The sequence below is a fragment of the Chelon labrosus genome (genome assembly GCF_963514085.1).
Source record: "Chelon labrosus genome assembly, chromosome: 9".
NCBI classification, from domain to species: domain Eukaryota; kingdom Metazoa; phylum Chordata; class Actinopteri; order Mugiliformes; family Mugilidae; genus Chelon; species Chelon labrosus.
Window position 1 is genome coordinate 5,136,418 of NC_140359.1, and position 118,415 is coordinate 5,254,832.

Consider the following 118,415-nt stretch of genomic DNA (forward strand, 5'->3'; position numbering starts at 1 on the left):
ACTGCTCCCAGCATGCTCACCACATTATGTGTCTGTATGAGCAGATGGGTCAAATTCCATGGAAAAATTTTCGTCCGTGTAAAGCATGTAGGACACTTCTTTATTTACTTATTGTTGTGACTTCCGAGTCTCATGTGAGTTGTTAAAAATGCTGTCCAGAGTCCTGAGACCTGACCCAAGCCTGAACTTCAGTTCTGCATCACAGGCTCCATAAACCACAGAGGAAGATACTGTATGAGAAAAAGTCCCCGCCATGCCAGAATCCAAGGAGCAAAAGAAATATAGCAGATAAGGTCAGATGCCCCTTGTAACAAAAGCCTGGAGCCGTCACACTGTGTCACACAGCCAAAGCTGCCCACTCTACCCCACAACCCTTATTCTCAACTCTGTGCTGCTGGGGCCAGTCCCACTAAGGGCAAACTGGAAGAGGCATTTGATAACATCACTTCAAGGAGTCTGTCAGAGGATCTGAGAGACTTTGATAATATAAGGCAACAACTTTTCCCCACTCACAACAATGCTGAAGAGCAGGGGCACAGGACCTCTGTTTGGAAGATGGATTGATGCCTCAGCTTGAAGCCCTCGCCACAAGCAAATGTAGAACTGCAGCATGAAGTCTAGCAATGAGACTGTGCATGATTCAACCTGGTCATGTGTTGGAAATTGAAGCTAATTTGTGGTTATAAAAGAAGCAAAGCACCAGCTTTTTGCCCACTAATTTACAACAAACTGCTCTTAAACCTGTCTCAAGCTAGCTGTTATTGGAACGTACACCATCGTCTTTACTGCCCTGAAGCTTACACCATCTGCAGCACCACAAATATGAAAGAACGTACGCCTGGCAATATCAAGAAAGGATGTCAGTATAGATGCGTTAATATTAGAAGTGGTTACAAGATATCCTGTAAGAGAAGTGAGATGTTCTGTAAGAGAAGTGAAAATGCAATATTTAATCCTGGTAGCTTAGTGAGTATGGCAAGGTGAAAAGGCTTGATGTAAAAATATATCCATGGCACCTGAAGTGACTCAAATGTCTATGAATTTCAGCATGCAGAACAATAAACCCTGAACTAAACAGTATTTGCTATATGTGTAGCAAAAAAGGAAGAAAAACATCAATACTAGATAGTCATGATCATTAGGCACCCAGTGGTACCCAGTAATTCAAATCAGTAATTAAAATACATAATTTTTGGGGTATTTGCAATATTTGAAGTTACGACATTGGCACAGTGGGCACTTGCTGTGGATCCCAAGATAGTCAGGGGGCGTGTAGGCTCCAAATTCAGTAAGTCTATTTGTCTGTGGTAATTGAATCATGTACGCACGTGTTTGGTAATGCAGTATGTACGGCCTTAATCAGAGCATTTACATCCACTTTAGTAACTAGGTTACAGTCTCCAGTAAAATGTTTTAATAAATGTCATGTAAATGAGACACTTAGTTTTCCATAACTGGTACAAGAAACCTGGAGTCCCCGGGCAGATTTCTCATGGAGAACACTTTAAATCTGATTCATACAACTGCACATCACCATCTACAAGAACAGACTGAAGAGCAGCCCAGTGAAAGCAGACATCATGACAACGTGTTTAAAATAATTCCATCCAAATTTATACTGAGGCAGTTTTTGTGAAAGTAAGCAATTTAAGTGTTTTATTATAGCTGCACTTGAGCAAGCAAGAGTTCTAAGATAAGGTTGGAGATAGGCGAGAAATCAGCTTTCTGATCTGCGGCATGTATGTGAAGATATACAGTAAGCTGGCTGCTGCAGAGCATGTAAACATGTTCTCAAACTAGGTCCGTTACCTGATGTCTATGAGTAACCAGGTTACTTAAGATTATGTGCATGTAAATGTCCTAAATGCTGCTGTGTCTGTGGAGGGGCTCGGAATGGAAGACTTTAAGGACTCTATAACTGTTTTATTGCTCTCACCATGGTGCATTTAATTACGAACAGCTTTTCTTTATCAAACTACCATAAAATACTTACTGACTGATTCATGCACAATGACTGTAGGTGAAACAGGATTCAGGAGGACATAATTAGTTTGATTTTTTTCTTCAGGGGCTCCTTAAAGGTAGTGTTCATCCTTGGTGTGGGGGGTCTCAGCCAAAGTATTTCATTTTTCTTCTTATTGTATTTTCTATTAATAATGTATTGCAGAGACCAGAAGTTACCTCAGTATGCATTTTAAACTAGATCCGTGCCTAATTAATTTAGACTGCCATCACTGCACCAACGTAACAAATGTCTACTCACCCCGTTACCTGATTTCTAAAGAGGACCAGCATTTTTATGACCAAAAATATTTGAACACAGCATTTCTATGACTGGAAGCAACATAACAGATCAAATGAGACAGTGACTAATACTGCCAGCAGGTGGAGCTGAGAGACAGGTCAGCTGGAGCCTTCTTCCGCTTCTCTCTGTTTTTTTAGATATAAAGTCGGTGTGATCACAACCAACTACCGAAGAACGTCCACATGTTTATCCAGTGCCAGACTGGTTTGTTGGCTGTATATCTGTTGCTTTCCAGTTATATATTATTTATTTTTCCCTTTTTATATTTTTAATTATGGATATGTGTGTGTTTAAATGTTCATTTGGCTGGGTTCACATTTTGTTCCGAGTGTCTCAAAAATTTCCCTTACAGAAATACTGATTCATGATTACATAGGCTGTTGACGCAGCAAACTACATTTCCCACAAAGCCTTGCGTCGACAATACGGAAAGGAGTTAGGTAAATGTCTCTTCCTGAAATGAAAGTGACTTACCTGTCACCGGAGTGTTTGTGGAAGTTCTGGATTGTGTTTTTTAAATGTTCGGTGTTTGTAAATGAGGTACACAACTGTACGTGTTTTAAAGACGGCAAATTTCGGACTTTAATGCGTATGCTAGCAGAGATAACTTACTTTACAAGACTCTGTTCGAAAAACATGCGGATTTAAAGTCGCCTCGTCTAGAGAAGAGGCACGCACCTTCCGTAACAGAAATTAGGATAATTAATAAATCTGTAAACCACTCTTTAATTCGGCATTATAAAAATTGCAGAAATTATTTTACTACGTAATTGCACAAGTGGAACTGGTTAGCTAAACCAATGGGGAACTGAATATGTGTACTGCTGTGGTGCCTCTTTTCCATAAAGCAGTGATCTTTATCCAGTGGTGTTGGACAAGTTTAAACAAACATGTTTTGATTTTCACCCCACATATCATGTGTTATTTGGTGTTTTATTTTCTCTCCACCTAATGCTGAATGTGTCCCACTCTCACTTTCCATCTTGTGTACAGGCAGCAGATGAAGGAAGGTGGCCCCTCGTCACCCAGCTGCTCCTCCACCTCTGACTGCTTCCCTCTCAGCCACCTCAACACAGCTGCATGTGGAAGTGAGACTTGGCCCGCACCGCGAAAACACGAAGTGAGTGCACACAACACCGCGAGTCAAATATTGACCAGAGGGGAATCATGAGACAGAGCAACTCCTACGCCACCATGTCGAGTTAGGTTCAGGGTTGTAGAGTAGGAAGTGTCACAGCAGCTGTGGACAAGGTAAGACATGCCACACTGGTTCTCTGATAACTACCCGAGTGACTGATGAGTGTTTTGGGAATCAGTTTGGATTGTTATTCATTAGTCGAATGCAATTATTTAATAGAATTTCATTTCATTTTCACATGCTTTTGTGTTTTTTATTGTATCAGCAGTAGTTATTTAGGGAACATTAATGTGGCACTGCTTGTATTCATTTGAGCTTACACAGTTTGAGAAGGAAGCTGTCCAGCATACGCTTTGTGGATATAAAATATCAACATTTCAGTATTGATTTCAGTAACTGATTTCAAAAGTGCACAGTTCTGCCTATGTTTAACTTTTAATGTCAGCCTTTGACCTTTAGTATCAACATATAGACATATGATTCAGTTCTTTTTAATGATTTAGTCGGCAGGTCTCTTCAGGATGAGGTCCATTGTGCTCTTCTACACATGCTACCTGCTGTGCCTATGCCTGAGCGTGGCCTGCGTGGTGTGCGTCTGCGTGTGGAACAGCAAGTGGCGTGGCGGATTCGCCTGGAACGGCACAGGACTTCAGTTCAACTGGCACCCAGTTCTGATGGTGACCGGTCTGGTGGTGGTGTACGGCAACGGTGCGTGACTTTTTACATCATGCAGAGATTCATTTCTCCTTTTCACTTCTGTCCTTCCTTCTGGCAGGCAGACTGTATGACGGTAATTGCACCTTATAGCTATTGTAGACCTAGTGTATAATTTGATGCATCATTTCACCAACGTGAAAGTGAGGTAACGTCTGTAGTGATTGTTTTACCACACTGTAGTGGTTGCAAGTCACATTTTTTTCAATTAAATGAAAGCAGACACCTTTCTGCCATGAAATGCAATGTCTGTCCTCCATGAAACACAATGTACTGCACACTGTATTGTAATGGCTATGGCTATTGTTTTTCTCTGACCGCTGGCAACTCTCGGCTCCAGTCCTTGGATGTCATAAGGAGGTACAGGGGAGTCACTGAGCCTTTTTTCGCTAGGTTTTCCCCAGTAGTCGCTTGTGGTATTACAATTAAAGATATCTCATTTGTCAAAAAACATTTTTCACATATAGGCCACTATTATAAAAGTTGCATCTGTAAAACTGGTGGGAGGACGCCTCCAGCTGCAAACAAGATCTATTCGTACAAACAAGATCTTTCTGTTATGCAACTCAAGTAAACATTTTATTTTTGTTCCTGGAGTTTCTAGAGCTTTGAAAAGTGAGTTTTGTTTGCATGACATTATCGCATCTGGAACGTGAAGCAAACCCCAGAAGCAAGAAAGTTAGTTTTTGTCTCATGTCAATCCATACATGAAACTTTGCTAGTGCGTGCACCATCAGTCTTGATTATAGTCGTTCTTACAGGCTTCCAAACCATCAAACAGTCTCAGCCGTTCAGCAACGTCATCCCTTGCCACGTTCACCTTAATACCTAATTTATGGTTCAGGCCCAGTCTTAAGTTTATCTGCATTTTGGCTATGCACAACAAGCAATCACATGAGGAGGTTTCAGGCCATGTTTATATGTCTTACCATAACTTGTTGTAAGGATTTCCATGGTACAAAAGTTATAGCACTTTCTGAGTCTTTCAGAGCTGAGACATTATGCTAGTTTAATCTGACTGACTCTCACGTTAATGCTACACAGTACACTTCTCAGAATAAATTTGTTGCTTCCTCTTCCCTGCAGGAGCTGTGTTGTACCGTGTCCCTCTGACCTGGGGTCAGAATAAACTCCCATGGAAGCTCCTTCATGCAACACTGATGCTCCTCGCCCTGGTCCTGTCAATCTTGGGACTCTGCGCTGTCTTTGACTTCCACAACGCAAATAACATTCCCAACCTCTATTCCTTGCATAGCTGGATCGGGATCGCAGCTACAGCTCTATTTGCCATGCAGGTACACGATTTTGATTGCGTTAACGTAGCCGTTGAAATGCTATATTGAATGATGTGGACATTTTTTTTTTTTCTCATGTTATGTCTTTATCTGTGCCTTAATGTCCATGCAGTGGGTTGCGGGTATGGCTGGCTTCCTCCTGCCTTGTTCCCCCATATCACTACGTAAACTCCTGAAACCCGTCCATGTGTGGCTGGGAGGCAGCATACTGTCACTCAGCATTGCTGCCTGCATCTCTGGCATCAATGAAAAGCTCTTCTTTGTTCTGTGGGTACCATTTTTCTGTGTTACCTTTGATAAATATAATTGAAGAGAAATAAATAAAATATTCCTTCACTTTAAATGGATTTTACTTTCCACAGGAAAGGAAAAACCAATGGAACTCAGCCATACTCTTCACTTCCGGCTGAGGCTTTGTTAGGAAATTCATTAGGTGTTTTGATTGTTGCCTTCGGCTTGGTAGTCTTCAAGATTTTGTCCAACCACAGATGGCAGAGACCAGACTCCAGGCCTGGGGATATGACTTACGCGGTGAGAAGACAGTTTGCAATGAAAGAGATTAGAGGAACTCATTTAATAAAGCATTTAATAATAATCCAATTTGTTTCACAGCCGTTGCTCCAAGAAGAAAATGAATGAAGGGAAACTCCAAAACCACTCAGTGCGTCGAGCAGAATCATTTTAACCCTCGCAGATCACAAGTGGCTGAAGAATCTTTGTTCTGATGTAGAAGCAGCTTCCTGCAATGAGTGAGAATTATTTGTCTGTTGTTGGGGTAAATATTTATTTCAAATTATATTTAAGATTGCTATCTTTGTCCAAAGAATAAAGTGTTTTTAATCAACAGTGTGGCATTTTCTCCCAGTACACGCAGTATACTCATGATGCACTGCGGCTTGTCCATCCTGCAGTAATGCTGCATCCAGTCAACTGTATTAAAGGTTGTTACATGGTACTGTAGGATTTACCGACTGCAGATGTACACTGACGGTGATGCTGCTCAAATAAAGGACGTATGATTGCTAGCACACAGTTTGTCAATAGCAGGAAATAGTAATAAAGTGTCTGAATATGTCCTTTATTATATTGTGATAAAACTTAATGAAGGACAACTTGAGTGAAATGATTCCTAATGATACTGTTTAGGTATTGAGAATATGTTTGGTAAGGAAACCACAGGCAGAATCAGTTGAAAGAAATGATTAACATCAAGGCAGCATTACAAATTTGCTTAAGTAATCAGATTGAATAAAGAGAAACCATATAAAAGAATGCCATGGACCCTGCACTCTGTCAGCACGGAGAGTATTGCAAATGTAGAGATTCGGGCAATTTAACTGGCTATGCAGTTTGTCTTCTATAGTTTTCTATGGATCTGGAGGTCATGCAGGGATTGTGGCTGTATAAATGCACTTTGATTTCAGACTGTAAAGTGTACTGTAACTGCAGGACTTCATCCAGATATTCATGGTTTCTATGTCATGGATTGGAAGGGCTTTGTGATCCCCGCATTGCTTCTAGCAGCACCAGCGGTGACATTTGTGAGTATAATATCTGGACAAATGAATGGATTTCTACAAAATGTATGGTCCCCAGATAATGACCTGTATAATATTTGAGCCCCACCTAGGATTGAGGTAGAAACTTCCGTCAATGAGTGACTGGCAAAAGTGACATTCCCATCAGCTTAATTGTTCTTTGTGTTAAATGATATTTATCAAATGTTAGAGTGCATCAAATACACTAAACTAAGATGTCAGATCGAAATGTAAAAAGCGTTCTCACACCTTGAAATGCTGCATTCTACACTCTGTCCCATGTTGAACAAACAGCTCCTGAAAGATACTTATTAAATCATCTGAAGTCCACATAAAAAGAATCAGATTTGGGGCAATCTACTTGAAGGACTTCCTGGGAAATCATGGAAACTGCTTTCATCTTCCCAAGTAAGTAAACTCCTATCTCTCTTAATTTATGTGTTCAGTAGAAAACACTTTCATGCGACATCAAAAGTAAGATGTAATCTGGCTCTTTAGCCAAAACATAAGAGAATGTGAACACAAATGTCCAGAGATTGTGGCTGTCACAGTTGACCTCGATCACAAATTATTGCCGAAGTTCTTTGTTAGTCAAAGCCACAAAACACAGAAGTAGTGAAAACCCCAGAGGAAGTCTGCAGTGAATGTGTACACCGCAAGACTTAACATGGGACTGTCAGAGCAAAACAACATTGAATAACATTGTCTGTCACGCCATTGGTTGTAACCCTGCAGGGCTCTGAAGTGTATCACAATAGGACAATTCTGAAGAAGACATTCAAATATTCAGTAATATTCTTATTCCTTTCTTCTTTTTTTTTTTTGCTGAGAATTTTGTGACAATGTTTATTTTACCCTTATCCATACATATGGAGCTACAAGAAATGAGTAATCAGTCTTGCCAAAGGTTGAAGAAGCCATTATCGCTACATGTCTCCAGTTGACACTTTATGTTGCATATATTCTTTTCGGAAAACAAGATCATTCATATTTCCTCGCTTTGTTTGAACTTTTTAACACCAAGTGGGATATACTTACAGCTGCCTTCGGATGAAACTAGTGAGCATGTGGTTTACAACACGAGAAATCATTTTCACAAAAATCTTGGCTTTCAAGCACTGCTGCCTTAAAGTGTAACTTGTAGGCTTGTGGTTACGTCAAGGGAAGCCGTGTACGCAAAATACTTGGCATTTAAATCTTAAAATTGGCATGTCAGCATCTAGAAGCCACCAAGGCTAACAGTTTAGCAAGCTAATGACCGGGTCACATAAATCCAGAGGTGGAACGACAAGATGAGTCCGCCGGGAATATCAACTTTCATCAAATTATGAAGAAAACTTTACACGAGGAAACCACACGGTGAACACGGTAAACACAACACCATTTGAAGGCCATTTGATGTGACTGAATTACAGTTGTATCAACTTTCCAAACATGAAACAGCTCATTAACTCTGACCTTATCCAAAATACCAGCTACCATTTATACCACGAGAGAAGACTGTCCCTATGGCCTTTTCTTGTGAACACAGCAACTTTGACAGCATTTGAAGGCAGAAAAATCACACTTTCCTGGTTGCAATTATAACTTGATGTTGCAGAATAATCCCAGCCATGTCCACCATGTAGTTTTGCATGGCTCCTATAATATTATAAGGACTTAACACAAAGTACAGCTCTCAACCAGCTTCTGACCAGTATTACCCTGCCATAAGCCCACATCCATAAATTACTAAACTTAATGCTAAACTTAACTAAATGTCTCCAGGCTTTAGCTTTTTTCATTTACTGTAACTCAAAAGCAAAAAGTGCATTTTTTCTCAGCAATCTCGTTTATGTATGATCATGTTTAAAGGCTTCCTCTTTCCAGCTGGTTCTGGTGATTTCCATGTATGTAGACACAAGGAAAACACTGATATATTAGGAAGTACACACACCTGTGCAGCAGATCGAACATAGCTCCTTGCCATACATTGCTAATAAGTGTTCAGGTATGTGTGATGTAGACTTGTGTATGTTCCAGTTCACTAAAACTGTGACCACTGACGTTTCAACCTGCACTCTGTGACAACTCCGCTGCGCAGAAATAAAGAGGGGAAGATCAAGCGAGTTCACGCAACACTGATCACGACAAGTCACTGTTTGATGCGCCTTTTTTTCTCAAAAATGAAATCTCTGGCAGCGGTGTACTGACAGTCTCCACTGATGCTGCAGTGGCTGAGAGTGAACGAGGCCAAACATGTGGTCATTAAATACCACAAACGGCATGATGAAAGCTACACATCCAAGACACGGCAAGTGCTAGGGAAGTGTTACAACAAGCGCCAAAACCATGTCAAAGCAGAGGGTCCTGTCTCTTTCATCTATTTCTGAAACAAGAATATGAGTGATGCCTTCAGGACATTTCACACTAGGTGAAATTCAAAGTAGTCTGATAATGAAAAAAAAGAAAAAGAAAATTCAAATAATAGAAAATTAACTAAACAGCTGCTGGAAATGTTTCCTCTTGTTTTTCAAGTACAAATCAATGACTTGCTTGCTAAAACAAGGCAGACACTAAAGCAAGGACACACTCAAATAAACTCCAATTGGATTCCAGACAAAGCACTTGAGAGACAACAAAGCATTGATGTGTTATTGCTAATGAGTTAGAGAAAACAAGGTGGGATTTTAAGTAGGAAATTATGACTTAACATCATTTAGATTTAAAAATAAGTGGGGACATTCTTTTTCTTTTTCACAGATAAGGAAAATAATTCCCATAGTTTTTAAGGGCAGTGTATTTTGACAAAGAAACAGGGCTGTAATCCTAAGGAAGGCATTGATGTGCAGAATTATTTCTTGTTTGGAATAAAATTTATATTTGTGTAATATTTATGAAACTGTAGATATTATGTTGTTATGTTTAAGTATAAAAGGACAGAAAATAAACGGTTTTGCTCACTTGTTTGCTTAAACTTTAAATTAGTCTTCTCATTGTTTCATTGACCTTTCTTTAGAATGCATTATAATGGTCAATATTAGTTATTATTGTGTTTAGTTTTACATTCAATTTTCCCTAGCCAAAATTTGTCAGATATTTAATGTTGTAATAGCTGATTTTGTTGACCACTTGGGGGCAGCAGAAGCAAGGTATTATTGAGCAACATTTCCATTTGGCTATGTGGTGACATTATTACAAGTATTAGCGTTCAATAGCATTCATTTGGCAACTCATACGAAATTTGATCCCAAGTCAGCTATTCTTTCTCCTTATATGTCAATGTGAGTTTCCATTATTTTGCACTGTCAATTAATCTAGTGATTCTAGCCACTTAAAATACCTTTTATAACAGATTGTAAAAAAAGGCCATGGTCTTGATTGCATTTTTTAGCCTGTTCGCTTAGTTACGACTCAGTTTGTATCCAGGTAGCTAACATGTCACTGTTTATTTTTATTCTGAAACTGATAGAACTTTGGAAATACAAATTATAGCAATACCTTTACAACAACGACAAGTATTTCATACACTGAAGAAACCAGCAGATAGCTCTTTCTCCAATGTGTGCTCGTACACAACGGAGACACAGAGTTAAACGTTTCTCTTTAGCTTCTTTTTTGGGAGTTCCTAAAATCGCTAAGCCACCTGCAGGCCTATGCATGCCTTATTCACAATTAACCCTGTAACCACATAGTCTTTGAAAAGGTCCGAGTTCACAAGTTGTAACCAATGATTGTCACGTATGCCGACATTTTCTGAATTTTATTTATTTATTTTATACGTCTTTACTTTTAAGTTACCCGGTCGTTAGCTGTTAGCCTTAGTGACGTATAGTTGCCAACAGTTGCCTAGCAGCAGTCTTCCAATGTAATCAGAGCTCGTGGTTCAATTTGAAGCAAGGAATAAGTTAGCTTAGTTCATTGCCAACCCTGTCAAAATTTTAGCCACCCTTTTATTTGAGAATCTGTAAACACGTAAAAAAAATCATGAAATGTCCCCAGTGTAAGAAAAAAATAAACTGATATACACAAATTTTAAATAGATAAATAAATCCAACATTACATTTATTTATTTTAAATTAGCAACTCCGAAACTTCATTTCATTCTAGTCTTCACTATGCTGTGCACTTAATTTTGTCTCTCTTATATATGGAGTACTAGTGAATTCATATATTTTAAAGAATTTTTCCAACAGTCTTTTGAAAGCAGCATTCCACACTTAAGCGGACGCGCACTTTTCCACGTCCCGGGCCATCTCCTCTGAGCTCATCGAAAAAGGTGGGCGTCAGTGGGCGTGGCCTCCATCGACGCTTTGGACAGCTCCTTAGACATGCATGAGCGGGAGAGGGAGAAAGTTTAGAAAGCTGCAGCAGAAGAAGCAGCTGACTTCAGACTTGGATCCGTGCACACTGGGCTGTTGTGTGACTGTTACTGCAGCTTCAGGAGGGACTGTTTTCAACGAAAGAGAAGAAAAAGTAAGTTCAGCTAGAGTGCTGGAAAATATGCGTGGTCCCCCAAGGTATAGCCTTTGTTACTGAGACTTACTGGGTAGCCTATATGCGTGCACTGTGAGGATGTTTTTGAAGCCTTACGATGTTACTGCAGGATTTTCATTGGTTTAGTTCTATGCACAATTGTGACATTATGGTTTAAAGTATTCCCTTCAAACTGGTGGAGTCTGTTAAACTTTGTTTAAAATTTATGGCATTTCCACTGTGTTAAGTAATCTTGGGCACCATATATATAATACACATCTTTTCTTTTTCTTTTTCCAGTGTATTGTATTTTATTTTCAAAAATATGGCCTTTGATTTTAAAAGAATTATTATTTTTTTTTTCCCATGACCTCTAGGACCATGTGTTTACTGGTATTTCACTGACCAAACAATGGCTTGATTGATCGAGACAATCAAGATTAATGAGGTTGCATCCAAGATTTGACTAAAATAAGAAACACACTTTCATGAACAACTAGTGTATACAGTATTTTAAAAATGCTGGTAGTCAAAAAAGTAAGGCACTTTGTTTTTTGTGTGTTACTAAAACGTGCAGGGCATTGCAGAGAAGAGAAAACCTTCTTCCTGTTTCAATATGTCTACTGGCAGTGAAAGTTCTTTAGCAAAAGGCACGAGAAGAGTGGCTGACATTCTTATAAACTGACATTTTGACCTTTTCAGCCAATGCACAGATCCCCTCCAGCAGCAGGTGGGACTCACAAGTTTGACACAAAGGTGGAAGCATTATATCTATATAGGACAAAAAAGACATTCCTTACAGCACCGGGGCACTAACATTAAATATTTTTAAAGATTGCTTCATCTGCATGCAGTATAGTTCTTTTGAATATATACTAATGAGCATGATTACTTTAGTCCAGAAATGTCAGTGTCTCCAAAGCAAAAGGCAGCTCAGGTTTCAGATTTCAGGGTTTCTGGTTCAGGGAAGTTCTTGACATTTTGTTTTCTTCTTAAAGCAGAAGGGGAGCCAGGACATCCTGGATCTACTCTGTTTGAAAAGATGTTGCAAAGAGGCTCCAGCTTGTCTCAGTCTTCATCTCTTCTGAACGCTTTTGCATGACAAAACAGTAGAGATCATTTTGGAGTGTAAATTATAAAAAGTTTGAATGAGCTGTTGTACTAACCCAGGTCTGTCGTTAGTTAGTTGAATCTTACTCTTTCTGTACATACGGACCATGATTTCATAATGTGGGAGTTTGAACTGACACATTGTAGGCAGACCTAGAGGCTGTGAGCGTCATTCCATCTGTTCGTTTTGTAATATGTATGTTGATTCGCGCTTGTGTAACTGCTGCCACGTTACAATGAGGAAAGTTGAAACCCTGCAGCTGATGGATCATCCATGTCCTGCCAGATGTTTTTGTTATACAAAAGCACAAGAGTTGGAGTTTTTAACATTTGGCCAGTGTGCAGGGACACAGCCGTTCATGAGTCAGTGGACGAATATTTTTGAGTTTTTTTCCAATCGTGAAACCCTTGTGGTGCCAGTGTTTGTCTTGGAATTGTGACTTATTCCTTTTCTTCGAAGGTAAACAGGAGCAGTGTTCTGGCCATATATCAGTGTATTTTGTGGGGGGTTTATATTACAACACCCAGGCTGTCTGGTTCAGGCTTTCCTTCAATATCTCCACTCAAAGAAAACTATTATGTGATCAAATAATGGAAATAAGTGAAACAGTTCTGGGAAAGTAATTTTTCTCAAATTTCTCAATTAATTTCCTTGTCGCATGAATGTATCTGCTGTATAGAAAGAAATCCCTTTTTTACTTACACAACCAGAACCTTAAAAATAACCCAGAGCTTAGTTTATTGTCCTGCAACCAGTTTATTCTCCTGCCACCAGTCTATGCAGAGCCTGATGCTGGTGAAAGCATATCAGAAAGCTATCAGTGTGCTGGTATAACAGCATTGTTCTGAAATTACACCGGTAAAAAGCTAGGCTGTGTCTTGTCAGCTGTGTTGAGTTTCACTGAATACGTTGCTCAATGTTGGGTGGAACTGAGCTGCTCACCAGGAGTTGAACTTAATAAATGTGTATTAGCAGTAACTTTCACTAAAATCACTGAAGCACAGAGCATATTGAGGACAGGCACGTGAACAAGCAATTGTATTTCGGATCAGTCACACCCATTGCAGCCTGCCTTGCTGCGATATGTAGTTACAGTGTCTGGGGAGGTGCACGTCAGGCTATACCATAGGCAGCGGCATAGGATTTTGAAGCTACGCCAAACCTACAGTCTAGTAGCAAAAACTAAAAACCAAGCTTCTTGGTAAAAACGCACTGCCTGCTCCTTCTGTGATTGAAGCCGATGAGAGCCACGAGACTCAACTAAAACTAAAAGTAAATTTGTCGGCTGTAAACCAAAACAGTGAGCTCAAAGATTCTAAAACAAACCACCATTTTGCTAAAGGGAACTGCAAAGTTGGATGATTATTCTCTGGTTTTCTTTGGTTTTGACCCCTAATACTACAACAACCTACAACCCTTTCATATCACACATTGTCATTTAAGTCCCCTTTAAATGTCACCAATGGGACAACATTATTGATGGCAGGCTGTTTAAAGTTTATGTCAGCTATTATGATTTACACTTTTATGAAGTTGTGTGACCCAGAAGCCACAATTTGTTTTGAAAGCAGCTGACCTTTAGTCCCTATGGTTTAAGCTGGAAAAATACGGCATCCTACATTTCCCATAATACAACACAACAGGCCTTATTGTTAGCTGTCCCACTTGTTAATACATATTCTGTTACAAAACTGTAGCTTCCCGAATGCTCAACTTGAAGTTAAACTGTGGACATGTTCTCTGAAATGACCTTTATGTGTAAAATCAGGCATTCAAATGCCCTGTTAACATCCCATCCTTTGCTGTTCCTTTAATTTGATTTCTCTGCACTAAACAACAAGACAGCTGCCAAGGAATTTTAATGAATGCTCTTCTCTTTTTGTCATTTTATCAGCTCCAACCAAAATGAAGGCCTCCCAGAACCGACCTTGCTGCACTGTCATCCTATTAGTGCTGTTAAAGCTGGCTTATGCCCAGTACGAGCACCTCGGCTACCCGCAGGGCTACCCCGACCCGGAACAGGAAGTGTACACCGCCCCAGAGCTGGCACCAGACACGCCCAGGATTCAGCTCCGACTGGCGGGAGATAAGAGGAAACACAACGAAGGCCGCGTGGAGGTTTTCTACAACGGCGAGTGGGGCACTGTCTGTGATGACGATTTCACCATCCATTCTGCCCAGGTGGTGTGCAGGGAGCTGGGCTACCTGGAAGCCATCTCTTGGTCGCCATCCTCAAAATATGGAAAAGGACAAGGTAGTTCAAAATAGAATACTTTTCATATTTGTTATACGACCAGTAGTGGCTGAATATATTATTTATGTAACCCCAGTGCATTATCCTTTAATTTGTGTAAATGGAAAATGGCTCAGGTTAAACCTTCCACAGTTTTTGGGAAAATATTTGTGTTGTTTCCACTACTGCAAGGAAAAATCTTTCACCATGGAATCAGTGCTTAATCTCTTTCGTCTCATCAGGACCCATCTGGTTTGACAATCTCCACTGCACTGGCAAAGAGAAGACCTTGGCCCTGTGTCCTTCCAATGGGATCGGCGTTTCAGACTGCAAACACAGTGAAGATGTAGGCGTGGTGTGCAGCGACAAGAGGATCCCCGGATTCAAATTTGTCAACACGCTGCCCAACCATGTGGAGGTAACTTTTTTTTTTTCTTTCTCTCTATGTGCACCTTTTGGGGTTTCATGATATCTTGTTTGTAGAGTCTACCAGAAGGACATTTGTTAGCTGACACCTCGCTGGCCTGCACCGTGGCAGCTGGCCTTTATGATCTGTTTTGCTTGTAGGTATTTTGTGTAACGCTGCTTGAGTCTGAAAAGCCCTGTTCAAATAAGGGATTGTTGTCATTCCTATGTAGGTGCATGTTACTATTGAAGCAGATTTGATTAAAAAGTCTTCAACAAATTGAATTCATCACTTATCAATTATAAGAGTGCAGGTCACATTCATTTAATGCAGTATATCATTAGGATTTATTGTTATATATGGTTATATATATAAAATGTAGGGTTGTTCTCTCAGAGTTGTAGAATCCTATACTAGAATCTGACTACAAAACATCCAAATGTAGTATTCTGCAAATAAAGCCCTAATGCTATATATCTTTTATGCTAGCTGACTAGCTCTGTGTAGCCCCTCAGTTTAGCCTCAGCACTATTTTAGCTTCCGTCTCTCTAAAGCCATCCCCAAATGAGAGCCCACTCCGTCCTGAATGGACAGCCTCCAAAAGCTCGGCTGACTTTGGCTGGCTCTGGCTGGCTCTGGCGGCAGTAAAAGTCAACAGTCCATACAGCTTCAAGCCTGAAGCTGATGGAAAAGTTGCAAGTGGAGAACACCAGCAAGCAACAATCATCTGTTTGTGGGTATTTGCAGAATGTCTGATGTCAGATTGATGGGGAAGTGAGGTGACACTGCAAATAAGTCTTAACCTTCGACTGGGATCATATTTACCTAGTGCATTCAACTCAGATTCTGGAACTTCAGCCATGTATATCATAGACTCTTAACATATTATAAATGTCCGTAAATCCCATAAAAAGCTGGACGACTTGTAAAAGGCACATTAGCTAAATGGTGAAAGTCAAAGTCCAACCCCCCCCAATTTGTAATGTAAGTTTTTTATAAACCAGCCTCAAACTAAGCCCAAGCCAAGCTCCCTCCGGTTTTTCTTTCAGACTTGAGGAAACTCCTTCGGAATCACAGCAAACATCATGCAGTTGTTGTACTTCTAGTGTCCCTTTAAATAATAAATCTTTCCTGGTGTTTGGCTGGAAACAGCTCTGTCCACTAAATGTCAATATCCCATCTAAACTCTCTCTTAATAATAGGCCTTTCTAAATAGCCTGCGGTAAATGTGTCTCAGAGAAAGTTAAACTGGTAATTTTTAGCTGTTTCTCTCGTAACTGTCAGAGTCGTCTGGCCGTATCTTTAAAGACCCCGCTGAACATTTTTTTGTGGGCCGGCCAGTAAGCTCTGAGCTAATTGCCACCACAAGCAGAATGTTATCTTACTGCTCACTGTGCAGGCCTCATGAATCCACATTCCGATGTTATGAGCAAACTGCAGACCAGTTTTACTCTTTGCCTCTGACTTTCCTTCTGGCCCACTACTCTATGTCTTTGGAGAGTTTAAAAACTAATATAGAGGGGTTTTTTTTATAATGCCCTCAAAACCAGCTTGGTAGATCTGTTCTTCTTGTTTCCAGAAGCAACAGACAGAAGTTGCAGATTATTACGTTTGACTTAGATTATAAATCAGAATCAGAAAATACTTTATTGGCAAGTATGTTTGAGCATACAAAGAATTCACCTTGGTGTTTGTTGCACACAGTATGCATAAATAAAATACAAATAAAATAATAAAATAAAATGGTAAATATATACACACTCAAAACTGAGTTTTTGAGCTTGTTCGATGTCCTCTCCCTGACTGTGGAGCAGAAAGTGGCTGTAATGATGATTTTTATGAAAAAAACGACAACAAACAACAAGAGTATTAAGGTGTTATTCTAACTGAACATATGATAATGTATCTGAGTGCTTTAACCTTGCTCCAGCATGAAATGGGTAGCGGTTAAGCAACTGGCTAAAATCCTGTTGTACTCTACCTGGTCAGCACTAAACTCTCTGGTCAACATAGTGGAGCATTTAGCAGTTAAAGTGTAAGCTATTTCCCTCAGGCGGTTTTAGAGTCATCAGCTACTGGACTGAAATTAATATGGTGGGCTCCAAATGCTGCTCTGTGACTTCTGAATGTGTAGCATCCACAATTTGTTTCTGCTGCCTCCAAGGGGCAAAAAGAAATCAGTTGTGGTAGGTTTGAAATCAGCAATTTAAACTTCCGTCAAAGATTACATCTCTGATTTAAAAATATATATAGATGATATATTTGTTTCAAAATATAAGTAAAAAAATATCATCTTCCGTGTCAAAACTTGGGGTCTTCAGTACCCCCGATGCAAATATATGTTCAGAGATAAGTGTGTAATGCCAGTAAAGGCCACAGCGTCTTGCCTCGAGATTAGTAGCTAGCATGGATGTAATCAAGAAAACTGGATACCTCAGCTCATTTATAGCATGAGCCAGGTTTGCTTCCATGTTGTGTGTCCCACTGCACATGTGCAATAGTTACTTCCCTGTTGGCTCTGCCCTTATGTTCCCACTCAGTCCATAGACTTTACGTTTGTGATATAGTCATTAAAATTTAAACTATGAAAACTCTAAACACCCAAATTAAAAACTACATGCATAATAGAAAGAGTAACACTGACGTTGTTTGCAGCTGATTGTTTCCTTTCAGCAGTCATTAGTTGTGATGGTTGTTGGTTTCAGTACTAAGTAAATTGTGAGAAATATTAGCTGCAGCAAGGTTGAGTAGCTGCTCCATAGCCAGGTTACTTAATGGAGGGTTGCTTCTTACTGCACATTTATTTTTTCATTTTGAGACTTTAACTCAACTTCAATAAATTTCTTTCTTCCGCTTCAACTGTTTCTGACTTGAGTGACACCTCTGGTGGACATTTGTCAGGCTTTAGACAGCTCCCACTTGAGACAAAAAAAGTCTTTATCCAAGTTTTTTTTTTCCACCTATGCGCCAGTGCTCCCCGCGACCTGGAAACACACTTTGATGTGTAAAATCAGTCCCATTTGAAACTGTAGTGTGGGAGCAGATACATCCAGCTGACTTCCTGTGCAGGGGTTTACAGAGACAAAAAGTAAAGATTATGATTCTCCAGAGAGTGCAGTGGGAGAGGTCTAGACATCTAGAGTCAGGCTAGGATAGCAGCTGGGGAGAAAAAAAAAACTCAGCTTTTCCATTCACTAAAAAAATTCACATGGGCCCCCAGCATGTAAAAGACAGCCTGCCAGGAGCCCGACTCCGCCACTGTGCCTGGCCTTATCATTTGGTGACTCACCCAGGCAGGCACACTCTGGTGGGTAATGGCACGGCAATGACGACATGTCCCTGGGGGTTTCTGTGGTATAAGATGATTAGTAGGCTGCATGTTGAAGCACCACAGCTTTCTCAGGTGATGGTGAGCTCATTTCAATGGCAGTGCCAAAAAAACGCAAAGGAAATGCCCTGAGAGTGAGCTAAGATGGAGGCGAAACATGACCCCTTGCATGCACGTGTCGCCGACCTTTGACATCTGTGCTCATATTCTGCTGTGTGTGCGTGTGTGCGCTTTGTCTTCTCACATTGTTGAATAAAATGAGAGCTGTTGAAATTTGAGCTCTGTAATTTTTTAACAGACTTGAATAAAATAAACATCACATTCCACGAATTTCTTTTGTGGTAAGGGGTTTACATGGATTCCTGCAGCTGTATATTTAGCATTGTGTCTCAGTCAGCTGGTAAACAACACAGAGTGACAGCCAGAGTTCAGTCCTATGTCTCTGGAAAATGTACCGCTGTATCTCTCCAGCGTTTATTTATATGTTCCTGTCTGGCTTTGCGGACTGTCTGCTGCATTTCGGTTTATGCAAAAGTGGCTGCAGAGGATGTCTGAGGTCTGGCCTGTGATCACAAATGTACATTTCATTCCATTTCAAACCAATTTCAGCATTACAGAATTTCAGGGGTTATGAAATGTGATTTTTGGCAGCACTCATTCAGGGCTCCCTCATTCATCCAAATTAGATGAACAGAGGTGCAGTCAAACAGGCTTAGCCTCGTTTATTAAAGTCAGCTCTCAGAAAGGGACAAAATCAGCAGTTAGAAACGTCTGAGAAGCAGTCTGTGAAAGAGCAATATTCCTGGCTGTTGGAATTTATAGGGAAACGTTAAGAGATGTGAAGACTGGCTGCACAAAGGAGCAGTATGGAGCTGTCTGTCATCAGTGTAGAAAGTGCGGATTACAATACTGAGCAATTAGGGCTCAGTATTGTAATTATTGTAATTGTTGTAATTATTGTGGCCATTTTTGATGCATGTGTCCTCAATTACAAGTCATCAAAAGCCTTTAAAAATGAGAGATAATAGGCTGTGATGCTGGTTTTGAGGGCTTTTATGACATCACACAGTTCTGAAGAACACACAATTCTAAAGCAGTGGTAAGAGGACAATATGTTAATATAGTCGAATATTTAAACGTATGTTATAGCACTATAGCGTGGTGTGCTGATCGGAAAGTTTGTGAGCAGCAGTTTGTTCTTGTTGCATTTTGGCCCTACTTTTTGCCTTTCAGGCTACCAATTTTACATTCATACTCTTTTGGATTTTTTTCGTATAAAGCCATTGAAGCTGCATTGATTTAGATTTTTACATTCAGCCATAATATTGTGTAGGTCTCCCTTGTTCCTCCAAAACAATTGTGACTCATCAGAGAATGGACCATGGGCCTTCTGAGGGTGTCCTGTGGTGTCTGGCAACAGAATGCTGTTAGTGGGGGCCTTTGGGTCCTATGGGCCTCTGTGGATCATCCCACAGATACTTGATCAGTTTGGGATCTAGTGAATTTGGAGACCAGGTCAACACATTGTGCTGTTTTTCATCTTTTTTGAGTTGTTCCTGAAGTGTTTTTGTGTGTGTGCCTGTGTCAGGCTGCATCCTGCTGGGGTGCCTGGTCTGGTCTAGGTGGGTGGTACATGTCTACGTAACATCCACATGAATGAATGCCAGGTCCAAGTTTCCCAGTTGCCAGTGGTCATAATGTTGTTGCTGAAAATTATCCTCTTAGTGAGAATTATCATTGGAAGGCCACACTTAATTTACAAAGCACTTTAGCTTCTTCTAATCACCCTCATTTCAAGTGTCAATCAATGGCGGAGTTTAACAAAAAAAAAACTCACGGAAATACAGAAATGAGCTGCTGTCGAACTTTTAGTAGCTATTGGGTCAGATTGTTTGTCAGACCCAAGCCGAGCTAAAAGAAGAATGAATACTGGACTCACATCAGTTGAATGACCAAAAACACAGCCTCAAATGAATGCTAATGTTACGCCGCATTCTTGATGTGTAAATATGTGACTGTTTGCAGACAGGTTAGCTATGTTAACTTTACTGTGTGGTATTAGGTATATTATATTTAATTTAATTTATTGCTGGTTGCACTGCATTAAAATGACCAAAACATTAATTGGTGTCACTAAATAAATAAATAAACAAATAAATTTATATTGCGATACACGATGTGCAATTCTATTATTCAAATCAATACTGACTAATATTGAATGCTCTTAACCATAGGCAAGGGAGCAAATTGCAGCATTTTATTTGTGACTAGATATGTAAATTAAGAATAGTTTTCTAAAATGGATTTAGTTCATATTTGTAATTCTTGTGCTTGTGGATCCATATACTGTATGTATTATACTGAAGAACCAGCACAGCATGCGGTGGTTGTTCACTGTGAAGTTTAGATGGAAGATGGTGGTCACTCTGCTTTGCTCAGTTTACCCCCCGTTACTCTGCTCTCTTGTTCTGACAAATCATCTGTGGACGTTGAGCTAGGACAGGCCGGGATGAAATCTGACTCTGGATTCATGGAACCAAAGCTTTTCTCCTGCTTTCTTCTCTTATTTTACTGCAGCTTTACCCCCCTCTCTCTCTCTGCTGCTCTCTTTCTCCTAAGTAGATTACAAGCAGCCATGAAGTCACCCCAAGCGGAGTTTACAACTCCTATTTTCCCCTCTTTAGTCATTTTTTCCCTCTGAGGCCTTAAGGTCAAATCTTCCACTTTCCTCCCTGTAAACCTCCAACCATGTCTTGACAGGGCGCCATCAATTTCGGTGTCAGCCCCCTCAGCATGTTTGCGCTGTGGATTAATAAATGGCCTCCCCTTGTGCCACAGCCACTTGAACAATTTCATTATTTTGCTCACATAGCTGGTAGATGTTTCCGCAGCTACGTAAAAGCTTTCAGCTCGAGGCTTCACATTCCCACAGTGCATTGCACGCGGATGTTTAGCCTCTGGAGATTCTAAAATTAAGCTGACTTCAGTGTCAATGGGAGAATCTGTCCAGAGAGGGGTTGCTTTCACAGAGGGAAAAAAAACAAAAAAAAAAAAAAAAAGAATTGCAATTTTCTATGTGCTCAGATAGGAAGAAACCAATTTATTAGGCCTGACAAACATTAGTCTACGTAGGAAGTGATGTCTTTGATTATTCTGACTCTTCTGATGTTCTCACAGTCAGAATAGATTTGTCACATTTCAGATGTTGTTGTAAAAGAGGCATGCAGCGGTTTAATTAGTCTGGCAGTTTTCTCCACAGCTGTTCTTCTTTTCTCTTGTCTGACACAGCGTGGAAGTGACAGAGACACACACTTGTTGCCAGACCTGAGGTGCGCCATAGTTACATTTCCGGAAGTACTGTTTAAGTGATGCTTTCGACGGAACATCAAGTACTTTTTGCCGTTGGAGGTAGTTTTCCAATGAAACCATCTCACCCGTTGGTCCAATTGCACCACCTGCTTTTTCATTTGGGGCCTTTAGCTGTGGTACGTGATCTTCACCAGATAAAGTAAGGCATCCTGGTTTGATCCTGACAAATAGATACATGATATAGCAGTTTAACAAACTGCTCCCATCTAAATGTTTACTGACTAGCCTTGGATTTGGAAGGGATTTAAAAAAAAGTATGATGACAGAGACGAGCGGCACTAAAGCAAAGCCATTTGAAAGATATGAAACTAGAGGTAAAATATAGAGAAATTAACTACAAATCTCTGGAACCAATGACAGCATTAGTGAAAATCTCGTTCATAACTAAGTAAAATTATTTTGAAACCGAAATATCTCTAAATGAACTGATACTGATTCAGGTTCGCATCAGTTCAGGGAATCAGTAGCGACTCCCAACCCAAGTTAAATCTGGTTTCAAAAGATCTCAATGAGGCCAGCTGAGACAATGAAACAACTTCTCTTTGTGTTGCATGGCAGTTTGTCTTTTTTAGTGTTGTCCTACATCAGGACCAGCTGTGAGTGCACAAAATGGTTGTTGTGGCACATCGCACTGCAAACTTTGTCAACTCACACATTTCTGACTTGTTTTGCTGTCAGCTGAAAACAATGCTGAGAACATTGACTCTAAAAACACAAGATGAGACAAGCTGTCCCACCAGCCATCTTGCTGTACCCTGCAATCGCTCCCTAGTGTGTCTTTATTTTCCACATGTTTTGATGTCACTTAAGCTTTAATGCCATATAAAACAGCTTAATTTCCATTCAATCATTGTTTTTTTATGATTTACTCTCCGGTTTAGCTCAGTCGTCATGACTGTGAAACATCTGTTTCCAGTTTGGTAACAAAGGAGCTCTTTTCGATGGGTTTTAAAGGAGGAACTGCACACTGCGACGCAACATCCTTGGCATTCTGTAAACACTAATGGCAAAAACACTTAATCCTCAATTTGTGCCGCAGGTGGTACAGTGTCAATTCTGATAGACATGTTTTCTTTTCTTCAAGCCTAAATGGTAGCTTATAAAACAGTTGACAACAAAGAGATGCCTGGAAGGTATTACAGGCTTGCTAGAATTCTCAGAAGGAGATGTGCAACTAAATATGACTCTATATGAACCTAGTGTTCGGTATTTTGCTTTGGATTTGATTTCTGCTGGCAGCGTTGTTGAAGACCTCTATTGGAAACATATGTTTCTAAGCTGTGTGCATTTTATTATTGCTGGCAAATTTAGCCTTTGCTTCCCTGTGGACTGTAGAGGAGTCATGTACCATAGCTCATGCTTCCCTCTTGTAGCCACAGAAGATTCTGGGTGAGATAAGGCAACTGAAACGATGGTTCCAGGAACTGTTCTGGAAGGTAGCACAGACGGCACGCTCATAAACAGAAATCATAGCTAGCCAATTAAACAAAAAAATAAATAAATACTGGAAATGACCACCTGACTGGAACACTGTTCAAGTTTAACAGCTAGATTGTTCAAGCAAATCCTCAAACATCCTGCCACCACTTCATAGTTCATCAAGACAACTGTAGGTGCTCGCCACTGCTGACCTGGGTCTGGCCAGTCTTTACACTTGCTCATTTCAGAGATCTTTGACCAACCTCTTTTTTAAAAAAATACCTTCAAGTAGTATAGCTAAACAGCAGCACTGCTCCAATGTTGCCATTTTGGAACATTTCTGTAGAGCAATAGTAGGAGAACAGAAAGTAAAAGGTTTCAAGTATTCCAACTGGTAGGAAGGATACTTATCGGTTCAAAACAATACTTAATTCGAATTCAGCTTGGGCAGTACCACTCAGACAATACTTAAAAAATATAAAAACAAGCAACTAAAGGGTAACTTTGTGTAACACCTACTTAATTTGATTAGTCTGCTGTAGCCATGAACAATGTGGATTTTGCCTGCTGTGTTTCGTACGTCACAGATTAACATTCAGGGGTTTTATTACTAAAGTAAGACAAGATGAAAGCATGCTGCACATCACCAGGAAGCATGCTTGTTGTTCCCATTCCCTCTCAGTCTGGTCACCTAATGATGATGTCTTTAAAGCTCCAGGGGAATCTTGGGAAATGAAAGGATATTCAGTGAAATGTTATGCTTGCAATTGCAGCTTGTGGCCACAGTATATATATAGTTTAATATTAGTTACAACAAATACATTTAGATTTAGAGTTAAACCTCTTTACTAATCTGTACTAATACTAATCTTTTATTAAAGTTAAAGCATCTGAAATCTCATGCTAACAGCATTTATTAACACTAAAACAGTATTTATTTAGTATGCGTGAAACCTTAATAGAAAACCAATAGTATGTGAAGTGCATGCTCTTTCTAAGTGAAATACTAAATAAATATCGAGTGCAATGAAAGCAGTAGAGAGGAGGTTGGCTGCTTGCCACTGTTACACGCACCCAAATATCAAGTAGACTCTTGGGAAGTGACGGGATAGTTCTGTGAGCAATGTGTCTAAAAAGACATTACCCTTGTTTCCTTTCCATTTCTAAAGTGATGTTATACAGCAACTGCAGAAAGGAAATAATATCATGAGAAAGGCCTTCCTTTGTACATAAAATAAAATATTCTTTTATTTCAAATGTACAATTTGAAATAGATAATCAATAGTACCACCTGAATGGAGCCTTTGTGAATCAGGCCTGAGTTGCAACGAATAGAGGCCTCTCTACCTTTCCTGTACAACTCATCCCACTAATGGCTTTTCCGTCTGTACTACTTTTCCTCTTGTTCAAGCAAAGACTCGGGAAAGGCCCCATTCCCCAGAGTGCGCCGGAACAAGATGCACATGTTCAAAATCGTTTCAGTTCTGCAGTCAAGTAGCCATGTTTTTGTCTGTAAGCATACACGTGACGACCATCTGAACTCTAAACAGGAAATGAATTACGAGAAATTAAAGGAGTGGGAAGGGACTGAGCAGGGGAAGGCAGGAACCAGCATGAATAAGTTGGGTCTCTTGTCCTGAACTCCAAACACAGCTGTTTCTGAGCTCCATCTTTGTCACAGGGGCTCAGTTTGGTAACTCGAGTGGCATCGTGTACACAGCCACCTTTGTCAGTGACTCGATGTTTTGCTTAGTCAGGCTGCGTATACTCGCTCGCCTGACTCACGGCATCTGGCTGTAACTTGTTTGTGTTGCATGCTGGCGAGCCAGTCTTGTACTGTATAGTCAGTACATCCAGACAAGGTCACCGCATTTCCAGTCATTATCGTGTTCCATGATTTTAGCTTTCATGCGCTTTTATATCCTCTGCAGCCCAAACCTCATTGACTCAGACCAGAGTGATTAATGTGGTTATCTTTGAGAGAAAATAGCAGAGGATAGAAAGGCAGACGATTTGTACTTTTCCCTCTGGTGGCATCTGCCCTCCCCGGGAGCCAAATCCCAGCAGAGGAAACCCTCCTCTCTCATTATTTGATGTCTAGCTTCTTCTTCTTCTTGGCTGTATATGAGTGAAGTGAGTATCTGGCCCATCTGTTGAGCAGTGCAACATTATTCCCCCCGCAGCCAGACCAAGCTCCATCTCCTCAGCCTGCACTGTCACGTAGCACAAGAATGTTGGTTTGGTTTTTGGGAAAGCAAGATGTTTACTTAATCTCTAAAAAAAGTCAGAAAGGACTGAGCTGATTTTTGGCGGCGTCACACTGCACGTGAGGTATCAGACCACTGGCTGAGTTCTGCTTAGAGGATACTTACATTAATAGTAATGAAATGTACCGACTGTGTTTTATATACCATGTGTGGCAATTATTGTTACATAAGGCCAGCATGTGTGAACTACTACCGTAGGAGTATATCTAGGATTCTGAAATCATCATTGCTCAAGGGGGAGTCAAGGTACAGGAACCTTGGGTTTGTAAAAGCAGAACCTTTAAAGACACCAACACAAAACCGCTTTTGTCCTTGTAATATTCAATTGTCCGAGGCCTGCTCTGCTCAAGTCTGGCGAGGCGTCTGGAAAAAAATGGCAGTTCCTTAATTGCCTCTCACTGCCTGTGTACTCACAACACACTAACTGCTGTGTTAGTGCATTTTTCCAGTGTCAGACTGAAAGGTGTTGCAGGTTTTATCATGGAAACCCTTTGATACCTTTGGCTTCTGAAGTGCCAAATAGTTGCAGGACAGCTGGTCATGCTGTTAAGCATTAATAAGGTAATTCGTTGTAAAAGTGGTTGTGCAATCTGGAGAGGATTTACACAAAGCACTTGACAAGGGGGGGAAGTGCTTTTGACTGCACGTTATGTAACACATGAAAGGCTGTTCTTAGAAGCAATGCATGGCCGGTTTACATCACGCCAGACTGCAGAGGTCCATCTTGAAAACACAATTTTCTTTTTGGCTCGTGTGGAAAAGTGAACTGAACATGTCTACATGTGTCAGTTATACAGAAACGGACAAAATAATTATTTAATGTACTGCTCAATGCAAAACTTGGGCCAAATTACATACATTAGAATACTGCACTGTAACTGACTGGAGATCTGCAAATGAAGCTAACTGATGCCTACAGTGCTGTAAAATAAGGATGTAAGAGCCACAGGGAACCATGGAAGTCAAGACAGGTTTTGGAATACCAAAAAAACTCAACAGAAAGGCAACAAAAAGCCCCCATAGGACTGCAAAAGAGCTGCAGGAAGGTTGAACTAAAGATGGGTGGTGTGCTGTTCCACTTTGCAGCTCTGAAGCACAGCTAGAGTTACTGAAGAGTCATCAGAAGGGAACCTTGCCTTTATCCTCACACAAGTCAACATCTGACGTCTGCAGGGGAGGATCTGAATAAGCCAGAGTGCTACTGGCTCTGGAAACAATTTATGTGTTTATAAGCGCATTAGTATTATGATTGTGAGCTGAATGTTTTGAGTACTCTGGTTTAGTATTGCACGTGTAAACCTCATTTTCTGGTTTCAAAAACCAGGATGAAGTTTTATCCTGTTTTTGAGAAACCTACTTCTTAAATTACTCCAATAGTAACCTGCAGACTACAGCATGTTTCCTGAATAGTCTTGGCTACATACTGCTGCTCCATGTTCATTTTCCTCTTGAACTGGTCTCCCTTCCAGACTGGAAGTTGGATTACCCAGTCAGCCTGCCTGAATCAAATGTGTGTTTGTATGGAGTCCAAACTATTGCACATGTCACAAGTATGTGGTATCTGGAGGAGAAGGAAATATAAGCCATATTTCCTTCTTTTCGCTTCAAAAAAATACAAAATATGAGATTTGCCCAGGGGCCCCATCTGTAGCGTACAGCTGCATGCTTGTGAATAAATTACACAAAAACACATGGATAGTAGTTTCAGTGACAAATCACATGTCAGGAAAATAACAAGTCCAACATTGTTGCATTTAAAAAAATGGTCGATGTTTCTTGTATTCTCGGCAGAACCTTGATATTCAAGTGGAAGATGTGCGCATACGAGCCATCCTGTCGTCGTACCGAAAGCGGATCCCTGTCACAGAGGGCTACGTGGAGGTCAAGGATGGGGGCAAATGGAAGCAGATCTGTAACGCAGAGTGGACCCAGTTTAACAGCAGAGTCATCTGTGGCATGTTCGGCTTCCCCGGGGAGAGGAAGTACAATGCCAGAGTCTACAAGTGAGTATGTGTGGTCCTGGGTAGATCAAAGAACCAAACTGGGGGATGGCTTGTATTCAGTAATGTCCACTTTTGTAGAAATGTATGGTGTTATTCAGTAATTCAGAATAATGTGGTCACCAACTCAGCGCTACGACTCAGTGGCTTGGACAGTGGCAAAATCTGCTCCAGGGGAAGTTGGCAGATGGCAGCCTCTGATCTATTTTCTCCAGTTTCTTTACCACAAATTGGTGATTACATGTTATGCATACGCCCCTGGTGCCTCAGATGGATGCAAAGACATAAAATTATATACAATCCAGATTTACATAGATTTCCGGAGAAGCACTCGGCCATGACTACAATATTCAGCAGTTCTGGTTCTGGTCGAAAATATAAGTTGAATATAGCTACACCAACCTGGAAGAGAGACTTGGTTATTCAAAATACTATAGTAATAAATGTGAAATAAATTATTATCAACGCAGAGGGTTCTTATTATTCCATTTTCATGCTCAAGTCTAGCACAGTGACTCACAAATCAGATGCTGTATTGTGTCCCTACAGACCCTTTAAGAAGTACACTGAGTAAAAAGCAAAGTGCTTGTGATGCTTATGATTATTAAAGCAATGTCTTCATGTGACGTGTGTTTGTCATGAGATCTATCCCAGCTGTTACCAGTCTAGGAAATAGGTCTAAAACACCAATAATTCTGCAGTAACTCTATAAGAAAGAAAAAAACTCAAAGGTTGAAAAGGTTGAGGGTGGTCATTAGTATTTTTTTCCATACTCTTTTTCAGTTGTAAACGATGTATCTCAGATGTAGCAACCACATTTACAGAAAAATAATCGATTTTTCTACAACTTAAGTGACACATAGTAAAACTGTCTTTGTATCTCTAAGGGTCTGGATTCTGGGACCTCATGTCATTTCAGTGAAGCTTAACATTTCACCTGACACGTGGACTCTGTTGGGAGATGTCAGATTCAGTAGTAGGCATGATTCCAGTCTATGGTAGTTCACTTTTCCCATCTCAAGCTGACACTCCAAACATGATACTTCATGCTCTCCAGGGCCCTGACCTAGATTAGCTTGCCATAGTATGTGTAAGTTTTAACCATGCAGTGTTTGGTCACCACTCAGGAGCTGGAACTTTCATAAAATGCTGAAACAAGTTTGTCTGAAACGAGTCGTTTTAGCTCCTGTCTCTTTAAGGCAACTCTTGCAATCAACCGCCTCGATCTGAGGATACAAATCCAATAGCATCAGTCATATTTCACTTATTTTTCTCATTCTTTACTCAGGATGTGCCTCTTGAGAGCAACCCTGAATCTGATCCATAATATATCGACAACCCATCAAACAGCCTGAACTTTTGACTTGCAGGGAAGATGTTTACATGTGTTCTCCTCACATTCTGCAAATTTTACCATGTAACAGTTCACTTCGTGACAGTAAACAACAGAAAATCAGAATAGCCTCGCCTTTAATATTATGTATATGCAGTAAACTATGGTTAGAGTGATAAGACAAGAATAAGAAAAGATGGGAAGTTAAACTACATTCGAAAAAGCTGGAATCACGTGTAGCGTACATGATAGACATCACATGCCCTCACACATTGAAACCATACCTGACTCGTGTGTATGTGGCATCAGTGCATTCCTCAAAGCTTATGTAATGCTTCGGGATCTAAAGCTTGCCTACACCAGGAAGCTTCCAGCCCAATAGCCACAGCTTAATCATGGCGTACCATTAAACTTCCAGTACTCAAGGTAACCTTGAATTTACTGTCTGCCTGGGCTGGAAGTCTCCGCAGCTTTAGGTAACCACAGCAGCGCACGGCGGCTCCCTGACTTTCCATCTACGTGTCAGTCTGCACTCCCTTCAGCCCCATGAAACTTGCAGTGTGTTTTTACAGGCTGCTGGTGACACAGAGCCAAGAGCTGCCACAGTTTCATAATGCTGAGTTTTGTCTTTGTTCTGGGCTCCTGTGCAGCTTCTGGTTTAGCATTATCTACTTTGAGAGTTTAAGATCCTTATGGAATATGCAAGTGAAGAAATCCTAGAGCACTGCAATCATATCTAAGTTGGAGATTTTCTGTGACAACTTTCAAAATTACAACAGTTCAGTGTGACTATTAATCATGTCTAAAAACTGTAGTAAAATAGATGAAAAGAAAAGTAATATTGTGTTGGACTTTTCTGTCACCTCAGTGACTCTAATATGTAGTTTTTAAATCCGTAGTGCAGGTACTGTCTATTGCTCTTATATAAGAGAAAATTAAAAAAAGAAGAAAGGCTGCATTACCACTGCAGGAACCTCTCTTCTAGAACTACGACCCCTTTGACAAAATAAAAGTTGGTGTTTTCACCAGAGGAACCTTGGTCTAAATGAAGTTCCAGCCAGATATTTCCATGCTCTAAATCCCTGCTGGAGGCTTTCTCAAGCCAGCATCCACTTCTCCAGGACCATTACTTTATTCATCACCTTTTAACATTTTAAAACATTACTGACATTCACCAGGACAGCAGATAGCAGAGCCAGTCCTCGGGCTGCAGTGTCGAACATTAGCTCTGGATGGTTTCCAGTCTGCAGCCTCCCTCCTGCCAGCTCCCAAATTTAAAACAAATGCTGCATTTCCCATTTTAATCTGGTTTATCATGTGCACCTCAGACATCGTACGCATGGCTTTCTCCAAATGAGGCTCGTTAAATATATATATGAGCTCAGTAATACATGGAGAGGAGATTAGCACCCCAGCAGGCCTGAAAGTTTGTCAACAACCCAGCTTATATAGCTTAGTATAGAAAACCGGATCACATTTCAGCTATGACCTTTCACCTTTGTTATCAGGTATAGAAATCTTAAAGGCATTGGTCAAGTGGGTTAGCTTACAAAACCCAGTTTGTCTCATATCATCTGTAACAAGGCCTCCCTCCTCCACCATGTGGCCCTTGTGATTTTTCCGTCTTGTCTAATTGCTTCATATTTTGTTGTGTACATTTTTTAACATAGAGAATGCCTGAGAAATGTTCCATCACATTAATTATAAGTTATTTGAGCTTCTCTCCATATAAAAATGTGGATTAGGACGGCTTTAATACAATAAAATCTATTAGTAGTTGTCACATATTGAAATACTGAGCTCATCCACCCATGATTTAATAAATTCCTTTTCTTTTCCTCCACCTGTCTAGGATGTTTGCTCGCAGGAGAAAGCCAACATATTGGGACTATTCTGTTAACTGCACCGGCAATGAAGCCCATTTGTCCAGCTGTAAACTGGGCCAGGCTACAACGCTGAAGTCAAATGGGACCTGTGCTGGAGGACTGCCTGTGGTGGTGAGCTGTGTGCCTGGTAGAGCCTTCGCCCCGACGCCCATGACAGGATTCAGGAAGGCCTTCCGACAAGAGGTAACTGAAATGGTGCACAAAGCTGACATAGAAAATAGCTGCACGGGTTCATCTCAGTTCACTTGCTCTGGGTGGGTGCACAGATTGTTTTGGTTGGATGCAAAGCCAACAGTTTCTTTGGGTACTCAGTGTCACTTGGTGAACTGCAGCTGTAGCTGCTCTGGAAATGTCTTCAGCAAAATGAATTAGCACCATCTTGGGGTTTCAGAGATGACATGATATAGTAAAATTCTTGGGGGAAGAAAAAGAAAAGCAACACCAGTGTCAGCTAACTTTGTCAAACTAATATACTTGAGTGTAGGTTCCAGAGTCAGTAAAGCTGTTGTATTTACTGTTTTATTCACAGGGACATTCGGGAAATATAAAGATATGGCTCAACCTAACCTTCAAAATAAATACCAAGCAGCTGATAACCGAAAGCTCAGACAGAGTTCACGGAATGCTAAATGTAATTTACAGAGTATGATTGCTGTTTTCCGAACGTGTGATTCATTCTCTCTTCAGAAGGCAGAATCCAGGATGGAAAATCTGACCTCTTTCTTTCTGACACGTTTTCTGCACTGCTTTTCTCAGTTACAGCTGAGAAGACACTGAGGTTATTTACAGCCTTAGAGGTGCCCTGCAGACTTTTCATAGGTCTACATTCAGTGCTGTTCGGCCAACTCTTAGAGGTCAAGCAAGCATGGTGAATGTGTTTCCTCTTTCATAGAACATTTGCAAAACAAAGCTTTTTAAACCTCAGTGTTCACTAGCTTGTAAACCTCTTCTTTTTCCTTTTACGGCACATTTCTATATTTTTCCACATTTATTTTCACGGGGACAATAGCTCTAGAATTATTAAAAATTCCACTGGTTACACTCAAGAGGATAAAATCATCGACCAAAGACTCTTCAGACCAAAATAGGTGGTTGCCAAGATCCTTTTAACCATATAACCCAGCTGTTATATGACACATGAAACTCCAAATTCCCAAATAACTGTAGCATATTTGATGTCATTTAAAGTGTAAGCTACCATTGTTGGCAGCCTTCAGACAGGGATGACTTTTACTTAATGTTCCTAATAGCATTATTCAGACATGTTAAGGTTGTAAATATAGGCTCAGTGTGTGCTTGACATTCATGGTCTCTGAGCTCACACTGCTCTTGGATGGAAAAGGCTTCAGTTTGGTTTCATGGTCTTGGCAACTCAACATTTAGGGAAGAAGAGTAAACAGTAATGTGCTTCAGTCTTTGTGGCAACAGGCTGGGAGTCCTGTTTCAGAGTCAGCCCCTGACCTCAACCCCGTCCAGCACCTTTGGCATAAACCCTGATTGCCGGCCATGCAGGTCATGCATTACCCACTGTCAATGTAGGCACTGTTGGGTCTGAATGGCAGCAAACCCCTGTACACCTGGAGGTTCTTTATCTAAGACCCGAGGCTAGAGTACTGGCTAGAAAAGTTCCCAAGGTTTTGAAATATTCAGCAGTCACATGTTGGTGTAATGTTTCGGTTGTCCACACTCTTAAAGATGTTCTTATTAAAATAATTGCATTGAAATAAGAATAGCTAAATAGCCCTCAAGGACTCTTTGACCAAAACAGTTTTAGAGTGTTTCAGTGTGCTCATACCATGCAGTTATAAATTTTTCTTTTTTGAATTTCCTTATTCTGACCTCTGAGCTCACCAGTGGGTGAAAGACGGAATGTTTCTCACTCACTCTTAAGGTTTCAGAGGTCACGAAACCCATTCAGTCTGTAAACAGCCCGTCAATAAAATGCTACTAATATTCACAGCGCCGCTAAACTGACTTGGTTTAATGTCTGCATGACTTCATTCGTGCTTCATTGTTAGGTCCGTGCTTTCATGCTTTCATGCTTTCTGTCATGTTCCACAGCTGAGTGCAGGGCTGGGTGTAGCGTGCCTGACATCACGTCCCAAATCTTCCAGCTCGCTCAACAGGGCTGAGGAATTTTATCCCAAAGCCAGATGTTTACCACGACAAACAAAAATAAAAACCAGACACCTCCTGTTGGATTAAATTACCTTAATGACATTATAGTCTTTCATTTAAGATTACATAAAATATCTTGTTGCGTGTTACATTAAATGCCACTTCCAGCTTTCCTCGTACAATTTACATTCCTTGGGTTTGTTGATATTAAGGTGGAAGTTTTTGTAATAAAAGTTGCATAAAAGTGCTTTTGACCAAAACAGACGTTGCAATAGATTTTAAAACCATGAGCAGAGCTTTCTAAAGCCAGGGCAAGGGACATCTTTCTAAAGCCAACAACAACATACTGGAAACAAATGGATTCACATGAGATCTCCATTAAATGCTCAACTTTGTTAGCAATCTGCACAAGCCATTTGGGAAACACATCTGTTGTTAGCACTGCTTATAATGGATTTGTGAACCATAGGACAAAAAGACCAAAAGCTCACCACGACTCTTAAACTTAAATTAGTACACACGGATAATTTCGTCACCTGCCCATTTCTATGACCGTCTCATTCAGACCTTACAATGCTTAGTCTGTGTGTGGTCATTATGTTTTGGCTAAACTGGATATATCTGAAACACATTTACCATCTATTACAGTCCTTTATTTGTCAGGATTATGTATAACATTTCTGAATGGTTGAATGTTTAAATGTTAACAATTTGAGGTGTACAGTCAGTGATGTCAAAGATGTATTTCTGAGCCCACACATTAAGAGTTTTTCTTTGTGAAAACAATTAGCAGTATGCATGACTGCACCATGATAATAATGTGTTTACTTGTAAAATTAAACACTTCCAGTTTGTCTAAACAGTTAATGGGAGAACCGCATTAATGGCGTCTTCCATAAACACGAAGCCACCCAGTCTGCTGCCTCAGCTTCCGCATCACAGACAATGAAAAGTTCATGTTCCAAACTTCCAGCTGAGTCTTCTGTTTTTGAAAAAAATGGGATAACCCTAACATGTGGTTTTCAAATTTGATATTCGGCTTCAACAGTGACTTCTCTTTGTAATGTCTCGGTTTGTCCTCTTCAGCAACCGCTGGTCCGTCTCCGGGGTGGGGCCATCGTAGGCGAGGGCCGAGTTGAGGTGCTGAAAAATGGCGAGTGGGGCACCATATGTGATGACAACTGGAACCTGCTGTCTGCCACTGTGGTGTGCCGAGAGCTGGGCTTTGGAACAGCGAAGGAGGCCCTCTCTGGAGGTCGCCTGGGACAAGGTATATAGGTTTTATATATTTTTTTTGCTCTGTTGAATTTGGCTAGCTGCTTCTTCTTTCCAGCAGCTCCTCATTGCACATTCAGAATGATTCGGAGAAAAGGCAAATTAAACTAGTGCATGAAGTAATCTAAGATAGGTGCTGCTCTGTTCGCTGTTTAACACACCCAATAGGAAAAGCATGAAGAAATTAAATGTGAGCAGCATGTACAGAGAAAAAACTAAAGAAATGCCCAGACTAATTACAAAGTAGACCTGATGCAGCCCCATGTGAATGACAGTCTTTATTGCTGGAACAACTGTATACGTATTTCTTGCATGGCTCAAGATGGAAAGTTATATGGACAAATACCACATCAGAGCCAGTAATTTTAGATTCTAGTTCGTAAGCTTTCCTATGTCACCCTCATGTAACCCGAATACCATGAACTCACAGACCTATAAGTGAGTGCCACTTCCTGTAATTTTTTTAACATTAAAGCTGCATTTCCTTTACTACTTTCCGGCTGCAAGCTGAAACTACAACAGTGACAGTACAACTTTAGATAGTTAGAGTAGTTCCAATATTCATTCTCCTTTTAGCTCTGTTTTTGGTGTCCTAAGAATTCTGTGCTGTATGGTTTTGTGAATAAGGTTGATGAGAAGGGTAAGAATGATCCAAACCACAAAGTTGCAGGCAAGACAATCAAGACAACGGGTTAAAAGGATTCATCAGCACAAGCGAGAGCTCTCATATTGCTAATGCATATTGGATTCATTGTTTAGATGGAAATATTGATTAGAGCAGCTTTAGTATTAATGTTGCACTGAAGTGATAAAATAAGTTGAAAAGAACTCTAGTAGGAGCATTAGGAGTGAACAGTTGGGGTGAATGATTGCAGGATGTTTCCATGGTAAAGAAAAACACATCAGAGTGAAGAACACTCTCCAGGTGGAAGGCATATCATTATCCATGTCTACCGTAAAGAGAGGACTTCCCAAGACCAAATACAGGGAGGTCACCACAAGGTGCAACCCTTTCATAAACCTCAAGAATAGAAAGACCAGACTGCACTTTTAAAAAAAAGTCAGAGTAGTTCTGGTACACCATCCAGAATGACGTAGAGAAATTATGGAGATAGCTTGAAACAGCCCTATTAATTTGTCACTTCAGCAAATACTTTAATTTGTCTGCTGAAATCCTAACCGGTTAATACAAGTTACAAATTAGGTGTGATTATCGCAATTGCTGGTATCTTATTTGGGAACGTAAAAAGTAAAGCAAAGTTTGCGGTTTCTTTCTCCATGCACACTGGAACTAGACTGCCTCCTTTTATTGACCAGTAATTTTCAAATGGAGGCCTTCCTTCTTACAGGCCACACTTTGTGGTCTTCACAGGCCCCAACAGCAGCATTATGTCACAGGCAGTTTAAACAGTTTTACAGCAGGCAGAGAACGTTTTGAAGTCGATACCCCCACCTAACAAAAATGTAACACTGACCTACTCCTAAAATACCTGCCTCACTAGGTATTAGGAGAAACAGCAATAAAAAAAAAGCAGGTGCATCGGTGTGGGGAAAAAGAAGAAAAGGATGTTACCTTTTATTATAAACAAGGACATGCAGTACGTTTCTGCAGGTTCCAGTCATGTTAGACATGGAAAATGTTGAAACGGTAGGAATCTTCTTTTTCCAAATCACCCCTTGTGCAATACAAGTCACATGGAAATGATAATGAAAAGAAACAGTAACAGCACAGGATAGTAAAATGAGAAACAGATGAAGATATGTCTCCTTTCTCTGTGCTGCTCCCCCCGCCCAGCATGATGCTGCCACCACCATGCTTTACTGCTACAAACATCAGATAATTTGTTCTCCAAAAACATAGTGCTTTCTCCATGCTCTCAGGGTCCTTTAAAAGCCATTTAGTAAACTCTAAGTGGGCTGAGATGCTTTTCACTCACTGCTTCCCACATTTCTGCAGAGGACATCTGAAGCTCTGTTAGAGTGACTGCAAGGTTCTTGGTTATCTCACCGATCAAAGTCACTCCAGTTCTTTGTTCAGTTTGGTTGGACAGCCAACTTGAGAAAGAGCCCTGATGGCTCCAAAATTCTTTCATGGTACATTGGACTTCAGCATTTGTTTTTTTGTCCTGACTTTCAGATTAAATAGTTGGATATGAATTTTTCTTAACAATGTCCAACATGTTCAGTATGCCATATAGTTATAGTTATAGACACGTCTCATTAAAGCTAGTTTTGATGCACTTTTTCTCAATCCGTTTCTCAACAAATAAATGTTACTATTTTGAATGTCATGAGTCAGGCGCTGTTTGGCAGATCTTTAAACTTTGAAGGAACCAAACAACCGATTTTAGCTTGAAGACTCTGGGATATAGTTTGAGATTGTTTTGGATTTTCTATCAGAGCTGTATTTTAAACAAACTGAAGTCAAGACTTCCATTTTCTTTTCTGTTTTGCCATTTCCTTTCCTTTCTTATTTTCAGTAGGATTAAAAAAAAAATAAATCAGCTTCTTTCTGTATTTTCCAGGTATGGGCCCAGTGCATATGAATGAGGTGGTGTGCTCCGGATTTGAGAAGTCCATAACTGAGTGTACGTTCAACAAGGAGGCTCTTGGTTGCAGCCATGAGGAGGATGCAGCTGTCAGATGTAACGTCCCTGCTATGGGCTTCCAGGAGAGGGTCAGTCTACAAACCTGTTTCAGTCAAACGCAAGAGCTGCTGCTGGAAACATGATCAAAATGCATTATGTAGCAGTCTGTCCTGCAGACCAAGCACACCAGTTAATTTTACAATACATCATCATGACCACAAATAGCCTGCGCGCCTATATTGTGACTTTCATATCATGCAGCTTGTACATGTTTAGAAGAGGTTTGTGCTAATTTGTCTTTCCTGGTCATTCATGCAAATACATGGCTTTCCAGAGACTATTTAAGGTTCATATGCAGTACTGTAGGTGAAGACATTTGGCACATCCTATACACATGTCTTTTTATATTATTTTAAATAACTATCCAGTTCCAGTCAAAAGTTATGACACATTTTTCTATTTACAGAACAAAACTGAAGACACTCTTCAATTACGTATATGGAATTATGTAGTCATCTAAAAATTAAAACATAGTTTAGATTTTAGATAGTTTTAGATTTTAGATTTCCTTTTCTCAACCAGCTTTTCTCAGACAGTTTTGAAGCTGTTCCCACATATGCTGAACACTTGTTGACTGCATTCCCTTCACTCTGTGGTTCAACTCCCAACCACCAGTCCCAGTCAGTCTCAGTTGTGCTTATAGGGCAGGCGATTGTGGAGGTCCAGGTCAGCTGATTTAGCGTCCCATCACTCTGCTTCTTGGTCAAACAGCGCTTACAGAGCCGGGAGGTGATGTTTTATTTATCATACTGTTGCAGTCTCACTAAGCTCAAACCAGATGGGGTGCTGTGGTAGCCACGCTGGTGAATGGTTGCCTTGAATTTGGAACATATGGCCAACAGAGTCAGCGGCAAAGCATCCCCACGAAAAAAGCTCCACCTCCATGCTTCATGGCAGGACTTACATGTCCGTTCTCTGAATTGTACATACAATTAAACAAAGGTCTCGAATTTGGATTCCTCAGACCAAGCGGAGATTCTCACTGGTATAATGTACATTCCTTTTGTTTCTTGGCCCAGGCTGTTCTTTTAGACTGGCTCTCCCTCAGCAGTCTGACTATAAAGATATGATTCACACAGTCTCCTCCAACAGCTGATGGTGAGATGAGTCTGCTGCTTGAACTCTGGGATGCCTACACGTGACTTCACTGAGGCACACTCGATTGTTGATTTCTTAAATTGGCAACTGTTCTGAATTTGCTCTCTGCAGCTAAGACAATTCTTGGTTTTCCTTCTATTCATCTTCACTTAGTTTAGCAGTTCTTGCCATGACATGAATTTAAAATATCAGCTGAATGGGCTCTTCACTGTATACAAACCCTGACACAGCACAGCTGAGTGTCTCAGACACATCAGGAAGGCAAAAAATAACTTCTGACGCATGCTATTTGATAACATTTACATGAAGCTGGTTAAGATGTTGCCAAGAGTGCACAAAACTGCCATCAAAGCTATTTTGAGGAATACAAAGCATTAAACAATCTAAATAGTTTACTTAAATGCACGTGCATTACGTACAATAAAAATATAACCATTATTTTCATGCTTTTGATCTTATAACAGCAACGTGCACCAAAACTGTGAGCAGCTGTCAAGTCAGACATCACTGATTCTTATGTCAGCCGTGTTTTTGTTTCCTTTATGCCCATAGCTGAGACTGAGTGGAGGTCGCAACCCCTATGAAGGCCGCGTTGAGGTGCTGGTGGAGAGAAACGGCTCTCTGGTGTGGGGGACGGTGTGCGGTGAGGGCTGGGGAACCATGGAGGCCATGGTGGTCTGCAGACAGCTGGGCCTGGGCTTCGCCAGCAACGCCTTCCAGGTATGAGTCACAGCAGCCGGAGTGGCGGAAATCAGCCTCAGCGGAGCAGTTCACATGTTTAGAATACGTTTCTGAATATTAGGAACAAAAGCAACACGTGGTGATTATTTCATGAGGTGAATGTGAAGGTTGTCAGTCATCCAGGTCATGGTATTTCCAAAAATGCCTTTGAGGTGAGGACCTGAGGTGTGTTCCAGGCAATACAACCCCATGGGAGGGTACCTGCCGAGAGCTACGTAATTTGTACAAGGATTAAAGACAGAATTTAGTCAGGACCACTTTAGACAAAGAAACTTCATTTGTATTTTCAATAATTTATTTTTGGTGCTATGGCTCTGTTCTGGGATCTCCCTGCCATTTCACATGTCCACATGGAAAGCCCCAGACAGGGAGAGCACACCTCCCTGCCCTTCCATGTAGGAACTTGGCTGATGCTCTCAGACCCGCCCGATACAGAATAGAGAGTTGGCTAATAGATTTACTAGCATTTGTTGTAGCTGGGATTGTGAGCAGAGTTTGACTAACACTATGCTCCATTAGTGCACGCTTTCTGTTGAGTCCACGAGAAGCTGCTCATTTCTTTGGAACAAAACGGTTTTGTTATATACATTCACTAAAGACTCATTATTGAAAATTCCCTCTGAGTCTCTATTGATGGTTTTGTTCATCTGACCTGCTGTGCCGTGACTAAAAGCCACTCTAGGTTATTCAAACCTTTAAGTGGAACAAAACTAAACTGTAAACCTACAGATTTAACATTGCCCCAGGCTCTCTGTTAATTAATGCCAAATGGCTTGCTTGCAGTTAGTTATATTAATTTCTTCCTTATTTTTTAAGTTTCAACTTTTCTAGTTAGTTTTATAGGAAGCATCCGTACGTGCAGGACTTGTAAAGTCAAGTGTTACCTGTGTGCATGTGTATTTACAATTTACCCTTATATATTTAGCAATGCTACTATCTGCCAGCCACAATGAAAGTCCCTTGAAAACGCGTCTTTATTTGCCGCCTGTGAGGTTAAATTACTGCCAACATCCATTAGTAACCCGTTAACAGTCAGCTAGCTGTTCTTTGGTGTAGATTATGAGCTTCTTGAAGACTCTCAAAACTCTGAGTTTCCCTTTTTCATTTTGCTGTTCCTGTGGTCACGGGAAAGCAGATTATTTGACTTTCAAATACAATCCCACAGCTTTTTAGTCACCCTGTCTGTAAAGGTAATGAATGGAACTTTCTCTGCACAGACTATTAATGGGTTTCAGCGTTTTTAAGATAGATCTCTTGAATCTCAGCAGCTGAAAGGAAAGTTTTGCTAGAAAAGACTGTCATCTGAGAAGAAATGGTTTTGCATAACCGCAAACTTTCAAGGCTTAATGTGCACCTGCCTTTTATTTCTCCCAAGTTGAGCGCTGGTGTTGCAGGAACTGAAAATGGACATTTCGGTTTTGTTTCCACATGCCAACCCAGACTTGAGAACTAAATTACAAACTGTGCAAACATGATTTATGCACATTAATATGGAAATGAAACTCGTAATTGTGTAATTCTTTGACAATACGAACTGCAGACAGCATTACACAGCAGGTATTAGAAATGTTTAGCTTAGATGCATAATGTGTCTCATCTTGAATATTCAACATTAAAATTAATTTGTGTAATAATGATTTACTGCTTTGGAGTAGGCTGAAAATGATGCAACCAGATTTAATTAGAAGTCTGAAAGTAACTATACTTTAATCTTTTTTCTCCATTTCTAATTCGTTATGTACAAAAAAAATATATACATAAATAAAATTTAATTATTAGGCTGTAATTTGATGAATTATGAGTAAATTCAGTATGAGTTACATACTCCTGCACATCCCACGGTCTTCTACTTTTCCGTGTGTATGGGACTGCTAAAAATGACCAACCGCCCTCTGCTGAAAACTGCTGACACATAGAAGAACAGTGTACATGAGCAGGGCGACTCAAAACACAGTCCACAGTGCACCACAGTAATAGAAGCAGCGGCTGAGGTGGGGAGGATTCTTTCTAACAGCCCTTTGAAATCTGTGAAATGAAGAGCTGTGTGATTATACATGGGAGAGGACAGTTAGCTGTAATAGGAGTCCATTTATTACATTACAGTGTTACATTAGGGCCTGGTTTCCATCTGCCAGCATCATTACACATTCTTTTACGTGATTAGAGGTATAGGCATATAATCCGCAGAGCTCTTATTTGGCAGTTTAAGTTGCCACTCTGAAAAGATTATCTGTTTGATGTCCCATCATCAGTGTGATTTAATGTCAACATCCACGATGCTATGCAAAGATTGGGTGCACCATCTAGTGGCCAAAGTGGGTAACTACATTCTTTCATTCACATCAGCAGCTTAAAACAGTCCTTATTTAATCTTTCTTTGTCATGCAACATTTCCACAACTTCTTTATCAGCACACACACATCTGTAATCAGGCAGTGCATCGAAAGCAATAATTTAAATGCAGTTATAATGCGTTATATCAGGGGTTTGTGGATGTCACCTACACATCAGTTGTGAACCTGTCCACAGGAGACGTGGTATTGGCCTGGGCAGGTGAGCGCAGACGCTGTGGCCATGAGTGGCGTTCGCTGCTCTGGAACCGAGATGTCTCTGTCCCACTGCCTGCACCATGGAGACCACCTGAGCTGCTCCAAAGGAGGCGGACGCAACGCCGCCGGAGTCTCCTGCTCTGAAAGTAAGACAGAGAAATTCACACGGTGCTGAAAGTGTGACAGCCATGGAGTTCTGCCTACTGCTCTTTATGATCCTGTAACTGTAACTGACGTTTCACCTCTTCATGAGACTCTGACTTAAACTTTTGTTACTCACTTTATCAGTTCATACTCTAAAAAGCTCTTTATCTTTTCACTAATTCAACAACTAGAAGTATGTCTGCATCTGGAGAAACTTTGTCTTAGAGAAATGTTTGCTTTACAGAAACTCATATACCTGTCCTGAATTGACATTTTGTCCATAAGTTTTGTCTCCGTCTGCTCATCTGTGTATGTTTTTTCCTCTCTTCCTTTGCCCGCAGCGGCTCCTGACCTGGTGCTGAACCCTCAGGTGGTGGAGCAGACCACCTACATGGAAGACCGGCCCATGTTCATGCTGCAGTGTGCCTTTGAGGAGAACTGCCTGGCCTCCAACTCCGGCCAGGTGCCGGCCAACTCTTACCGCCGCCTGCTGCGCTTCTCCTCCCAGATTCACAACAACGGCCAGTCAGACTTCCGGCCTAAAGCCAGCAGGAACTCCTGGGTGTGGCACGACTGTCACAGGTCAGTGTTACAGAGTGCAAGCACAGTTTCATATCATATTTCATCCTTCATAATAAATCTATAGCGGCAGGCTTAAGAAAATTTCATAGCGTGTGTGCCTCCTCATAAATGTTGCGCCTATGATGACACTGAAGACTGAGGGCTGCAGAAACTTTAATTAGCTGCTTGGATCTCCCTCAAGTTTCTCATCTCCTAACATTAAGGATGTTAAGGAATGACTCCCAAATGTCATCTCCTTTTCAGTAACATGCATCCAACAGAATTATTTCACTGCAAAAAGTTAATTGGATGCTGCTCCAGAGCTATGAATCTTTGTGTGTTGCTCAGCTTATGGAGCTGGAGCCACAAGTCCATTGGCCTAGCTTAGCTCAAAGATTGGAACAGGTACCAGGCTACTTTCTCCAAAGTTATAAAAATCTGCTCAAGGCAGTATCTTATCTCCTTCTTCTTACCAAACTTAAATGTGTTTACGAAATAAAAAAAAAAAAAACAAGAAAGACACATCTCACGTAGACTTCCATATGCTCTGCTGTCCTCTAACTGACTGTATAATGAGAGATAAAAACTACCTTGTATTTTTAAATGAAACATTGTATGCGCTTGAGAGCTACAGAAGACCACAGCAAGCGCAGTGCCTTTTAGCCTGAGTTGGTTTGCTAAACTAACCAACTGCTCTCCACGTGTAGGCATTATCACAGCATGGAGGTGTTCACGCTGTACGACCTGTTCACCCTCAATGGGACCAAAGTGGCAGAAGGACACAAAGCAAGTTTCTGCCTGGAGGACTCGGAGTGCGACGAAGGTAAGAAACACAATGGGACTTATACTTCGGTTTCAAGTCGTGGAAAACCTTTACTTTACAGAAACTCTCTTTTTTCATATTGTCTAGACAGGGCTTTTAAAGCTGCTCTGAACAATGTTCCTATTTAAATGGTAGATCAAAGAAGTGTGAGTAATACAAAAGGAGTCACTTAAGGTATTAGATTATCAACTATATAAGGAGCTATCAACTATATTTGTGACTAAGTGACTAAATTGATGGTAACAAGTACATGGTGAGTAAATGTTGCTTGTTCTGCTGCCCTCTAGTGGCAGACATAAAATATCAACTAATGCAACTTTAACATCGCTTATTTTTATGCTATTTTATTATTGCAGGTATCGAAAAGAGGTACGAATGTGCCAACTTTGGAGAGCAGGGTATCACCGTGGGCTGCTGGGATACCTACAGGCACGACATCGACTGCCAGTGGATTGACATCAGCGATCTCAAACCCGGGGATTACATTTTCCAGGTGACGTTTCCCACGTGCCGCTGCTCTTTGTTTTGCGTCGAGAGTCATCTGTTCTTCACTCTGCTGCCTTCGTCTCCACCTCATTCATGCCCTCCCTCTTACAGATCGTGATCAATCCAAACTATGAAGTTCCAGAGTCAGACTACACCAACAACATCATGAAATGCAGATGTCGATATGACGGCCATCGTGTGTGGATGTACAGCTGCCATAATGGTAATGTTAATGACATAAGACTTTGAATTTCGAACACAAAATACATCTCATTAAATCAGTAGTAACATAATTAAAATGTTACTTACTGTTAAAGACAGTTGTTGCAAGAAATGCAACATATATCTCTCCATAGCAGTTTAAACAATGTATTAATTGCTTTTTCTGATTATTACTTTTGCCTTTCCTTTAGTTAAGGATTTAATCCATTACTTTAAGCTATACTATTTACTATTTTTATTTTAAACTATGTGTTACTTTAAGCTTTTGCAAATGTTCATCCATTATTTTTGCTGTTGAATCACTACTCAGCTAACGGTAGTTTTCATGCTCACTCAGTCACCACAGTTCCAGCTGACTCGCTACAGATGTTTTTTTGTGTAACTTTGCAAACAGTCAAAGTACCCAGTGGGGCAGAAGCACCCCTTTTTGAGAATCGTACTCATTATACTAACTGAAGGCGTGTCTGGACACTTAATCGAAAATCCCTCACTTCTCCTACATGTCTCATGCTTGACGCTGACAGTGAATGAAACTCCTGGTGTCAGACGTGAAAGGACAAAGTTTGTAGGTGGTAGGCGGCTGTGGCTCAGTAGGTAGAGCGGGTTGTCCACGAACCAGAGGGTTAGCGGTTCGATCCCCGGAATGTGCCACATGCCGAAGTGTCCTTGAGCAAGACACTGAACCCCCAGTTGCTCCCAGTGCGTGGCTCTGGTGTGTGAATGTGTGTGTGCTTGTGTGAGCGAATGGGTAGATGTGTCTGTGACTGTAAAGCGCTTTGAGTACCAATAGGTAGAAAAGCGCTATATAAAAGCAAGGCCATTTACCATTTACCATTTAATCGTTTGTCTCTGCTGCTGCTCCTCTAGGTGGCTCATTAAGCACCGAAACAGAACAGACGTTCCCAGGCCTCCTCAACAACCAGGTGACCCACAGGTAAAGACGAGGCAGAGGAGTGGAGTCGACCGGCCGTTCCCTTCAGCATCATCTGAAGCCCACCAACCACTACACGTCTCCATCCGTGCTGGATTCCTCCTGCCAGCCGTGCCCTGTTGAAACCATCTCTTTTCATGTTCCCTTCATCAGTGAGGCAGCAGCTTCCTTTGACCCACCACCTGCCTCTTTTCAAAGAATATTTGATTCCCCCTCCTGTGCAAACAGAGGCAGCTACAGCTTTGCCAACACTTCCAACCTCTCTGGCTAAGATCAAGAGAACAGTGAAGCTCTCTGCGTGACCTGTGACTGCAAAACCTTATTTTTTCTTTTTAATGAATGATGACATAAACCTGCAGGTTAGAGGGAGGTGTTTTGCACAAGGTGCAACATCGGGGAATGTCGTAGAGAATGTGTCCTCCTTGAAATGCAGCGCTTTAACAGAACCCCGCTGCAGTTTTCTGTTGTTGTTCTTTGTTCATACCTCCCCCTGGAGACTTTGGCTGCCTTGGGAGTGACAGGAATGGTCTGTAGCCTGTGTGTGAATATACATGCCAGTATTCAACAGTTTCATAAAGTACCTTTTACACACTGAAGTCAAGACTGACTAAAGTTAAACATTTTTTTCACATTTTTTTAAAGCATATCTGTTATTTAAGCTAAGACTTCGTACGGTCATCAAGGTTTATGCAACATCTCACACCAAACAGCACAATTGCCTTGTTCAGCTGCAAGACCAATCTAAACATGACATGCTGAAGTGCAGAAGGGCCTTAAAATGTCAGAAGGCCTTAAAACAACAATAACAAAAAAGGAAATCTGCTCAGAATGGACCAGACTGTCGTCACATTTCAAAGAGCTGCACTACAAGTCTTTGGGGTAGTTGGTGTTGTGAAAGTGTGTTGGAACCGATCTCATTTAAATCAATATTATCTTTCCTGTTTATGATATGTAGGACTTTTTACATCTGAAGCTAATGTGGGACCTCATGTTCCTTTTCTTTCCCTCTACTATTACATACGTTACACCTACTGTCTTTGAAGGGCAACTTCACACCCATTTGAAATCTTGTGTGTGCTGCTGTCTGCTTGTTTAACTCCTTCACCTGCTGCAGCGCAAGAGGTCTACTCCATCACTTGGTTGTAGCTTCAGGTGCAACAGAGCACACCTGTCACCACACCCTGCTAAAGGGCAGTGAAACACTTGTTTTCAGCCTGGTGTAAGTTACTTTTTATATGTAATGTCATTTTATTTTTTATTTTTTTTATTTTTATTTTTATTTTTATTTTTTTCATGTGAGCTGTAATAAACCCTCTGCACCAATACGCTTGCCCAAATGTCAAACTGAAATGAGACTGAATTGTGAGCGAATGAAACAGGGAAACGCCATAGTTATGGCGCCTGGCCACACCAGCATATCTAAAACTGATAAATCTCAATTCATTCCAGCGACATCAGTCTGACTGAAAGTAAGACGGCGGCCAATAAGTTGCATTAACTTAAGACTTGAAATGGTGAATTTGCACTGCACTGCCAAATTTGCACCATTGACTACTTGATGGTGCTGATGACTGAGAGTGGGTGAGGAGCTGGAGGCTCTAAAGTGGAGGAAGCCACTGTTGCTAATTCTCTGTGATGTGCCATCCTTTTTAAATTAACCTCCTGTGTTCAAGTTAGCAGCTCCACAAACTGGTTTGCAGACAGTTTCACAAAAGTCATGCTGTTCAACTGTGTATTAGTGATCTTATTATCCTGTCAGGCCCCAAGCCAAGCTAACAACTTTGCTAACCTATCATTTGTGCAATCGTAGCAACTGTATTAGCTTGGAGAGCTACTGTAACCAGAACTGTAAAGAGAATACAGATCGAATCTGGAGTGATGAACTAGCGCTAGCCCATGTCAGTGGTGTTTGGACCCTTTGGACTTCAAATCAGTACCATTACATTAGCAGAATGAGCTACCAACCACCAGGGCTGCAAGGAGGGAGCTGTAGCACAACTCACACACTACTGCTTACAAACTACTTTCTGTGGGTACACTGCTTGCTACACCATACATCTACCATTTCTGACTTTTCTCCTCCGTAATATAATATAATTTAATAAGAATAGTAATGCTTTTAATAGTTTTTTCAGTTCTTCCAGCAGGACTTGGTCTGCAGTGGCATGCAGTCAAACAAAGGAAGGCCTCAGTCATTGCCTCTCATTGCTTCATATGTTGCCTTTACAAGAAAATATAACTAATTTACATCTTGTGGTGGACAGACACCCATGATTTAAAAAAAAGACACGAGTAACCTTCTGTTTTTGAAGTCAGGTTTTTACACATTTATTCCGTTGTTTTCAAAAAGTAAGTGTGTACAATAATGTGTGTGAATCCTGTTTTATTGTACTTTTTTTAATGGTGCTATCAAACTGGTCCTCTGTTTTCTGAGGGTACAGTACATGTTGAACAGCTACATTATGTATACTAACAGTATACTTGAACTGAGCGTACAAGACAATGTGCTTTGTGTGTTAAACTATAATAAATTCACGAGTTACGGAGCAACCAAAATTTTGCGGTTCCCCATTCTTCATGTTTGTGTCCCTTGATCCACATCTCATCCGTTCAGTCTTCCGGGATTTTACCCTTCTCATAGGTGTCATTCTTAGGTGCTTATGTATTAGAGCAGAGTCTGTACATGAGCAATGTGTGTGACATTGATATATACATACAAATACACATACAGTTGAAATCAGATGTTTACATACACTGTGTTAAAAGACACATAAACCTTTTTTCCTCACTGTCTGAAGTTAAATCAGACTACACCTCTCCTGTTTTAGGTCAGTTAGGATTACTAAAATTATTTCTATTTGCTAAATGCCACAATAATGAGAGAGAGAATTTCTTAGAGAATTTTTTTATTACGTTCTTCAAAGTCAGAAGTTTACATACACAAAGATCACTATGTCTTTAAACAATGAAGGAAAGCCCTGATGATGATGTCATGGCTTTGGAAGCTTCTGACAGGTTAACAGACAACTTTTGACTTAATTGGAGGCACACCTGTGGATGTATTTTAAGGCTACACCTCAAACACACTGCTTCCTTATTTCACATCATGGGAAAATCAAAAGAAATCAGCCAAGATATCAGGAAGAGAATTGTGGTGCTCCACAAGTCTGGTTCATCCTTGGGTACAATTTCCAGCTTGCTTGAAGGTGCCACGTTCATCTGTTCAAACAATTATACGCAAGTATAGACACCATGGGAATGTCCAGCCATCATGTGTCAAGATGATGGCTGAAGCTGGTAAGAGAGTGTCATTGTCCACAGTGAAACGAGTCCGGTACCGACATGGACTGAAAGGCCACTCAGCGAGGAAGAAGCCATTACTCCAAAAGCAACATAAAAAAGCCAGATTACAGTTTGCAAATACACACAGGGACAAATATCTTAATTTTTGGAGACATGTCCTGTGATCTGATGAAACTAAAGTGGAACTGTTTTGGCCATAATGACCATCGTTACATTTGGAGGAAAAAGGGTGAAGCTTGTAAGCCTGAGAACACCATCCCAACTGTGAAGTATGGGGGTGGTAGCATCATGTTGTGGGGCTGTTTTGCCGCAGGAGGAACTGGTACACTTCATAAAATAGACGGCATCATGAGGAAAGAACATTATGTTGAAATATTGAAGCAACATCTCAAGACATCAGCCAGGAAGTTAAAGCTTGGGCGCAAATGGGTCTTCCAAATGGACAATGACCCTAAGTATACTGCCAAAGTAGTTACAAAGTGGCTTAAGGACAACAATATCAATGTTTTGGAGTGGCCATCACAAAGCCCCGATCTCAATCCCATAGAAAATTTATGGGCAGATCTGAAAAGGCGTGTGCAAGCGAGGCGGCCTACAACCCTGACTCAGTTACACAAGTTCTGTCAGGAGGAATGGACCAGAATTCCAGCAGACTATTACCCAAAGCGTTTGACCCAAGTTATACAGTTATACAGTACAGTAATGCTACCAAATACCAAGGAAATGTATGTAAACTTCTGACTTTGAAGAAAGTAACAAAAAATTCTCTAACACATTCTCTCTCTCATTATTGTGGCATTTAACAAATAGAAATAATTTTAATAATCCTAACTTACCTAAAACACGAGAGGTTTAGTCTGATTTAACTTCAGACAGTGTGGTAAAAAGGTTTATGTGTCTTTTAACACAGTCTATGTAAACATCTGGTTTCAACTGTATGTGGAAGATAATATGACTGTGAGTGGTGTATGTTTGGAGGTGAGTCAGGGGAGGCTGGAGGTAATGGTAGAAGGTTTTGTAGATCTATGCATCTAAAGGCTTCATGGCTGAATGAGGCTGTGGATGAACGTGCTCCTTAACTGCCTCACCTCTGCACCAACACCGCAGAGCAGGCATCCTCAGAATAGTTTACTGTCTCCATAAGTCCCAATGCCTCCTCCCCAGGACATCACAGCAAAGAACATAAAGCTAGCCTCTAACAGTGGAACATTTATAGCTACCTTGTGGTAAATCTTAAGTGCTGACTTACATGTAGTGTTGGTTATAAAACCATCTATTATAGCTCACCTGCTTGAGCGCTATCCTCTGTTCACTGGCATAGGTTCCTTTTCTCTCTACTAATAAAAGTGTCCCTGAAAGCTCCTGGCACCACAGTGGACTGTAAAAGAACTCATTAGGGTATCACTCAGAACAGTATGTCCTTATTTAAAAAAAAAAAATTAAACTGTCTCCTAATTAAAATAAAAGACAATGTAATTATGAAAAAAAGGTTAAGGTGGTTATCAGGGTATACTCACTGGTGATGACATTCCTAGATTTAATGCTTAAATGTAAAAAAATAAGAGAAAAAATGTCACATTAAAAGTCTTTGATTTAAATTTGTCATTGGGTCAAAATAAATGTTCTGCTCACCGTGTAATCAGGACTGTGGCTGGCTAAACTGGTACATTTTCTTGGCACAGCAGCAGCATCAGGATACATGCAGCACATGACAAGTGCGGCAAGTACGGCAGTTTTCAGGGATCAAATCTCAGTGATGTGAACCTCCGGGTGAACGAGTGAGTTAAAAATAATGTTGTCCGGTATATATATAAATATATATCTAATGTATAGCCTTCTGTATCAGTTTGTCCAGGCGCAACGTTCCCCAGCACACCACAGCGTAGAAGAGGACACTGGCAACGAAAGTCTGCTAGAACATGTCCAGCAGCTTCTGGCAGATATTAAACAACCTTAGCCTCCTGAGGAAATAGAGATGGCTCTGATCTTTTTCATATACTGAGTCTATGTTAGCTGACCAGTCCAGTATTATAGGTCTGAACCACCTCTACACACTCCCCGTTGATGGCTGGACCTCTGGAAATCCACTACCATCTCCTTGGTTTTAGCTGTAGTGATCTGAAGGTGATTCCCTCTGCACCATGATACGAAGTTGTTCACTAGATTCTTGTGCTCCTGTTCTTGTCCATCCCTGATACACCCCACAACTGCAGTGTCATCTTAGAACTTCTGGATATGACATGACTCTGTATTGTATTTGAAGTCTGAGGTGTACAGAGTGAATAGGATAGGGGAGAGAACAGTCCCCAGTCGCGCTCCAGTGATGCTGACGATAGTCCCGGACTTGCTGTTCCCCAACCTGACATACTGAGGTCTCCCAGGGAGATTGTCCACAGTTGTGAATCCTCTCCCATCTCTATTAGCTTGTCTCTCAGCAGCAGGTGGTGTTGAATGCGCTGGAAAAGTCAAAAAACATGATCCTCACAGCAGCATTCCCCTTGTCCAAGTGTGAGAGTCCGTAGGAGCAGGTAGAGGATGGCGTCCTCCACCCCCACCTTTTCCTGGTGCGCAAACTGCAGTGGGTCGAGAGCGTGGCGTACCTGGGGCCTGATGTGATGATGCAGCAGTCGCTCCATGGTCTTTGTGATGCTGGATGTCAGGGCAACCCGTCTGAAGTCGTTCATCTCCCTCGGGTGTAATTTCTTGGGAACAGGGATGATGCATGATGTCTTCCACTGCAGGGGGACCCTCCTAAGATGCAGGCTCAGGTTAAATACATGCTGAAGGGGCTCCGCCAGCTCAGAAGCACAGGCCCTAAGTAATCGCAGGGACACTCCGTCTGGGCCGGCTGCTTTGCTGGGACAGAGTGATGGTGGTGGTGTGAGGGGTGGCTACAAGTCACTTGTCTGCAGCAGTGACTGTGAAAGGTCGGGGGTGATGGTAAGGGTGAGGTGCTATTCTGGTGTTGCTGGGGGGAGGCGTGGGGGGAGCAGCTAGCTGAGCCAAAGCAGAAAGAGAAGTAGGGGGCAGGGCAGTCAAAAGAATTTTAATAGACTGCAGGCATCACTTCACAGATATTCTACTCATGAGTGCAAATTATAAAATACAAACTGCTCTTTAGGTTTCCACATTTGTCAGAAAAGAAAATGCAAAGGACATGACCTCTGTCCTAGATAACGGTGGAGATACATATGTTCAGTGGTACAACACTGACCTCGTGTGGACTGAACCACACATTACACTGTTTCGCTGGCTGCAGTGGAGGTGACTTACAGTCGCTGCATTTTGTGACCAATGAATAAATTCTCTAAAATCTCTAAATCTCTCCCAGCATGCATCCTGTCTCTGAGCCAGTCAGACAGGTCATTTGTATTTTGTATTTTCTGATTCATCTAACCTGCATGATTTTTGCGTTACTGCACTGTGGGAAGAAAAGCCACACAAGCACTGTGGGCGAAAGCTGCTTCACTGAAACAATAGAACGGAGCATCAACATATCAAACCAGCTTGTTTCCTCGTCTGCCACAGACAGATCTTGTTTCAAAGCCTACTGGTTGAGGGGAGGGATGTTTACAGTCCAATTATGCTTTTTCTGCCAGAGTACATCCAACAAACCATAAAATTGATAAATTACAGTTGTCACTGTCAGTGTAGTTTAGAACCCAGGCTGCCTCAAATCTTTATGCACTCTTGAAATAAGGGCTGATCTCTCTGTAGGAGAGAAGCCAGACATTTCTGGGTTTGGGTAATCTGTTGTGCTGCAGTTGGAAACTGGACGGTAGGAGGATCCAACTCCTCCGGCTTCCTCCCACTGTCCAAAGACATGCTGGTTAGGTTCACTGGTGAGTCAGAATTGGCCGTAGGTGTGCGTGTGAGTGTGAATGGTTGTCTGTCTCTTTGTGTTAGCCCTGAGACAGACTGGAGACCTGTCCAGGGTGTAGCTACGAGTCTTTCCATTACTTTTTCTAAGCAGTAACTATTGAATGGTTGAAGAGCTTAATGAAATAAACATCAAGCTAAAAGCAATCAGTTAAATCAAATACCAGTTACAAGGGCACATCTGAATTGGAAAGCTATAGTCTGTTATAAACCCTTCAGTGTTTGTTTCTTTTTTACTTTTAATCAGACTTTGGGATATGGAATAATGTAAATTGGTCTCTATTAATTATTAAGGCAGAAATTAAAAAGCAAGGATCTTGTATAGTAACCAGAGGGTCACTCCTCAAACCAGACATCTGAGAAATATCAAATCCACTGAGAGCTGTGATCAGGTTTTCTGTGTTTGCGGTCCTCAGAAAACAGAAAGTCCCCTTCCTTCCTTCCTTCCTGGTTTGCTTTCCAATCTCAGGAAAGTAACAAAGTGTTACCCAGGCTCACTCAATCTTTGCATATAAACAGCTGAAGACCACAGTTTATTGCAGTGAATGTATGAGAGTAATTATAAAAACTGTATATTCCTCGTAATATAAATCATTTCCAGGGGTGATTTATCGACCTCCTTGGAGTTTCACTGTCGACATGCCAAAAAACACAGATGAGAAAAAAGCCCTGGGAATGTACATCATATTATACATCAGCAGAGGACTTGATTTGTGTCCTGCAGAAGGGAAGAAGACTTCATGAGGAACGTTGACAACTGACTGTCAAGCCGTCAGGATTCTGCTGGCCAGAAAAACAAAAAACAAAAAGCAGTGTCCTACTGTTCTCCAGGTTCTGTTTGCTGAGACTTTTATGGGTTTTAGAATCAAATAAAAAAACAAAGGCATTAATGAGGTGGAACACACAAACCGTGTAAGAATAAAAGTAACGCCAAGGAGACATCAATGCCAGCATTAAGAGGAATGCAGTAATTGTAACAACGCAGCAGTAGGCTGTAAAATGAAACAAACCAAAACACCAGCTTACTCTGGAGCTTACTGAGCGGACCCCATCCACTGATGTTGACCATGACGTGTAGCCGTAAACACCTGGAATACTTGTACCTATGTGTTAAGTAGTGTGCCAGCCTCCGAACTGCACAGTGTCAGGCGAATGGGAAATCCTGCAAATAGCTGTCCACACCAAGACACAAAGACAAGGTTAGTGTGGATGTTACTTAGACAGGCACCCCCACCCCATAGCAGTGACACTCCTTGATGTCAGCAGCCATCCCCAGCAGGATGCAGCCTGACACAGGTTTAGGAACAACTCAAAAAACATGAAGAACAGCACAAGGTGTTGACCTGGCCTCCAAATTCACTAGATGCCAAACTGATCAAGTATCTGTGGGATGATCCACAGAGGCCCCTCCCCTCAACCCATAGGATCCAAAGGCCCCCACTAACAACATTCTGTTGCCAGACACCACAGGACACCCTCAGAAGGCCCATGTCCATTCTCTGATGAGTCTTGGAGACACAAGGGAGACCTACACAATATTAGGAAGGTGGTCAGTATTTGAACCATTGCTAAATGTAAAAATGTGAAACAGTGCAGCTTCAATGAGTTTATTCCAAAACAATCCAAAAGAGGATGGATATAAAATTAGTGGACTGAGAGCAGGGCCAAAATGCATAAATCCAACTTTCAACTTCCCAAGGACATAATAATGCATTCCCTAGCCTGGAACCCTAATCATATCAGGTAAGTGCCTAACTCCAACCTAATTGTAACATTTGACATAAAAACCTTTAAAGATGTTTAACATATCTGAACTCTCAAAAAGATTAAAGATTTTAAAATTGGTTGAACTCCAAAACTGAAACTTCATGGCATTGACATGGAGTTGCCTCCTTCGTCTGGCTGGTATTATTCAGTATACCAAAATACACCAGAGGGCTGTAGAGGGATGGTGCACACAGTAACAAAGGACCAGCTTCAGGCTAATCAACTCATCACTGAAGGAGTGAAGGACAGACCGAAGGGAGCTTCCCACACATTCTTTCTCCTCAGTAAATCAAACGGGGAACAAGAAGCCTCTCCTCCTCTGCTACAGAAAAGAACCGCTGGCACGAGATAAAAACAGCATTCTGGAAACAAGTTAAATCTCTTTTTTAATTCACATGACGGTAACCAAAAACAGTTTGTCATTTTTCATGAGACCGCTGACAGCTATTAATGTATTAAATGCTGCTAAAGCATTAACAATTGTGTAATAACTGTGGAATGTCTCTTTCAGGTCTTAGGATATATTTTATATTTTACTACCTACGTTTAACTTTTGCACTGAATGACTGCGTTGTACATGCTATTTTAACATTTAACAAGATTTTATAGATTGTATCATGGATTTACCTTACATATAACACTTAGATAACACCACAAGGGAGCACAGTGTAAAATATGTACATGGTTTATTTATTAGCATACAACTTTTACATTAATAAAACTGTTTGATTTCAACAAGGGGGGAAAAAAAGTTCAACTAGTCAAACTCAAGATTATAAAAACCTAAGTAAATTAAAAAAAAAAATAAATGCAACTTCATTTACACATTTAGAAATTTTATAATAATTCAAACATCGTCTTATACATACACGTAGCTTCATTTCATAAGATGCTTCTGCCAGAACACATTCAAATCACAAGAAACATTATAAGCTGTATGTTCTGATGATAAGCCATTGTGAAGGTTCAACAACATGAACTGAGGTTGTCCTGTTAAGGTTTGATAGCAATAACTGAAAAAATAAAATAAAATAAAATAAAATACATCTATCATGATCTTACTTTTAAGGCCTGGTCACACCAGAAAACGGTACAGCGTCATTAATCTTGGTGTCTTTGCCAGTCTTATATCCAGAGGGTGATGTTACTGTGCCTCGGCATGGTTGCTCTCAACACCGACATGCTAATGATCAGTTACCATAGCTAGTGTTTCAGTAAACAGACAACACTTGACAAATGCTGCTTGTCCACCATGAGGTTCTGGTTCTAGAACGGGTTCTGTTCCAAAACCTTGAAATCAGGGTTGAACCTTGAACGTTTTTAGATGTACTCATTGTTCTGACTTCCCCTGGTGTTTTCTGAGTCAACCAACTTTCAGGTTTGCAAACCACTTTAACAGATGACTTCACGAACCACAGTGTAAATCGGTTGTGAGTTGGTGTAAATGCTCTTAATGTTTATTCAAACGACGTGTACCACTGGCTCATAACTGCCTGCAATCCATTCCTCGTTTGTAGAACGTTTTATTGTGACAGAGGAATAAAAAAGGAAGGGGCAGCTATAAGCAATAAGCCATATAAGCAATAAGCTATTACAGCTCCCTCTATTCTGGGCTCTCTGGCTCTTTAAAGGTCAACATTGTAAAGGCGGTTTGTTTTGGGTCAGTGGCACATCATCCAAAAACTGAACCTGACGTCAACTACTTGTGCTGATCTACGTCCCCTCCATCAGTGACAGCAGTAATCACTGTGATCCAGTGGAGTGACTTCAAATTAAATGTAAACCCTGGAGTGACAAGGCCTTTAGACTTCACATTCAAAGCCACTCTAGGCACTGACAACTAACAAGAGCACTTTTAATACTTCAGCCAAAGGCAGTCTTACAGTTTATGAACATGACAATTAGACATTAACAGTAGTCACCAAACACTGTGAATGGCACAGCTTTCAAATAAGAGCAACCACGAAGGGAGGAAACGCATTAAGAGTACGACATGCTAAATAGAGAGCAAGCACAAGTTTTGGTTTTTCACAAAATAAAATAAAAAAGAAAATCTTAAATCAATGCATAGGAAGGAAAGGATACACATTAATATTCACATCTATGACAGTCTGACTGGAATGTTTGGAGCTGTAAGTTACACAGTCACATCTGTCTACTGAAACTTCCAGTCATCCTTTTAAAAATACACCAATGAGGATACAGCACTGATACGCACAGTTCTTCAATCACTTAAAGCATGGGCGTGGTTGAGGTTGTCCACAGACGTTCAGAAGAATAAGTTACCCTGTGCTTTAGTATTTAAAAAGGAGTGTCTGAAAAGAAAACAAATATAAAGTTCATAATTCCACAAGTAGTAGTATTGAAAAAATGTTTGTAGTCAAAAATAAAATAGCTTGAAGTATGCCAGTTTATTCTGCGTTAGTCTCTAATATGTTTTCCCAAGCTAAATACAAGTACAAGACACATTAACCCTCAACTAATGAATGGGCCCATAAATAACAACCCTTAGATAATAACGCTGCAGTAGTGTTTGATTAAGAGCCAGGAACTAAATCTAATCTTGGTCACCAAGGATGCTCTGAATGAGACATGCACATGACAGCTGGTGGAAAGGAATAGATTGTAGAGACGCAGTATTAAGGGTGCAGGTCTGGGTGGTCCATGGGGAGGTGGGCTCTGCTGCTGTGCTGCGGCACACCCTGCAGCTCCACTCGGCCAACAGCTGCTGCACAAACAGCCAGATTAGTCAGTGACAGAACGCTGAGGGAGCATTAATAATCTCTTCTCACAACACAGTTTTTATTGTCATAGCAAGTTCTACTGGATATTTCACAATTTATTCAGATGATTATTTGTCACAGTCGTTTTTTTTAGTTATTAAGCATTTTGGGTGTAAACATTTTGCCACATTTCTTGTTAATGATTACATTTCAAGCAGGGCTGACAACAGATGACAAAATCTAAGATTAATTTGCGTTAATCGCACGTTAAACATGAAAACCATGCACAGTTAATCACAAATTAATCACACATTTTTTAAATGTACCTGGAAGGGATATTTTACAGTTTTATCACTATTATCAACATCTCAGCTGCTCCAGTGGTAACTGGATTGACATCAACTGTAAATGCATCAAAAGTAAATCTTCTTTGGGGATTTTCAGAAGTTTTAATGCTACAGGGTGTATTAGTGCCCTCTGTACGGTAAAATGATTTACTATGACTATCCAAGCAGCTGCTTCACATCAAAGCTGAAGGAGCTTCTTGTATGAGTGGCAAAACAAGAAACTTTCTAAGTCCAGTTGCTCTAGTTTCAGAACATTCAATAAAACTTGGCCTGATACCTTTTACTGCTACGCATCGACTGACACATGTCTAGGCCTGGTACACTACTGATTAATACGCAGATTATTTTCAAAATGAATTGATACAAATTTTTTTTTCAGTCCAAGTCTCTCAGCGAAGCCTTAAAAATCATACACAATTGAGATTTTAACATGAATTTTAACAAGAACTGATCAGCAACCGGTCTCTACTAACCATCAGAAACTGTTCTCTTCAGCAACACTGTTTGCCTAACTAACTGTGGTGACTATGTTTTAAGTGCCATGATGAACACAAACACTTCCTCAAGCCCTTCAGAGCTTTAACATCATTTAAAGCCTTACTGTCTCACATAAACTTGACTTCTTATACATTTAATTCTAAAACCTTTTTCGCCTGTGCACATCGTGTAACTCTTACAATCAGAAGACACACTGTCGCCTGTTAAGGTAAGATACAACTCAGTTTTTTTTTTTATGTTGAACACAAAGTGGTTCTAACCTGGCTGACAGTGGGAGTTGCTGGATTTGGTTCAATTTACACATCTGTTTGCTGCAAAAGCATTGAGTGCGTTGGTGCAGCTTACGCAAATATTTAAGTGAGCAATCTGTATCACACCTACACCACCATTCATGCAGCTCATTTATCTTCGGTTTCATTGAAGTGTTAGTATTGAAAGCAGGTGCAGTTCTATCATGTATAAATATAATGTATTATGTTGTTCAAATGTCCTCACGATGATTTACATTTAAGTTTAAAAAGCGCCACTTGAGTTTAATGATCTTACCCTGGCCTGTATAGATGATCTTGGCAGGTTGGGAAAAACTAATTCCTCACCTGCCTCAATGAAAAGAACAACCAACAAATGATGAATACCATTTATGCTTTCACCTTGTCCAACATTCCTCACCGCCGCTAAATATTCTCATGTGTGCAGTCTAATTTACAGCTTTGCTGACGTGCCGTGGCCGGGCAGCGAGTTTGTACGTGGAGCCAAATGACACCTTATCACGGGCAGAACGCTGCTTGGATGAGATGCCAGCACGCCGACATGGCGCCATCTGCCTCTGAATGGATGCTCGGCAGGCAGGAGCTGTATGGGCCAAGTCTGTTTTTCTACCCTGCAGTCATCCCACTAGAGGCTGATCCATCATGCTGCTCAGCCTTTCACCTGGGAGGTTCCCAGCAACCAGAAATCCTGATTTATCCTGCTAGCTACGACCAGGATGGAGACTGGATGGGAAAGAAAGGCTTTGTGTTCTGGAGCAGCCATCGGCCAATAATAACATGCCCAATTTTCAAAAGTGTAACGCTGAACAAATTATAAGGTAATTAGATAAGCTAGAATGACGGCCAGAGTTTTATTCTTAAAAGAATTTCAAATCTCTCCGAAACTCTCCAAACCAAGGAACACATAAGTTGTCCTTTCTATAGTATTTTATGGAATCTAAAGGGGCTTAATGAACTCAGAAGCTCCCTTTAACTCATTTGCCGTATCTGCTTGCTCATTATTTCGTTCTTTTGTCCTGAAACTGTTTTAGTTCAGCCTCTACTGCACCTTGTTAGGGTCTTGCTTTTCTTCTACAAAGGCAAGATCCTACCTAACCCCAACCCCATTTCTAGCTGTTAGTGAAAAAACCTAATAAACAACCTATTGGTGTGGGAGGCAGTAACTAGCTGATAAACATGAAAGGATATCAAGCTTATTTCTAGGAGCTGGTGGGGACCAAAACAGAACTAAAGGGACGGTGAATATTAAGACTACAAAGGACAACACATTTTATAGGCTTTAACAGACTTTTTGGGGACTGGAGAAACTTCCATATTATGATCAACAGGAAGATTCAGGGGAAAATTAGCAAATTAGTTCTGTTTTTTTCTTAAACACCTGAAGTGGAGATAGTGTACAGTACATACTGCTGTATGAGAGTGAGATTTGATGGAATGAGTTGACTGCAGAGAGAGAGGGAGCTCATTGTGACAGAGCTTAATGACAACCCGATTTTCCAATTTGACTATTATAAAAGGCTTAGGTCAGGCACACGGCATTTCAGTCTAAACCTGGAGGAGACAGAGTACAAAAGAAGCTGGCAGGATAAAAACTGGGAAGGATGGATGTACGGTATGTGTTCTCAGTCTGCTCGCTGGCCGCGGTGCACCGTTCTATCAACGGCTGCTTATAAAAGTTTTGGGTTTACATTCCTCGACAGGACATGTATATGTATTGAGGCGCTCAGCAGGAATTTCAAATGAGAAGATTAATCTCTGCTTGTGCCTGTACGGTAGCAGGGCAATAGTTTATCCTTCCACAGGGGTGTACGGTCTCAAAAACGCTGCCAAACACAACATTCCCCGAGTAAAGCATTCACAGGGTACGTCTTACTGCGCCCTACAGTGGTGTCCATGCTACAGAGCAGACTGGGTCCTGTCCAGCCTCTGTACAAAGTACTTTTCAGTATGATCTGGACCCAGCACATCCTAAATGAGCTGCACACATGAGAAAAAGAAGGGATTTATTGTAGCATAGAATGAAACAATTTATGGGATGAGATGTTCGCCTAAGAACAAAAGTTCAGCAGATATATAAAACAGCCATCTGGTTATGACGAACATACCCTGCCGTTTCAAATGGTTTTACAATTCTATGAATGAATATGGGATAATAATGATAATAATATGGGATACTAAATACATGCAGGGGAATGATAAGAACCCTCCTGAGGAAACTAATCCAACAGGTGAGGATGAGAAGTTTTTCACTTGGAACATATTACCGAGAAAGAAATGTCTCCTTCCAAAATGATAACTCACTCTCATACTTTAAACAATGTATTATTTGTATATATACTTGCTGTATCATTTCTAGAGTAGTTTAACATATTAGAACTTGCATGATAATAATATTGACACTTGACCGATTAAAGAAATCACCTTGGGTAAATTACCCAAGGTGATTTCAATTGAATTCTATTAATAAAAGCCTGAAAACGGTATTAGTAGACACACAAATTCTATCTCCGTGTGTATCCAGCAATGTGAATAATTCACATTAGTTTTCAGGCTTTCATTAATGCGGTAGTTTTGATTGTTAGTCATGCAGTCTAGCATTCCTGTACTGGATTCAAATTGCAGAGAGAAATTAGTATAACAAATGATCTACAAATAAATTTGCTTCTTCTGCAGCAAAGTCATGAAATCAGTCCGTGTATCATCTGCAATTTGAAATAATGTTACAAGCTCAATATTAAATGTTTTGTCTCTGAGTTGGATGCACCATTCACATACAGCACCTTGGCTGCACTGCTACTAACCTACTAACTAACCTCAACTTAGTAAGAGGTATTATACGAGCGGTATTTTGTACGTCTGCCTCCAATTTAGTACCCGTCCGTTAACGGATGAGAAGAGTCAACATCCAGTTTTGATTGGACTGCTGATTTTGGAAAAAGAAACTCCACAGGAAATGGCGACACACAGTCACTCAGTCAGTCTCGTACTGGCGTCACATAATAGTTTAAATAACTTGTCCCTGTGGTTTTTGGAAAGCAATTACATATGTCGGGCAGGAAATCCAAAGTGTTGGATGAGTCAAGAGAGTAAAGGAAAACCACTCTGAAATGTCATGTAAGCTCTGCAGGCAAACACTCGACTCTAACTCATTGGCTTATAATTTAAACACATAAGTGACCTAATGCTAGCCACTTAGCGTGGCCACCAGCCAGCTGCTCTGCTGTGTTCACATTTGCAGATATTCAGTAAATACAAAGCGCAGACTCTGAGGAATTAGTCGCATCAATAACACGAAACATAAGAACAATGACAAAATATCAAGAGAGAAACATAAGCCACAGATTTTTAGGATAACCGGCAGATGTGTGGCACAAATGCAACATGAGATCAGAATATGTGTTTTAAACTATTCCTTACATATTATATTACTTTCAGTTAAGCCAAAGTCTATCACAGAAACAGCACACTCAAGCCATCATGAAATTCCCCTCTTCCTCTTCCTCAGACAGGACACCAATGTGGTAGAAGCCTGGCGGCCAGTAAAGTAAACAGGGAAATGGGCTATTTTAACTAAAATGTGATAATTGTTTGATTACAGCTACTTAGAGACATGTTAGTGCAGGAAGAGTGCCATTGTATTGAAAGGACACTTCATCAGTTTTTGGATTCGGCTGCCGGTTTTGGCTCGTGCATGTGCTCTGGACTGTGAACTCTGTGTTGATAAATCCCTCTGCGACTATATGACAAAATGCTGGCCACTATACGGCGTGAAGTCATAAAGTAAGCAGAATGATCTTTTAAATGCTTATGAAACCGCCCCCCCCGGTGGTAAAGCAGTTAACTGATATTACTCACACATGAAAAAGCCTAAAACTTTGATGTGGGATTTTTCTTTGAATGTGGAGGAGGCGTTCTGCTTGAGAGTGGTGGACAACAGGGAATATAGAGAGAAAGCCCACTTTTATTACTGCTCTTAGACTCCAACCCTTTGTTTTTCATTCCTGGAAAAATATTTCTGTAAGCTTTAAAAGTCTTTGCTTTGATGTACATATTTAATAAAGCATGATTAAATCTGTAGTAGTGACAAAATGCAAGTCCTTGTTAGGTTTGAAATTGTTCATTATGAGACTCACCGTGTTGGCTTTTATCTAGTCAGGCTTCTGTCTTCAAATATGGTGACTTCAATCTTCACAGGACTCAGTCAAGGAAGATCAGTCAGAGCAAAGTTGGATTCAGTGTGCATTCAGATAAAAAAGGCAAATCAAATTTGATTTCTCCTCACTACTGTGCATATCTTGTAATTTATCAAGGATGAAGCACTTTTGGACATGTTTGTGGAAGAAGCTATTTGCTTCCAAGCCTCTTGGGTGTTTCCCAGGCAGTGGCTGGCCGTGGGCTAGTATTGCATTATGCAGAAATTTGTAATCTGTTTACGCTAACTTCTATCCTGTTTTCAATAAGCCCTTGAAGCGTAGTTATGAACATATGCTGATTTGAAAGGACTTACCACGCTGATAAGTTTGTGTTGATAGTGGAAGCAAGTCCAACTTGAAAATGACTAGAGAACATCTTCCGTCATTCTAGCAAAGAGGAGGTCTGGCTAGCCTTGGGTCTTTCATCGGTCTGGGTTTGGTGGCACAAATAACTAGACTGTCACCACAATCTATAGTTCTATAAATGAGATCCACACATGTAGTAGCCAATGTGTGCAGTAACAGAAGAACACAAGAGTTAGCAATGACGATGGTAGCCCTTCAACTGGTTCCTTGAGCCTTAACAATTTGTCAGTGTAAAGATTTTATGGTGTCATCCTGCTGGTGAATTGGTTTTCCCTTGGAAATCAGACACAAGATAGACAAGGTAACAAGCATCCACTCAGAAAAAGGGAGAAAATTAGCTTAGCTTGCTATTGCTACCACGGGTTCCCATTAGGCGATATCTTTAGTTTATGATATTTTAACACCTGCAGGTCCAACACACACTGTTTGTGCTCCTCCAACATTATAGGGAGCCAATATTGGCAAGTACTGATGGAGAGTGAAAAACGACTAAACTGTCAACAGTCACAGCAGTCCTGTAACCCCTACACTACCCCAGTGATGTCTTAAACAGCGTCTTAGAAGTTCCTTTTTAAAATAACAAGAAGAGACATAGTTAAAAAAAAGCCCTGGAATGAAAGGTACATTTCTAGAATACATATGGTAAATTTAGGCAGCTACATCATCAGACAATTACAAATAAGCCCATGTTTCCTTGGTTGAAACGTTAAAACCCCAGTTCAGGTGAGACATTCCCGTCAATCCACCAGACCTCCTGTGCCAAAGTCAGCACCAACAGCTCAGCAGTGTTGGAGAAATAAGCCAGATCACTGTCAACCATATAAAATCATAGGCAAGAGTGGGAAGAAAGCTCAGCTGTGAACAATTTCAGTCATATTTTGTTATCCCTAATCTCCCATTGCTGCCCTGTTGCAATTAATTGGGATGTTGAGTCATCCCACACACACATACGCTGAGACAGCCAGGATGTCGGTGCACCCGCTGATTTTATGCAGATGCTATGGATTACATACTAACTTTTATCTGGTGTTTTAACAGGGTATGCCTACATAGCGCTGGATTTCCTGTAAGCTGCCCAAACTGCTGCTTTCCATTTTCATCCAGCAGTTAGTGGGGAGAGAGGGCCTGTAAATCACTGCATCTATTAGGTCATTGTGAAAGCTCCGTGTTCTGTTTAAAGCTGTGGTCCGATTAGATTCACATTTCCTGATCTCAGGGTATGTTTAACAAGTTGAAGTTTACCAAAATATTCAGCACACCATTCCCCTTTCCCGTACATCGTCCTTCTTGCACAACAGGATTGTTTTTTTATAGTTAAAACATTGCGGCTTTTATCCTTAACTCTGTTTCTCTTTTGTTTGTTAGCAAGTGGAGTTTAAGGAATCTCTGTTGCATTTGCTGTGTGTTGCACAGAGAATGAAATTGCATAAATACTTATAATGTTGTGTAAGGGACAACAAAGGGAAGGATACAACTCGCAGGCCTCTCTCGATAGGATCGGTGAGCAGGAGGCCTCTTGGTGCGTAGATCTTGTCATTTTGCTCCTGAATGTACTTAGCAATCTTCTTCAGAACCTAAAAAAGAAACAGCAATCACAGCATTTTCATTTTTCATGCATATTTATCAGGTTCCATGTATCTCTTTCTTCCCGAGAAATCATCAGTACTGTTCTGACCTTACAAAAATCTGAAAAACTCTGTTTATTGGTTACACAAAACACAACTGATGTTTTAGGTCTGACGTGAGTCAAAGCACAGGGCAATGTAAGTCCATCTGTCAGTTTACTGTTCTGGCTATCCTTTCATTGGTCCAGAATAAAAGGTTTCCTGGGTTATTGGACAAATTTTGTAGAGCTTTTCAAGCACCCCTCAGTGGTCCAGTGGATGAAAACTTTGGCTGTTTGACTGTTGTGTTTGCTCTTGTACCACCAGGCGGTTGGAAATCAATTTTATGAGTGAAATATCTCAGCAGCCAGATGGCTTGGATGAACTGTCACATAAGATAAACTGTTCTTTTCGTCCACAATGTTGGTTTATTAGCAAATACAGGCAAAACTGAAGATGTTCCCGTCAACTTCAGTTGTGCTTTAGTGCCAAATACCAAATGCTAGGGTGCTAACCTGTTAAACAAAGATGGAGAGCACGGTAAGCATTAAAAGGATAGCTCGGTTTGTTTGTGGTGTGGTGGTATGAGGTTCTTACTTGTGTATTACTTTCTCTCAACTTTGGAGCCAGTGCTACATATAAAATCTCAATGGGTCCATTTTAGCAGCTGTAGCCAAAGACAATCAAGTATGTGCGCCAAGTTGGTATCGATTACACAGTTCTTCATTATTTATTCTGTGCTGACATTTCAAATTGAAATCATTTATTTTGTAAATTCTGGTGAGTTTCACTTAGGTACAGGCCGGGATAAGTAAAAAGATTTAGGAAATATGAAATGTATCCAACACACACAAAAAACACTGTTGCACTGATTTAAATAGCACTTTGAGAAGTGAAGTGAGAGTGTATTTCCAACAGATAGTTTCAAAAAGTACTGATGTCAGGAAAGTGGAGGGTTTGGGAGGGGTTTAGATGCTACTCTGTGGTCCAAAAGAGCTCTTGTTTGAAAAATGCTCGTCTAAAGAATACCAGAAGTGAAATTCTAGTAATTTATGGAATGGACAATCAAAACATTTCAAACGATACTCAGCAATAGTTAGGATGCAAACTGAGGATCCAACCCACCACATTCTTGGACTGCGCAGCTGAATAACAGAATCCTTTTCTACTTTGGTAATGATCAGTACATTTAAAATGCCTGACTTTATGAGCGCTCATAAAACCCAAAGCGAGCCAAATGTTTTTTATCCCAGTCCACTCCTGTCCAGTAAAAGACAAATACTTCAACTGATAACTGATTCATTTATATTCCATATAAATTGTACCAGGAGGGATCTAGGATACATATAAATCGTATGTATTTTCAAAGCTCAAAGCGCAGAGGTCATAAAAAATCAATTTACAGTCAAACTAAAAGGTTCCACAAGCAAGAATCACAACCTATCGCCTTACACTGTTAACCCACTTTACTCAGCTTCAGTGACAGCTATACACTGTGTCATGTGACTTCATGTAGTTTTCAATGGAAGATCTATAATGTCTACACTCTCTACTAAATGGATGTTCACTGGTTCAAGCACCAAGAGAGGAAATAATATTTCTGGATGTTTTTTTTTTTTTCTTCTGAGATTCTTGTTCTCTTGTTGTTGGCATTAAATCTGTACATTATGCAAATTTTTTGTCGACATTGAAATTAAAGAAATGATGTATGTCCTCCATTAAAATATGTTACTATATTTGTTCTTGAATATGGTTACACGAATATGTGCATAGTTCAGTTACTGACAGATTTAGGAATTTAGTGTTGGTAAAAATAGACTACATTGTCGAGTTGTTGCTGATAGGGTTATAATGGTACACAAATTTCAGGGTATGGTATATACCTTGTATGCATAAACCGACTTTAAAGGGTAGCCCTTCTAGCTTGTGTGCTCCTAAAATGTTATGGTTACTCATTTCAAGGGTAAATATTTTGCATCTGTTGAACAGATGTGTTATAGTCAACCAAACCGTTTTGGACGAATACGTATAACCTTACAACGCTTTTTGGTAACTCTTAAAAGAAGTTCAACTTGAGAGTTAATCCACACACACACACACACAATTTTCGGGCCAACTGTTTTTTTTTTTTTCTGGGATGATAGTACTGGTTGTTCTATGACAAGGCTGTAATTCAAGACTTCCACTCGCTGAAATTGTTGGAATTTGCTTGAAATAAACAAAGTGTTCAAAATAGCTGGAAGCTTTTGGACTTGAGCTTTGGTTGCACGCACATCAGCACTCATTTTATAATTTTGGATGAGCATGTTTCTGCCAAATTTTTTATTGCTATTACTGATACGTTAAGTTTTTTTCCATTAACACAAATGCCATTAACTAATTACAGGCTTCTTGGATTAAAAACAACTAAAAACATAAAGGAGGATTGATTAAGGGTAAAACTCAAACTCCCAAACTAAGATTAAATCTAATAAATCTAATATTCATCCATAAATTGGCCAATATGAGCCTATTGCAGATATTTTGGTATTGCTCTATATGGCGTTCAGTATGGAAACTTTTTTAACAAAGGATAAAAAGGTGAAATACACTCATGCAAAGTTAATGAGCAATGTCTCTGTAATTTTCGGGTCTGCCAAAAACTAACTGCAGAGGTGAAAATGTTTCTCACCTTCTCATAATGAGTCTCCATACACAGGAAGACCATGTAAGCAGTGAGGCAAGCCAGACAGCCTTCAATGTATGACTGGCTTCCCAGCTTCTCTGCCTCGGCATATAAGTTGTTCAGCGTCCGCACCGTCTCCTCAAACTGCTGTTTGTCAATCTGAAACAGACAAGACAAGAGACATTTAGAAAAACCAAATGGCTAAAAAACAAGGCACAGAGCCAGACGTGTATTTGGACAGCAGTGCTTGAGTGCAGGATATTTGAGTGGAAACGTTGTCTTCTTAGCACCAGATCATTTTCCCCTCATACTTTCCATCTGAAAATAAATGTGGGGCTGAATTTTCTTGGACTGGTCATACATCAAGGGAGTGCTGGGCCTCATTCCCGCATTTGGAAACATCTCCTGAAATGATTAGGATGCCTTGGCCATGTGCTGTGTGAATGTTTCCACTTTATAACTGACAAGCCAAACACAGTGAAAGCTGGACACACACACAGTGGCAATCCGAGAAATAATCTTTGCTCTCTCCAATAGTATCGACACACTCTGTGATAAAGACACATCTCTGCTGTAATGTGGAATTGGAACGCAGACAGCTTTAGGCATAGACTGATCTCAAGAATTTATCAAATGTGGACTTGCCGCAGGGAAGACTGATGGAGGGTGAAGGATGGTTAGATTTGGAGGCTGTTTTGACTCGGCTGTCGACACAAGTCCCATGCTGCTGTCCAGAACTGTTCAGATGATCTATCTGCGATACTGAAGGGAAAAGAAAGAGCCTCCAACCAGACCAGACGAGGAGCCAGCCAGGGGCCTCCTGAGCCTCTGAAAACCTTCCAATGTTCTGCTCCCATGTGCCCGAGGAATGCAACAACAAGCTCCAACACATCCGTGGTCCTAGGCGTGTTTAGTACTCGCCATCCAGAACCTTTGTTCCCCTTCCAATTTTCCAATTCATAGGCAATTCATAGACCACAATTCTCCATTTTTGCATCTTTCCATTACGTTGGATGCAGCCACATTAGCAATCTTAAAACATCAGATGAGAGCGCAAGGCTGAACAGAAGAAGACATCCTCTTAATTGTAACGGTCACTAAATCCAGTGAGAATTTAGGAATAAGCATTAGACACAGGTCAGAGGAAACTGTCAATTAATGAAACCATTTTGAACGCTTTGGCATCAGAGCAGCCAAATACATTTGGAACCATGAGCGCTTGTTTTTTGTAAAAGCATTTAAACAAGAAGGAGCTACCAAAAATAATAAATCCCAAAGCCAAAAATAACCGTCTTCAAGAATGTGATGTTAGAGCACAAAAACCTCTGCAAAATAAAGACCAACTAACACGACGGAATCAAACACTGGCGGAAGACATGTTTGTCCAAAGAACATGAAGGGTTTTGTACAATGTTTTGCAAACATCTTCAAAAACAGGGTATAAATGAGTCACCTAAAAATGTGCCACTAAACAGCTAGGCATATTTCACACTGCATATTTCACAAAAAGGGATTAGAGCAAATCATTTAAAAATGTGGGAAAACATTTTATGATGGGGGACTTAAGCTTTTACCTCCCAGAGGAAAGCCAATCTTCATCTGTCCAGCTGTTGAGCGTCTATGTATTTGTGTGAACTGAATCCTACCAGAAAAACATGGGAGACCACCCAATCCAGAGGGAAGTGCCAATAAACCATGAGTGAGTGGTTTAAGTGTTGTGAAGCTGCTCTTTTTATGTGGTGCGTGCATTTCAAAACTGCAGCTCTCTGTCCTGTGAACTCTGAACTGCGTGGCTGGCACCGGCTTTAATGTGGCGTGAAGCCTGTTCAGTCTCGGCGACCTGCTCTGCCTCCTCCACATCATCACCGATGCCTGCACTTAGCCCACTTCCACTGTGGTTCACGCAAGGACAAAGTCTAGCACAGTTCCTCCCAAGAAGCTGCAGACAGTGTTTTTCTCTTTTAGCTCAATCTTCACACACATTGTAGCTCTTTATTCAAAATTATCCATAGGCGTAAGGCCTTATAATATGCAGGGATGGAAGAATTCTGTCCCTAAAATGTTTTTTGTATTTACCGTGGCATACCTAAAATGCTATATATACTGTATGTTCATTGGAAGTGTCACAAAACAAGAAGTTAAAAACCGTTGTGATAAACAGCTGAGAGTTGAGATGAAAGTGGTGATATGAAGCCACACCACAGTAGAGCAGAAATGAGCGTGTATGTACTGTAAATGACATACACTCTTAGGTTTTAAACATTTTAGTCGCATTCCAAATTTAGTTCAACGTGTTGTTTAATGACGCCGATGACGTCCCAGAAACTGATACACAGTACGTTGGTTTGACCTCTTCAAATCTAAAATCCCTCTCTGCTACCACATGGATTTCCTCCTCCAGTCTAAAAACCTCAAGCCAAGGATGTCAATGAAACAGATGTTGCTTTGTTGAGCTGCATATCAGATATCTAACACCAAGATTAGCTAGTGAGCTGTCTGCACAACAAACACTCAAAATCAATTTGCCCGAAGATTGTTCTGCTCTGACTGAGCTCAAACTGGAATTATTATAGGGCATGTGCAAGACATCAAAGTCTCAGTGCTTCAATTATTCGGACAGACAGTCGGTAGCCGTTAGTAACAACCTGCTCTCTCTGAAGATGTAAAGAGAGGACAGCCCTGCACGTTTTCTTCTATTCTTGAAATCTAAAAACAGTGCTTATAGGTCCTCGTCGGAGTACTCCTCGAAGCAGCCCCAACACCAAAGTGAACTCATCCCCAAGACAGAGATCATGGAAACATAAGACAATGCCAAATGCTGAAATCATTATAAATAGCACAGAGAAGAGGTGTGTCCTACCCTTGTCTCCAGCTCAGAGGGGAACTTGGTTTGGAACTGGCACACGGTGCCATTGGTGTAATCTCTCTGGATGAAGACTTTGGCAGCGATGGCGGCTTGCTGCCTCATGTCCTGCAAGCTGTGAGTCTGTGGGAACAGGATGGAACAATTGATTCCTGACCACACAACAAGACAGTGGTATGTGTTTCAGCGATGCGTAGGAGCCTGCTATGACATGTGGATGTGAATAAAGTGAGAACTGTGTGGATGGCACAGTCCTTTAATACATTGCACCAGACGCTTAGGGGTCTAAAAGTCACTGAACAGATGCACGTGAAGCCTTCTGTAGACTATTTCTGTCTCCCCTGGTGATGCTCTGCCAAGTCTTGACCTTGTGATTATCCTCAACCAAGTTTCATCAGTGTTTAAACAATCTTTGATTCCTCTGTCCAGAGCACATTATTCCAAAATTCCTAGTATTTCCCTATATGTGTCATTTGTAAACTGTAGTTTTGCTTAAACATTTATAGTTGATAACAAAATCATTTTCTGGCATGCCTATCACAGAGAGCAAGTGTGTGCAATGTCTGTCTCAATGTTCTTGGAAAGTTCTTTTTGCATAAAACTGTCTTTTCTTGGGAGGAATTAGGCAGGGACAGCCAGTCGTCATACTGACAAAAGTTTCAAATCTACACCTGTGGATGATTTGTCCTAATAGTGGAAGAATTTATTCATTCATTCATTTATCTTCTGTAACCGCTTGTCCTGTGAAGGGTCGCTGGGGGCGGCTGGAGCCTATCCCAGCTGTCATCGGGCGAGAGGCGGGGCACACCCTGGACAGGTCTCCAGTCTATCACAGGGCTAACACAGAGAGACAGACAACCATTCACACTCACATGCACACCTACGGCCAGTTTAGAATCTCAACAACAAAGAAAACATGTGTCATCGGGCGAGAGGCGGGGTACACCCTGGACAGGTCGCCAGTCTATCGCAGGGTTATGTCGTACGTAAAGTCAGAATTGTACGAGGTAAAGAGAAAAGAGGGCAGGACAGGTGCCTGTGGGGCTCTAGTGCAAATCACCACTGTGTCTGACACATAGTTTTGAATGTGCGAATGCTGAAGATGGGTGGTAAGGTGGTCCATGAAAGACGACACCAGAAGAGAACAGATATAAAGGCCAGGCATCTTTTTCCTCAGCTGGACGATTTGTGTAAAAAGGGGCTGGGCCAACAGGAATGTTAGTAACCAATACAATAAAGTATAAAGTATAGTGCCCTGTACACCATGTCCAATGCCAGTTATGCCCCACATAGGTGGGTCTATACTGATGTAAAACACAGTTATGTGGGCTTGTGTTCACTATTAGGAGATCATGGCAAGACACGTCCCCAAGTATCCTCACAAACGTCACAATCTTTATGCTGTTAGGAAGCAATCTTTAACCACGTCCAGGCAGCCTTGTCCCTTCCTGCTATGGAGGCAGTATGTTGCCTTATGGCTCAGTAAAGCAGTCTAACGTGTGCCGAAATAACGAGCTCTGGGTACTCGCTGAAGATACAGAAACACGTTGCCGGCAATGTAGCATATATTAATCGTTTCAAAAATTTAATATTGTCGCTTATTATCGGCCATGTAGCTAACGATAACGCTTGAAATTATTACAAAGCAATTTAGCTGCGAACCAAAGAGCTACCGGGCTAACGTTGCTTCAAATTTCTTCATTACACCATCAAATATTCTGCCTAAAATCATGACAGCTAGTGAGAATACGATTAAAGTGTTCACACGTCTCTGAAAAAAATATGCTTAACAATTAATCTTGGCTTACCTCTGCCATGTTTGTACAGGATTCCTGTTTATCTCCCGCTAGGAGCGTTTAGCACGTACTACGAAATAACACTTCCGGGGAGGAACATTTGTCGAACAACAAGGTTCCGGGGCAAACGGTGCACCCACCGGTGGAGAACACTAAATAAATCCGTCGGTACCCTAAGTAAGTATTTAAATTGAATGCTACCTCATACATCTTCTTCAAAATAAAAGATACTTCATAATACATTTGTCAGTAGAATTTTAATCTCTTCAGACCTCTTCTTTTTCAAACTGGGCACTTTTAGTTTGATACTTTTATGTTCATGTCATCCTATTGTAAGTGTAACTGTGAATGCATTTACTATTATGGTACACTGTAAATCAAAAACAATTGAACATTTTGCTCTTCTGACTGAAGTATCATGCATTATTCCAATGAATACAACAACAAAAATGAAAGCAGACATAAATCTGACTATAATCACAGTAGCATTCTTCAAAAAGGTTTAAATTGGCTGAGGTACACTGCCTGGCCAAAAAAAAAGGCACCACCAAAAAAAAAAGGTTACACACTCTAATATCTCGCCTTTAGCTTTGATTACAGCACACATTTTCTGTGGCATTGTTTCGATAAGCTTCTGCAATGTCACAAGATTTCTTTCCATCCAGCGTAGCATTAATTTTTCACCAAGATCTTGTATTGATGATGGGAGAGTCTGACCACTGCGCAAAGCCTTCTCCAGCACATCCTAAAGATTCTCAATGGGGTTAAGGTCTGGACTCTGTGGTGGCCAATCCATGTGTGACAATGATGTCTCATGCTCCCTGAACTCTTTCACAATTTGAGCCCCATAAATCCTGGCATTGTCATCTTGGAATATGCCCGTGCCATCAGGGAAGAAAAAATCCATTGATGGAATAACCTGGTCATTCAGTATATTCAGGTAGTCAGCTGACCTCATTCTTTGGACACATAATGTTGCTGAACCTAGACCTGAGCAACTGCAGCAACCCCAGATCATAGCACTGTCCCCACAGGCTTGTACAGTAGGCACTAGGCTTGATGGGTACATCACTTCATCTGCCTCTCTTCTTACCCTGATGCCCCCATCACTCTGGAACAGGGTAAATCTGGACTCATCAGACCACATGGCCTTCTTCCATTGTTCCAGAGTCCAATCTTTATGCTCCCTAGCAAACTGAAACCTTTTTTCCTGGTTAGCCTCACTGGTTAGTGGTTTTCTTAAGGCTACACAGCTGTTCAGTCCCAATCTCTTGAGTTCCCTTCACATTGTACATGTGGAAATGTTCTTACTTTCACTATTAAACATAGCCCTGAGTTCTACTGTTGTTTTTCTTCGATTTGATTTCACCAAACGTTTAAGTGATCGCCCAATACAGGATTTTTTATCGACCACATTTCTTCCTCGAAGACGATGGTTCCCCACTATCCTTCCAGTTTTTAATAATGCGTTGGACAGTTCTTAACCCAATTTTAGTAGTTTCTTCAGTCTCCTTAGATGTTTTCTCTGCTTGATGCATGCCAATGATTTGACCCTTCTCAAACAGAGTAACATCTTTTCCACGACCACAGGATGTGTCTTTAGACATGGTTGTTTAAGAAATGAGAAGCTACTCATTGCATCAGTTGGGCTTAAATAACTTGTTGCCAGCCGAAAGATAATCACCCATGCAGTAATTATCCAATAGGAGGCTCGTACCTATTTGCTTAGTTAAATCCAGGTGGCGACTTTTTTTTGGCCAGGCAGTGTATATTTAATGACACATGACTGCTCTATGTAACTCATGTGCTGTTTCTTACATTTTTAAAGTGGGGACAACAAAGAACTCAGTTGAAGTTTTTGTTTTCACAGCTGCACATAATCATAATACCCAAGATGTGCAGACGCTCTTGGCTATTGGACCATCACCGACACCAAAAGCCACAAATGTCCAAGAAGATACATTTGAGAAAAAATGAAAACTCTTTAAAGAGACACTGGGCTTTGAAACAAACAATCCCGTGTGTTCGAGAAAATACAGGACACACAACAAAATACAAAATATTGCAATATTTGTGGAAAAACTATCCAGATGGGAGTATTGTTGGAGAGTCAAGCAGCTACTTAACCCCTCTAAAACATGGTTAAGCTGATGATGAGCAGAAAAGGTATCCTCCTCATGTGTCCCTTAGGGAATCACGGCAACATCTCTTTCAAAGTCAAGAAGTTAAGATAGATTTTAGCAGCCTGACAGGAGCTGGTGCTCAGTTTGGCAATCTGAGTGATTTTTCAGGGAGGAATGCGTTTTTCACAGCTATCCAAAGCATCACGGGGACTGGACCTGTCTTTCAAGGGCTAATTAGTGGATGTGTATGAATGTGGAAATCCAGCCATCACTGCTGCACTGGGTTTGTTTGTCTCCTGGCAAAGGGGGTAGGTCTTTAAAGCCCCTCTCCTCTGTGATGGCCAGTAGGGGAGAGACCACTAATGAGCACCATTTGGGCTGTTCATTTACAACACATGCTGGTTAACAGCCCACGACAATGGATTTACTGCTGCTCAGGCCACTCTTGCAGAAGTGGCTCCCTAATGGAAACACTATACAACCTCTGTTGATGATCACCCCTGCCCCTGGCCTGTTTGCAGAGAGAAACCGCAGCTGGATCGTTTGGCCAGTAAAATGTCACTCTTGTAGGGATTATACGGTATACCGTATCATGACAAATCACGCCACTTAGTGAGAACAGTATCCCGTGCTTTGCTGGAAGCTGCATCTCTATGCACAAAACACAAACGAGTGGTGTGTCACCAACACTTAAGGTCAGGTATTAGGCAATGCCAAAAGTGTGCACTTTCATATTTTGGAGCACAGTGAGAGTACAATTGGCCAGGAACAGCACTGTGTGAATATCAGGCATGTAGGTTAACCTCAGACTGTAGAGGAAAACCTGATTAATTACATTTTTATTGTTTCATTTTTAGTTTTCATGACTTTGCCTCAAAATTAACCATAATTGCTCACATCTTGATTCTAAAATCTAGGATTTATTGCCAAAGGCTGAGGCAAAGTTTTAATAGAAAGGACACCAAAAAACAGTTGAATCATTAAAGATGAAAATATGAAATGGTCTCATTTATGTTTTCAAATAATGTACCCAATATCCAGACTCCATACATCTTAACACAATGCATTCATCAATGATAGACTCAAGTATAGTTATGTGGTACTTGTACTTTGCTTAAAGTGTCACCGTTTTTTCACTACGTACATTTCAGACAAAAAATATTGAACTATTTTTAACTCACTACTTAACTCACTTTGAATGTCGGCCTTTTATTTGAAATTCAGTATTTTAACACCAGTTTTTGGAATATTGACGCAATTAAAAATGTGAATTTAATCTCATTGGCCTCCCCACTTGAACTTCTCAGTTTGAAGCGATCCAGATCACAGCGAGGCCTTTCATGCCTTACCCGAACGTTCGTCACATACACGATTCCATCCAGATACAAGCTGGTTCTTTTTAAAATTAGATTTTGAGCCAACTGACTAACAACTCAGGAGCTACAACTGGAACGCGAGGCCATATTCGTATCCTTGACTGAGAGTTTATATTCCCTCTTGTGCATGCCGCAAGACCTCTCTTTGGCCCAAAACTGCATCCTGTGAAGATTCACAGAAGGCCGAGCGGGAAACAGCAGCAGCAGAACATCACTGATTTCTGACAGCGGCTAACATGCCTATTTGATCTAGGTGTTTCAATACAAAGAATATTAAGAAAAATCAAAAATGAAAAAAATTGACTTTTAATGACCTCAGTTGGAAGCCTGCAGCCTTTTGAACAGGTCTGTTATTTGAGGGTCAAATGGGAAGAAATAAGAGATAAATTAATAAATACATTTAAATATGTGCAGTCTTTTATCAGGACATAAATGTTTCAATGCTATAATTTACATTTATTCATTTCTGTTTGTATTTTTACTCTTATTAATTTGTTACTGATGTTACTATCACCCTCCTAAATAAAAGATAATAATCCTTAAATAAATAAATGTGAACATACTACAATGTGCAAACAGGTTGATTTTTCCTGATTAATTGCCCTCACTTTTCAAATATTTACTTTGGTATTCATTTTATTTATTTTGTTTTTTAATCTGCCGTGTTGATTTAATAAAGACTGAGTCAGTGTTTGTAGCTTTTATTATTTTGTATACAAATTGAAATCAGCATTGATTTCAATTATTGTCTTTTTTGCATGAAACCATTTTTGCATTCAATTATTCATCTGAGCAGTTGCTTAAGCTTTCATTATTTTATTTCTTAAATTCTATTATTAAATGTATTAATTTTCAACTACAGTAACAATGCCGAGACAAATATATACATGCTGAATAAATATAATATAGTAAATATAAACATTATTTTATGCATTTAAAGTGTTTAAATTTCAGATTGTATTTCTTAATGCCATATTTGATCATCTTTAATTATTCAACAATGATTTAGTCATGATCATTTTGCCCTGTATTGTCATTGTCTACTTCTAAATTAATTTTGTGCATTATCATTCATTTCCATATTTCCTTCAGAATTCGGTTTAATTCATTTGTTTATTGAACTATTTTGACACAAACATCATCTACTAGATTGTTTTTATGCATTTAATTGTTTATTTCTGCATTTGTTTCGCATTTAAGTTTATTAATTTATTTGTTTTGTCATGATTTAGTCACCATTTATCGTCCTTAGTTGTCCCCTTCTTCTGAGCGGTGGAGACTGTCAAGATGTGGAGGACTTTTTGTTCCAAATCGGGCTGCTAAATGAAAGCCAGAAATCTCAGCACCTGCCCACATAATTATTCAGCCATGAGCATTCATCAGCAACCACATGAACCGCCACAGCCAAGAGTGAGGCCAGTGAACTCTGGATTAATGATTTAATCTCATCATTTTGGTTTTAATGCTGAGTCGAAAGAGCTGGGAAGTTTCTTTAAGCTGACATTAAAGAATTGAGATATTTCATGCACAAATGCCTCAGTCGCACATGGTCCATGTGCACCACTCAGGAGACCCTCGTGTCGCCCCAGTTTACCAGTGTAATGAGATGACGTTATTACTTCACCTCCATATGACTCACTTGCATCAGATGTGGTCGACAGCGCTCATTCAACAGCCCGTGGAAATTCAAACAATCACTTTCCTCAAGATGCCTGGGAGGGGTTTAAAGGGAAACATACATGCCTCTAAATGTTTATTAGCTGTTTAATATCCTGTTTAGGGTGTCTTTTATCAGTTTGGTGCTGTTAAGTCCCTCGGTTAAGTCCCGTTTCCTGTAGATCCCAGTGTTTGCTGAAAAAAGTACAATTTAAAAATGAATCCTCCCAATCTCCATGGCATACAATGTGCACTTAAAGTGAGTATCACACACGTGTCTGTTGTTAAAAATTGTAAATCTTACTTTGCAGTGCAAAATTTGACACGGAATGGCAAAGGCTCCCTATTCATGGTAGCAGGATGTGGGTTGCCCTCATGCTGGGCATGTTTTGACTCGGATCGGGGAGTCAGATTACCTCATATTTCATTCTGCCGTCTGAGAGGCATTAATCATCCTGTTAAATCGAGACAGTTTTATTGCATTGTGTGTCAGAGTGCTTATAACACACATAACTCTACTGCTCACTTAAGACCTGCGTACCCAAATGTCCAACTTAACAAGCACACGTCTGTACAGCTGGACATTCCTTCACAGCTCCAATGACCAAAACGTTCCTTCACTAAAACTCCTCCACTAATAAAGTTTTTTATTTTGGATCGTTTTGTTGAGGACAATATAAATAAAAAGCCACACTGAGATACTGATTCCACAATATCAAAGAGCTCTGCAGACAGATTTCATGCTGCTGTGCCAGGTTGCAATACCAACCAGGCAGGCTGGGCAACTGCCAAGGGGCCCCCAAACACCACTTTTACTCCGTATTATTTGGGTCTACGTAATTTGAACAACTCCATCCTCAGTTTCAGGCCCTGGGCTTTCTGCACTTTATACGCAGACTGAAAATGGTGCCAGCATCCTGTCTCACAATTGACTATCACCCACGGATTGCAGTTAAATTGGTCCTGCAGTCCATGAAACAAGGCATAATGTTATGCTTCATTTGGTATATTTTTATTTTGAGATCATTGTATTGTTTTGTGTCCCATCTCCCCGGTCAAATACAGTGGAAAAAAACAATAACTGAAGTGGAAAAGCTGAACAACTCATATTTAGAGTTACGTCAGTGTGTCTGATGAGCATAAAAGTTCATTTCTTCTTGAAGCATTTAAACTTCTTTAAAAGATTTATGTGTTTCAAGTAGTTAAAAGACTTTATCATCAGCACGCCTTAAGCGCTGGAGGCAACTTTTCCATTAACACTAACTCTAATTTAGGAAAGGTTACATACTCACAAGCTCGATATTGCATTTTTAGTTTGTAGAGGTAGAGGTTTATCAGGTAGTGCTGTTGTATTTAGTTTGAATAGAGAGGGCAGAAATGAGAAGCACGGCAGCGTTTCTCAAGGAAGAGACCAACAACATCATGAGGAGGGGATTGAGTTTTGGTCAGATACACACAGAAGTTGCAGAGAAACGTTGTAGCCGACGGCAACACGCTCACCCGTCCTTTAAACAAAACCAGCTTTGTTCAGAAATGGTTTCTGCTATGAAAAACATCTCCCCTAATCAAAACCTGTGTTTCCCCATTATATGTTTGATCAGGAGCACAAATCTTTTGTTTGTACTGTCTCTTTCACTTTCATGTAAAATGTGCAGTCGTTCCCCGCAGCAGGTAATATGAGCACACATTTTTGTAGACCGTCACTGACAGAAGCATGGGGTTTCTTTCCATGTTTTGTAACCTGGAGGAATAGAGGTCTGGTAACGAACGTTAGTTTGGCAGTTCTCCGATGCTTGTTTTGACATCGAAAGCTGCGGCAGCTTGATGGTTTTTACCAGGCTTGTCGACTTCTGCACACCTGCCACCAGAGTCAAGAGATGCACTGGGACTTTCAGACACACTCAAGTTCTGCAACTTTTCTCATATTGGTAGGCATTCTTGGTTTTGCCCGTGTCAGTTTTACATATGGTTGGTGTAACAGGGCCTTTACAAATCATGGAGCTATCACATACAATGGCTTTGTCTGATAAGGTGGTACACTACAAGCTAGACACAGACTTTCGGTCTTCAATGATCTGCATGATTGCGAAGGAGGTTACTGGCATCTGGAAACATGAATAAGCCCATGTTCTTGTGAGGGATCCAGGCCTGGAGCTGTGTGTTTCTGATCTGTGGAGCTGCATACTAATCATCTCCTGGCCCAGTCAACCTGCCCAGAGTTCATAGCTTATAGTTCATTTTCCATTGGTACCTGAATGTGTATTTCTCCAGCCTGCCCATGATACCTCTTATATATCTCTATACCAGCCAGCTCACCTGTAATGGAACTACCATTGTCACTAACAGTTTTATGCCCCTGTGCTCTTGTTTATCCCTGTAACAGTATCTGTTTACCCACTACACATATCCGAAAAAGTTTCAAAAAAGGCAACTGGACTTTCACCTTTTTTGGATATACCATGACCTGGATGACTGAGAACCTTCGCAGACGTACCCACTACACGTTTCTACAATGAATATTTTGAACACTAGCTAGTCCATTCTTTTTCATTCATTGTCAATCTCTTGTCATGTGTATATGCTGCATGTATGTTTATGCGTCATCTTGTTCCTCCGGCTGCTCTCTTCTCCTCATATTCTTTCCTCCCTCTTCTCTCTCTCTCTCTCTCTCTCTCTCTCTCTCTCTCTACCACCCTCAAGCAGATGGGTCCCTCCACACGAGCTGTGGGTTCTGCTCAATTCTTCCCGTTCACAGAATATTTAAACAAAGTATTCTGATCTACCTTTTGTTTTCCCATGTTGTGCTTGGAACACACTCTGTGTTCCAAGTGCGGCAACTATTGTTGCCAGTGGGATCAAACAGTGATTGGTTCGAAGGTCTCATAAACTGTATTTCCAAATTTTAGAATCTGGTTCCCGGTCCTCGTGTCAAGCAGCATTTAAGTACTGGGGGGTTTGCAGGTGTGTTTGTGGACTTGAGCAAAAGAATCATGGATTGGTTTGGAGCCAGGTGACCGTTCAAGGAACTGGAGTTTTGGCATTTCCAAACTGGCTTAATTTTTGTTTTCTTTGGCTTTACTTTTTTCTTGTTAAGCTCGGTTTCTTGGTGTACACTCCTGCAACGGAGCCACACATAGGCTTAGCTGTAGCCTACGTGGGTGGCTGAAGCATTTATACTTGCACTCTGGTTTTCCATTATCGTTCTCTATCTATGCAACTTTAACACTCGTCAGATGTATAGAGTTTCTCTGTGGACTACAAACAATGTAGTTTTTAGCTCAGTTTGGATCTGAGCAGCTCATGCTGAAGTTGGAGGTAATAAATGTTGAATACCAGTTACTTTGACGGAAATCACATTTCGCATTTCAGACCAAGCTAGCTGGCGTGACCTGAAGTTACATTTCTGGGCAGGTGCTTCATCTTTTCTCACTAAAGGGACTAAAGGGGTCACCAAAGTCAGGCTTTATTCTCCTCAATCTAATAGTTGCTGAGATATTTCAGTTTGGAGGGCCCACCACCAACTGATTTGTCAAGCAAGGCTCCTACCAAAACTAAATTATTAGGGAGAGATTTACAGAGAATCTTGTTTTTGTCAGGTGGAAAGCCTTTGTCTTTTGTGCTGCAGTCCCCTTCGGTGCACGTTGCACCATCATTCTTATCTATAGCTGTCTCAGCCTGCTATTGTACTTGTAGTTTAAATCAACTAATGGGATTATTTTGGCCACCAGTGCAGCTCTGTTTGTGTAAGTACAACTAAAGTCTGGCCCTGTTTAACCTCAATACCCTCAATGTTTTAACCACCCATTATTTCTGTCCGTCACTTAGAACACTGAGCCAACACAGTAAATGGAGTGTACATCTGTTGCACAATCTGAAATACGACTGGGGATTAATTACATTGTCTTACTGGGACTTCTCATTGCTCTGGTTCCACCCACAACAACGACAAAATTCTCACCCTTCTCAGAGGGAGCAAATCAGACTGATCAAAGTAAACCGCAGGCTTTGTTCAGTGCTCCCCCCAACACAGTTGTAATTGTGAGCTTCATAAGAAACATGATAGACAATCAGATTGAGTGACGTGCGCAAATCAAGCTGTCCGGGAGACTGATCGTGTTTATCTCTTGAAAACCGCGTGACATCACACAACTCTCCAAGTTTGAATCATCTTCTCTCTGGCTTTCATTACTTGCCTTAGAACACTGAGTCTTCTGTGGGGAATGGTATGCACCATGTACTTTCATGCTGTGACTGCCCAACAATAAGGTGCTGGAAACGGCTGTTCTCAGAGCAAGGGGACCACTGTCACAAATGACCACACTTTAAGAAGCTCCTCTCTGTTCTTATATATCCAGATTAAATTTGTCTTTTTAAGTAATGTTAAGAGTTCTCTCAAGGATTGCTTAGAGAGATTTTTTTTTTTTTTCAAGTTCTGTTTAGATCTTAATTAGACCTCAGTTGGACTGTAATTTTGAGGTTCAGCTATGTTTCTGATCTATTTACATCTCTAAGATGAAACCAAAAGTAATCAAAAACAATGGCACAGTAATAATTCACCATAAGAATGTGAGGAACACACTGGAATAAATGATTCAATTCAATTTTCCTAAGGATGATAAGTCAAAGGGTTTAATGTTTTTTTTTGTACTGGAGTGGTTCACTCTAAAGTTACGCTTATGCGGCACAGTTGAAGTTTGCAGCTGCAAAAAATACACTGAATATAATGTAGCAAATTTGACTTTATTTTGGCAAAGCAGAGAAGTTTACCTACACGGCTAAACATTACGGCAATCATTTTGAAGTAAAGCAAAAACGGAATAATGTGAAGCTTACCAGTTCTTCCTGTTACTGCTGAAAGTAACAGACTGCAGTGTTAGATACCAGAAACTCGAGACATGCAATTAAAACAACTTTTTTTTTTTTCAACTTTAACCAAAGTGCTTTTGTTGCCTAAACCTAACCACAGACATACTGTATGTCTCGAAAAACCCTGGAGTTGGGTGTTTTGTATGCCACCCATCCAACCACCTCCTGCCAACGGTCATGCAGTTAAAAGATGTTGTGCTTCTTTCATTAAAAAAGTAACTTTTGTGCATCTTCCACCCAGTAATTATGGTTCATCTAGATATAGTTGGGGAAAAAATTAAAAAAGTTGTATGGGAACATTTTTATGCAGCTAAGAGGGAATTACATACGTAATTTGTTGACTTAACACACACACACAGTTTTGCACAGAACAAGGGCTATGGCTTTTGTCTGTTTTTTATTTTATTCTATTTTTTTATTATTATTTTGTGAGGGAGACCTTAACCAATTAATCTTAATGTGTAACATACTACTCAAACAACCGCATCTTATGGCCTTCATTGGTAGTCAGTTGTTATAATTTGACAACATTAGCAACACGGTCAGATGATAACAACTGAGCCACATCCATGAGTAGACAACAAGGAAGATCACTGAAATGAAGTTAGAACCTTCACAAAAAAAAAAAAAAGCTCATAAGTGGTAAGTGGACCCTATTATTAAAACAATATACAGAACATTATGCAAAGTGACTCCAAAAACACACTGACAGCACAACTGATCAGAAACAGACCACTGAAAAGGGACAGACTGTATTTGTATTTGTTACTTGAAAACAAAGGACAGGGACAAAACAATAGGTACAGAACATCTACAGGTTATATGTGGAGCATATAAAGATGTGCTGTGTTGTGTGGGTGTATTGAGTCTGGAAGGAAGGCTCTCTGGCTCTATGCCCCTTTAAATGTAACATTTTGAAGATGGTTTGTTTAAGGTCATGGCGCAGCATCCAGAAATCACCAAAAACTGAACCTGATGTCAACTATTTGTGATGATCTACATCCCCTCCATCAGTGACAGCAGTAATCACTGTGATCCAGTGGAATGACTTCAAATTAAATGTAAACCCTGGAGTGACAAGGCCTTTAGACACTGACAACTAACAAGAGCACTTTTAATACTTCAGTCAAAGGCAGTCTTACAGTTTATGAATATGATGATTAGACATGAATAGTAGTCACCAAACACTGTGAATGGCACAGCTTCAAATAAGAGTAACCACGAAAGAAGTGCATTAAGAGTACGACATGCTAAATAGAGAGCAAGCACAAGTTTTGGTTTTTCACAAAGAAAAAGAAAATCTCTTAAATCAATGCATAGGAAGGAAAAGATACATTAATATTCACATCTATGACAGTCTGACTGGAATGGAGCTGTAAGTTATACGGTCACATCTGTCTACTGAAACTTAAAATCATCCTTTTAAAAATACACAAATGAGGATACAGCAAATAAACAGCATATCACACTGATACGCACAGTTCTTTGAGACTGGATTCTATTCTCATTTCAGCTCAAACAATCGCTTTAAGCATGTGTGACCTACACAATATTAGGTTTGTAAAGGAGGACAAGAAAGATTGAAGAAACAGATAAATAAATGCATTAAAGAGAGAAAAAAAGACAAAGAAACAACAGTGATATATATATATATATATATATATATATATATATATATATACTATTACCACCATCCATCAGCATAATCATAGTCACCACTGGTAACTATGATTATGCTGATGGATGGTGGTAGTAGTATAGCAATACATAATGAAAGTGGTCAATACCGTATATATAACAATAATGGATTGAATGAATACAGGCAGGTAATGAAATGCATTTGTGATATGTACACACACGCGCTTACACACAAAAAACAAGCAACAAACAACTATAAAAGTAAAAATAAAAATTAAGGAAATACGGGACAAGGAGTGGTAGAAAAGGGTTAGGTCAGCCAGGGAGGCAGTGTTTTGACTTTATTTCTAATTCCAAATAAAGAAAGCAAAACCACCAAAATCAGACTTGGACATCAGAGGCTGGACAGATTGTTGGCTGTTACAGTAGACAGAGTTGTGAGCTTTTAAAGACGTACCTCAGGTACCTCAGCGGTCCACGGGAAGGAGAAACGTCTCATTGATTGGTCAATGGTTATGGAAATGCCATGTACAATGACCCTGAGATCATCCACCCCTCAGCCCCCAAACAAATCCATGAGCTCTGAGCTGGATAGAAGACAGGGGGAGCGGAGAAAGAGGTGGAGGGGGTGAGGCGGTGGGGGTTATATCCATGTGAAACCGGCCCAAACAAAGACTCCCTGTTTCTGGGGCCAGACAACCCCCACTTCTCTAAGAAAGATAAATAAATAAATACAAATGGAAAAAGAAACCATATACGCCCACTGAAAAGGCCCGTGAGAGAGTGACTGACAGACAATTGAAAAGACAAATTGTTACATTGTCTTTGGGTGGGGGTGGTCAAGGGGTTGATGCGCAAAGGTAATTACGAGGAGACGTGAACCAGGGGGTCAGAGGTCTGAGTATGTGTCTGACCCCAAGTTTTAGGCCATCGCTGGGGGAGAAAAAGGCTCTGAATTGGGCCAATGTCTCTCTTGCTAACTCCTGCATTGGTCACCCGGTCACAAAAAATGTCTTAGCTCTCTTTTGGAGGGTTTTCTTTTCCACTTTCAATACTCTTTCTTTCAATACCCCTTCTGGAGAAAACACACACACACACACACACACAACAGCTTTTCTATGGCCGAGCAGAAAACCGCTGACGAGGCATTTGTCCTGCAGCTACTCACCCATGTTTGATTTAATTGCTTTTCCACCCCTCTGTGCCACAGCTCTCAGCAGCCAGCCTCTGACGGACAGTGCTGGAAGCCTTAGGGGAAGGTACTGTTATTTTGACAGTCAGGCGAGGAGACAAGGTTGACCTGACCCACACTCACTTGGCTGGCTTTCCCATGGTGCTGAAGGGGCTGAGAACTGGACGCCTGGGAATAGCTCCAGTCGTCCCCACGTCTCTGCTTTTTTACTTGGATTTAAAGGGCCTCCGTAGGTTAAAGGGAAGACTGAGTATTCAAGCGTAAGTCAGGGTTAAAGCAAGCTTTATTCACGTCTTATTATATTATGCTGAAATATATATGCCCGTTAATGGCTAGGGGCAATCTTTGGTTTTGTTTTTTTGAATGTCAACACAGCTGATCACATAACACAGCTGTTTGAGCAGTGGAGAAGACAACTGGAAATGACTACATGCTAGGATTTATGAGCTCATTATTATTCAGATCACTATTGTCTTGTTGTCTATGCCTGATCCACTCTTAGTTATTGGCCAAGAAAAAAGACAATGACAAAAGACTATCATTTATTTATTTCAACAAGCTTTTGTGATTTATTTATTTATTTATTTTTTTTCAAAAATCATCATGGCCATATGAATATCAATGCACATTCAGAAAATCCAAGGATTCAAGATCTGTTATTTGTCACATGTGTGGTGTACAGGTACAGCAGCAGCGAAATTAAACTGCAACAGCCCAGTGCCTATGAACTAAATTAAATGAGGTGAACAATAAAGAATAAAGAATTAAAATGCCAGCTATTGCAACATCAAGTTACTGTACAGTAGGAGACGTAAGTGGGTTCTGAGAAACCACACCCTACTTTACGGTGCTTTCAAATTTGCATTACTAGTTTTGAACTTTCAAAGAGCTGCAAACATTGACTCATTATGACTTCATTATGTTAAGCCTGACGAGTTAACAAGCATCTTGCTCACTCCACCAGCAACATTTTGAGTCATGTTTGGGAAATTATTGTAGCTGTGTTTTGGTCTAATTCAAGGGACAAGTACTCACAGCTTTTTAGCTGCTAAATGCTTCTTTAAGTTCACCATCTAGTCCTTCACATCTGCCTTGCATTACATGCAGGGCAGGTGTACAAAATCTTTTCACCGGAGATTTATCACTGCAATCTCGTGTCAAAAAGGCAGCGTTGCTAAATCAAAACAGTAAAGGCCAAATAATAAATTGCTTTAACTCTCCGTAGAGCGGGGAGAAACTGCAAATTTGGGTGATGCATTAGTGCAAGTGACACCTTTCGCATTTCATGCACTTTTAATGTAGGAACATGGATGAGTGCAGCTTTAATGCAGTTACTGCAAACAAGCTAAACAGAATAGTGCACCCGCGTTGTTAAGTGATTTATGGAGGATTGTTGAGTTCAGTTCAATCCAGTTTTATTGATCAATATCTATCCAAAATTCCTCAAGATGTTTACAGAACCCAGAGCCCCAGAGCAAGTAGTAGTAAGTAAATGGTCCTTTTAAACAGGAAGAAACACTGAGCAGAACCAGCTCATATGGGGGGGGACCATATGCATGATGCAGGCCTGGTAGAGAGACAGAAAAGAAGCAAGCAGATAAATGTGCATATGCATCTGGATAAAACATAGATGCAAAATACATACATGATACAAACAAGAGGACATGATACCAGGTGACAACGCATGGGAGACTGATAATTTAACAAATGTCACGTTTGCCTTGCAGCTCTAAACATCAGCAACTACCAAGTTACTCCAAAATGGCTCAAGACATGCAGCCCTGTACAAGTTAGTGTTGTATGAAACACTAACATGGCTGCAGGAGATTGGGGGATAAGAAGGGAAGCAGGGAGGGGCGACCAAGTGAGATATGAATTTGACGATGTCATAGGGAGAAAGGGTAGAGCATGAATCTTCAGTTGCGGAGGATGAATGAACTTAGGGCAGCATGCCTTCCTGATTAACTGCCGTGAGTTCCTGTTGAACCCAGACTGGGGTCAGTTTTGACGGGGAAAAAAAATAAGCAACTAGAAGGACTCCTTTTTGGTTGTGCTAAGACAAGACTGATGCGTTTGGCCTGTATCGGCCGATTTATGATAGCAAGCAAAACCTGCTGGAATACGGATCTTTCTCCGGACATGTTGAATGCCCAGCACAGTGACTGTTGTTACCACAGCTGAATCCTGTGTTTCAGTGCTGCAGCGATGATGGATTGTTTGAGTCGACTCTGATCTAATTCTAGCCAAACGTCTCGCTCACTCGTGGCTTCACTGACATGTGATTGTTTTGCATGAATCGTGCGCTGCCAGCATGTGAGCACCAGTGGTGAAGATGGGGGGGCTTTTTTTTTTTTTTTTTTCCTTTTGCATTTGAAAAGCTGTTGCCTATTCTCAATGGTCACAGTATGGGCAGTCTCCGTTTCTTCAGTGGGGGAGAGCAGAAGAAAAGGCCCCACACAGTTTGGGGAAGAAGACGACTTCTGGTAGCTGAGGATTGTGTGGGAAGGAGTGGGGGAGGGAGGGATGGAGAGAGGGAGAGCGCAGCTGGGATTGTTTATCGTCACTGCTGTTGCTGCCTTACCCTCAAGGTGAGGGACTGGACGTAATTGGTCGCGTGAAAAATGGTTCGAAATTTGTTATCGGGAGGGAGCGGTGGGGTGGGGTTGGTGGGGCACTTGCTTTTGCAAAGGCTCATTAATTGTAATGTTTATGCATGTTAATGTTAGCCAGAACACCCTGTGAGCACTGCTTTGTGTCAAACAGACAGCATGCATCATGGGAGAGCCGGGTGTGTGTTTGTGTGTGTGTATGTGTGTGTGTGTGTGTCACAGAGCCCATCTCTGGGTCCACGGCGCAGTGCGTTCGAGTGCTCCTCCACTGCTTTCACTCAAGTGGTTCACCAACCTCGAGGGAGCGCTGCAAAGATGGAAAGTTGCTGAAAGGGCCACACAAAGCACCTCCAGACTTCCAGCCGTCGCCTCGGATATAAACGCTTTTTCTTCAGCCACAATGTTTAGATGTGAAGACAAAGTGGGCCTGTTACGGGATAAAATGGAAAACTGAGTGTGAAAGCTTTATTTAACGTGTAAAGATAAACCCGTCCCGCTGACCCAACCAGGAATCCTGTCACCACACTGAGTGAGGGCGAGAATATTTCATCGGCGCTTAATAATGGGCCATAACGGGGACAGGATACTTCACACAAAGTGTTTGTCGGGTCATCGAAGAGCACGTTGAAGTTTTTGGGAAAATCTGGCAAATGGGCTTAACTGTGCAGCAGGTGTGTCACCTCCACATCTACTGCACGCTCACTATGAATGTTAAGCCAATTTGCACAAAGTCAAAGAAATTGATTCCCCCTTGACACAATGATATATTCAAGAGAGTTTTTGTTTTAACTTGTATCCCACGGCTTCATGTTCTTGCCCTACTGTTGTATTTAGTTAGCCTAGAATCTAGACGCGCCCCTAGCGGCAGCAAACTACATTTGCTTCCAGGGGCAGTCTAGTTACTCTCCGTTGACTTGAGATTTCGAAAAATCCAAGATGGACCGGGCCAATCACGAGTCGGTGGGCGGGCTTAACATGATGACGACTGACCTGCGACCATAAGTTCCGTGAATTACGCGTGAATTCCCCATCCTGCTAGAACTACCAGAGCGATGGCTGCTGCTAGCGAACAACTTTCTTTCGAATCGGCTTTGGCCGCCACTCTGAAAGACTTGAAGTTAAGCTTTTCTCTGAGAAAGGAACTCTCTTTTCCGTCGCTCTGACTACGTCACCTTCTTCGTTGCTCTGATTGATTGTAGCACCATCCTATTGCGTGGAGAGGGAGCTTGAAAGACAACCGTTTATCCCACCCCTCCGGTTGAGCCCTGTCTATGGAGAGTGCCCAGACCCTACATTTAATGTGGGTCTGGCTCGTCAGGCTAGTATTTAGTTGTATCTGTGGTTAAAATGAATGATGTTAATAATTATCTATCCATTCATCCATTCTTTATACAATTAAATGCGTCCACCATATTTTTAATAACCTTCACAACTAGACTTCAGCGTATTGCAGTTAACACCTGGAATACATTTGCAGAATTAGACTCTGTTAGGCTTAGCACGAATTTCATTTTCAGTTAAAGGCCTCTGAAACCACCCGGCACTTTAAAGCAGGTTCCTGAAATGATTAATTATTGTACATAGCACTGATTATAAATAATAATGTGTATCTTTAACTTTGTTGGTGCCCATCAAGGGAATATATCTTTGGCTATGAACAAAGCTTTGGGATTTGTCAATGTCTATCCATATTTGTCCTGATCTGACTGGATAGAGCACAAACTTGACACTGCTGTCTGTACATAGGCTAGCATTTGGGTTCCAAAAACTGGTGACATGGTTTTATGTTGTGGTCGAGCAGCTTACCAAACCAAGTGTGCCAATAGTCTGGTCTGTGATGGAAAAACAAAGGGCTTTAGGGGTGTTCCATCCCCTCCGTTTCCTTCATCACCATGGAGCTTTGTCCATAGCAACAGCTAGTTGACAGCCAGAAATGAGCCACGCTACTGAAGCGACGCTGAAACCAGACGCGTCCCTACCACGGCTCAGAGCCATGACTCAGTCAAGGTGTAACAACCGGAAAACAACGGCAGACAGACAGCAATTTGTTAATTGTGCAATGTGGGTGTTTCGCAAGGGGGCAGTAGAGTAGGTAGTAGATAAACAATCACAGTAGATGCTGACGAGTTCCACGGGTCTCATACCTTCAAGTTAACATATACACCAATCTCGTATACATTCAAGATATTTAAGTTTGTTAGATTATTATTATTTAATGTACTGTTATTTATTTTGCAAGAAAAGGCTCTCATTTATTTTATTGTTAAAAAATTAAATACAAATCTTTAAGGGATAGCTAAAGGAGGTAGGTAATTTTTTCTGGCTTCACTTGTCTTGCATATAAGCCTACGCTGAACAGATTGATCAAATTCTAATTCTGCAAATGACTAAATCTGGACTCAGATCAGCCAGTACTCAATAGTAATACAATCAGATTTGATAGGTCTTGGACTTCTTTACATTGACGTAAAGAAACAAACTAAATGATCCTATCCTGTAGAGAGTCTCATTATGGCTGGAACATATCCCACCAGCACTGAGCGTGAGGCAAGGTTGTATATTGGACAGGTCGGCGGTCTATCACAACAATTGTCCATCACACTTACAGCCTCCCCTACAGCTTATTTAGAACATCAGTTCACCTAACATGCATGTCTTTGGACTGTAGGAGACTGGTTGTTAAATGCTAATTTACCCATGTATTTCTAATTGTACAGACACAGATATTATATACATCTTTTTTGTAAGAAAGCTGTGCGTTTACTCTGTCACAGCCTCTACTGATCAGTGTTGTGGAAAGACTTAGAGAGTTTATTTACTCGAGCATTCCAGCCTTTTGTTCTCTTGTGTAAATTTTCCTCTGTTTTTTGACCCTGGTCCCTGTTTATGTAATGCTGACTGACTGACTGCCTGTGTACTGATTCCTTTTTCCCCAAGCAAAGAATACTTTTCGGGCTTTTAGGACCTTACTCTGTGTTGTTGTTTCACTAGCTGTTACACTACTGACCACAGTACAGCCGTACTGAAACTATTCATAGTATCCTAAAGCTAACACGCTAACAAGCAGTGAGTAGAGTGTCTGCATTGCTTATATACAAAGAAGAACCGGACACTCGAATTCAAAGTGGCTCAGTAGTGCATATGACAAATAAAAAACAAAAGGTTAAGGCTGAATTTTACTCCCACAGTGCATGCACAACCACAGCCAAGTTCCCTGCACAGATGACAGAATGGATCCAACTCTGAGAATATAAAGAGTATTTTTGTGTTTCCAGTGCATGGAAAATGTTTTTTGGGCCAGTGTGCATCACGTGATAAATGCAGACGTTACAGCAACACAGCAACATCAAAATCACACCACATCCCGTGCTGCACCTGAGATCTTGCGAAGCTCCCAGGTGGTCTCTTTGGTATTCTTTAGTGTTTGGGCTGCAGCATGTACAGGAAGTGTTCAAGGCAGCAAACGTGTGCACCAGCTGATCAACAGCAGTCAAGTGTACAGGTGTGCATCATGAACGCATTAAGCACGCTGGATACAGCACTGCCTCTCTCCTTGCTGCCAATTTTACGCTGTTTTGCAACAAAAAAATCCCCTGCAGCCCAGAAAATATATTTCTGATAGACCATAATTATAAAAACAAGTCCATAAAACTGCTGACAGAACACCTGCAAGTAAAGTTTGTTTTTTTCCCCTCTTTGCATTGTGAACTTTTAATCAATTATAGTTTCATGATGTCACCCTAAAAGTAAAACAGTGTAATAAAAGTGTTGCAGGGGAGCGCCATCTTTGATTCCAGTTCTCTTTCACGCATTCAGTGTTTATACTGGTTCACATGCGTGGTCAGCTCCTGCATTGCTTCAGTTAAACTAAACCCTTTACACATTTTATAAGGTGAGAAGGAAACAACTTTTGTAATGTTGGATTTTATAGATTGTGAGGGTGTCCGCAGACCAGACACATATCAAACTCACAAAAGTATCAGTGGAAAGATTAGATAGGCCACCCTGATGGGGTGTCACCTCTCTGCATACTAAAGATCTGTTTTCTCTCATTTCAGTCCACCAAAGCTCAAAGGTGGCCAAAAGCAGGTTTAAACTTTGAATCGATTAAGCCTTACGCCATGTGAGCAGAGGATAATTACCCAACTGTAAATTAATACCATAAATAATCATGATAAATGGAGTGTTGCTGGGGCTGAAATCACGTCCGTGTAATCATACACAGATGGACGACTTTTAGCGCCCGTAACTAAATGCAAAGAGCAGTAGTGCATCCCTGGCATTGATGTCTTTAAAACAGCTTTTTAACATTATTATTTATGATGGATTTCACCTGGACGTCTGACTAACAGGCTGGAAAGCACAAACTGAATCACGATGAAACACTTTCACTGATGCAGCTTCACAAACCGCTGCAGACGGGACCAGCGTTGGGAAAGGGGGTTGGCCCCGTCTGCCCTCTTAGCGTGGTTTTGCAGAATCCCAGATCATGGCCGTTTATGTATGTTGAGAAATACATGAGAAAATACAAGGACACATCTACTGTTTTTCTTTCTTTCTTTTTTTTTTCTCTGTGAAAAATATCAATCTGTCATTTCTGGCTTGGGAAGCACCGCACATTAGCTTGCAGCACACTGAGGCTTCCTCTGAGCTTTATCAAGTTTACCCCGAGTGCTCATCCACTATGAGTCAGGGGCGTTGTCACAATAAAGCTTCGGCTTTCCATTGCAGCACTTTAACTATTTATGTGGCAATGGAGTGAGCAAAAGTACACTATAAACCAATTAGATAAGAGTTTTGCTCAAACTTTCAACAAACAAAACATATCAGTGGGGTACGCAGCTTCCTGACTTGCTGAAAGCTACAATGAGCTGACTTGGAGTCGGGCTCTCTGTGGGCCAGATAAGCATTCAGTTTCCCCCCCTGCTGCGCGGTAATGCTGCCACCCCAGCACGAGGTATGAGTTATGTGAGAGGTATTTTGGCCTCCGTCTTCAAGCAAACAGAAGCATCATTAAGCTAAAGTAGCTGCAGTGTGGGTTTTTTTTTTTTCTCTCACTTTTATTCTCTCGCCCTCTTCTGAATCTAAATGTCACAAATTGCCAGCATTAGTCATGCCGAGGGCAGTGCATCCAGGCAAGTCATCACAGGCAGCCACACGCTGTGGCTCACCAGGTTGCGAAACCCGCTCACCGAGTACAGCTAGCTTCGATTTTGGAGATCACTTGGGGTACGGATATAGACGGAGGCATTCTTGGGTGACATACACGCACAGCATATAAACTGTTAACAGAACTGCAACAGACGAAGCGGTCGATGATATGTGCACAAACCTCTGCTGCGGAGTAACATAGACTGTGGAAGGCTACTCTTCAGATCAATCGCTGACAACATCTTTGCTAATGCACAGACCCCTGAAAGGGATGAGTTTTCTGGTCTGCACAGTTTCGCTTTCAACTCTGTCACAGAGAATTAAAAGTTTAAATGCTAATGTGTTAGCACTCCTCACCTGGAACAAAGCTACAAAATTCAACCACAGATGGATGCATTTCTCTTTGCCTCCGTCCTTTTGCTTATTTTCAGTAAGTAACTTCTGCTTTTGCTGCTATTTTTTGAAGAGCTTGGATTGTGTATTTATTTACAACAGACTTCAGTTTTGTCCTTTTATCCGTTAAACTGAACTTAGTCCAAGAGCTAATTTAATAAAGTAATCACAAATGGTATATATTTCAAGTTCAGCAACTTCTGGATAAAAATGCGTCAGTTTTGTCTTATCTGGAAATTGTGAAAACACATCACCAGTGACATTGACAAAATGTGAGTATGGTATATTAAAATGTGATTTACAAGCACTGAAAGGCACAACTCAGTCGTTAAATGAGGAGAATGATTACTGGTTGTGTATATAAACAAAACAAAAGGAAAAGAACAGAATAAAATGCCGTAATCAAATCTGGAATACCTTCACAGAGAATAATATTCCCCCAGTGCAAATGTTCCGGTCCTGTTGGACTGAAAATACATGGACAAATAAATCGACTAATATTGACATTAAGAATAAAATGAAAAAGGTTTAATGTAAAATTCTACGTAGAAAACGTCCCTGAATGAATGCTGTGAAAAGCTTTGAACTGAATATCAATTATCACTTTCACATTGTACAGCTTATATTTTCGAATAATGATGGTTGCTTTTTACAGCTGCAATATTCTTTTTATGTTGAAACTAATTTAAAGTACAAAAATGTTGTTTAATCCATTGTTGGATGTTGTTTTGAATGTTGTTTAATCAAAATGGATCAGCAAATGGAAAACAGAAAAGCAACAATTTGAAATAATGTTAATTATTATATATATTGTCCCCCTGTGTACCTTGTTATAGTTGTGCTCACAAAAATCTTCTTGCACAATTCCTGTTGGTAATAAATTGAATCACTCCCTGTCACTTTGTTTCTTCTCTGTGTTCTTTTAACGTGTTTACATGTTGCTGTTACATAAGCTTGTTTGACTGGTGGAAAGTCGGGAAAAAAAGTATGATTCCGGTCTTTTGACATTTTCAGTTATTCTTCATAACCACAGCTGGGAGGAACACGTTCAGATTTAACCTTGCAAATCCTTCAAAAATGTACTTATTTCGTGTTGGCTTTTTCAGTTTGAAATCAAATATACTTGAAAAAACACAAATATTTGGGAAGTCTGATTCAGCCAATGTTTTAAAAAAAATAAAATAAAAAAATGTACTGCCGGTGATGAATAAACAGATCTTGCGGTGTGTAGTCCACCTTTAACAACAGTTCATTAAAATAGCTTCGGTGATGCGTACTAGCACACTTCAAGCATCATTTATTTAGGCAGCATTTATTTGTCCTTTTGATGAAAGTCATGGAGATTTCTTTTTAAATGGCTGTAATCAGTTTCTCAGCTTGTACTTCCACTGACCGTCCGGGGCTATTACTCATGAAATTAAATCAATAGAAGAACAAAAAGCACAAAGTCACGAATATTTAATTGGCTGTTGACAGCCAATGACCATGCCCTGTTCAGCCACGATCCAGGATTCAACAAGCTTGTTGGCCACCCACCTATCAGTCCTCTGCTCCACTGGGTGACAAATGAAAAAAAATAAATATATATATATATATCAAATTATGTGAATGAATGTGTCCTCAGGATACAGGTAGGCCCTTGAAGTTGTTACCAAGTAACTGTAAATTATCATTACTCCTGACTGGTAGTTCTTAGACCAACACCACATTTGGGGGGGGGGGGTGCGCGACTTCGTATGTGAGAAATGTTGCACAAATCCTTTGGTGCCTCTAGGGAAGTCTGGTAAAGTCTTAGCTCTGAAGACATCTGATAAAGATCTGAGGCTGTGGACTTAGAAAGAAGTGAGCTTCCAGACCTCCGCAGCCAGCCATTCATCTCTGCTTGGGGCTACAGGCTCCATGCTACATTAGCTGCTAATAGCATGCCACATCTGAACATCCGACTGAACTGTCAAGGGAGAGGGTTGCATTATGGGTAATGTAGCCACCAGTGTATTTTTGTGATTGTGGCCATAATGCTCAACTAATGTGCGATCTATACTTCTGCATCAATTTGACGCCGTAGATACGGTCCCTACGCAGACCCTGATGCCGTACCTTGACGTGCACCTCCCCAGAAATGTAACTCCATGTCACTGCAACACAGACCGCTAGAGCTGTGTTTGATCCACTTGGTGGTAGCGTATTTCCTCTTTACTATTCCCGGTTGCTTCTCCAGCTCCTCAATTTTCAAATGGTTTGTTTTTGATCAATAAAGATGGAACACATGGAGGAACGGTTAACTGAGGAGGTTTGAAGATACAAACATTCGTCTTCGGTGAAATTTCATCAAAAGTTTCATTCCCCGATTGTTGAAAGTGAAGCAGGAAGTAGAAACAAAAATAAATCCAACAAAGATGCAATAAAGCAATAAAGACACAGCGCCAACTAGCGTTTGGGTGCCGTTGTTACAGAGCGAGCGCACAAGCATAAATGGCTCACTCCGTCGTAGGCCAGTTGCGTAGGTTATGCCGTCTATGTCCCACAGAGGTATAAACCGCACTTAAATGCCATGATGTCACCATTTAAAGCTAAAACTGTTGTTGTGCGTTTGGCTTTTAATAAGGCCCCATCCGCACCTGGGTTGAAAGCTTTAATTCTACATCAAATCATCAAACTCATTATCATTAATGCCAGCTTTCCTGTGGGGAGAGACAATATCAGAGCCTTGACTCAAAACATGAATACTGTAGCCTATATATGCAGCATTGACATTATAATCTACTGTATGTAAATTGGTTGCGTGAGAAAAACAGAAATCAGGTTACTTTGGAAAGTTGACAGCAACAAGTAATGTATCCATACAGAATCCTTTAGTGGAGTCTGCCAGTACTATAAGACTCAATTAGGTGTAAGATCACTTATCTTGAAATATAGTAAGGTGGTGTTGGCACACACACTGACAGCGCTTCAGCTCTGTTTTGTTTTTTTCCACCTATATACTTTCCATATGAACAATCCAATGAAACACTATGAATAAAGCGACTGTGTAACAATATACGCAGTCATCTCCATATTTGATATTGCTTTTCACTTTGGGTTCCAGCCATTTGGAACAAGTTAAAAAAAAAAACATTAGAAACTTTATTCTCACCCCATTAATCACTGACACAACCCATCAGACCATTTTTAGAGGGCCACTACACTAAAATAGCGAACTATTCTGCATATAGTTAATCTAACTAGCTCGTAGATTTCCTTTTCTGTGTGACACACTAGGTGGAAATAACCTGTTGTATTACTTTTACCCAGTGCTTCCTCCAGTTTTAACCCAGTCCTAAGAGTGGGGCGCCACATGCCTTCATCTGGAACACTGAAATTGAGATAAGTCATTTCTATGACTGATACTCCACAACAGTGCTAGCAATCACTTTTTCTCAGGTCTGGAGCCAATCACGCATGATGCAGCAATTCATTTTCTCCTTCACAATACGCTCATGGAAAATTGAGTCCAGTCCACATCCGTCCATCATAAACCATGCCATGACAGGCTTTAGAAGAAAACTGAAGTAAAATTAAAGCCATTGACAGCATATTGCTATGTGAAATGCTGTCGTGCAGCAAATGCATCGCCCTACGCTGCAATGTCTTGGTGTTACCTGACAAAACACAAGCGTGCCTTTGACTTCGCTATCTTGACATAGAGCGTTACACGGCCACAGCATCTTTCCTGCACATACACCTCGCCAGTGTGCGGCTGACGTCGTGTTCTGGAGCGGCTCCAGTGTTTAGCAAGCACTTGATGATGACAGATGCTTAATGACATACATGTTGGTTCTGCCAGGGCCAAAATGCCCTTTCTTGGCGATGCGTGCACATGTACACCAGATTGCGTCTTTAAACACTGGTGAATATAGATGGATCCTCAGAGAGGCCTGAAAGTCCAAATATTTAGTCTCTCAATTGTTAGTCACATGCTGTTAAAGCACCAGAGTTTAGAAAGTGAATGTGGTAGTGATAACAGTCGCATCCACACCTAAATGATCTGCCTTTGTTTGTAGAAGCTTTTTTTTTTTTTTTTAAGTTCATTTCTGCCCTGTACACTCACACTCACACTCACATTAAATGCAGTCCTCTCAGCTTGCGGTTTTGGCTTGCTGCTGTCCCCGCTGGTGGTTTTCAGCAGGTCTATCAATTCTGGATAGGAGGCTTCCTCGTGCATCTGAGCAAAGCCAGGTCTCGTCTGGAAGAAAAAAAACTCCTGTCTCCTAAACTCCGAGTTTGCTTTAGCAACCGTCTATGCACAAACTGTTGCTGGATGCCATCAGCCCATAAAGCCGTCTGCGCAGCATCGCCACAAACACAGCCACCCTTGTTAAACCATCACCGTTAATTTGAAATGTTAACAGAGGTGTCATCTTTAAAGTGCTTTAGAGAATCACTTGGCCTTCTTTTGAGCGCACATCATCACGCTGGCATGCAGATTGCTGTGCAGAGGTCTAAGTTATTGGATGATTTAACTGATGAGCAATCAGGGGTTGTATTATCCGACTCTGGTTTGATTACAGCCCAACAATGATTTGCAGCTTCTTTTTTTCTTTGACATTTTTATTTTTCAATTCAACCCTTGCACCCGGCAAATTATAGTCATTTTTGATTGCAGTGCCATGTGCTACCATTGGTCCATACTGCGTAATGCATTAAACATTCTGCAGGAAGCTGCATATAGTTGTCTCTTGGACTCACTTCAAGAAAAAGAAGAAAATGTCTAGGTGAGCGCTGTCTCTGCAGCAGGGACGGCTGTAAAACAGATTCATTTGATAAATTCAGCTAAGCTGTTACTCTAAAAGGTCGGCGTTTGCTGCGTGCACACTTAAAATCAAATTAAGTGCTTTGTTTTTTTTCTCTTGCTCTATAAGGGCTGTTAGCAACACAATAGAATGCAAATTGGTCACTATTTAAATAGAGGGATTTCACACCTTTGGCCTTATCATGGAACGAGGCAAGCCAGGGAGGAGATGGACACTCGGGGCTCGGCAAATTGACTTTGGCCTGTAGTGCTTAATTAGGCTGGATAAAGAAGGGCTTCCCTAATGGATGCATGCCCTGCAAACACAAACAGAGCTTTATTAGATCACCACCCAACATTTGATAAGATAACGTACCCATAAACTCCTCAAGAAAACCTTTCAGAAATGATTTAGCTTGGCAGTTCAGTACAAAACACTACTTCTTAAACATTACATGTGAGATGCTTCTTTCAGTTTCCCCAGGGCCTCATTTTTTTCCCTACAACACATTTGTGGAACCACTGGAATGAAATGAAAACCCCCTGACCCGGTTTTTGTTTTCTTAAATTTGAGTCACAGAGCTAAAAAAAAATCGGGTAGTTCCCAAATCCTCAAAATCATTTCAAACAGTCTGCTAAAAGATTTTTTTTTTAAAAAGGTGGTTTTAATAATTTCTCACAGGTGCTCTTCTGAACTGGACACGACATGCCTCCATGCTTAATTTGTACAACTTAAGATCTGGTCAGACAAAAATTGCTCAACATTTTATGATGTTTTCCAACTAAATAATGTGTGTGTTGAACAAAGGGAAATAAATATAAATTTACAGCTTGTGAAACTGCTTTAAATCTTATTTATGGTGCAGAAGATGAAACATTTCTTTATGCAGATGGTTACACAACATGGCTCTGTGTTTTTCACCCACAGCTGGGTGTTTGTTTGTTTTTGTTTTTTTTACGAACAACTGAAGGCTTAGGAGTGAGACTGAAATGCAACGGTATAGATGAGAGGTGCACGTTTACAGAGCTAGTTAATTTACTATAAATGCAATTAGGATTTCTTAACATTGCAGGGGCTGGGTTAACGTTGTTCCCCTGCGCCCTCAACAAGTGGAATAAAAGCAATAACTGCAAGTTAAATTTGTATTCTGCACAACTGCCATAAGAACATATGGATCCGTTCCGTAATCCATTATCCATTGTTTGTAATTTATGTGCGCACATCAGTGTTTTTCGTTATTGTTTTGTACTGACAAAGGAAGCGCAAGCCGGGGATTGAGGGGAGGCTCCTGGAGAGTTTTTACACACTGGGTAATTAAGCGCTTTGACTGACAGCAGAGTGCCAAAAGGCGCAGACGCACACTGATTGGCCAAAGCGCACTTTACGATCCCCTCTTGTTTCCCTGCTCGGCACAGTCAGAGCAGTTTAGCTCCCCGAACTCTCACAGGAGCCAGACGCAGCGCAGCAGAGGAGCGCCAGAGGAGACTGTCTGTGGACTTTACTCAACGCGTCTTACTCCAGAGCTTAGCCTTTTCTCGACGCTGTTATTACTTTCGAATTTCTTCATGAAGTGAGTGGGTCGCATTCATTTCGTTGTTGTAAAAAGAAAACATGAGGTCTACTTCTGAATCGTTTTGGAGGATGATCCGGCTGCTGGTGACAGTGGGGCTCATGTCAGCGTGTAGAGCGACAGAGTACGAGTACCTGAGCTGGAAGTCGGACGCATACAACGGCGGGCGCAGCTACTCCAAGCCCCCCCAGTGCGTGGACATCCCGGACGACCTGCGGCTCTGTTACAACGTGGGTTACAACCAGATGTTGCTGCCCAACGTACTGGAGCATGAGACCATGGCCGAAGTGAAGCAGCAGGCCAGCAGCTGGGTGCCCTTGGTGCACAAGAACTGCCACCCGTCGACGCAGGTCTTCCTCTGCTCGCTCTTTGCGCCCGTGTGCCTGGAGCGGCCCATCTACCCGTGCCGCTGGCTGTGCGAAGCCGTGCGGAACGGCTGCTCCCCCATCATGGAGGCGTTCGGGTTCCCCTGGCCGGACATGCTCAACTGTGACAAGTTTCCCCAAGATGATGTGTGCATTGCCATGACGCAGCCCAATGCTACCGAGGCCAGCAAGCCCACAGGTAACTCACAGCAATTTCAAGTGGCCAGTTCCTACTTTTTAATGTACTTATTCCTCAATCAGATTTTATCAATACACTGTTTGATGGGACTGGCACAGTCGTGTGCTTATTGCCTTACTAAATGCATGCATTTGTTTGGGTCATAAACCTCCATTTCTTCTGCTTATGCTACCTGAAGAGGAGATGTTTTTTGCTCATTGCTGATAAATCTGCTGTCTACAGTATATTGTTAACATTTGTTTTGGGTTAATCAATTTGATCTATGAGATCCCCGAAAACTGGTAGACATAACCCAGAACAATGACCAAAGCTGAGGGCTGTGTCCACAATTTTAGAAATCCTGAGGTCTAAAGCCCAAGGTATCCACACCAACCCCCTCACCGCCAGCAAAAATAACTACAACAAAACTACAATGACAACAAAATATCTTATCTTTTAACAGTCAAATTTAAATATATAAAGTCAAAATATGTTGTATGTGTCAATTTAAGAACATAATCTCGTGTTCTTAAATTCCACAAAGTCTCTAAAAATGAGTGTTGCTATGGTGAACTCCTCAAAAAAGTTTCTCTTGTCATAAACAGTTTAAAACTCTGAAATGTTATTTTGTCATTGATACAGCGCATCCGAAAGCTGCAAATCTTCTTACTGGTGAAGCTCTTAATGGTGACTTGGAATCAATAAGTGAAATTATCCATACTATTCTAAATTAATTTTGTTTAGATGAGCAACAAGGCTACAATTCAGTACTTCTTAATATAACTAAGTATTAACAAACTAACTCAGGCTAACTACCTGACTGAGAAAACAAACAGCCAGCACTTTTGCTGCTGTGTAAAAGTCGACACCGGCGCAGTTAAACGGGCTTGAGAATGTTGTTTCAGGGGTGAAGGTGTGTTTGCAGATGCAAATCCCAGCACAAACAAACCAAATACAACCTTTTGGGGAAGAAAATTCAGCGGTGAAAACCTGGATTTGGTCCCACCTTAACAGCCGACCCTCTTCCTGGCGCCTAAAGAAAATCTTACATGGTTAAGGTTTCTTTTCAGACTGTATTCTGCTGCATAAGCCCTGGCTTTAAAATGAACATGAAGTCGCTTACTATTGACTTGGACTGATATTGTAATATTGGCAAAGCTCAAACAGATGGTAGTCATTTATTTCAAGGTGTTTGCTGAATTGGAGGACAATGCTGGGAGGAGGTCCAACCCCCCTCCCAAAAAAAAAAAAAAACACAAAGAAAACCGAATACCTGCATCTATTTATTCACATTCTCTGACAAATACATTAAATCTGATTGAAGATGCAAATCTGAAACATACATTGTCAGAATGAGGTGCACGAAAAACTCGCCTGGAGGCAGCTCTTCCAAACAGAGCTCCCAAGAACATGATTCCCCTACCATCTATCACTAATGACTCCTTTAGTGCAGATTCCCCAGCATGCAGCATCAGTGAACGGGGTGGTTGGGGGGAGTTAAACACAGTCCAGAAAAATTGTCTTCCAACTCTAACCTCTATGGGCCAGGCTGACAAATACCAGAGAAAGCCCTGAAAGTGCACAAAAGCAACAGTTGCTTGGAAGATAAAGCTCTGGATAATTTGGAATACTTTTGGTTTTGGATTTGGCTGCTGCACCAGCATCCCCGCTGGTCACCTAGGTGTACGCCAGCAACGGGGAAAGTACAACCACCCCATTCACTTAAGCCATAAAATAGAGGGGGGATTTCCATCATCACATCATCATCTTACTTATATTTCAATCTGAAGCCATAAATACACCACTTGAAGACATTTTCTCTGAATGGGGTTGCCATAAATGGGGGGACTGTGGATGTTCAAGCAATTACACAGAGCTCACTGTAACCATAGGGGGACATATTCCATGTATCCGCGGAGGGGGTGGGTGTTACTGACTGACATGGTGGTATGGATGGAGGCCCGTTTTTCTAAAAAAGTCTCCCGCTTCAGGGCAATGGGGGGGTTGGGGGATCACGCAGAGCTCTGTGCTCTCCAGACATCACCTGTTATCATTTGTCAGCGCCGGCGTTAAATAAAGCCAGTGTTTTCTCGCAGGCCTTCTGACGCTGAACTCCTCAGAGGGAAATGTGGTCCTCTGCCGTCACCGTTCGCCCGGAAAGTCGCAAATCTGATCCCGGGGATGAAAAAGACAAAACAAAAGCGGGCTAATCTCCTCAGCCATCCTTGTTAATGATTGTTAATAGAGGTCAGCTAACAGTGCTCACCACGCCACTGCTGAATACGGGCTGGTGATAATTGATTTAAAGGAGACCCAGGCTCAAAGGCAAAGGGACCCGGCGACTCTGCAAACAGTGTCTGTTTTCACAAGCTCTTCACACTTGGGTGTTACTTTCACAAGGTTTCGTTAAACACATGTAATGGACAACTGGCAACAGAAAGAAAGCTATTAGTTTTCCCTTTTCCTGCCCCTCAGACGATTCAGGTCCGCTGAAATGCAGTCGATTAAATACTGCGATCGCATTGCAGGTCCACGTTTGTTTGGAAAGTATGCCCAGCTGTTTGGTATGAAGTGATCATTTACGGTATTAGAAAAAATTGAAAAATCATGTTAGTAAAGCATTCACAGATATGCCTCTAGACCGAATTACTTTTTGGCAAAAACACATTTTAGCTCTTTGTCTTCAGTTGTTTTGTTTTTTTCTCTCTCTGAGCTTACTATTGTTACCTTTTTTTTTCTTAATTCTGGAATTTTAGAACATTTCTATAAGCTCAGACTGAATATCATTTCCATTTATTACTTCCACATTTCAAATTTTTTTCTCACCTATGTGTGTTTACATCAGCACTGAGCGAATCCATTTTAAAAACCTTCCCATTGTTGCAGACAGTGTGGAAGAGTGTTTACTGCAGCTCTTAGTTACAGCTGGCTATAAAAACTGAAGACATTCCTCACTGAGGTCAGGTCATCAGAGCGTACGAAACCCAAGAGACTAGGCGACTGACACCAGACACTTAGGAGGATCTCTTCATGCACAGAGCTGTGGAGATTAGCGGATAAAACGTCTAAAACTGGGCATTTCTGATTTCTCCAAGTTGATTCTTTCCCCAGTGGGTGGCAACAATTCCCACATTTTCATTAATTCCGTACTGGAGTCTAGCAGGTTAGATGTTGCCTGTTTTTCCACTGATTTCCAAAACGTGTCTTATTTATTTTTTTCTTTACAGATTACTCTCCCATCTGCCCTCCATGTGACAATGAAATGGAAACAGATACCATCCTTGAGCACATGTGTGCCAGCGAGTTCGGTAAGCAACCTTGCAACTCCCACACAACACGTTGCAGTACACAGTTGGATGTGCCTGGACATGTATCGTAGTGCTCTATGAAATTAAAAGAACGGTTCACATCTATTTTATCTTCCGTTTACATTAACGTAACCCTGGTCCGTAAAGTCTTAACAAAGTATGCTGAGCTCAGTTTGTTCTACAAAAGTATCTGGCCATACTTGGTCATATTTGTCACTGACGTGGGGTTTTATCTCCAGGTCAGATACCAGGCCTGTCTGCTAGATAGAGGATGATGTCCTGTGACTAATGAATTGGGGTCATTAAAGTCTTTATGTGGCAGGTCCTTGCAGTAGTAAAGTGGGATGTTTGTTTTGCTGTCTGGGCTGACTTGTTACGGGATAGCTTCTGCACATGGGGGACAATACACATTATTTATACGGTATATAAAAAAGTTAATGATAAGCCACCTCCAAAGACATCTATTCTAAAAATATATTTAAAAAAATGTTGAGATATACTGTAGATAGAAAGGTTGGTTTTCTATGCTCTGTGTTCGAGAGTGGTATTCCTAAAATTTGCTGTCCCATTTCACACCCCGTTACGCTTTGTTGGATATTGTTGTGATCTTTACTAGTGCAGCATGTAAAGCAAGCTGTGCTAAACGGATTATCACCACAATAAACTACTTGAGTAGTAATGTGTTGAAGCATTTCATTTCCTTGGATAGAGGCCTGTGGAGGACCGTGACTTACCGCATCTTTGAATCTCCAACTCTGTTTACGACCTGGCTACATAGGTTGCCAGGTAGAACTTCATTCTGCGGATTTAAAATCTCGCTTCAACGTTTTAAACCTGCGTTTGTCTTTGATGAAAAGTATTGCCTTTAAATGTAACAGGATTAAGCCATGTATGTTAAGAAGTGTGAGTTTCAATGGTTCCATTTTAATATCTAACATTGAAACGGTTCCATGCCCTCTTTTAGATGACAAAGGAAGCTTTGCGATTAGAATCAGTTCTCCAGAGGCACTGTTTTAAAATAGACTTAATTGAAAATTGTAGAGATGGATCAAAATTTGCGAACTGGAATAAAAACCAGAACAAAAATAACAATAACAAACCAAGAAGGAAGGGACATCTGAAGACGATGGGAAAGGATTTGGTGGATCTTGCACAAGAAACTCAGTATTAACCATATGCACTTAAAATAGAAATCGAATGCCTTGAGTTTATTTAAAAACACAAACAATGACTGAATTGCAGTTATGAGGACTTCCAGGAATAATATGTGCATGATGCACAAAAGATGCATGATATGAAGTTTGACTTTCATGTTTTATTCACGGGCTGGCCCAAAACTTGCGGCAGCTTGAATTCCAGGTGCCATGTCGAGCAAACATAGACTTGATGCACATTGAAAACAGACTTTCTTCCAGTTCTCAGAAAAAGTTTAAAGTTACATTTGTTTAACGAATTGCCGTGGTGTTTATGCTGCGGTGATGGGACTCGCCTTGTTCAGTCTGCGTCCTGGTTTGCCAAGAGGAGAGGGGCACATTATTGGCTTGTTTCATCTCCGATGAAGACTGATGTTGTTTTGCTTGCCTGTCATAAGTCCCGTAACCGGCTGACATGCGAGGATACACAGACAGATTTAGTGACGGGCTGAGGATGAGACATGGTGCTGCTTATGTAGCAGGACTGACCCTGCAAGGGAGCGACCTCCTCAGGAATGCAGCGAACCTCCCCGTTACTTCAGTATGAGTTGATTGCTGCGGGTAACTAATGCATACCCTGACACAAGATAGCATCACTGCTTACTGGATATCCAGCAAGGCAAAAGATTTGTCTGTTGCTTTTTCCAGCAAAGCCAATGGAATTCAGTTTGGGTTTGAGGAGAAAAATGCAACTATAAATATATCCTACAGCACCTGAAGCCAAAGATGAGTTAATGTCCTGTCTTGAGGAAATTGAAGATATGCAGATGGAAAAATCCCAGGCTTTAATCATGCGATGTTTTATCCCACCAAGGAAAGATAAGGCGGTCATCCTGATTGCATTCTGCTAGTTTCAACTTGACTCACAGTGGACGTTGGTATTGACTTGTTTTAGGAGCCTGTGTTTTAAATCCAAGTTGCAGACAAGCCCGTCTGTTTTGTTTGGAGAAGACTGCAAAAATAGATATGATAGATAGATCTCTCGCTCTTCTCCGCGGAACACGGGGATGGGAAAGCAGAGAGAGGCCCGAGGAATGAATCCCTGACTTGCACTAAAGTCTTTATTAATCTTTGCGGACCAGTCATGTGTAAAATATCCTCACCCTGGCAGTAAATTAGCATTTTTGTCCACTGAAAAGCTCTCTTACTGGAATGGATGGAGACTCCCTCAGTTTGGGTCAAAGTTGCGTGTGAAGTTGTTTTTTGGTAGTAATGATGTTTCTCACCCCAACCCTGGCATCATTTGTTTCCAGTCGACTATTGCATGCCTTGCATTTGATTCTTCCTTTTTAGATAAAATGCTGCAGCATCCCTGATGAAAGCATCATGCTTGAGGCCCTGATTTCTCCCAAATGCTGATGATTCCTTCTCTTAACAAACACTTACGTACACTCAGCTCACTCAGCTGGTAACAGATTTACAGCCTATCCCACTCAACACTTTGTTCCCGCCGCAATTTATCTTTGTGCTTAAGGTTTTACGGTACCTCATTGTCCCCAGAAACTCCTGCACCCTTTCAATTAAATCCCTCTCTCTGCCTGCAATGGCTCACTTTGTTGTTGTTGCCAATTGCTCCTTCCCTTTGCTGATGCGGTAAACAACAGGGCAGTCCTGCGCTGGAAGACTGATCACTGCAGCTTATCGGATCAGCTGCGTTTCCATTATTGTGAACGGGGAGTAGCACACGCCCTCCGTCTAGGTTTATGACACCCTGGGAGCTGCAGGGTCCTGTCTGTGCATCTGAGCCGGCAGATGAAATCAGGTCAGGGGTCAGGTCACGACAGAAAAGGGCCTTTCCCCCAAAATGACAATTTCTTAAGGAACTGGCTAAGAATGTGTCGTGATGCCAACATTATGTGAATAACTAAACCTAGTTTTCATTATTCTAATTAAAATAGACATTCAGATTATCTACATATTATCTACCAAAGGGCCTAAAATCAGGTTGTCCTTTTTTCTGTAACTGGAATTAGAGTTCTGTTCAATTTAATTATTCTAAATAAACAAAATGTAGCAAAATGATTCACTGAGGTTTATGATTTGCGTAATATTTCTATTTTAAAGTTAGAATTAAAGATGTTTCCTCTCCTTGCCACATCTAATTTTAGTTGTGTGTCTACTAGTTGTATGTGCTGGAACAAAGACATTTTAAAAACATATATCAACTTAACTTAACCGGACCACGTGGGCTGCATTAGAATTTGTTCAAACAGGTCACATGCTAGTTCTTATTTGGGTGAACTTAATTTGTAATCATCTCGTGACTGCTCAGATTTTTCTTGCAGCCCCACACGGAGGGTCCATGACCACAGGCTGGGAACCACTGGAATAATTCAGTTCTGGTCATTTATGCGGAGCAGCGGTATAATACAGATCATTTGCTTGAGAGGAGAAAACAAATTCTCTACACTAGAAAGATTTTTGTTCAAAATTACTAGTATTTCAAGTATGAAAGTTACTTATTACACGTGATGCCTGTTTTATAAAGAATGTGTGTTGTTAGTGGTTGGTCATATTTAAACTATTTTAACGTGGTATCCAACCTGAGGCTCTTAACCCTCGTGTAGGTCTCAACACCCAAAAGTACTTGGGCAGATTTAGGAAAAGATTTTGGGTTAAAATAGACCACATGTTAGGAGGAAAACTTGTGACAGTGACGACAGCAGCAGAGAATATTTGGCTCCGGTTTGTTTACATTGGAGCCAGTTGTACTGGGAAGGACATTGGGCTCCATTGTGACAATAAGAACAAACTTTGTTGTTGGAATTTATTTTCTCAAATTTGTGCCCTTTCTTCTAATTTAATATGGAATGCAAGCCCTCCTTTGTGCCATCACAATAAACAAGGTTACAAAGTTAAGCTGTTTAAAACATGTGTCCCCCCTCATGGAAAGATTCTGGTTCATCTCCTGCCATATGTCCCAGTAGTTGTGTGTCTGTGGGTCATTCAGACTTTGCACTGTAGCGTAGAAATTCAGGGAAATGAGGAGCTGAAGAGAAACACAGGCATGCATAAAGAATGGAGGCGATTAGGTAAGAAGACAAATATCCTGGATGAAGATCTCTAATGCACTTTGCAAAATGTTTGTTCAAAATTCTGGGTTTATTTTCATCCAGATTTGAAAAAAAAGTCAAAATGATTCATGTAACATCAGTTTTTTAACCTGAGATCTTGAGCTAGTTGCACAGAGATACAGTTTTCCTTGGTTTTCCTTTGCATATTTATGCTCCTAGCCCTATGGCATATTCAAATTCTGTGTCGGTCAAATAAATCTTTAAAAATATTACAGGACAAACTTGAACAGAAGCAGTTTCGCCAACCATAAGCAAAGCAATGCGATTAAGCCCTCAAGCAATGTTAGGTGCAAAGAAAGTTCAGAGTGTCAAAGGATTATCGAAGGTGGAGGATTTATTAAGATGAAGTCCTTTCAGGGGTGGGCAAGCTGCCTTTTCTTTTATGACTCACTAATTATAAGAGCTGCCCATTTTGATTTCTCCGAACACTAAGCCCCCTCACAGAGAACGTTTGACGGAGGATAAAAGTCTAAATCCCTACCATGTGCACCCTTAATGCATGGGGAGAAGAAAGACGGCTCCTTTTTAACACTTTAATTAGCACTGGAAGATATGCGTCTGAAGAGAGATGAAACATCAGGAAGCTCCTTATGTGCCACTTCAAGCCTTTATGTCAGTCGTGATTGTGCAAAACTGCTGTCTAAAACTGTGGGGGAAATTAGACAGCGGTTAAAACTTTTTCATTTCAGATCTTTGCTCGAGTGTGAAAATGATTCATGTTCACTCAGCCTGTGCCCTGCACTGTACCGATGGTCACAAGACCTTTTCTCTGATATGACTCGCTGATTTATCCCAACACTACTTCTGACAGTTAGGTTGAACAGAGCCCACCGGGCTTTGATATTTTCCCCTCCAGCTGCCGTGTGACAAGGTCATCCATGCCGCACACACATTGCATGTCTGTGGAAAATGACTGGACGTAATACACACACGCATGTAGAGATTTGGACCACCAAAGTGTAACTCCTGCGCTATTACAGAAGGGGAACTGGAGGAAACAGAGAGATTAGAAGGTTAAATAGAGTTCTTTTGCATGAAATCTTGCACAGATTCCTAACTGATATCAGATTATGCTCTTGGGATTAACTAACTGAAGGAGTCAAAAGGTATCTACACAAGTTGCAATTTAGAGATAAACTGGTGCGTCCATTGGTCGACACAAGCTGTTTGTTCATATATTTTGTACAAGAAGTCATTCACTTTTGAGCATAAAGTAATTTTTCCTTCTGTTTCCTCATCCCCAGCTTTCAAGGCCAAGATCAAGGAAGTGAAGCGCGAGAACACGGACCGCAAGATAATACTACAGAAGAGGAAGAAGATGGTGAAAGCGGGGAATCTGAAGAAGAAGGACATGAAGAAACTGGTGTTGTATTTGAAGAACGGCGCAGACTGCCCCTGCCAGCAGCTGGACAACTTGGGAAACCAGTATCTAATCATGGGCCGCAAGGTGGAAAAGCAGTACCTCCTCACGGGCATCCACAAGTGGGACAAGTCCAGCAAAGAGTTCAAAAAGGCCATCAAGAAACTCAAGACCTACAAATGTCCCGTATTTGAGACTGTCTTCAAATAATACGGCCGTCACTGGTCACATCTCATCCTACATATGAACTTGCACAAGCATTCCCAAACTTCGCTTTCTGTTGTCCTGTTTATATATCTATATCTTTGTATATTCCCAGATATACTTTGGAATCGTCGGTTGTTAAGTTTGATTTGAATGTGGTTAGTAATGAACCTAAAATTAAAGGGCTGGGTGTCTTTTTTCAGTTTAGCTCAAGAAAAGGACAATATAGTAAAAGCTCTCTGAAATAATTTCCACTATTTGTATGTACGTACGTTGTTACACTCTTCCTCCCATCACGCAGGACAGTGGATTGGTTTGGCATTTGGGGAAATACACTAGTTTGCTCTCTCTCCTAAAAGTTCGAGGAGAAGATTGACACCAGTTTTGTGTCTACTTGGTAAATATGAGGCTAGAGTTGATCAGACATAAACATTGGGAGCCAATTGACACTAGTCTCTCTCCAAAGGCAAAAAAAAAAAAAAATCATATAATTTTTTTTTTATACATTTAGAGTATTTTTTGCATGTATTAAACAAATTAAATGTAACATATTATTCCGTGATATTTTTTGAGGACAGAGCAAAGACAGGTGGTTCCCCCTTGCTTCCAGTCTGAATGTTAACATAGGCTAACCATTTGCTGGTTGACTCTGGACAAGAAAAAATGTCCTACTATCCTTAAAAAGATCGCCTCTTTCTCATCATATATTATCTCATCAAATCATTAGACTACATAAGTTTGAGCCTGAACAGTCAAACAGAGTTTCTGTTGAATAATTTATTGACAGAAATATAAGAGAACGTTAGCGGATAATTTTGTCAAACACATTCCTATGTCCTTTACATTTCTTCATTTTCTTTTTCATGAATTTTGTTATTTGAAAATCTTTAAAGAATTATAAACAGCAATCTGTGTTTTGAGATAACGTGTAGACCTGTGTGATAGATTTTCTTGATTCTGGCTAAATGTTTTTACCCGTTTTCTGTCTCTCTTCATTTTGTCAGCAGCAATCAGTATTCATTAATGGAACATGCTAGTATTCATTATTTTCATAGTACAAATACTGCCAACTCTGTCTCCTGGTTCCTCCTCTTCTTCTTCTGCTGAAGTGTCTCTGGTCCGTTTTAGCACTATTTTGTTTCAGATTTAAATGTCAGCAGTGCACTACTGCCTATTACATGTACATACAAATTTTACATAAATATGGAAAAAAAACAAATTGTGTCTGTTATATTATTAATTTTTTTCCCCCAATCCACGCCGCTTGCCTGCACAACACAACACACAGTACATACTAGCTAACCAGGTAGGAACTTCCAGCTTAAACTAGTGGATCAACTTCAGATATTGTTCAACACCTAGGTTTATGCTAAACCTAATATAATGGGTATGATTTGATGACTTTGTCCACAGAATTGATGCCCATAAACAGTAACAAATGTATGCCAGAATCCATATTTTTAGATACGAGATACCATCAGCAATTTAACAACCGTTGTCAGAATTAGCAAGCTTGTTGCTAGCATTTAGCTCATACCAGTGACAGAGCTGCCAACTCTCACGCTTTCGCCGTGTGACACACGGTTTTGCCTGTTTTCACACGCACTCACGCCACACATCCAATTTCTCACGCAAAAAAAAAAAAAAAATCCGATCTTGGTCCGAGACTCTTCCGTTCCTTTTCAAACTCCACGACGGTAGATGGCGCTGATGAGCGCCCCTGAACCTTTGCGCTGCGCTACACCTGCAGTGCACCCCTTTACTATCTATGCCTGCACCCCGAAGTACACAGAAGAAGAGATACAGAGACCGCCAAGACAGCAGGAGAAACCAGAAACTACTTTGAGAAGTCTGATAAAGAAGAGAATCTGAGCTGAGACTAGGCCAGTATAACCATGCACACAGATCATAGACAAGGACTTTACCCAGCTTCTGATCTGCATCTGATACTGATTATGCCTCATTTTAGCTATTTTTGTAATGCATTCATCTGTTTTATTGCTTGAAAAAGTTGTACTGTTTAAGCACTTTATTTGTTGCACTTTATTTGTTGCACTTTATTTGTCTCTGATGGACCATGTGGTGGGAGACTTTGAATGAAGAATAATGTCCCTCCCTAACTAATGTTGTGTCGTTTTTGGCTGAACATAAATCATTAAGTGCTCTTAAGAATACAATTATTCACAACATAGGTTAGGTTTTAGTTAAGAATTAGTCTAATACCATTTTAATCAAAATATCAATCAACCTACCTAGGTCAAATCTTAAACACTGATCTATGAATAAGGCTTTATTGTCATTTAGGCACACCGATAGTTTTCTGGTTGAATGTTCAGCTCAAGTCTACAGACTAAGACCTACAAGTCATGATGCCGAACATGAATCACAATAAGTTCAGGTATTGCACATCTTTAGCAGACCGCCCAAAAATGCACTAGAATGCTGGAAACCACATCTACTTAATGCAAAATCTCCTGGGGGTGGACCTTCAGCTATGTCTGCTTCACAGAATGTAACCAATATTGTCCATCTTCAGTGGGCTGCCCCTATCAACAGCTTTGGACCTCCCCACAAACCACCAGAATGCAGGGTACAACATGGGTACAACATCAAATTAATTCCAATTATCTAATATCTGAGCCACCAATTTGTGTGACTGCGTGCACGGCATAATTTTGGTCACCCACGACAAAATCTCACTCCAAGGTTTTTTGAAAAGTTGGCAGGTATGCAGTGATGTTGCAGCGTAGCTCCATAGAGCTGCTAGTTCAGTCGGTCAAATAAGCGCCTTCTGGGTTCCAGGTTGTGGTTGTTGCTTAATGTGGGACAGTAATATCTGACATGGGCCCTAGGAGTACTCCCATTACCTTTTCCTCACAGTCCCTGTCTCATAGAAATCCAGTATAGTTCTGTTTGATCTAGTTTTATAACCTTTCACATATTAGTTGTTTGCAGTTTGTTTGCAATTTGTTACTTTGTTGACACAGAGTCCATTTGGGTCAGAGTAGTGGCTTGCATATTTCTTGTTCTACTCATTAATCATCAAACTCTACATTTGATATACAGTTCATATCACTTTTAATTGTGCTACAGTCAATCAAATCACTTATGTGAAATATACACAAAATATCACTGGCGTGTTGACAGAATGAACTATCCGTCAAGAAAAGAGAAAACAGATGATTTTTAAAAGGGCGGTTATGATTCATGTTAATAACTTGTAAACATTTATGATCTTGAGACTGCCTTGCAGAGGCCATGCAGTCTCTTCTCCCTGTGTAAGCCTTCATTTCGCTCCTTGCACATGTTCGACGGCCAGCTTCTGCTTTGACAGTCATGTCAAACAGATTGCGCCAAACTATCATATTTACGCTTCTTTGGAAAGATAAAGCATCACGCTGCCAGATCTCCACACTAGAGCATCTGTCACGCACATATGTTTTGTTTTTTTGTGTTTTTTACAAATTCTTGTCTGGGTGTCTTAAGGTTCATTGTGGTTTCACATTCTGTCAGAGCCTTGGTATGTGGTGTGTAAATACTAGTCCTAAGAAATACATCATTAACAAGTGATGCTTCCTTAACCAAAAGTCTGAGCTGACCAATTAACTGTTGCATTTTAAAGAATTGTTTTTGCAGGCTGTGCAGATGGATATGGTTTCTGTGAAGGCTTTTCTGTGCCATTTAATTTGATGTCTGAACAGTAAGAAATGTGCACAACATAAAAGACACTCACATTTACCCTCAGCATGAAACACAAATCTGAGTACATATGAGATGTTTGAATGTGAAAGCTATTTTCAACAGAAAACAATCATGTGAGTGCATCATGTGTTAACAACAAAACATGAAACCATTCTGTCAATAAAAAGGCTTGTTAAAAAACAGGAAGTATCAAATGGACCAACATCTTGCCCATCTGGTTCCAGTAATGGCTCTGGTATTGGAAAATATATCTCAGATGTGGACTCTGCTTTCTAATCATTACTTCAGCTGCTTTCAAAAGAATCCCAGAAAACCAGGGCCAAGAGCCAGCTTTGTCTTATTAAGGGATGATCTGTCAGAAACATCCTGTTGAATTCGTCGTCTTCCTGAAAACCTCAAATTATCAAAGTTGATGAAATACAGTTTTAATTGCTTCCATGTCAGAGGTCAGGAAAGTGTTCAGTTATCCTCCAGTGTCAATACCACTGTGTGATAAGACACTACTAAGCTGACAAATGGAAAGTCTGACTGGATGGAAAGGTTTCCGATAGATATGCGTCAGTTCCTGTGCAAATATTTTTGTCCTGATCAAAACCTACATTTCCTCTAGTGCAAAATGTCTGCTCTATATTATTAACAGCCAGCTAATAATATATTGTTAATATCAAGCGGAGTGTTGTCTTCCAGTCGATTTTGGGGAAGTGAACCATCACCTCTAGAATGGAAATGTTTAGGAAAGCTGCCAGTTTATTTATTGGATTAACAGTGCTGGCATTGGTCTCATCCAGTGAACTGCTGGGAGTGTTTGTATGTACTGGAGCATCCATTATGATGGTTTGTGAAGTAACCCATTTTTGTGTTTGCACCTGTAAACATTATATTGCAATTTCAGAAACCTGGACAAGGCCTTATCCTGTTTTTGGGAAACCAGGTAATGCTAGCTGGAGACTTGGCGTAACAGAAACACAAACAATAGCAGCATATACTTGATACTTAAGACATCAAAATGATGACTTGATAAAGCCTGGCATAGCCAGACTCATATCCATACCCAAATTTAATCTGGCCAAACCACAGCATTTGGATGTCATTATCGAATGTCTTTCAGCTGATACAGAGAAAAGAAAAACTCTGCATGCAACTGGATGGTCCCACAACCAATCAGAGCTACTATGTTGTAATTAAGTTCAACTCCATGGTGCTCAGATGATGTGTATGACTAAGTCACCCAAATGATTTGACTGGTCCGACAGATCTTTGCCAGAGGATAATCAGTTCCCAAAAGACGCAATTCCAATTTCCTCCACAAAAAAAATTCATGGGTGAGGATGTTGGTCTGGCTTTTTTTTTTGGTCCTTTTAAGTCGATATGCTGCTCCATTTCTTTAGTATTTTACATTAATTCATTGCTGGTTGGTGTTGTTAACACAGCAAGCACTGAAGAAACAGCATACCGTAATCAGTAACCATGACAGAAGTATTTATTATGTACAGTATATGGCGACATAAATAACCACAGTTTATCAGTGCTGCATATGCCGAATATGATCAAAATGGTATAAGCTTCATAACCAGGCATGTAAACACATTGAGATTTTGCAAGTCTTTCAGCAAGTCTGTTGTCTTTCTATGACCATCCTGCATGTCACATCTTTTATGATCCGGCTCCTCTTCTCAGTGCCATTAAGCTGAAATGGCTTGAAACCATCCCTGTAATGGACAGAATCCCTAGTGCAGTCAGCTAAACGCCTTGTGTTTCAGGCTAACCTTATACCAGACTACTTTTCACTGGCCATTTGGGGCCAGCTAGCTCCTTGTTTCGTTTTTTTTTTCTTTCCTCAATCTAAAATGCAATTAGTGTACAGTACCACTCCAGTAAAAGTGGTGGTTCAACGGGTGCTCGTATTGGAGGCAGGACCTTGATAAGGCAACTCCAGCTCCTGGTCAACACTGCACATACTTTGTCCTTTCCAAAGGATGGTTACAGCTGAAGATGTCAGCGCCTATTTCAGTGACTATTTGGATTCCCGTTTGTATGAAGGAAGTGATGACACATTGATCCACTTTATACAGAGTTTGTGGTGCAAAATGTGGTGTAGGTTATTGCTTATTAAATGACTAACACCCCTTTTAATTTGATTTTTGACTTGGCTTTAACAGGAAGAAACACTAAAGTGTTATTAAAACTTAAAGCGCAAATACACAATTTTTTTCTTTCTTCACCAAATCCAAATGTTTCAGTTTATATGGATCTCTGAACCATGTCTGTGCCTTGAGGTTTTTAAAAAGGGAGGCCCTTCTCTGTTCTTGATCCATGTATGTGCCTTCAAAGCTGCTGCCATTTCCTCCAACTGCTGTAAAACCATCCTTTGCATTTAATGGTATAGCTGTGCACTCAGTTTTACGGTGCTCCATCAGTAGCCTGCAACTTAAAAGGGTAATTTCTATTCTGTGTTGGCGGCTCAGTCTGTAATGTGCGGCATCATAAAGCTGGGGAAATGTATGCAAAACATTTGTAGATGAAACATTAAAATGATTTCCAGCAGACACAAATATAAAATAGAACCTATTTAACAAACTGTGGAATTAAGTTTGAAATTCTACAATGTAATAATTGCATGACTTGGGCTTCTTTAGAGTGTGTGACTGTATAAATGTACAGTGATTTATTTTTTTGCTCTCTTGTTGACCCTGACCCAGGGCTAATCATTAATGTCTCCGGGTAGTCTCCAGTATTTTGAAATAAGGATGAGTCGGCACACCGAGTCTCTGACCGTGTTCCTCTGGAATTCTGGGATCACGGTCAAATTGGCAGATTATTCACATCAATCCAATGACTGAACTCTTGGCTTTTTACTTCTTGCAAGTGGCGCGTGTAGCATCTGATTATAACTCTTAACAGCCACTGAAACCCAGGCTGAATAAGGGATAACCTGAAAGGACTGTAAAACAGAGAAACAATAGTGTTCTTTTTCACACAGAACCACGGTGCAGCAGGAGGAGGTGTGTGCGTGTGGGATAGACTACACATGTGGCTGACGGCCATATGTTTTTGAATAATAGCCATTAGTTTTAAGAGGATGATGTCATTGTAGGTTTGCTGTTCCAGTAACTATATTCCTGCAGTCCTGGATGGGATCCCTGAAATGACTCCTGCAATGCATGATTCCTATTCTTTACTCACTAAGGGGGTGTGCCATAGCCCGATCATGTAAATCTATAATCCAATCTGTATTTTGTTGCATTAGGAAGTCCAGAACCAAGCTCATTACGTGACAGATTTTTGATTAGCTCGGATTTGAATTCATAGCTTTCAGCAAGCAGTAAAACGTGTTCCTCTCACTGAGGCTTGCCTGTGAAGTTGGGCGAGAATGTGAGCAAATACAAGTCTCTGGATAAAGTTTTGCTACGCCAGTTTCAACACGGCCGTGCTGTTTTGGGAGCACTTCACTGACGATCAATCACCAGCGACCAGCCACAAGTTGTAAAAACATGTGTTGGATAAAAAAAAAAAGAGGATTTATGACTGGTCATTAAAAACAATGAAGACCTGTCAGAAACACCCATAAAGGGTAATATGAAGTTGTGCTGCAGTGGAAGCAGCTGGGTCATCTTGGGGGACCTTACTGATTGCTTTTAACAGGAATCAGATGGTGAAATGTAAAATGTGTATGTTTACGTAATTAATTACTGCTTACTGGATTGCTGGTTTTTCAGTTCATCAAAGACAAAGGAAATCTGCTCTTCATTCTCTACATTTGTGCAATCCTGTCTTAGAAAGCCACGAATTGACATTATCCATTTGATACTTCTCGCTATTACAAGATTTAAAACATGTTCATTTTGGCAAAATAAAGCTTTGGCGTGTTTCCCTATTTGCAAAATACACATACAGGGCACATTTATTTCAAATTCTTTGACTGTACTTTGACTGGTTGAGGTGATGCATGAGAAGAGAGCTTCACGGCAAGCCGAATCCACCATGACGGCTTTTTCGAAGTTCAGTCGTTGCTCAATAGTGCTTCTCCTGCGTCTACAGCCAACAATTATAAGTGAATTTCATACCACAAGCAGCTGCTACTTTAAAAAAAAAAAAAAAAGTTATGGCCAGAATGTTGGGGAGGCTAACCTCAGCTCACTTTCACCACAATTTAACTACACCATGGTGTTTACTCAGTCCTTAGACATGCATCTTCACTGCCTTCACAGCAATTCAGATTGACATAAAGATGAGCTGTTTCTCCAAAATCTTGTGTATTATATGAGATACACTTAGATAACGTGAAGTGTTGTTGGCAATGATCTGCTGTTATAGCAAACTAGTACTTAAGGACTGTCAAACAGAGAGGCAGGTGTCCCCCTTGGTGTCCTTGGTGCTCTAATCACAACAAGTGACTATTGTTTTTTCTGTGGACACGTGACTAGTGTTCAGCATCAACATACTGGTGACTTTCTAAACATAATAATTTAAAACAGTTGGGATATATATATATATATATATATAACAAAATGGAATTTAGCGGCTGTTACATTTCAGCCAAAACATTTTTACGATTGTAGTTTTGTTGTATAGAAAAGGCATTTATCAAAAGGGTTGGGCATTGCCAGATTGCTGCTGGCACAGGTCTAGGATAGCTAGAAAGCTAGAAAAGCTCATCACTTTGGGAGGATTAAACATCTGAGGACTGACATTGTAAAAAAAAAACAAAAAAAAAAAACACAAGGATCTCCTGCCTATATGTGCTTCAGCCTGGTGGGAAATGAATAGTGGCTCCATCAAGACATTGCTTACTCATTTATAATTGCAGCTTTCATTGACTACTTTCTTTCTCTAAAGTTAGTTCCTTCATTTATTTTGTATCTCCAGCACATGAATAATTATTCTCCTGACTTGACTTTCTGTCTCACTCCTGTGGGCGGCTTTGAACTGCGGCTGCCTACTTATTATGTTATCATGATATATTTATGCAAAAAAAGACAGCTTTATGGGGGTTTTCCAGCTGAAATGAACGCACATTGCATATTTATTTTTCCTGGCAGAGTGCCCTTTGGAAAAGTTTGAAGATTCAGGTGGTATTTGAAAAGAATTCACATGTTTCTTATTTGTAATTATGAATTTACTCCTCAGGCAACGGGTTATATCATTTGGAGACACAGAAAAAGTGAGCATGTGATTGTGAAATGTGTTCTAAACCGTGCAACAAGAAACAGGATCTGGGTCCAAAGGTTTAATTAGAGCTAGTGTAAAATCTCAATTACTGTGAAAAATGTGGTGCCTGGACTATTCAGTGCCATGTGAAAGGCTAAAGATTATAGACAGTGAAATAGTTTTGTAAATTGTGGTCGATAGTGGCTGCAGGCGTCTTAGAAAGACAGGTTTTTTAAGCATACAGACGTTTTGCTCCACCAATGAAGAAATAATGTCATCATGGTCATATTCTTCATTATATTTTCCTTAAGTTTTTCTATCATGTCCTAGGGCATTTATCAATGTGCGTTCTTCTCAGTACTTGTGTTCATGTGGACCATGGAGTGACTACTGCTCCACCACATCAGGCCCCAGGTACGCCACATTCTCGATCCACTGCAGTTTGCGTACCAGGAGAAGGTGGAGGCGGAGGATGCCATCCTCTACCTGCTCCATTGGTCTCTCTCACACTTAGACAGGGGGATCAATTTTCTTTTCAAGCGCATTCAACACCATCCAGCCCCTGTTACTGAGGGACAAGCTAACAGATGGGAGTGGACTCATACCTCACCTCCTGGATAGTGGACTATCTCCCTGGGAGACCTCAGTATGTCAGGTTGGGGAACTGCACGTCTGGGACTATCGTCAGCAGCACTGGAGCGCGACTGGGGACTGTTCTCTCCCCTGTCATGTCATATGCAGAAGGTCTCAGATGACACTGCAGTTGTGGGGTGTATCAGGGATGGATAAGAACAGGAGTACAAGAATCTAGTGAACAACTTCGTATCGTGGTGCGAAGCGAACCACCTTCGGCTCAATACAGCTAAAACCAAAGAGATGGTAGTGGATTTCCAGAGGTCCAGGCCCCACCTGCAGTCTGCAGCCAACAACGTGTAGAGGTGGTTCAGTCCTTTAAGTACCTGGGTCTGCAGCTGGATTGCAAACTGGACTGGGCGGCTAACATAGACTCAGTACAAAAAACGTCAGAGCCGTCTCTATTCTCTTAGGAGACTAAGATTGTTTAATCTCTGCGGGAAGCTGCTGGACATGTTCTACTAGATTTTCCTTGCCAGTGTCCTCTTCTACGCTAGCACTAAGAAGAAGGGAACGTCACGGCTGGACAAACTGATACATAAGCCAGGCTCTGTAGTAGGGGCAGAGGGTAGTTCCTGACATCTATTCATCTGACCAAGTACAGTCTGAATGCCTGGATGCGTTTTATCGAGGGCGCATTACGACGACTACCTAAATCCGCTGATTGTGTGGAATTGGTTGACACTTCGCAATTTTATTTCACAAATATCAAAAGTGATTGTATAGTTTGATGCAGACCTAATTGGGATGAAACTCATACGGACTAGGGACTTCCAGGTGTCCCAGAATGCATTTCATGGGTGTTCTAATTAGAGAATGACCCTATTGTGTCCACACACAGTAGGGTCTTTACTTCAGAGGTAATCTTCAAGCATAGAAATCTAAAATATCAAGTACACAAGCCTGATGTTCTTGTACTTGCTAATGATAGAGGCCCATATATGTTCTGTCAGTGGTGAAATATCTGTAGCATCTTAAAAAGGTGAAGGTTCTTGCCCTTGTGATGATTAAAGATATGGCACAGACAGACCACGTAGTGCAGTTCAGTGTAATTACTTAACAAGTAGCTTATTTTGTTATATGTTTTTGATTTCGTCTCGTTTCGTCTCCTCAGAGGCAGGTAGTGAATGCTCTGTGGCCCAGAACCGGCATGTCACAGGGTGAATGGCCCTAGGTATAATACACTGCACAACGACTGTTAGCCAATGGCTTTACCTCGATTTTGTTGGGCTTGTGATAGT

At 40.8% G+C, this 118,415-nt stretch overlaps 4 protein-coding genes across 12 annotated transcripts; 3 read left to right on the forward strand and 1 right to left on the reverse strand.

Moving 5' to 3' along the window:
• Nucleotides 1-2,724: 2,724 nt before the first annotated feature.
• Nucleotides 2,725-7,107, forward strand: cyb561a3a (cytochrome b561 family, member A3a). Of its 4 annotated transcripts, none has more exons than XM_084552373.1 (7): nucleotides 2,725-2,745; nucleotides 3,299-3,425; nucleotides 3,947-4,151; nucleotides 5,244-5,452; nucleotides 5,565-5,719; nucleotides 5,815-5,983; nucleotides 6,065-7,107. In XM_084552373.1, exons 2-7 carry the CDS (start codon nucleotides 3,306-3,308, stop codon nucleotides 6,089-6,091), a joined length of 885 nt encoding a protein of 294 aa, XP_084408499.1. In that variant the 5' UTR covers nucleotides 2,725-2,745; nucleotides 3,299-3,305; the 3' UTR covers nucleotides 6,092-7,107. The 4 variants fall into 4 exon arrangements, with proteins under 4 accessions (XP_084408499.1, XP_084408498.1, XP_084408497.1 ...); XM_084552372.1 differs by lacking the exon at nucleotides 2,725-2,745 and adding an exon at nucleotides 2,746-2,845; XM_084552371.1 differs by lacking the exon at nucleotides 2,725-2,745 and having other exon boundaries at nucleotides 2,868-3,425.
• Nucleotides 7,108-11,116: 4,009 nt separating this feature from the next.
• loxl2b (lysyl oxidase-like 2b) lies at nucleotides 11,117-47,227 on the forward strand. The gene is made up of 14 exons (XM_084552180.1): nucleotides 11,117-11,445; nucleotides 14,451-14,810; nucleotides 15,032-15,207; nucleotides 27,370-27,581; nucleotides 30,764-30,980; nucleotides 34,002-34,185; nucleotides 36,716-36,867; nucleotides 38,489-38,656; nucleotides 41,207-41,372; nucleotides 41,712-41,952; nucleotides 42,639-42,754; nucleotides 43,111-43,247; nucleotides 43,352-43,463; nucleotides 44,330-47,227. The coding sequence occupies exons 2-14, from the start codon at nucleotides 14,462-14,464 to the stop codon at nucleotides 44,398-44,400; spliced, it is 2,301 nt and encodes a 766-aa protein (XP_084408306.1). The 5' UTR covers nucleotides 11,117-11,445; nucleotides 14,451-14,461; the 3' UTR covers nucleotides 44,401-47,227.
• Nucleotides 47,228-53,710: 6,483 nt separating this feature from the next.
• LOC311493278 (golgin subfamily A member 7-like) lies at nucleotides 53,711-71,437 on the reverse strand. Of its 6 annotated transcripts, none has more exons than XR_014699233.1 (7): nucleotides 70,679-71,437; nucleotides 68,868-68,993; nucleotides 66,014-66,166; nucleotides 63,211-63,312; nucleotides 61,313-61,365; nucleotides 55,914-56,070; nucleotides 53,711-55,657 (listed from the first exon to the last, which is right to left on the reverse strand). XR_014699233.1 is itself a non-coding variant. In XM_084551844.1 (6 exons), the coding sequence occupies exons 1-5, from the start codon at nucleotides 70,685-70,687 to the stop codon at nucleotides 61,324-61,326; spliced, it is 432 nt and encodes a 143-aa protein (XP_084407970.1). In that variant the 5' UTR covers nucleotides 70,688-71,437; the 3' UTR covers nucleotides 53,711-56,067; nucleotides 61,313-61,323. The 6 variants fall into 6 exon arrangements, 3 of the variants coding, with proteins under 3 accessions (XP_084407970.1, XP_084407969.1, XP_084407971.1); XR_014699234.1 differs by having other exon boundaries at nucleotides 53,711-54,321; nucleotides 55,428-56,070; XR_014699235.1 differs by adding an exon at nucleotides 57,457-57,506 and having other exon boundaries at nucleotides 53,711-56,070.
• A 25,986-nt stretch (nucleotides 71,438-97,423) lies between these two features.
• On the forward strand, nucleotides 97,424-108,893 carry sfrp1a (secreted frizzled-related protein 1a). Its single transcript, XM_084551562.1, has 3 exons — nucleotides 97,424-98,573; nucleotides 101,780-101,860; nucleotides 107,372-108,893. The coding sequence occupies exons 1-3, from the start codon at nucleotides 98,051-98,053 to the stop codon at nucleotides 107,695-107,697; spliced, it is 930 nt and encodes a 309-aa protein (XP_084407688.1). The 5' UTR covers nucleotides 97,424-98,050; the 3' UTR covers nucleotides 107,698-108,893.
• The last annotated feature ends 9,522 nt before the right edge of the window (nucleotides 108,894-118,415 follow it).

What these genes read in the sequence shown, in the direction of transcription:
- cyb561a3a (XM_084552371.1), top strand. Translation starts at nt 3,264, where the DNA reads ATGTGTCCCACTCTCACTTTCCATCTTGTGTACAGGCAGCAGATGAAG. An exon ending in CCGCACCGCGAAAACACGAA is followed by an intron (nt 3,426 to 3,946) that starts GTGAGTGCACAC and finishes TTAATGATTTAG; the next exon opens with TCGGCAGGTCTCTTCAGGAT. An exon ending in CAGCTCTATTTGCCATGCAG is followed by an intron (nt 5,453 to 5,564) that starts GTACACGATTTT and finishes ATGTCCATGCAG; the next exon opens with TGGGTTGCGGGTATGGCTGG.
- loxl2b (XM_084552180.1), top strand. Translation starts at nt 14,462, where the DNA reads ATGAAGGCCTCCCAGAACCGACCTTGCTGCACTGTCATCCTATTAGTG. An exon ending in AAAATATGGAAAAGGACAAG is followed by an intron (nt 14,811 to 15,031) that starts GTAGTTCAAAAT and finishes TCGTCTCATCAG; the next exon opens with GACCCATCTGGTTTGACAAT. An exon ending in CCGGGGATTACATTTTCCAG is followed by an intron (nt 43,248 to 43,351) that starts GTGACGTTTCCC and finishes TCCCTCTTACAG; the next exon opens with ATCGTGATCAATCCAAACTA.
- LOC311493278 (XM_084551844.1), bottom strand. An exon ending in CCTCTGAGCTGGAGACAAGG is followed by an intron (nt 66,167 to 68,867) that starts GTAGGACACACC and finishes TGTCTGTTTCAG; the next exon opens with ATTGACAAACAGCAGTTTGA. An exon ending in TGGAGACTCATTATGAGAAG is followed by an intron (nt 63,313 to 66,013) that starts GTGAGAAACATT and finishes TTTCTTTTTTAG; the next exon opens with GTTCTGAAGAAGATTGCTAA.
- sfrp1a (XM_084551562.1), top strand. Translation starts at nt 98,051, where the DNA reads ATGAGGTCTACTTCTGAATCGTTTTGGAGGATGATCCGGCTGCTGGTG. An exon ending in CGAGGCCAGCAAGCCCACAG is followed by an intron (nt 98,574 to 101,779) that starts GTAACTCACAGC and finishes TTTTCTTTACAG; the next exon opens with ATTACTCTCCCATCTGCCCT. An exon ending in CATGTGTGCCAGCGAGTTCG is followed by an intron (nt 101,861 to 107,371) that starts GTAAGCAACCTT and finishes CCTCATCCCCAG; the next exon opens with CTTTCAAGGCCAAGATCAAG.